We start from the raw sequence: 110,822 nt of genomic DNA, 5'->3' as shown, positions 1-110,822 counted from the left end.
TTTCTCTTTGTCACATCCTTTAAGCCCTAATTGAGGACTCAAGGTTTAATTAAAACTAAAGCAGAGAGAAAATCACAGGCATTTGAGAGCAGCAGCAGCAGCAGCAGCCATGTTTCCCCCCTCACAAGCAAACAGCCCAGAAATGCAAATGCATTTGCATTCGCTTTATCTGCTTCTATTTCTGATTTAAAATCACCAATTCCTCCTAATCAGGTTAAGCTGCAGCCAAATTTTATGAGGTCAGACCCATTTAGCTGAACTCTTAAAAACTTGAGGTCCTGCCTGATGTGTGTTCCACTGGACAGAGTGTATGGGTAGCCCAGGGCACCAGCTCTTAATAAATTATTGCAAATAAAACCAAAAGCCTAAATTTCTTGTATCTTAAGTACTCTATAATGGCTGGCTGTGTTTTTCATGCTCCTCTTCTGCAGTGAATGTAACTATTCTCAGTCCTTGCTGAAACATCAAGTGTTCTTCAGCACTTGCTAGCAACATGTGGTATAACAGCCCCCATTAGCTTTCAGCAGCCTTGACATCCACAAGCTTGGCCTTGCTGCCTGCCAAAGAGGGGCAGCTAATGGCCCTACCCTGCACCTCCCACTCAGCTTCCAGCTTGCAGGCTCAAAATCGCAACGTTCAAAATTACAATGTTCAAAATCACAATGTTCAGACTATGTGGTCAGTTCTTACAGCGGTACTCTCAGATTTTTGCAAGAAGATTTTTGCAAAAGCTTCCTCCTGCCTTCCCCACTACACACAGACCAATTATGCAGATGTACAAAGAGTTCCAGCCAGGTTTAGCTTGCTCATTTAGCTGTTGTAGTAAGGAGAATATAGATTATGTGATTTTCTTGCAGGCTGTGTTGTCTGCACAAACAGATGTACAGAGTAATAATCCTCATATTACCAAAAGAGCACCTGATCTGACCATATTAGAGTTTTAGTGACGCAGTAATTCAAGTAGGCGACAAACTCATCTCCAAAATGTTTGATTAATTGCAGCACTGCTATTTTATGCAAGTCCATGAATTGTGGACATGATTACCTGTTTGCATAACTACATAGTTAATCACCCCAAAGCATTCCATGTGGAAGGTTGCTTTTATCTGGAAAAGGCTTTCATAGTCCTTGTTTCCTCGAACATGGAGCAGGAGGACACAATAGCTTGTTGGATTGGACCGTGGGACAAGATGTGGGGACGGGTTTGACACCAGGCCCTGTGACAAGCTGCAGCTCCAGCTAATGAAGTGCTCCTGGCTCTCCACTCTGCTCTACACCATATGCACAAATATTTATCCCACAAAACTATTGTCACCCAAATGTGGACTGGGAAAATATCCAGGCAGTCTTATGAAAACCAGCACATCAAACAGATGAACGAAGACACAACAAAATCTTTTCCTCCCAGGAAGTGTTTTCAGCACCTGATAATCCCATCTAGCCAAGGGTATTAGGAAGGATTAAATATGGAAATAAGTGAAGCTGAAGTATTCTGTGACCCTATGATAACAAATCAGAAGGGTGCTCAAGGGGGCACTATCCAAGCAGAGCTTATCTTCATATGCAAATAGTATGAATTAATTTTATTTTATTCATCACTAAACAAGTGCTATCAGATTTTGATTTGCGTGCATCACCTTATTTAGCATTAAAAGTAGTATTTGTTTATTTCTGTTAGGAAAAAAACTGCTTCTAAGCACTCCCTCAGCACCAAACTATTCACAGCATAGGAATTTTGTGAGATGAATCCACTCTGTGTATTAGCAACCTTCAACAAATGTGCTGTTCATGAATCTGCGTAATCTTCCTTTGGGCTGATGAAGACATTCAGCACCCATCCCAGCATCCCGTGGTAAGAAGTGTTGTGGTGTAACTACCCAGCAGGTGAAATTCTCTCCTTATGCCTCTCTGGAGATTCCTCTGGAAAGATTCAGGTGACGTCTCACCCTATTGTTTGTGGGACTGTGCCACTCGTGGTTTGATAGCCAGCTATGATTCTTCCTCCTGCCAGCCTCATCTCCAGTCCAAGGAGTCCCAAATTCATCTTTCCTGAGCTGGAACTTTGCTGGAACTTTGCTCTTCCCTGTTGCCCTGACTGAATCTTCTTAGGCTGCCACATCTCCTTAACACTGGCTAACCAAACTGCACTGGTATTGGTGGTGCCTGGATGAACACATAATGATGTGCTGTACTTTGTTCCCATCTCTTTCCCCATGATCCCTACTGTGATTTGCTTTTTTGACTGCCAAAGCAAATGAATTTTATTTAAAACATTATTTAAAGTCTGTTTCAGTGCTGATGGTAATGGTCAATAGAGGATTGAAAGGTAGACAGAGGGATGACAAATCCACATTTCTCAATAGCCTGGAAAATAGACTGCAGACATTTGCTCTTTGTGTTCACTGTTACTTGCACATTTCATTTCAGTTAAAATATAAAATCAGACACTCTTGAAGCAATTCCAATGGGATTATTAAAATGTTTTGGCCACTTTGGGAGCATGCAGTGACTCTGTATGACCAACAAGGTCTAAAGAAGGTGAAAGTACACTCAGAATGTTTTCTTTCCGACAGCTTTCACTCTTTCTATTTCTCAACGCTTTAATTGGAGGAAAAGCAGAGATGTATTTTATAGGGTTGCAGATGCATGACACAATGGAAAAGAGGTTTGTTCAGATTTTGGGTTAAGTGTTTAATGAACATGGGCAAATCTTCCCATTACTGCAGGAAAATAATGTAGTGATTTTTATTAAGAAACCAACCCTCTAAAATCTTTTACAAGATCTCTGATGGCATGTGTCAGATGACTGTCAAGTTGATGATAGAGCACTAGAGAAAGGTGAAAGTGACAAACCCTGACTGCTTGGCTGCAACAGATCACATCTTCACTGGGACAGGCAGGGCTTGGAAATTTGGGAACAAGGAATTCATTCAGGTATCACGCAGTAGCGTGACTCCCTCTACTCCTGGATTTGAATGCAATCTGAGAGACAGGTTCCACATTTCTGAGTTTCGAGAAAAGCAAAGCCAGAGGACTTAGACTGCAGGCTTTTTTTTTTTTTTTTTTTTTTTTTTGGTATTCCTAGGTAGGAACTATCCTGGCTGTTTCACCAGTGTGGCACTTGACATATCCAAAACACAACCCAGCTCACGCCCTCAAATTCGTCCTTGAAAACTTTACAAGCTTCAGAAATGTGATGGCTACTCAGGGAACAGAAGTGGTTTGTTCAGACAATAGTGTTGCTAATGAGGATGGTGTTTGCAACCCTGGAAACCGTACAGGTAAAAGGAAACAAAATGTATCTGCGTAGATGGCACAACATTAATGAGAAAGGAGCATGTGTATCCTGTAAATCAAGCAGGAGATTTTAAAAACTCGCTTCCTTTTAATCAGAATGCTGTGAGGGAGCAATGGCTAGCAAGAAGCACTGCAAACTCCTATGTGCCTCCAGATTACTGTTCAGTCTTCAAGTTTCTTTATTTTCTTGGCTTCATCTGGCTCAAATATTTTTGTTTGAAGATGATGGTGCTCAGGTAGGTCTTTCAGGCCATACTTTCAGGTTGGGATGAATCTGTGTGATTGCGATAGAGACAAAAGAGGGCTGGGTCTTCAAGTGCATCCTCCCCCTCTCCAATTAACGCCCTCTCCCTTTCCAAGGCCTCTGATGTTCAGTGTAGTTTGTCTAAGGTGGGAACACCAGGGTGGGTATTGCAGGAGGAATTGTCTGTGTGACTGCACAAGCAATATATTCCAGAGATGGGGGAGCTGAGACACTTGCATTGACTTTGGTGCACATTGGCCAGCTGAAGGGCGATGCCTGTGTAACTTAGATCAAATTTACAAGGTGCTTATATAGCTTGAGTTATAAGATATCAATATAACCTGATATATCTACATAACCTGATATCAGTATAACCTAAATAATGACTTTTTATATATCTATATAACCTGATACTTATAACCTGAATCATAACTTTTTATACCTATATAACCTGAATAATGACTTTCATACCTACCTAACCTCATATAAATAACTTTTTATGCAATGTAATGGCTAGTATAAGGTTAAATAGTTGCTTGATGCTGAATAGACAAAAAAAAACAAACAAAAAACTCACCAGGTGGACAGCTTTAGAAATAGAAAAGTGTGGTACTAATGAGAAATTGGCAAGTGCAAAGCCTATTAGCCACAAAACAAAGAATTTGGTCAGGGCCAGACAGACCGAGGAACAATGTAACTGCACATGCTCTGAAGACAAAGTTGAAAAGATGTGAAGATGACCTTGGAAGCCTTCGTCAAAGGCCCCTGACAATCCCCTAAGTGGGGAGGCACAAGTGCAGTACAAAAGAACTATCTACAACCAGGAGATCATACTATGTAAATTGGTTCTGGCACGTATGTGATGATGTTGTAGTGACATAGTGACACTGAGCAACACTTATTGTACAAACAAACCACAGCACTAGACAAAGGTGGGTGAGTTAGGAGGAGAAATCCCCCTCACCACCAGGGCTGCAATAAATGAATACCTGCTCTATAGACACCAGTCTGTGGGGATTTATTTCTATCCTTTTGGGCATCAAGGGTATGAAATGCTGCTGGAGTCTGTAACAACTGGGTCTTCCAAGATTGCAGGCAGCTTCTATGGGCATATTCCTCTGCCAACCCCACCCCACATCCCCCTACCCCTTGCCAGCAGGGATGTCTGTAGAGTTCATCCGGACTGAACGCTTGCTATTGGATGTGTGGGGGAAAGCACTGAGAGCCATCATGCTAAAATCAACCCCATGTTTGACTCCCCTTCCAGCTGACCAGCTCCTGCTGCAATGTGTGCCATCCCCCACATGCTCTAGTCCAGTAGCAATACATTGTCAAGAGCTCCAGATTTTTATCCCTCTGTATGCATTTTGGCTAGCTTTTAATAACCATATGAAATTTTGGTATCACTTCCAACATTTTAAAGAAGAGATAGAAGTTTTGTTGATTGATACTGATCCAAAGTAACACCTACATTTACTGTTCAGTAACCACTTAAGCAGTGGTGAAAATTTAGTCTGTGTACTGACCAATTAACATGGACCTGTTGGTAAGATGGTACCTGTGGAGTAGAAAGAAGTAGGGAGACATTTTAAGGCAGCAGGCAAATTTAATTCATGGGTTTCTGCAGGGAGACACTGAGACTTGCTCATCTTTTGTGGCCTCTTCTACTGCAACCCTTCAGCCTTCACCTGGGCCAACTGAGAGGTCAAAAAGAGTAGGAGGGCACTGTACTGGGGCTGCGTTTTCCTGTGACATGGTAGGAGAACTGAGCAACAGAAGCTGTCCTGGAAAACAAAATTTCTGGCCTTGTTAGGAAGAAAAAGTAACCCAAACCTTAAATTTCAAGCTTGTGCCATGCAGAAAGGCTTTAAGCTTTTAACATACCACACCCAACTATGGCTGGAAGAGGAGCTGCTTGCTGCTCCTGTGTACAGAGCACTCTTGCAGGGAAGTTTTCTGCTCCCAGTTCTGAGGGGGGTCCCTGCACCCCACAGGAGACACCAGGGAGAAGTTGGAGGGACTCCCCTCCTCACTGCAGTGTCCTGGAGCCAGACTTGGGGCAGCAGTCAGTCTGCTCCACTGCTCCTGCAGGTCAGCTTTGGTTTGCTCCATGGTGGGCTGTGCTGTGCTGTGCTGTGCTGTGCTGTGCTGTGCTGGGCAGCACTGTGGGATGGCCCAGGGCTCAGCGAGACAGGCTGGCACTCCACAAGGGCAATTCCCACGTTCCAGGCAACCCCAGGGGCATGAGCTGCACTGCCAGCTCTTGTGCTTTGCTGCCTGGGCAGACTGGGGCTGAACAGCCCCACTGGGGAAAAGAGTAGCCAAGAGCCCACTGTGTCCCTGGCAGCATGGACACACCATGGACAGCATGGACACACCATGGACACACCATGGACAGCATGGACACACCATGGACAGCATGGACACACCACGGACACACCATGGACAGCATGGACACACCATGGACAGCATGGACACACCACGGACAGCGTGGACAGCATGGACACACCATGGACACACCATGGACAGCATGGACACACCATGGACACACCACGGACAGTATGGACACTCATGGCATGGACACACCATGGAAAGCATGGACACACCATGGACACACCACGGACAGCATGGACACACCATGGACAGCATGGACACACCATGGACACACCATGGACAGCATGGACACACCATGGACAGTATGGACACAGCATGGACAGCATGGATATTCACAGCATGGATACTCACAGCATAGACACACCATGGACAGCATGGACACAGCATGCACAGCATGGACACACCATGGACACACCATGGACACTCACAGGATCCCATGGTATTGGACATGGACGCACCATGGACAGCTCACAGCATGGACACACCATGTCCAGCATGGACACACCATGGACACTCACAGCATCCCATGGTATTGCAGGGTCCCTACAATAACCAAGTCAAAAGGAGACTGCCAGTGCAATTCCCCACGGGACAGTCCATGTACACCCCTAACATAAGACCACAGCCTGTGTCTAATATATGGCTCCACCCCATGACCCCAAATTGTGCTTAAAAAGCCTCCCGCATGAAAAGCCTTAAATGAAGCAATGAAGCCATAAAACAAGAATACAGGTACCAGAGCTTTATTAGATGTTTCACTGGATACAAAGAAACTGGATTTTATATTACTTTTTTTACTCTAAATGCACATTCTTGTCATAAAAATTCACATTTGCTATACAGAACTGTAAGCATTTTTAACACAACATTTATTAAAGTACCATTAAACAGATCCTAAAACGAGAAGGTGCAGCTCTGTGAACCTTTGTGGGCATAACACACAGGGAGCTCCATGTTCTCAGTGTTACACAATCATCCTTCCCACCAAAACGGAGACAAGTCATTCAAATGCATTAATGCTCACTGGGAATACTAAGGCTTCTGTACAGAGACCCTGAACAGTGTCAGGAGGCAGTGTGGCAATAACATGCTAAAAATCATCACCTAGATGATACTAAACTACTGATGACTGAGGCAGTCCTGGCAAGCCCATATAATTTTTCTTTTTCTTTTAAAAATTGTGTTTTTAACCACATATTTTTATTTTCAGTAACAGTAATTACAAATAACTCCAGGGTTCTGCTTTAAGGATCCCTGCTTCACAGCAAAACTAATTGCAGCTACTTGAGGATTTTTTTCCAATCAAACTGACCTCTGTAGGACCAAAGGCTGAAGGAGAAATTAGTACATGCAATCTTGCTGCAGAAACAAAAACCTCTAAGTGCACCTCCCTCTGAGGAGATACTCATTGGCCAAGGTGATGCCTCTTCAAGGGGATGTGTGTGCATAACTCGGAACGTGGAGATAAACCATCGTGGGACATCAGATGAGGCCCACTTCCAGCTTTTAGCCCCACACACTTAACATCTTTTACAACCATGTGGACTGCTGTGATGCCCTGAGGTTGACAAATATCTAATATTTACAGCGGGCAGGAAACGGGATGTCATGCACAAGTCCAGATAAGCAGCACTGAGCAGAGGCAAAGGAGAGAAGTGGGAAGATGCTGCATTTTAACTGGACAACTGAAGAGGCTCTGAAATCAGACTTGTGCCTTCCCTCAGTCACTGTTCAGGTGGATCTGACTGAAGCTGACCTCATACCAAACGTGCTGCTGGAGGGCAGGCACCCTGCTCCAACCAGCCAGGCACAAGGTGGGCACTCGCTGTGTTTAGTTAGTTCCTCTATCCTAATTACTCTTGGCATCAGGCATCCTAAACATAAATCATGAAGGGAAAAAGCCAGGTCTAGCTGTGGGAATAGTACAGGAATTGTACCTGTAGGCGATGTAGAGATTCCTAAGTAGGCCCTGCAGGGATAGAGAAGTATTAGAGTATTTTTATTTAAAGCTGCCACAATTCCTGAAAGCAGAATGCTGTATACATGGGCAGGCCAGGCCATGCTGATCAGCCTATGGCATTCACAATTTTTACATAAGGATTTTTTTTTTGATAGGTCCAACCTACACTGGAGCAAAGTTCAAAGCTCTTCCTGCAAATTTAAAGCTACGTTCCAACACAGGACATGAGCAGTATTGCATAGCATCCAGGCACTTCCTTAAAGCCAGGATATCCCCATCCTCCTATCATGACTATGTTCCAGAAGATGAATTTGAGGCCACTCAATTACATGATCACAATTCCTGCTGACATCAGCAGGGGCTGTGTATGTGCAGAAGTGATTTGATCTGTAACACACTGGAAACCATGTCTTTGCCACCTCGTACAGTCAAGGCAGTTGATCAGGCAAACATCCTATTCTGTATTTACAAATCTGTAAGTGAGCTCCAAGTAACTTCAAGTTTAACACCTTCATGCCAGAAAGTGAGGGAGTAAGCTCTGTGGACAACCCTTGGTAACATCTGAAACAGAACCTATAATTATGAGATTTAACAATATTATCCTAATGCATTAAGGCAGGTCACATAACTGCCCTTTTCCTTTAGGATTAATTATTATTTCCTCGTACACTGTAGACAATCCATAATCCCATTTACACACATATCTACGAAACAGCAGCACAGTAAAAACTAAATAGACCACTGAACTCCAAATACTTGTAATCAGTAAACTACACATACTATACAGCATATTTTAACCTCATCATTGGGTAAACATATACAATTCAGAACAACATTGACTGTATGTAACACAGAAGCTACCACTGAGACATGGCAAATACATCATACACTATTAGCTTTTACTTCACTGAAAAGGAATTTAGAACTTTGAAATGGTGTTACCTGAACTCTTGAAATCACCAAATGGCCTAATCAGTTGCTAATAACTAGTGCTTCATATACTAAATTGAGGATAAACAGCACTGGAACTGTGTTTTCAGGGCACTCTGCTTTCTTTTTTTATTTTGTGGAATTAAGCTCCACATTTTTAAATTTCATTTGCAACACAGCCTATCATTACTACACAGTGACTCTCTGCTCACTCTCATCTCAGGGTAAAGGCTTAGTAACTACTTTGAAGTTAGTAGAAACTGTCTAGATTTGTATGAGTATGACAGAAAGATTGAGCCCAGCAACAGGATCATACATTCCCTCTCAGCCATGCATGCATATATATTTTTATGTATATATATACATGCTTACATTTAAAATAATGTTTTGAAATAGCAGGACCTACAAAACCAGTAATGTATCCAACAGCAAAAGAATTCAAATAACCCATTAATTCTAAAACTATGTTCCTGTGGTCTGATTCCGATTCTCCCCTCACCATACAAGGCAGGAATTGCACTCCAGGAACCACCTCCTGTTTGGACTGGATTTCTGCCGGTTGGATCAGTATGGAACAAAGATATCTCAGCATGTGTAAACTGAAAAACGGAGCCAGGTGGGTTTACACAGCTGAGACATTCTGTTTGTGCAGCACAGTTGCCATTTTCCAAGTATGGGTGAAAAGAAAGGATTAAGAAATCACATGAAACTGCCAGAAAACAAGAGCACTCGATGTATACATGATGAACATAGTGAGGGGGAAAATAAGCAGAAGAAGGAAAAAAATGTTTTGGCAGTGAATGACATGACAGTTTGAGTAAGTAGATGCTTATACAGATCAATAGTGTAGACAGGTGTTTTTCCTTGATGGGCTGATTACAGTCAACTAATTTCCCATGCAAGATTCCTCATAATACATGTGAAGAAATCTTCCAAGTTCATGGGATCAGAAGAAGACATCTGACCCAACCCTGCAAGCACATTTCTGGTTGAAATCAAAGACAATTTTTGCTGCATATGGGTGGCAAAACTGGGCTCTTGAACGGTCCAGTTGTGCTGCATAGTACTTTCTGGCTTGTTCTTTTTTGGCAAGATCCCCAAACAACATCAACAGGGAGTGCATCTCTATCAGGACTTAGAGTTTTAGGCCCTCTCAGATGAAATCTTCAGAAGAGCATGGATAGTATATCCCCACATGCACTTTTTTCTTTTAGATATTAAGGCAAGTTTGTTTACCTGTTCCTACCATAAAGTGCTGTGCTTCTCCAATAGAAAGATCGACAGCTAAATGAAAACATATTTTTTCTGACCAGAATTTAAGATTTTGCTAGCATCCTTCCCCATTAATGGACAAATGATAAATTTTGTCTATTGTTGTTTCTTGTCAGAGGATTCTTTTTTGCTTTGCTTTTACTTTTTATTTATTTCCAAATGAGAATTAGAATAAAATTGACACTAAGCAAACATTTCATAACAATACTAACAAACTTTAGATAGCTCTATACTTATTCATATATACAGGCACACACACATACACTTTTTAAAATACAGCAAAGCATTTGCCTTGAGTACACCTCTGAGCAAGCGAAAAGCCTGGTGTGTCTGGTGTGTGTTTCAACAGGGGTACCACCAGATACCTGGTGCTGGTGCTCTCAGATGAAACAGAATTTCAGCCAGAATCAAGAAAAAAAAAAAAAAAGAAAAAAGAAAAAAAAAAGGAAAAAAAAAAAAAAGAAATCTAATTTTCACTCCACCCAATGATTTTGATCACTTTACTGTATTAAAATTATAGATTAACTCTTTTGGCTATATTTGAGCAGCTGAAGAATCACAGGAGGAATCTGGAAACAACCAACTCCAGCTAAATGGAAAACAGAGCACTTTACACTACACTGTCATTAAATAAGCAAACATTTTCATATTTTTATGTAGTACATCCACAGAGAAGTGGGCTCAAAATTTATTTTCATGTTTTATTTCATATATCTGTTATATAAATTTTACTGGGAGAGCCTATGGAAACCAGAAACAAATACTATCAAGCCACTCAATAACTTGCTTAGTTGTGGGTGAAAGCATTAAAGTCATACCCTTTGTTCAGCAAAACCATGACTTGTGACTCTAGGTAAATTTTCAACATGGTCTGGATGAAGTTTAAATGCCATAAAAAACCTAACTAGCTTAGATCACAGATTTCATTTGGGATGACTTGTACAGTCCTAACATATACAGAAGAGAATGCTACTGAAAGAGCCATCATGACTTCATAACAGCTGCATGGTTTTTTTCAAACAAATTTATAGTAGTCCTGTCCACAACCCCAAAGATCATTATGCAAGTGTACAAGGATGCATGTGTTATACACACGCATTTAAAAGTGTCATTATACTACACATACACCTAAATTATTCTTTATTCTACATTCACATGTGCATACTCTTTTTCCAAGTACAAAACAGCAGGAAGTGTTCTTTTTATTTCACTCCCTAAACTAAAGCCAAGAAACCCCTTATAATGCTTGTTGCCTATCTGTTCAATATGGCCATTTCTGAATTCCTAAACTCTGATGGGAGACAGTAGTCATTATCATCTGACATAAAAGAGCAATGGACTGTATGATGCAATTCTCTCTTCTCACTCAACCAAAAGTTCTAGTAATATCAAGTGAAATTTGACCTTAATTCTATCCCATAAATCCTTGCAATATTTCAAACATTTCCTTGTGAGATGTTATAGCATCTATTGTCTTGTACAGGTGAGATGTTTTATTTTCCAAAGTCGTGTAAGTGTCTATTGATGTGTCCGGGAGATGAGACTGCCTGTATTTTATCCATACAGTTGCAATGTCATACAGTTGCTCTCATTTTATAAATTACTGAATTTTCCATTTACTTTTTATATATGTTTTTTTTAAAGCTAGGATGATCAGCGATTTTGTTACTGGAACAGTGCCATTCAGTAGATTTTCAACCTTGTGTTATGCAGTATTGTATCCCACAGACAATTTAAGGACTATAGAGTACTGTTATTAGCTAGAATTGAACTACTGCATTCTTCAGTACAGGAACTTTTCACTGATGAAACTGGCACTGATTTTTTGTAATCAGTGGAAAAGTGTTCTGCTCACAGCTGCCTTAAAGAGAAGCTTAGACTGCATCTACTTTTAAGGGCAGTTTCAGTCTTGCAGAAATCAGGTTTCCACCACAGGACAAAATACTGCACATGTTAGAGTATGCACAACTCACCTTTTGCTAATCCATGCTAAACAAAGTGATTTCCATATTCAGGGCACGGGATCAGGCTCTTACATAAGATTAATCCTGGGGAGAAGTGGCACTCAAAGCTGGCCTACCTGTGTTCCTGATGGAACCAGGGAAAATATGGACCAGCAGCTGTCCCTTAGAGGCTCATATTGTGACCAGTGTAATTTAATATCTTCATTAATGATGCAAATGAGGACTCAAGTGCACTCTCAGCATATTTACAGGTAACACTAAGCTGAGTGGTGCTATTGACACACCCTCAGGATGGGATACCATCCAGATGAATGTGGACAAGCTCAAGAAGTGTGTCCATGGGAATTTCACATGGTTTAACAAAACCGAGTGCACGGGCAGCCCCTGGTGCCAGCCCAGGCTGGGCATGAGCAGCCCCAGAGCAGCCGTGCCCAGAAGGGCTTGGGGGTGCTGTGGGTGAGAGGCTGCACATGGCCCAGCCATGGCACTCCCAGCACAGAGAGCCAAATGTGTCCTGGGCTGCACCCAGAGCCCCGTGGGCAGCAGGGCAGGGAGGGGATTCTGCCCCTCTGCTCTGCTCTGCTGAGACCCACCTGGAGCACTGCATCCAGAGCTGGGGTCCTCTGAACAGGAGGGACAGGGACCAGCTGGAGTGAGCACAGAGGAGGCCATGAAGTTGATTAGAGGGATGGAACAACTCTCCTATGAGGAAAGGCTGAGAGAATTGGGATTGTTCCATCTGGAGAAGAGAAGGCTTTGGGGTGACCTAATTTTGGCCATCCAGTACCTGATGGGAGTCTACAAGAAAGGTGGAGAGAGACTTTTTACAAGGGCGTGTAGCAACAGACAAGGGGGAGTGGCTACTGAGAGTGGGTTTAGATTAGATATTAGGAAAAAATTCTTTGCTGTGAGGGTGATGAGGCACTAGAACTTGTTGCCAAGAGAAGCTGTGGATGCCCATGCCTGAAAATGTGTAAAGCAAGGCTTTGGATGGAGCTCGGAGCAACCTGGTCTAGTGAAAAGTGTCCTGCCAATGGCCAGAGTGTTAGAACTAAATAATCTTTAAGGTTCCAACCCAGGCCTATCTGTGATTACAGAGTTAGGCCAGTATCACATACCTGCTGGCTTGACCTGAGGCAGAGACATTGGAAAACCCCCTTTTGAGAATGAAAAACAAGCAGGATTCCATCTGTGCTTTGTGCAAGCTACACAGTACATGATGTCTACTGTCCACTGATTCTGGTACATAGCATGTCATGTTTACTGTCACTGATTATGCATGTGTTAGAAGCATGACTTTGGATTTACATCACAAAGGCGTTTAAACCTGCAGCTCATTGATAAATATGATCAGTTAAACCACCTAACAGATGAAATGTAGCAGCTTAAAATTTTTGTGCCAGATATACTGTCCTCAGTCTCCTGGTGCAATGCTCACACCATTGGGAATCCTGCTGTGAGCAGGAAGAGGACAATATATACATCCCCTTGCTCTGAAAACAACAAATTTCTTGGCACTGTTCATAACCACAGAAGACACATGAATCACATTTGGTACCTCATGGAGAACCAGTAAATGGCCTTCTTTTATCAAACACTGTAAACATGTTTAGTTTTGCTCTTCACACTAAACACAAATATGAAAAATGATCCTAAATGATGAAAACATTTCCCTTATGCCCACCCACTAAAGCCCTAAACACCTCAGTGTGTTACAAGAAGATGAGTGTTTTACAATAGAATCCTTTTAGAATACAATCTTTCTTTTTTTTCAAATTCTGAATAACACAACAACACACATATCACAGTACTATCAAGTAGTGTCATCTTCACCTTCATCCAGAGAATAGTTGAGCTTTATGACTGTGCTGATAAAGTCACCAAGTTCTACAAAATCTGCAGTGATAATATTCACACCACTCTCTCCTGCCTTCTGAGTTCGGACCCACTCCATCATTGCAGGAAGAGCCCTGAGGAGAAAAGAGGAACAATAATTACTCATAAATGACTGAGACAAATGCATCAAGGCAGGTTCTACTGACGGTGTCTCCCATCAATCTTACTTGGTTCCTAAGGGAAAGAAACCAAGTGAGACAGGACACAGGTGACTGCTCAAGCTTTTTGAAAATTCTTTTTAATTTTCATTCTCTGGGGAAAAAATATGTTCACTGCACTTCAACTTCGCAGTGGAAAAGAATGGAAGGAAGATAATGCAGACTTAGAGTAATTATTGATTTTGCCTAGGCACAAGGCAAAATTGGACCATGGATAAGATACTTTTTGATATCATCAGAATATGACTCCAAGGGATTTGCTTATGGAAAAAACAGTAACAGAGAACTCAAGCCATTTGCAAAGCATGCTTGACACGCACAAGGAAATGCTGAAAATAGTACTTTGAGGAACACAGAAACAACCATGATTCCTACTGTATAAGTACAGCATATACCAAAAACCCTTTCTTCACCAGTACTGATACCCAAGCCATGAATTAATTAGACTTAATCATAAACCAGTGGTTGGTAACTGAAACAGAAAGCACCATAGTCATATCAACTCTTTTCTAAGATGGCAGATTTTAATTATGTCAGATCCTTAGCACAGGAATACTGGGGTCTAAAGGATATCTGCCTAACTGTTCTTCTGAATATAAAGAAATTTTTCTGACATTTTTCTGCGCAAATACAAACTAACAATCACAAGAAACATCTTTGAGAAAAATAAAAGGCTCCTTAGTCCTGCTGAGGCTGTCAAGCAGCAAAATCCAGGATTTAGGAGAAAGAAGTTAACAGAGTTCCAAAAAATAAGGTACACATTTTTCAGGGAAAGTGTATTTTTCAGAGAAAGGGCATTTTTCAGAGAAAGGGTAATTGACCATTGGTACAAAATCCCAATGACTGTGACAAACTCTGCAGCAGTCTTTAAATCAAGCCTGGGTATCGTTCCAAAATTATACTTTTGGTCAACCCCAAGCTGCTGAGTTAAATAAAAGAACCTAAAGTCTGGGCAGGACTGCAGTCAGTTTAGATGAACATTGTGTTCTCCCTTCGCTCTAAGATCTATAAATCTGTGGTTTCCCCTAAAACAGCATGTTGTGCAGCCTTTTTCACAGACATGGAAAATTTTGGTCTGAGAGTAATTTAAATGAAGGTGAACATGTTGAATCTATATCTTTTCTCACAAGCTTTAGGAAAACTGGTCTAAAGAAAAGAGAACTATTAGCAGACAGAGATTGTACTTGTCAGTGGCTACTAGAATCAGTCAGTTTTAAAAATAATTTAATACAGAATAAAACCCAAGCAGCTAAAATTATTCCTCTATGTGATTTCACAGAAGAATACCAAGGTTTTCTTTCACCAAAATGTACTTGAATCTACTGTAAGACCCACATATCAGCAATACATTTTATTTCAGTCATTGATTCAGTATGACTGAAGTGCTTATATGTACGCACACAGCTCATAAAACCAGACTCAAGCATTCTGCTGCGTATGAGCCGAGCCAGCACCTTCAGATGTAAGTTTATGTAATGCTGAAAAGCTGCACTCTGCACAACTGTAACGGGACACAGGTCAGGTGTTAAATACCTGGCAATGCCTGGACTGCTTGGAAAGATCTGCAATCAACCAGAACCAGGACAGATCTCAGCGGAACAGCACAGACCACCAAGGTGACAAAAGACAGCTCACAGCAGCTGTAAACTCCACTGAACTCTGCTCAAAGATACAAGGACAAACCTACGAGAATGGCAATATCCATTCCTTCCTTCCTTCCTTCCTTCCTTCCTTCCTTCCTTCCTTCCTTCCTTCCTTCCTTCCTTCCTTCCTTCCTTCCTTCCTTCCTTCCTTCCTTCCTTCCTTCCTTCCTTCCTTCCTTCCTTCCTTCCTTCCTTCCTTCCTTCCTTCCTTCCTTCCTTCCTTCCTTCCTTCCTTCCTCCCTCCCTCCCTCCCTCCCTCCCTCCCTCCCTCCCTCCCTCCCTCCCTCCCTCCCTCCCTCCCTCATAACCTTGCTATTTTACTCCCCATTGAGGCATAATTAACTCCTTTTGGTGTCTTTTACTTGTTCTGAAGCTGGTTCTGATATCATTCTTTCTTCACAGCTTACAGTTTGCTGTCCATACACTTACCCATATCGACCAAAATACTGATTTCCTTTTCCTGATGTGTTCTTAGTAAGTCAGACTCCACCAAAAAGTCATGCCTCCTTTTGATCAGTGCTTTATCCTACAGTCAGCCTGCCTTGCCCTTTCATCCACAGCTGGCTTTGTTAGTTGAACGGGTTATTTTTGTTTTACTGATATTTCATACAGGACACAGTTGCATGACCCTCTGCTTGTACATAAATTGCTAGATAAAGTCACGGAAATCTTTTGTTCATGAGACTAGAAAGCATTTAAAGATAAGTCAGAAATGAATCACATTATCAAACAAAAAGCTTATTTGCATAGCAATGCCAAATAACACAACCCTATTAAAAAAAAAGATAGCTGAAGAAAACATTCCACTGACCTTAAAGATTTGATGTCGGCTCTATAGCTCTCTTTATGACAAAAGTTAATGCAAAAACCATACAGATGATCTCTTCCCCATGTGCCATCCTGAGAGTGGATTACACCAATGACTCTAAAAACCACATGTTGCTCAGTTTCAGTGTTTATCTGAAATGCTCACAATAATTATTAGAATAAGCCTGCTTTAATATTCCTCAGGGTGCCTTTGTGGTAGCAGTACAAACCTTGCTCACCCTGCCTTGTAATTTCCAAATTGTGCCTCAAACTAGTGATTGTTTTCACCAAGGGTTTTACTCAGGCGAACAAACCACCTATATGACTGAGCTCACAAAAGACCAGTACCTACCATAGTCCTCATAAATATTCTTATGTGGTTCTCTGTCAGACATGGGGGAAGCTTCTAGAAGCTTCTCACAGAAGCCATCCGTGTAGCATCCCCCTCTACCAAAACCATGCTACTCAAACTCAACCCATCCTGCTGGGACTGTAAGAAATTATTTTATGCATGAGCATATAGGCAGAAGCCTCTCAGCCTGCAAACCCTAGGAGCATCACTGCCTCTATGTTAGGCAGGTCCTGGCTCTCCTGTGGAGGATGTCTTTAGTGTGCCTCCCACAGCTGGTACAGTCCAGCTCTTATGGCCATTCCCAGTTCTCACAAGGAATAATTTCTAACCTCTCTGGGTTCCAAAGCCACCATGTCACCCAGAGCCACATGTACAGAAGGTGCTTCTTGTCTTTGCACAGAGCCAGGGAGGAGAGCAGGCATGCTCCTCCACAAGAGCTGTGCCAGGAGAAAGAGAGGAGTCCTCTCCTCTTACCTCTCCTCCTGTTTTCATTCTGCTGCAGTTCCTCTGACCTGGGCTGGAGTTGGCCAGATCTGATCCTGCCAGGCCAGTGCAGCACTGCTCCACAGACCAGCATTTGAAGTCAATTAGTTTTTCCACATCCCTGGTGGAAGCAGAGGGGTAGTCTAGGGAGGGCAAAGACACAAGGCTGGGGGGCTTGAGTACTGGCAGGGAAGGAGGTGAATGGCATGTTACCTTGATTTGACTATGAATGGAGATCAGGAATCTTGGTGATAAATTTTCTGGCCTGAATGAATGTGTGGAGTATCTCATTTCCTTTCACAAACTGGAAACGAGGAGGTGCCAGACAGCTGCCCCTCACTGCCAGGATGGTGGGAGTGAAGCCAGTGACTGACTGATGTGGAAGGACCTCATGGCAAGGGCTGTGGGCCAGCCCCAGCCACCACCACTACACCTCCACAGAAGCAGACAGATCCACCACCAGTGGTGCCCAGCAGTGCTCTGGAGCAGCATTTCCATCTGCCAAAGTCTGCATGAGAAGGGGGAGAGTAGAGGAGATCTGGGTGGTAGGGACCTATCTGTGCTGGACAATCAAAGTCACACAGAGGTGCTTGATGTGGCTGCATTTCTTCTGAGATCTAAGTTTATATCTCAGGTGGCACCTCACTAGCTTAGTCAGGTACTCATAACTTGGGCATGACCTGGGTATCAAGATGGTTCACACCATGACTTCAAGCATGCCCTACATCACCACTCTCAGCTGTTTTGTTATTTTTGAAGGGCCATATACTTTCTCATACAGCATAGCTACAGCAGTTTTCACTTACAATCCAGTAAAATCTAGGCTCAGCTTTGACACTTATTTTATTACCTCTATTTTCCCTGTTCTGCTTGCTTGCTTGTATAAACAGAAATATGCACATATTTAAGTTTTTCTCATTTTTCAGGAACCATTTTCTGATGCATTAGAGATCTGCTGAGAAATACTGACCTCAACTACAAAACAGGCATAGCCCTTTTTAACGTTACTGAATATTCAAGACCTCTTTCTTCTTTTTTTTTTTTTAATCTATCAAAGCTCTCAAGTGACTTCAATGGCATTGAATTTTGTTCAAAAATAATAATTAAGCATTCAAGTTGCTTCAGTTCAAGCAGTAAAATCATTACTCCCATTAAAATCTTTCAGAAAGAAAATATGACCTAATTATTTGTATTAAGATTTGCTTTTAAAAAACTGTTCTTAGGCTATTTTAGTTCCGAAAGAGGGTTGGTTATTTGGTATTTTTAATGCCTGAGTCATGAAAGCCTGACAGTGTGACAGAAGACTAATAACAGCAGTGCTGTAAGACAGGACCTCCCATGGCGGAACAGCCGCTCGTCTCTGCAGAGTTTTCACAGGAGAGGAGAAGGAAAAGCAACTTCACAAACACAAAACAGAATGGCCATTCACTATTTAATGAGAGTTTGATCACTAAAGGCAGAGAACACGTTTTCTTCTGGAGTGCAGGGAGTCAGTACAACCTAATCCACAGTGAGAAATTGGTCCCATTCACGTGGTGTGATGCTGCTGAGCATTAAGTGCCCATTCCCAGTAACACCAGTGAGAACTGCAGCAGGTCTCCATGCCCAGGGCAAAGTGACATGTGGCATTTCTTCCCTCTCCAGTGAAGCACACACCCTGTTCCCTGCAGCCTTTTGCAAATAGGTGTTATGGCTGAACAAAACCAGCACTCCTTTGCAGGAGGCTGTGCTTACTCGAGCCTGACTGAGAGTTCCTATATTCCTTGATTTCCCTGCTCTCCATTCAATTTTACTGTCTGCAGCAATACTGAAGTCTAGAGCCATAATTCAGCATATGGTCACCTTGGCTTTTCAAGGATACTGAGAATTCATTGCTCCAGTGGGAGCAGTGGATTTCCTGTGTGTCACTGAAGCATGAAATCACAACTGGAAAGAACTTTGCAAAGTCATCCAAGTTCATGCAGCCCACCTTGAACAGGATCAGCTACACTAAGATCAGTGATACAAACCACTCCTGGTTCACTTTAATCTACTTACAAGCCCTCAGTGAGGGAGAATACCTTTCTATGTATTCAGAGCACCCCCATACAGAAATCCTTATACATCCTCATTTGTTTCACCTGGAGCACCCAGAAATAATGGCAATGTGGCATGCTGCTCAAGAGTGTTCACCATGCCCTCACTCTGCTCCTGCTGAAGATTTACTCTGCATCTGTAAATAAGATTCCTTGCAAAGGATGAGCCTGAGGTACCATTCCACAGTACACCATTCTACCATAATTTTCTCTGTGGCAAAACTACTTTAAAAGGTCCTCCTCTTTTATATGCTAGCCGTTTGTTTTCACTCTCTGATCAAAATTTACAATTCTCTCAGTTATGCTAATAGACCTGTAGAGACAAAATTAACATAGCACATGGAAATAGTCTGAATTAACAGAAACAGAACAAGTGGTTTTGCTCTCCCTCTGTACCTGACTCATTGACAGGTTTTGGTTTGTAACATGTCCTCACTAATTGTTGAAATGTGACAAACAAGGAACAAATGAACTGAAGCACAGAGATTTACACGAGCCCAGCACAAAAAGGCTGGAAAGGAACTCCTCAGATGCACTTCCACAACTCTTGGATCCTCTTTAGGCAGCAGTCACACTGCCATAAAATTGGCACCACCAAGGTCAGGTTGACTCAAACCAGAAAATTTGGGCAACATTGCGTGGGAATTGCTTTCCCTGGATCTTGAGTGGTCATTATATAATGTAGGTTGTTCTTGCAACGTGAGCTGCCATGTTGCAAGAACAACCTACATTATTATCTAACAACCTTTAATTTATTCTTCTGAAAAACTTGTCTTAATTTAGTCATCCTCAATTGCTTTATACAATTTGGAAATGCATCCATTCAAATGACACAGACAAGCATGCTGGGGTCACATGCATCTTTTAATGTAATTATTTTAGCAGCATATTCCTTAGAGTTGTCAAGGGCCAGATGTCTTCCTTCTTAGATTGAACTGGTGTTGGCTTTCTGGGTTCATTTGTAAAATGAATTTGTTAAACCTACATCTTGTACAAAAATGTAATGGGATAGTTAATAGCAGCAAATGGTGGTTTCTGGAGATAATTAATGTTCAACATCCCATTCTTCCCTTTTCCCCCCTTTTTAGCCATTGCATCTAGAGCATTAACTAATAGCATTAGGAATACAGGCAGGAGGAAAAAGACTCATTGGACACTGTAATACAAGAGCTCTCTTTAAGGAGATAACTCTAGTATTTTGGCTACTCTTGGTTAATGCAGTAGGGAACTGAAGCAGCAAAGACAGAGCTAAAAGTTTGAGCTGCTGCCATACAAACCATGGTGTTTGGCTTTTACGTTATGACTGAAAAAGGCTGTAAAACATGTAGTTACCCTTGCATGGAAAATACACACTAGCCAAAGGATTTAAAGGAAAAGTACTACTTGCTATGAGGATGTCTCTGTTCAAAGGCTGGTTTTTCTCAGTGATTCAGCAGATCAAATTAGACAATCTCATCAACTGCTTCTCTAACCTGGAGCTGTGCAAAGCATTTGACATGGTCATGGCATCCTTGTGTCTAAATTGAAGAGACATGGATTTGGTGGATGGATCACTTGGTGGACTGGAATTGGCTGGATAGTCACACTTAAAGAGTTGTAGTCAGTGGCTTAATGTCCACATGGAAAGCTGTGTCAAGTGGTGCTCCCTGAGGGCTGGCATTGGGACTGGTGCTATTTAACATCTTTGCTGGTCACATGGACAGTGGGATTGAGGATTCCCTCAGCAAGTTTGCTGATGACACTGAGCTGTGTGGGGCAATCAACACACGGGACGGAAGGGATGGCATCCGGGGGACCTCGACAGGCTTGAGACAGGCCTGTGCAAACTTCATGAAGTTTAAGGTCAAATGCAAGGTTCTGCACATGGGTCAGGGCAAACTCCAGGCTGGGGACTGATGGGATTGAGAGCAGTCCTGCAGGGATGCATTTTGGAGTGTTGGTGGATGAGAAGTTCAACATGGCTTAGCAAGGTGCACCTGCGTCCCAGAAAGCCAAGCTGGGCTGCACCCAGAGCACTGTGGCCAGGAGGCTGGAGTAGGGGATTCTGCCCCTCAGTTCCACTGGGGTGAAACCCCACCTGGGCTGCTGCATCCAGGTCTGGAGCCCCCAAAATAATAAGAAGAAAATGGAACCTTGGAGTAAGTCCAGAGGTGGCCATGAAGATGATGGACTGAAGCAGAAGGCTGGAGTACCTCTCCTGTGAACACATCTGAGAGAATAGTTCAGCATCAAGAGAAGGCTTTAGGGAGACCATAGAGCTCATTCCAGTACCTAAATGAGGCCTATAGGAAAGCTAAATAGGGATTCTTCACAAGGGCATGGAGTGACAAGACAAGAGGAATGGCATCAAACTGAAAAATAGCAGGTTTAGATTAGATGTTAGGAAGCAATTTTTTACCATAAGGGTGGTGAAGCAGGGAAGTCACAGCTGCCCCATACCTGGAAGTGTTCAAGTCCAGCTTGGATGGGGCTTTGAGCAACCAAATCTAGCGGAAGGTGTCCCTGCCCATGGCAGGATCTGGACTAGGATGACCTTTAAAAAGCTTCTTACAACACAAACCATTCTATGATTCTATGTTAATCAGTTATCTCTTGCAGATCACAGAGTGGTGATCAGGGAGGTCAGAGCAGTGTTCAGTCATTACCCCTTTTAACCTCTTGTAGCCCAAACACAAAGCCTGAACAGTCATTAACACAGGTGTGTGGATGAGGCATATTTTATCTGTGTGAGACAGCTGGTCCTGCTCCCAGTTCCACATAGAAATCTGAGTGTTCAAGAAACATTAAAAAATTCACATAAATGACAATATGCCTGGAATATGGAAACTGGAATTGGAACTTATTCCACTGTCTGTGAAACAGAAAACCGCTGCTTTACAGAAGAAAATATCTGTCACCAATTAAAGGAACAGCTACAGGTTTGGGGTTTTTTCCTCCCCCATGTTTTAGTTCTTTAAAAAAATAGATATGATTTATTCATACACCCATTACACTTGAATCACTGCATTAAAGCATTCAAGTCAAGTGTTAGAATCTGACAGCAGAGCTGGAACTCCTTTGACACAGATGTATTGTAGTCAGTACCAGACCATTCACAACCAAGGTTTCCTCCACCAGACTGTGCCAAGGGCTTTGTTTTCTCCAGGAGCCACCGTGTGTTATCTGGGATCTTTCAATGAGCTCTCCTGCTGAGGAACTTATTTGGGTACTCGAGGCATAGAACTGTTCAGCTACCCCCCACTCTGGAGTTTCACTTGCTACTGCTGGCTCATCTCCTTGTTACAAAACTCACATTCTTGAAAACGTAAAATTTGAATGATTCAAGAAAGAAGACAGAGATTTAGAGAGGAAAAAAAATAGAAGGTAGTGCATGGAGGAAATACTTTGAAATTTAATGTGGAGAACAATGAAAGAAAATCTGCCGCATCAATGTAGAAGAAGTGATTTTTACAAGCATTTAGCCCTGCCCAGAACCTTAAAACACAGAAGAATTAGCAGAGTGATTATGAAAATCCCACTTTTGAGTAACAGGAAAAGTTAGTAAAACAGGTATGTAACACTAGCAGAGAAAGCAGAGCAGTTAGATGGAGGGCAAGGTTTAGTAAGAAACTTCTGGCTGCCAGCACTATTTCTCTGCTGTACGACTTGTAACAGAATTTCATACATCATTTCAGTTTCCACTGACATCATTGCTGCAACAAATCTAAATTACTTAAGTAAATAGATAAAACACACATTTTTTTCAGACTAATGGTGTAGTCTGGAAAACTGTTTCTTCCTGCAGATACCTTAAATGAAAGTGAATCTCGCCAATATTTTAATTCTTTGCTATTGAATATAGAGACAACCAAAAAGGAAAAATGTGCAGGTGACTGTTTGCCGTAGTATCTTATTCAGTATATTCCACAATATGTTATTCAGAAAGACATATGGAGAATAATTCATTTGGAAGGCAAAGTTGAAAAATGCAAGGAAAATAACCATATTCAAATAATAGAAAGTTACAGTAAAGAGATGCATCTTATGGTTTCCTGGAGTTTAATACTTTCTTACTGTTTAGAATAAAGGTGAAAATGTGTTTTGTTCATGAAACATTCAGCAAACAGATTATGATGAAGCAATCCACCTAATAAAGTTGAAAGGGAAAATTATAAGAGAAAGAATTACCTCCAAAGAAGGGAAATGGAAGTTTTTCATCCCTAGTGCTATTTGGACAGCAAGAAGCAAAGAATATAGTAAGGGTTTCAGGCAGCACATCCAAGTAACAGAAATTGGGCATAATTACAGCTCTGATTTGAATGATGTTGTGATTAAAACAAGTCAGAAAATTAGATGGTGGAAACAAAATGACATAGGAACATACAGTTTTTCAGTTAATTAAAAATATATTAAATGTGTAGCTCATGTTCAGCATAGCAAATTAAACATTCTTTTCTCACTCTTTGGTCTCTTAAAATTGTCAAAACACTTCAATATTTCTAAAACACTAAGGTTGAAACCATCACATGTAAATGTTTTCTTACATATTTTTCTCATATACAACTAGTCTTCAAGTTTGTTCCCATTTCACAAACAGAATCGACAACATTCACAATTCTGTTTTCCAGTACATTTAATTTAGCCCACAAACTCCTCTCTGCTGTACCTCTCCACACCTGAGGCATCACTTCTTCTGCCAGCCTGGTGCCTGGACCACAGGCACACACCTATTAACTCTTCCACAAAACATGCTTCACCTCACCACAGAGAAGGATCAAGCTGCTTATTATAATTTATACATCTTCTGGCTTCTAGCTCTGGACTCCCACAGCTAAACCATCTTTGTTAATCAGCTGGATCCCAGAGGCACTATCCTCCTAAACAGCATCCTGGGCATTGCTGTGAATCATTTACCAGGAGCAGCCTTCCCAGAGCTATTCCTCATTCCTTCTACTTTCCTCACAACCTAGAATTAACAAGCCCAAAGCATTCATATGATAAACCCTTTACTATGCCAATTATAATTATGTAAAATATAGTACCCAGGAGATATTACAAAATAGTCACTGCTCTTTTACAGTGAGAAATGTTTGTCCTGGATACAGCTGGTGGAGACAGGCTCACCAGGTTATCTTTCTGCTGAGGTGGGAACTGTGCCCCTAACACAGACTTCTCTGACTTCTCAATAATCACTGGGATCATGAAAGAATACTGCAAGAGCACCTCTTTCCCCACCCCCCTGGGGGAGTCCCCATCCTCTGTCTCAAGACCAGAGTTCCCCCAGGGCTCCCACAAGCAGGCCAGCGGGGAGCAGAGCACAGTGAGTGATGTTCTCCCATCTCCATAAGTGCCACGGTAAGCCAGGTTAGCAGCCACAACATTCTCTTGTAGAATGGTGTCCGGGAGGAACTTGTTAACTAGTGATCTCTGTTCCTTTTTCAAAAGTTGATGAAGGTCATCTTAAAAGCAATCACTTTTCTCACTCCCGCTTTTCCAGCTGGAAAACTTCACTGTAGGGAGCCCTTCTCGCACTTCCAGCTTAAATTTATTTAGTCAGTGTTGCTCTTCTAAGAATGCTGGCCCTTAGCCTAAACTGTTTTCCCTCACTGGTATTTATTCCCATGATATTTACAGCGAGTAGGTAATCATAGAATCTCTCAGGATTCACTGTGCCAGGATAAACAAGACAAGCTTTCTCAATGCCTTCAGCAATTCACTCCCTGCTTATCCTAGTTGTAGTCCCTCTCTGCAGCTGTGCCAGTATCTACTCAGAACAAGGATGACCAAAATTGCATTGAACATCCAAAAAGATATCCTATCATACCTCAGCATCTTTCTGTGCATGCTGTAAATGTCTAGGTGCATAACACAAGGATACCACCCTTTCTTCTACACCGTTTCCACCAAGGGCTAAGATTTAGCCAACCATGGGTGACACTACAGCAGCTACTTTGCCTGGCAATCCCAGCTGATGAGATCCTGCCTTAACAGAGCATGGTCCCATCATCATGACATTACATTTTATACCACTGGATTTCATCTCACTTCTCCTGCAGGCATCCAGGTCTTGCTATATGTCACCCCTCAGCTTTCCTCAGTTACAATGACAGACTCTTACTTTGTGTTAGCAGCAAACTCCCTTATTTACTGCAGAATTCAAAGTCCTTACTGGCAAAATTAAAGACAACCAGGGTCTTTGAGGACAGCTACCATTTCTACAGTCTGGTACTTCTAACAAGTCCAACTTAATTTCTGATTTTCAAACTCCATTTCAGTTGATAATACACTACTTTACACTTTACCAACTGCATTATGCATTATTTACCAGCTGCACCAGGCCATCCCAGGGGTGACAAACAGGTCAAGGGAGGTAATTATGGCCCTCTGCCCTCATGACACCTCACCTGGAGCACTGTGTCCAGCTCTCAGGTCCTCAGCACAGGAAAGACATGTACCTGTTGGAGTGGATCCAGAGGAGGCCACAAAGACGATTGGTATGATCAGTATGAGAGAGGTGGGGTTATTCTGCCTAGAGGAGAGAAGGCTTTGGGGAGGCATTGGAGGAAATAATATCTGCTTCTTTCATTCTGTTAGATAGTTCTGCTGACCTCTGAGCAACCCTTTCTAGCATTCATTACTGGCATATTTTGTAATCAAACAATAATACTCATCCTTTCTTTTAACTCAAACTTATAGCAACCAGTCTTGAAAAGTCAGATGTTACCATCAATAGCGTCACAACATGACAGACTGCAGTCAGTCAAAAAGCTAAGTCAGACTCTTCCACATTTCATAGTCCTGAATCACTACCTCTAGACTACATCTGCCAATATGCTGTCTGCCTTGAGTTCAAATAATCTTCAATTTTAGAGAAGGTAGTTGGGTCATCCAAAATAAAGCAGTTGGATAATTTAACTTCTATCCAAAATAAAGCAGTTGAACTTTCTCAGAGAAAAATTAAGGACAGATTCTGACTTATTTCTCCCGCAAAACAGTAAAGCATCCTGAAATGTGCCACAGTATTACTTAAACAATAGAGTCTCCCTGAAGAATTATATCATTCCACACTGTTTATGATTGTGCATACCATGTTAATTAATATTGTGAATAGTACTGCTGCTTTGCTGGGCTGGTGGTATTCACCTTCCAGACAGCAGAAAAAACTGTAAGTTCTAATAGTCATGAGCAAGGTTAAAATGGATATGGAGAATGGGACATAAAGACTGCCACTTGATCAACCGTGATACCAAGGGGCAGGCAAAAGCTGGATGCTTCAGGGCTAGACATCCACTGTGGTACTAAAGAGATGTGAAACCAAAATTCTGAAACCAAGAACTGCTGTTCCGTGAAACTCCAGCATTTCAAAATGTGATTTTGTTTCATATTAGAAAGCAAAACAAAAATTTTGGCCTTTCCACAAAACAACGTCCAAGAACTATTTCTGAATAAAAAAATGAAAAGCTGTAAATATAGAAACAGCATTAAATATTGCAATTAAGAGTGTAACATAAATCTAAAGACAAGACAGAACTAATAGGAGTGAAAATTGAAATACTTTGACGTGTTTTTCTAAAATAGACTTTTCCCTGGGGAAAAACACTGAAAGGAACATTCTTGGGACAAAAAAAAAGTAAAAAGAGTAGACTTTTAAATACCTGTAGTTGTCAATAAAAAGTGGCATTGATGGGAAAAAGAAAAAATGCCTTTGTAATCTTTGGGTTGAAAAAAGTCACAGAAACATGCACTTGATGTCACATCTAAAAACTAACAACTGGAGACCAAATTCTTTACAAAGGAAATAAAATATTAAACAATATACCACTGATTCGATCTCAAATTAGCATTAAAGACAAAAATTATTTGTTGATTTGGAGCACTCTTACTGGTTCTGATCAGCACTAAAAATAGGCAGACATTGTGAGAACTTCCAGTAATACTGATAACTTTTGAATTGATCTCATATTTTATTTAACAAGAACTCCACAGCAATGAACCATGGTTACCAACCACAGGGAAAGGTAGACTAAAAAATACATTATGTATCTTGTAAAAATTTACCAAGGGACTACAGAGGATGCATCAGCAATAAAGTAAAATCCCCATGGAGAGAAGAAAAGAGAGGTACTTGGTTGAGAAACACTTCAGCAAAGAGGTCATAGAATAACTGAACTGTTTGGGTTAAAATGGATGTTTAAAAGTCATCTGAGGGACACAGCTTGTCACTGATGTCCATCAGGAGGACTCTGAGCTGTTAACAACTCTCCTCTGGATATCTATCCAAGCCATTCCTCATTCACCAAAGTCTACTCATCAAATCCATCTCTGATTTAGAGAGAAAGATGTTGTGGGGAACCATGTAAAAGATTTTACACAAGCCCACACAGATGACATCCCCTGCCCACTGTTTTGGTCATTCCATCACAGAAGCCTAGCAGGCTGGCCAGGCAATACCTGCCCTCAGTGAAGCTGTGATGGCTGTCTTGAATCACCTCCCTGTCCTCCCAGTGACTTAGTGTAACTTCCATGAGGAACTCTTTCATCATATTCCGTGGCACAGATGGGAGGCTGACAGGACAGAGTTCCCAGGGTCGTCCCTTCTACCCTTCTTAACAATGGGCACAATATTTCCCTTTTTCCAATTACCTGGGACTTCCCCGGACAGCCATGAATTTTCAAACACCATGGACAGCAGCTTGGCAGCTCCAACAGCCAATTCCCTCAGGACTTTAGGATGCATCTCATCAGGTCCCATACACTTACATACTACCAAGTTCCTGAAAAGAACACAGATCTGATCTCCCTCTTATAGTGATTTTCCTCCCTGCTTTAATGCCAGTTTGCTCGAGATACCTGGGAAGAAAGGCTGCCAAGAGAAGCCATTCCCTTCTCCATCATCATAGCATTGAGCCATGCTGCTTCATCAGCTCAAGGAAAAGCAGACCTGCCACCTCAGCCACGCGTGGTGCCTGAGAGTCGTGCAGGGGCTCACGCTCATCTCGCAGGCTGCAGACCAGGCTGCACATCCATCACAGAGATGCTGCACTCCTCTTCCTCCAGTAAACCTCTCACACCAGAGGCTAACAGTGGTCAGTGTTGCCTACGAAGTTGCCTTGCATCAAAGACCAGCAGACAGACCTTGCACAGCTCTGCCTCAGCACAGACTGGGGTAGATCTGCACAACCTCTGTCACTGTCACCCAGTGCACTGGGGTAACGAGTGTCAACAGAGACATTACTTATGAGACAACACGAGTTCACAAAGCATGGCCTGGAGAAAAACACACACCACTTCAACAAGTAGATGGGAATGTATCTCCAGAGATACACCTCTCTTCTCACAAGAGCTGGGCGCAGGTATGGTCAGTGCTGGCTGTCAGCAGCAGAGGAATACAGAAAGTTACTGAGAAGAAATTACAGTAACTGACCCTGGATGTCAGTCCATCCAATGCATTATTTCATAGAATCATAGAATATCTTGACTTGGAAGGAACCCACAAGAATCATCGAAATCCAACTCCTGGCCTGCACAAGACAACCCCAAGAGTCACACCATGCGCCTGAGAGCATTGCCCAAACTTTCCCTGGACTCTGTCATATTTGGTGCTGTGATCAATGCCCTGAGGAGCTGTTCTAGTGTCTGACCACCCTCCAGGTAAAGAACCTTGTCCTGATATCTAACCTAAACCTTCCCTGACACAGCCTCATGCCATTCCCATGGTCCTGTCACTGGAGAACAGAGAGAAGAGACTGGTGCCTGCCTCTCCATTTCCCCTTGTGACAAAGCCCCAGTCTGCTATAAGGTCTCCTCTGAGACTCCTCCAGGCTGAACAAGCCAAGTGAACTCAGCCTCTCTTCATACAGTATCTCCTCTAGACTCTTCAGCATCTTTGTTGCTCTCCTTTGGATACTTATTCTTGCAGTTACTAAAGGAAAAACAATGTCCTTCCAGAGCTGAAAAGTATTTTTCAAACAGTCCACTTGTATTTCTTACGAGAAATAGCTTAGAAGAAAAAAAACCAAAACAAACAAAACCAAAACCAGGTGTTCATCATATGGATTAATACTTCCACAAATGTTCCTCAGACTGCTGAGCTCAAATGAGGGTGCTTTCCACCAAGAGAAAACCATTCATCTGGATTTACGTCTCTCCTGTTCCAGCACAGCCAGACACTAACAGCAGTGAAACGCTGTCTGATGGAGAGAGGAAGCCAGCAGCAAATGCCACCAGGCAAGAAAGATCATTATCAGCCAAATGTTCTGAGCTGCAATTAGCAACAGGCTCAGAAGAACTCGTTGTGCCTGGTGTGAAAACAGGGCAAGAAGCAAGGCACTGCTCTTGTTTGCAGCGTCACTGCAGGGACCTTGCTGACATCTCTGAGCTGAGTCCTATCCTTTACCTCTAGCAGAAGGACGCTTAACAAACTGGGCACAGACACTCCCCGTGCCATGTGCTCGTAGTCTTCATGGACACAGCGCCAGTCCTGGACAACACACAAGCACCTTGATGACATTCCAGCAACGAGCTTCAGGACCACCTGCCTGGCACCTGACAACAGCCTGAAACAGCACCCCTGGGTATGAAACATCCTTTCCTAAATCTTTGCCATCTTTAAAAGCTGTCAACATTCTGGCTTCAGGCTTATATTTTCACCCTGATTACCCAAACCCTAACCAGCATCTCACATGCAGCTGAAGTAGAAATTAAGATTGCTGGGGTGACTGCTTGCAATAGTTTAGAAGAAAAAAGCAAATCTAATTAAAAAGAGCATGTGAGAGGAGAGAGGTGAAGAAAGGGGCTAAGGAAAGGATGTGACAACAGTGCTCCTTTAGCAGAGGCAGAGCCTCCTCCTGACACAGGGTGGTTGGCACAAGACCAACATAGCTGGAGGTCAGCTGAGAGAGTATGGAAAGTCATGAGGAGCCAAGTCTTCACTGTTTCAGCATTTTCCTCAGCCAAAAGCAGGAAACAGAGAAATGGCCCTGTAGTTGTTTTCTCTGGTAAGACATGCAAATCCAAGACAAATCGTAATGACCTTAGCTCTGAGAAAAAAGCCTGCTCATAAGGAGGCAAGTTTCTTTTCAATATCCACTCAAACCCTGAGAAACAGCAGTGAACACTCTGGACAAAATGACCACTTTCCCATTATTTAAGCACTACCACAACTGCAGGAATCATTTGGGATTACAGCCTTGCCTCAGAGCTGTAATTTGAACAGGTCTCACTGGAAAAGCAAAGAAGCCAGTTTCAGACATCAGAGTGTGTAAATAGGTTGGGTTGGAGTGTTGATCTGCTGGAGGGCAGGAAGACTCTGCAGAGGGATTTGGACAGGCTGGATCGATGGCCTAAAGCCAGTGGTGTGAAGTCCAACAAGGCAAAGTGCTGAGTCCTGAGCGCTGCCCTTGGGTCACAGCAGCCCCAGGCAGTGCCACAGGTGGGGGCAGAGTGGCTGGAAAGGACTTGGGGGTGCTGGTGACAGCAGCTGAACATGAGCCAGGCTGTGCCCAGGTGGCCAAGAAGGCCAATGGCATCCTGGCCTGGATCAGCAATGGTGTGGCCAGCAGGGCCAGGCAGGGACTGTCCCCCTGTGCTGGGCACTGGTGAGGCTGCATCTCGAATCCTGTGCCCAGCTTTGGGCCTCTCACCTGGAAAAAGGCATGGAGATGCTGGACGGAGTCAGAGCTGAGAAAGGGTTTAGAGAGTAAGTCAAGTGAGGAGTGGCTGAGTGAGTGGGGTTGTTTTGCCTGCAGAAAAAGAGCCTCAGCAGGCAAAGTTTTGCTCTCTACAAAGCTGTACAGGTTGCAACATGGTGGGGTTAACCTGCTGTACCAGGCAACCAGTGACAGGACACGAGGAAATGGCCCCAAGGTGCACCAGAGGAGGTTCAGGTTGGACATCAGGAGGTTCAGGAAGAACATCTTCACTGATAGGGTGATTAGGGATTGGAACCGGCTGCCCAAAGGGATGCTGGAATCACCATCCCTGGAAGTGTCCAGGAAACTACTGGGCATGGCACTTTATGGTGCAGTTTACTTGTCATGATGGTATTCGGTCAAAGGCTGGACTCGATCTTTGAGATCTCCTCCAAGCTTTTTGAGTCTTTGATTCTAAACCCAAGTAAGAAGAGAATAAAGATCCATGGCAGTCCCTCTTTGCTGTTCATCAGCAAAATTAATGTGTCCATTACTCAAGATCAAGTTTCATACTTGATTTACTACACAACAGTGTCTGCTCACAGAACTGAGAGTGCAGGGTGCAGGTTTCAATACCCCACCATGGAAGAAATCATGGTAAGGTTCATCCTTTGTGCTATAACTCTGAAAAAAAGAATGTTCAATAGGAAAGTGCCTGCATCTCACCATGGCTCCTATTTCACTCTAACTACTTCATCTCCTTCATATCTTAATACTCTTTTATGATATAATACATTCTGGATGACAGTTGCTTAGCTACAAAAACCCTCAGATCAACAGCTACAGTATTAAAATATTGCCAAAGGTCAAATCCCACTGTATGATCATTCAGCATCTTATAGATATGTCTTTTATTATTTTTTCTTAGTGTCTGAAATAAATACTGAAAGACATTTTAATATAACAGGCTGTGCTCTCTAGGACAACTGTACAACCCAGGACAATACATGCAATTATATCATTATAATTACAGTTAAATTCTTATTATAAACTTTGACTACATTAAGTTTGTGTACTAGACCTAGCTCTCCCCACCCCCTCCAAAAAAACCAATCATTCCTGGAGAAAAATATAATTATTAAAAATGTGCCTAAAAGTAAAGTTGTAAAGAAAAGATCAATAAAAGGAGGCTGGATATTTGAAGGATTTGTATTCATGAAACCAGCATCTTTCACAGTGACAGTGGCACTTAAAGAAAAAATTGCATTGCAGCCCACAGACATTACCAAATTCCTAGGGAAAAGACTGTATCATCCCTGCTTTAACAGAAGAAAAGCATGGGCATTTTTACAGCTTATGCAAATTCTGCATTATACAGAAGGTGGTACATCAACAAGACATTTGGCCTGCCTGCCTTCACTATTTCCAGCCCCCCTGTTGCAGTGATCTCTTTGTACGATTGTGGCAGCAGTGTGCCAGAATCCCTACTGCTTCCTCTGCAGGCTTTATCCAACACATCTCTGGCTGTAGCCTGCATGGCCAACTGCTCACTCAGCCCACAAGGGCTACTTGCTTGTAAGCGCAGGGAAATGTGTAAGTAAATTAATTGTAGGCTTGGTGTATCTGCTGAAAATGGATTTAAGGGGTTTCTGTCTCTAAGGCTCCTTTAACACCCTTCCTGTCTTAAATCTTTCCTACCAGCCAAGTGGAAATACCTGCTGGAGAAGCTGGGCATATGCAGGTGACTTCTCCAGAGACAGTGTGGATACATTCTCTCCAGATTGCATTTGAAAGCCCTCTAACGTTTTAGAGACTGCTGAGAATTGCTCAAACCAATCAAAAATGATACAGCGTGTTCAACATGGTTTTACAAGCTGACAGGATTTTGTTTTGACATTTCTATTCACATCCTACCCCTCTAGGATCATGGAGCAGCAACAGAAGGTTAAAAATGGAAGGGGTTTTTTTTGGAAGTTTGATCCAAACATATAATGAGCATGTTAGTTCTTGGAGAACTGTCCAGTTCTCTGCTTAAACTGTGACAAGGATGTGCATATACATCTACTTATAAAACCCTATAAGTAAACTAGCATGGTTTGCAGCATGCAGAGCTAACACAACACAGAGACACGGATGTTGCCCTATCTGCTGAGTTTGTTTTTGCTTGTGTTTATGTGAAACATCTTTGCTTTACACAAAATTACTACCAACTTGAACACCACCCTGTGAATATAGCTGGAAAAGCTTGTTTGTGTAAATTTCTGTGCTCATTTTGTCCCTTATAACTGAAGAGCAGAAGGATCAACCCATCAAGGAACCATTTCCTTCACAATGAGGTGGAAGCAGCTACACAGACCCAGGCCCAACATTAGCAAATGTATTTTCCCTGGGGTCAGCACTTGTTAGCATCTATTAGCTTTTAAGTTTCCTTAGTGATCTGAGTAATGCAGAAAGATCAAAGAAAACCCAAGTGACTTAATGAGACATTTGCAATTTCACTACAGCAGCCATAAAGAGTGAAGTGTGAAATCTTTGAGACAAGTAGATGTTAGAGACAGCTTACAGCAGTGAGGCTGAGAGAATTAACATTTCCTTTTTTGTGATGAAAAGTACTTGCTGCTGTGTGTATGTGCAGGGCCACACTGTGCCCAGAGTGCAACGACAGGAAAACATAAATATATTTACAAGTAGTCACACAGCACACACAGTAACTGTAAGCAGGTGTTTTGATGCCCAACATTATAAAACTCATAAGCACACCAAGCAGAGGGAAAAACTGTGAGACACCAGTACCTGCCTCAAGAAAACATCAGAATAACTACCCCAAACAAACAACCAGAAGCCAAGCCACTGATCACAGATGTCACCGTGGTGGTCACGGCGCCAATCTTCTTCCTCCACCAAATCCCACAGGCTACTACTGGGTATGTTGACAAATACCATTAAAGCAAAGCCATTAAAAACCTGTGCTCCTGTATTTTGTGACAATTTAATACTGTTCCAAGTTCATGACCAGAGCCATCAGACACAACTACACAGCCCTTCCTGTGGGAATGCTGTACTGAAATTCTCATGCAGACAGATGGTCAGTGATGAAATGCCACTACCCATACACAGCCCATTGGGGGTTTCATTGTGCTGGCCTGTAGACGTGGTGGATAGATTCTTCCAAAGAAATCTCCCTGCGCTGTTCTGTATGCAAAGCACAGTGACTGCCTGTTGTGTAGAAAGACTGGAAAAGTAATTAAGCACAGTTTGAGGAAGAATACTAAGGGTTTGTCAGGATTGCCCAGAGTTCTTTTGAATAGCTTGCTAATATACCAGAATGCCATTGTGTGCCTTCTGTGGTCAGGAAATAATAACCAAAAAAAAAAGGAAAAAAAGGAAAAGCCAGCTGCATCCCAAGGCAAACATGTGTGGTCAGGCGTGCTTGTACCACACACATTAGCGAGGGACTGAGGCTCCCCTCACCTCCCAGCTAAAGAGCTGACACATCAGCTTCGAGTCCTAAAATTGGAACCAGCTCACTGGAGCCTGCTCCTCTCCTGCAAATCTATAGCGGAGACAGACATCAAGGTTACAGTCAAGAAGGATGCAGAAAATTAGAAAAACATAGTTGCCATTTCTGTTGTTTTTCTTTTTCATATAAAATAGTTTAAGAATGACATCAGTCAATATGGAGTGCAGATTAAAATATGATCAATTCCCACTCTTCCTGTCACACAGAAACTCAAAAATTCAGCTGACGGAGGTGTGGCACCATCAGCAACTGACTCAAAAAATCCTACTTCTGGCAACTTCAGGAATCATTTTCCACACAATATCCACCTAATCATCTAATATCCATACCCTAGCTAAATCTGACTCTCCTTAGTTCATGACTGTACCCAGAGATGGATTTTCTCCTGACAGTTACTGTGGCCTACTTACCACCCCTTCTGTTAATATTGTGAATTGGATGCTTTGCCTCCATTTCAAAAGGTTTTATTCTCATGTGCAGGATATTTTTTTTTAAATTTGGTTTGGTTGCTAAGGAGGAAGCTTTAGCAGGGTAGGCAAGGATTTAGTCATATGTGAGCCACAGGGAACATTATCCTTAGAGATTAATTTGGAAATCAAGTGACAATTGGCAGGATATGTGTTTACTTTCTATTTTTTGAAAGCTTTACAAGTACCATAGGATTTCTGCATCCTCTGAAGGAGATCTATTCTTCTGTGACATTAATAAACGACAGAGACAACAAAGAGAGTATCACACTTGTCTCAAGTGTCATAGATAAAATTAGCAATTTCACTGCAAATCAGAAAGCAAACTAGATTATTAGGAACAGCTCTACACTAATCAAAAGGGTGTCTCACAACCACCTTTCAGATATACTGAAGGCAGCTGCCTCACTATGAAGTTAATTCAATGAGCACAGCAAATGTAATTCATTTGGCATATATTGTTTGCTAATCAAAGAGCATTTCTTGGCATCTAAACTGCATGTGTGACAGAATGTTAAGCCTGGAAACACATTGATAGTCTCAAAGTTTTTAATCAAATCCAAGAAACATAATGTGCACACATGCAAGCAATTCTCCTCATTCAAGTAGTGAAGGTGAAATCTGTATTACCAAGTGTTGTTACACTGAACTGTGGTCCTAGGAAGACCTTACAAAAAATAGCTTTGCCCTCACGTATTTGTGCAGGACAGAAAGCTTCAAAACTTTTAATTTCTCCTTCTTTCTAATTACCATACCACAGAATACTTACTACCTGTTATGACAGCAAACCTTTGAGCAAACATTATCAGTAGAAAACTCCTGGTATATCTTCACTGAATTGAGTCTTAGGAGCATGAAAATGTTTTGGGCTTTGGATATTTTTTTTTTAATTGAGGTTATTTTGGGCCTCATATCTTGCATACCTGAGCTCTAGGGAACAGGCTATAGAATAACATCTCTACCCTTTCTGAAATATATTGCCTTGGAAGGCTTCTCTACTACAGTGTGAGCGTGGACCTCTACCATCACAGGCAATCACGATGAAAAGCCATTAAGCCAACCATTTGGCTGAGAGGAATATTTCACTGTGTTCTTTCCCAAAGAAAGCTGCAAAACAGCAGAATGGAGTCCGGATGGGATTGCTGTATGGAGTCTGCTCACAGATTCCCTAGTCCAATGGATGCTATGACTGAGGGAAACCATGCTCTCCCTCTAAGGCAGCCACTGCTCTTCAAATCATAAACAATTTCATTATTAAAAACAACTTCAGAGATCAAAACCTGACATGTTTCATTGTATCTGAGGCGATCTACACTTTGCCCTATTTTCAAAACAAAGTCAATATGTAAAAGGCCACTGTGCAGGTGGAGAAATAAAACAAAATAAATTACTACATGTTTTATTCAAAATGCAAAAGGAACATTTCTTAAATGCAATACTTAATTTAGGAGAAAAACCAAACCAAACAACAAACCCTCACATCAGGATTATTTGAAAAATTCAACCTTATTCATTTGAATTCAGAACTTTTAAATTCAATGAGAGGGAAGAATCCCATCCAAGTATGGTTACAAAACTGCTTCCAAAATCAAGATAACTACATTCTTAATGTAAGGCTCTACACCACCATTTCTTAAAAAGGAGAAAACAGTGTAATGTATAAGTCTATGCAGTAACTGGCAACAAAAGCACATATGTTACCCACCTGGACACAAAGATGGGATTTGGTCTGGACATTTATTTTGAAAAGAACAAAATAATATTTTTACTGAGTGATGGTTCAAGGTGACAAACATAGCACAGCTGGAACGTATGTCTTGTTACCTTTGGTGTGGATATTTTTAAGCTACTGAAACATTAAGGCAGGGTAGACTGAAGACAACTGTGCAAATTCTACTGTGAAAATAGTACTTCATCTTTTAATTGCTTGCCTATTTATTTTTAACAGAATCTTCATAAAATGAGGAGCACTTCTGAATATATTTGATGTTTACTTTTAGAGCAGTTAACTCAAAATACAGGCTCAGTTTCTATCAATATTATCATAAATTTCAAACTTACATATTATCATATCAAACCAATATTATCATAAATTTCTTCCCACAGTCTATTTTTGTTTTAAAATAAAAATTAAAAATGAGATGCCATACTTAAGACTAAATATCGGCCTTGGAGATTATTTTAAAGATCCATTTCTCTCATAAGTGCTAAAAGAATTATACAAAAAAGGAAACAACTTTTCATGTAGAAATGTGACTACACACTCGGGGACCATGTGAAAAATATCAGTTAAAATCTGGCATAACAACATTTCCAGGTTTTTCTGCCCAATTACTTATTGGCCTTTGAAGGTAGTTATAATTTCAAGATTTGCTGTTGGGAAAGGCACACTGAGAGTTCAACGGCTCTGGATATTCAAAACTCAGTCAAACATTTTCAGCATCTATTTCAAGTCTTTGCTTTACAAACAGCTTCTAAGAAGCACATTAGAAGCCAAAGATGAAGAAAATGAGGTTTGATGGCTATTTTATTGATACAAAAAGCTTTAAGAACAACCTGTTAGCTTCCTGATTGTCCTACTTCATGTTCTAAAGAACACTCAGGAAGATGTTTACCAGAGGAAAAAGTTCCCTAACAACAAGGTGTTTATCGGTAAAATCCATCAACAAAGCAGTGTTTTAGTGCAGAGAAGTGCTCTTCAGACTCAGGAGAGAGGGAGACTCCCCAGCCTGATGGAGCCCCTAAAACAGAGATGAAGGATATACCAACAGCTGCAAGTGCAGTCACACAAGTGCTTCTAAATCCTGTTCCACTGCCTGTAAAACCTTCCAAGTCAGTGTTTTACCGTGTCAGGTGAGGTTTTTACCTATTTTTTCCAGTCAAGAGCTGCTTTGGAAAACTGCCGTAAAAACAGCTCAACCTTTCCCAAATATGAGGCATGTTTTCTTTGCAGACACTGCATTTTTCATAGAAGGGGTTATGCTCCCAACAGACCTTCCTGTCACAGGCACATCCCTGAAGAGACCAAAACATTAGCAGGACACTGACCCTCATTGTAATTTTTTTACACTCTGCAACCCTTCTTTATTTTCAAGGAGAAAAAGAAAATAGCTCTTGCATCCTGGCATTAAGTTTCAGTTTTCCTACCAAGTTGTCAAGAACATAGTCACACATATATGCCTTTAAGCTCAAAACTGGCTGTGATTTATCAAAGTCAGAATGGTATAAATAATGCATGTCTTGCACAGGTGGCTTTTTTTGTAATAGAACAACTAATGGCCTGTCAATAAGCTATTCCATATATAGAAGCTATATGATAGTCTGCCATCTCTTTCCTGTATGGTAAATGAAGAAAGACTTTAAGGAGTCAAATTCTCTCTAATGGTGTCCTGCTGTCTTTGATACGATGTGTGATGGTACAGAGACAGAGAAACCATGCATCTTTGCGTAATGGCAAATCCTGCAGCATCAGGCTTTGCTGATGAGCCAGGACAAGGTTTTTTTTTAATCCAATATCTGAAGCCTGATGAACAAACAAAAGATTACCTAGATCATACAGATAGATTTGTCTAGATAATACAGATAAGATTTTCCAGTACAGAAATCCTAGACATGATATTCAGTGATTATGGTAAGAAACCACATTTGGAAAACAAAGCAAATAAGCAAAACCTGCATTCAGAAAAAAAGAGAAGGTTAAGCCAATAAGGCTTATTGGCAGATTTTCTTTCAAGATGCAAAAGTTTGTCCTTCAATGTGTTTCTCTTTAAATATTTTAGGATTATGCCAAGTTCTGACTGGCCCACAGTAGCATGGAAGAAATGCATCTGCTAGAGTGCCTTTAAAAGGAATTGGAAGAACAGCACTACCAACACACATTCAGCACAGTCAGCACACCTTACCAGCCACAAACTCACCTCTCTGTGATCGTTTCTCTGAGACCACTTGCAACCCCTTTCACCACTGTACTAGCCTTTGGTGTCAGCACTACTTGAGATATGAAAAAGGAGCCTTTCTTCCTTCTTTCAGTGATTGATGCCTGCAGGAACTGAATCAGCTTTTCCGTATCTGTTGTGTTTGCCCATGGAGCTGGCATCATCTGGCCTGGCCACAGGAAGGCCACCTCGACGGCCACAGGACTGTGGTAGAACACGAGCACTTGGTGCTCCTTTTCCCACAGGTACTGGAGGCTGACTTCATGGGCAAATATAGCAGGACACATTTTGTTTCCGTATGTGTCCTTGAGCATCTGGACAAGCTTTTCATGATGGCATTTCTGCATCCCGTAGAAATGATTGAAGTCCAAGAAGACCACTTCCTTTGGGTGCTCAGAGAGAAACGCGTTGATCTCCTCCAGACCTTCCTTGACTTTGGCACTGAATAAACCGTGGGCGAAGTAGAGTTCATTGTCTGGGTCTCTGGGCTTGGTGGAAATTCTGAGATCAAAATACCGTATACCTGCCCCCAGCTGGCTGGTGAAGTTCATGGTCTGTGTAGCCAGCCACTTCCTCATCAGCTTTTTAGCCACAGTCCCAAAAACTGACACAAAATTCTGGACCGTCTCTGGCTGTTCAGGCCCAACTGGAGAGGCTTCATCAATGTAGAAGCTAAAAGAGTCATGAGACCCTAAAACACAAGAGAGAAAAATTACAAAAAATATATTAAAAGCCTTTAGTGGTTTTTCTCAATGAAAATAATTTTCTGACCTCTACCAACACCCACCAACCAACCCTCACACCCGTTCCCTCAACAACAGTACATTTGTCTGGCAGCATTTGCCCCAACAACACTTTGTAGGAGCTTGAAAGAAAGTCTGTTTCACTGCTTGTCTGGATGCTCAGTCACTCTCTTCCAGCTCTTACCTATGCCTTTAGGATCAATGAACCCAGTGGCCTCTGAAGATCAAAGCAATTCTGGTAGCAAAGCAAAACAATAAATCCCTTGAGCCAAGGAGGAGAGTTTGGCCCTGCACACTGAATTGTGCACTGTTTAGTCTGTAGAACCAAAGGAAAAAACCAAAACAAACCAATATCCTTCCACACATACCTTTATAGCCAGATAAAATAGGAGTTGGAAAAATGTCAAGGAACATAAATATTTTATGTTCTATCTTAAATCAAGTCTCATCTGGTCATACACAAGGTTACTAAATGGTTTTCCTTCTTAAATTTACTTCTAAAATTCTTTACTTTCTTTTGCTAAATAAGTACAAGACGTAGAGCGAAGAACAGCATTGCATTCCACTGATAAAATTCAGAAACTCAGACAAAAGCCTCAGCATTCAGACAAAAACTCAGCATTCAGACATCAACATGAAAGCAGTTATATGGAGTTATAAGCTGACCCTAGGAGATGCTTATCATCTTCGTCAACCATTACCCTGCTGAACACCTGGTGTTTGCACCTGGCAGTTTGCACAGAAACACTGTCCAGCTGCGGGCAGAGCCACACTCCTGCCATTCCAGCCATAGATGGTTCTGGTCAGACTCGCAGCAGCAAGCAGGTCTGCTGCTCAGCCTGACACACACTGCTTGCAAAACTCCTTCAAAGTCAGCAGGACTTGTATTCTGGAAATGGACTCCAGTACTAGGTGCTCAGAGATCCAAACCCTACATCAAAATGAGTTCACAGCACTGGTCTTGTCTGTCACCAATGCTTTTGCAGGTGCTTTTCCAAATTGCTTTCCAAAGCACGCATGCTGTAGCAAGTAAGTATCACAGTAATGAAATTCTGCCAGTCAGTCATTTCTGAGAGTGATGCTACTTTACCTGAACTGGAATAAACCCTATAAACTGAAGCAGCAGCTATAACATTTTCTTCTTTAACAACAAATGGAGTCATGACAAATCATCCTAGACTCTGGCTTGGATTTGGCTTTGTTTAATCTGAGAAATATCTTGAAATTTTGTACACACCTACTTCTCCTGGTTGCCTCTTTGAACTGCATTTTGCTTTAAATATTAAATAACTTTTCCATTTTGATGAAGCTTTCTACTGCTAGGTGTTGAAGTGATAATGTATTTCTTGCAGCACCTGATTAGATCACGCAGTATCTGGTTACACATTGATATCCTTGGGGACTAGATCTGCATACAGAATTCTAATGGTAAAACAAATTATTAGAGCAATGGCCTGTGTATCAACAGTATTACAGGGAAAATCAATGAGATGCATTAAATGTTCTGCTCAGTGTAACCTGCACTAATCTAGAAATCAAAGTAAATCCAGTCTTGTTTAAAACAAGGCACAGCCACTGATATTAGGAAGGGATGGATTTTGCAAACCCCCCCTTTGCCCATTGAAGCCCATTTTATTTTTGTAGAGTTTTATGCCAGATTAAGTACCTGTGTAAACCTGATCAACTGATTAGAGCAGTAGGCTCAAAATGGTATTAAGACTAATTAAACCATTTGTCTCTGATCTTCTTGTCTGCAGACATGGGCAACCTGAAGTTGCAGAAAACGCAGTAGCTAAAGTTGACCCCAGCACTGCCAGTGGGCACATATTGGTTTAAAATTCTTCTTAAAACTACTTTAGTCAAGAAAAGCAGCACAATTCCAATTCTCACAGCAGAAACCAAGGTGAACAACCTGTCAACAGGTACCTTTTAGCTACTGGTGATGCAAAACACAGAGAAGTGTGTGTGTGTGTGTGTGTGTGTGTGTGTGTGTGTGTGTGAGTGTGCGTGAATGTGTGTGTGTGTGTGTGTGTGTGTGTGTGTGAACATCACAGCTAGAAATACCTGAACACTGCAAGTTGGACAGGTCAGAAAAATATTTTTTCCTCATTAAAGTCTTTGTGCACATATTTGAGCCTAAAAATAGGTGTTTCTATGTGGATGGTGATGAGAAAACCGCACAGTGTTCAGTGAATTTTCATGTTTTGTAACCCAAACAAGGAAGCCCTACAGCATAATACAAAAAGGAAATAAGGCTTAACTTGGTTGACGAAAAATGAAGCAGAGGTCAGCTGTTCAAAAGTATGTAGACATTCATCCTGAACAAAACATACAGCAAATATTTTGTCTTTTCATATGTATAACTACTTGGAACAGGTCAATTAAATATTAATTTTCATCATGCACTCATCTATATTTCCTTTTGCCTTAATCATGCCTTGTTGTCTCAGATAGCTTACTGGTGTAACTCACAGAAATTCAAAATCCTTACACTTAGCAGAGTAAATTAGGGTATAATCTTTTCCACTGTCATGCCCAAAATCACTATATTCCTGGTAATGAGGGAATCCTGTAAAAACATGCTTTTGGCAACCATGTTTCCTTCCAAATCTTTCTTTTGTGCACAGGGACATTCCCCTCCTACATTTTCACTGGAAAGTGTTTTTGCAGGTTCTCTCTACCACCAAAGTTCAGCCTCCATGAAGAGAGGACACAGGTTACACTGAGGAACACAAATGCTATGATGCCTGCAATCTTTGGAAGGTGGTGGCCCTTGCACATCATCTATCTCTGTTATGGCAGGTCTGTCCAACAGACTTCACAGTCTGAGACCTGGAGAAGCAAAAAGGGCAAATTACTCATCCCAAGTAATTCAGGGAGCAAAAGAAGATATTCCTCTTGTGTGCAGACATAGTTTCTCACCATGCACACTGTTTTCCCACTATTTCAACAACCCAGCCTATCCAAGAAGTCAAGGATGAAGGCTCATGGATCAGCATGATGGGGATAGCAAACAAGGGGTTAATGTGGAGTGCACATACTATAGACTGCCCAGTCAAGAAAAGAAAGTGGATGAAGCCTTTAAACAACTGGAAGAAGCTTCATAACTACATGTTTTCATGGGGGAATTTTGAGACATTTGCTGGCAGAGCAGAACAGCAAAGTGAAGGACATTCAGAGAGCACCAGAAACTTATTTTTTCTGCAGATACTCCTTTTAGTAGTGAAGTTGCACTGCTGGATGTTGTATGAATTAAGGAAGAAATTGATAGGGACATAAAGGCTGATGACAGCCTTAGACTGAGTGACTACAAGGAGAAATAAGAATTTGAAATACTCAGGAAAGCAATGAAGGCAAAAAGCAGAACAAAGATCCTGGATTTCAGAGCAACTGTCTTGGCTTGTTCAGGAAATTGGTAAGTGGTAGCCTGGAAGAACTCAATTACCTTAAATGCCAAGGGACTCAGCAGAAAGGGCTGAACTTGGAAAGTAACTTCTCTAAAACATATGAATAGAGTGTGAAGAAACAAGGAGGTAATGCAGGAGGCAAGTTTGTCTGGAGGAGTAACTTCTGAGTGGCATCAAACTTAAGAAGCCATTACAGAAGGTTTTAGCAAGGACAGATTGCCAGGGAGGAACAGAGGACAAAGGCACAGAGGGAGTTAAGAAGGGCACAGCTGGGAAGGGAAACCTGCAAGGAATGGGAAAGGCAACATGCAGCTTCTGCTGATATATCAACAACAAAAAAAGCACAGAGAAAACAGGTCCACTACAGAACATGGCAGGAGACCTGAAGGATGGAATGCCATCCAGAGGGATCTGGACAGGTTTGAGAAGTAACCCATGAGAATATAATGAGGTTTAACAAGGCCAAGTGCTGGTGCTGCACCTGGGTAGGAACAACCTCACTATCAGCCCAGGCTGGGCATGAGCAGCCCCAGAGCAGCCGTGTCCAGAAGGGCTTGGGGGTGCTGTGGGTGAGAGGCTGCACATGGCCCAGCCATGGCACTCCCAGCACAGAGAGCCAAACGTGTCCTGGGCTGCACCCAGAGCCCCGTGGGCAGCAGGGCAGAGAGGGGATTCTGCCCCTCTGCTCTGCTCTGCTGAGACCCACCTGGAGCACTGCATCCAGAGCTGGGGTCCTCTGAACAGGAGGGACAGGGACCGGCTGGAGCGAGCCCAGAGCAGCACCTTTGATCATAAAGATGATGAAAGGGCTTCTTCTCTGAGAACAGCTTGAGAAAGCTGGGGTTGTTAAGCTTGGGAAACAGGAAGCTGCTGAATAGCAGCTTTCCAGTACCTAAAGGGGTCTTATTTAGAAGAGAGAGAGCAAGTTTTCAAATGGACAGCCACAGGACTAGGAAGAACAGTTTTAAATTAAAGAGGAGAAATTTAGATTAGATGTCAGGAAGAGGGCAGTGTTACTCAGAGAGCAGTGAGGCACTGCATCAGGTTGCCCAAGGAAGTTGTGGATACCCCATCCCTGGAAGTATTCAAGGCCAAGTGCTGGCTAGCATTTGTAATCTGGTCTAGTGAAACATGTACCTGACCTCAGCAAAGGGGTTGGAAAAAATGACCTTTAAGATTCTTTCCAAGTCAAACCATTCCATTATTCCATAAGAAATTACCAAGAGACACCTAAAGTGTCTACACCAGCCATGACTCAAAGAACAGAAGTGGTCTGTTTCAACCACTGAGACACTAAATTTTCATAAACGGGATATTAAAGAATAAATTGTGCAGTATCACTTAGATTGCTAGAAATCCCCTGCTAGTATTTTTACTAGGGAGAACTGTCTACTGTTTTCTTTCCTGGATTCCTGTAATAGGGCAATTGGGAATATTTAACCCACTACCACTCACTATGGACATATTTATGGTTTCCCTGGAGGGCTAACCCCCCCATTTAAAAAGTAATTGGGCTTTGTGCTGAAAGAAGTCCCTAAGGGAGAATACATTTTAGTTCAGAATAGTTTCTTCAGTCTCTTGGAGATTTACATAGAGGCATGGCAAATCTATTTTTGGTGGCTAAGCTTAAATATATCATTCACAAAGCCAACAAGTATACGTGAACTTTGCCATGCCTTTCCTTGCTTCCCTGTCATCTCTGGCCATCCCTTGGCAAATACAGCCTTGTAAACAGCACCTAGAATTGAACAGCACCTAGAATTGAATGAGCAATATCCTTCCAACAGCAGCTATCACACCCTGATGATCCACAAGTACCAGAAAAAAAAAAAAAAACCACAAACAAAGAGAAGAAACAATTCACAGGTTTTAGGATGTTTTGGTCTTCCTTTTCTTCCATGGATCTCTTGTCTCTATGCTAGGAGTTATCCAATAGCTTTTGGAAGTGGAATTTTTACTAGTACTTTAAGTGTCACTAAAAGCTTTACCTGTGGTCTTTCTGTATTTAGGAGATGTCATCCCTTTGTGACTATTGCTGAAATGTCACATGCAGTGCCACATAATTCCTTTAAAGACATCCTTATCAAAGAGGGCTCTACAGTGACTGACAGCTGGTAACATGTTTCTTGGATGGTGTAGAGAATAGCTAGAACAAAGCCCATGATCTCTAGTACACAGGAGTTCAATGGAAATGTTCTTGCAGTCTCATTTGGTCTGTTCTACCTGTCTTTTTTGACCTTAAAAATCAATCAGCCAAGGGAGAAGCCTTATGAATTGTCAGCTAGTTGCACTGCCACTTCAAGGAACAGCAAAGCCTAGTCATGAACCCTACAGTTAATGCACCTCAGTACTGTGTTCTGCCTTCTTTTTGAGATGGCTGAGTGCTGCTCTCCTCATCAAAGCCACAGCACATCTCAGGAAGTCAAAAGGTGCTGCCAAGAGCAGTCCAGTCCCCTTTAGCTTGCAAACTGCTTGGGTGATATCAGCTTTGTTTGATAAAAACACTAAACAGGCAAACAAAACCAAAACTGGAAGAAACAGAGAGATTATAGATTGCCCAGTGTCCAAGTGTCCACACAGGTAACTGCCTCACTTTCCAGCTGTTCTTCCAGTGTTCATCACCAGCAGTGTGTCCCTGACCCCAATTGAAGGTCACAGCTTAGTCACATATTCACACTTAAGAGTCCACAATCTAAAGGCGTGGGAAGAAAGGTAGATATTACCTCTGATAAAGCAAAAATCCAGATACTGAACAAGTCCCAAGAACAGGAATACTGGCATGATATTAAAAATTGGCATACATGTACATGTATACAGCATATATAAATAAATATACTCCTGTCCTCCAAGAAATTGCACTCTTCTGGTACTTGTATCCCATTCTGCCTTGAAAACATTGGTTATAATGTGTGAAACAGTGAGGAAAGGAAATGTTTGCTTCCTTCTTGCCCCATAACTTCCCAGAAGTGACAGCTCCCCCTGCCTCCCCCCACATATTCTCTCCACCACCAGGTGAGTTCTGGACCAGCCACTGGAATTGCATATAAAGGTAACTTGGACTCTGGTCCTGTGCATGGGAATACATCATTGGGAGTCTGGACTGTGCTGCTTTATTGAGACTGTCCTGCAGACAAAAGGGACAATCTGAGAAACCAGGCAGGAGCGCAGGCACCACCATGCAACCATTTTAATGTGGTTTGCTTGCACGGGTGAGCTGAACTACTTTGTATTGTATTTTGGAACCTCTGCCTGGGTTTCTAATGCTATTTCTGCCATGCATGGAACTCAGCATTACCCAGCCAAAGCCCCTCAGCTGGAGCCCCTCAGTCCATATCAAATGTCCAAGCACAACTTTAACAGACTCACCAGCTACTGGACTGATCTAGGACACAGCCTAGAACTGCATGTACAAAACATTCAAAACCCAGCACAAAGCATCTGCTTCTTGTTCAGTGTGATACAGAATAGAGAGTTTATTTTCAGGGATTCAAAGAACAGGTCAGTTTGGAAAAAAACTCTGGAGGTCATCTGGTCCAATCTTCCCTCCTCCTGAGTGAAATAAAGAAAAATATGCAGACTTGACCACAGATCATTGAAGACTTCTCAAAAACACCTTGCCGAAGCAGCTCCTTAGCCAGGAAGAAAGAAGAGCTGGTAGGCCATCAGTCAAGAAATGGCATTCCATATCTAATGACCAACTTTCATACCTGGAATGACTTTGTTTTGTCCTCCCTATAAAAAAAGAAAATTTTCATGCAACAAGAGAGGATTTTAAACAATTACTTGCTCTTGTTCCTCTTACATGTCCTTATCACCTGTGAAATACTCTTGAGAATCATTTTGGTTTGTACTTTTGAACATGTCTATACTTGCTTCCACGGGGAGAATACTACTGTTGATATTGCCAGTACCCCATGACCATGATGAACTGCTCCTCACTCAGGCCAAGGTTGTTACTTACCATTTGAAGCTGTTAAGAAACAGCTTATAAAATATGGCAGTGCCTGCACTGGGAAGTGTTTCTGGTCACTGGACTGAGCCAAGATCAGTGCCTTGCCTAAGCTCTGCTTCTTTCCCACAAAGAACTCACTTCTCAAAAATAAAACGGGTTGGGAGGTGGGGAGGGATCTGCTTGGTATTAAGGCCCTAGGTAGCTAGTAATTATCACAGTATGACAGACAAGCTTGGCTACAAATCTGATTAGATTACTCATTATTCAATTCATACTAATGTTTGGTGTATAGAAAAGTACCCACATGCAATTTCTCAAAACTTCCCTCCTGCCAACACAAAGACCAGCTCCCATTCCTTTTAGAACACTGTATCAGTCAACTCCACTTTTCATATTCTCAATACTGTGTTGAAAAGTAGAGAGAAAAAAAAACCCCAAGCTGTAATTATATTTCTAGCTCTCCAAACTGTGCGAACACATTCACAATCACGGCCACCACAAGCTTAGTTTTGCTAAAGAAACTGTTCTTTAACAGAAGTTTAGCACATGCTGCCTTCCTGAGAGTTTTCCTTCTTACTTACTAACTTCTTTACTATCCTGAAATTGTTTGTGTAGGGTGAGATGAAATAACTTTTCCTGAGACACTGCCAAGTGCAGATAGCCTCCCACTTCTTCCCAGGCAAACCACCTCCTGACAGATTTCCTTGGAGGTTTCATGCAGCCAGCACTCAGAAGGCAGCATGGTGCAGCATCACATGGACAGCAGGGACTTTCTAAGAGTCCCAGATGGTGTATTCTAAAAGCTCACCTTTAAGTGAATAACTAGTTAATCAAATGCAGATCTAAACAAGGCAGATATTACACAGGCAAATGTAAGATTAACACAGCTGAGAATCAGTAAAAGGGCAGCGAGGCCAGGACACAGCACAGGGAGGAGAAGGCTCCGTCTCCTTTTTGCCCAGCGCAGCAGAGCCCTCGCCCAGGGCTGCAGGAGCAGCAGGGCAACTCAGGGCAGCAGGCAGGAGTGGGGCAGCAGTGTTGCAGTGTGTTGCAATTTCCTGTTTTAAACTTCCCAGTCCCTTCCCAGGTGTGGCAATACCTCTCTTCCCCTTCCCCTCACCCCCGGCTGGTTTGTCAGTCAGTCTTAAACATTCCAGCAAGGCCATTGTGGGGTCCCTCGAGTTCAAAGGATGCCCTTCAGGCCTGGGAGTCATTGGCCTGTCTATGTGTCCCTCGTCCCCTGAGACCCTCCTCCTCCCACCTGGTTGGTGCTCACCTGTCCCTTCCCCTCCCCCTGTCCCTGGGCTTAAATTGAGCCAGAACCATGTGCTCGGCATTCTGTTGGAGCTGATACTAAGATTCAGACATCTGTGACCATGGAATAAAACTCTGGATATTAAACTTCCAGCAGAATTCGTCTTCTTTTCCTCTTCACCGTAGCCTGCAGCCTTTCCACCCAAGGTAAACTGAGTTTCTACAGGCCTGGACTTGTTTCAGTGCCCAGAAGCAACATCCAGCCAGCCAAAAGAGTTTCTGAGGTGAAATACCACAGTTCCGCCTTTGGCCCAGCAGCAAGGGTCAGACGAGCCCAGGCACAATCTACCTGGTAATATTGGGATCCTATTCCAAAACAGCAGGGCAGCTCAGGGCAGCAGCACTGCTCTCCATGCCCAGAGCACTCCCCACTGCTCATCCAGAGCGAGTCAGGCCACCAGAACTCCTGCCAGCACTCAAAGACAAACAGAAGTGTGGGGAACATTTTTGCATTATACATGTAAAAGTGGAAAGGATCATGCTGAGGGCTGAGAGATTCAGCTGGTATGTCTTCTCCACTGTTTTTTTTTCCAAATGTGGTCTAAACATCATATCTGTACGCAGAAGAAAAGGTGAAGGAGAAAGGCAGTGATACTACTTGTGCATATACCACATTAAAAAAACACCCTGTTGAACATTTGGGCACTGCATTGAAAATTTTAAAAAGTGCAAAAGGCTTTAAACTTTAAAAACCTGCCCACAACAAGCCACTAAAAAAGTTATTTTTATTTGTTCAGTCAAGCAAAACTGCAAACATGATTTCACAGTGTTTTGTGAGCAGACACAAAGCACAAATTCTGTAATAGAAGAAGGTTCCCTTCACCTATCAGGCTAAAACACAGCAGAATTCATGGAAATACTTCAACCCAAACTTAAAAAAATTAGTAAACCAGGTCCTCATTTTTGGCAGAGCAAGAGTGAAAAAAAAAAATCTAAGTTTCTAAAAATAATCTTTACATTAGAAATGACCAAGCATCTAAAACATATGGTTTAAGGTCATCAGAATTTATAACTTCAGCAGCAGACTGGACACAGCACCACAGCTTGCATGGGGCAGGTCAAGTGCTGTAGCATGCAGAGTGGCATGGTCTTCTTGTTTATTTGTTTCCATATATGGAGATTGTACAGAATATTCTAGATCACATAAATTAGCATCACATATAACCTTGTATTTTATGCCCAACTATAATTTGAATACAAATTAACTACCTAATCCCTGGGAAATCAAATTCATTGGGGCAGAGCTGTAGCTGCTATCTATTACCCAAACCCCACAAATGAAAATTCTTTTAAGTCTTTGCTTTTCTGTGAACTGTGCAAACAAATCTGGTATTACATGTTTTCTTTTCACTCTGCAAGCTCACTGCTGCTCTGATGTATGAGATCTCTATCAGATCTCACATTTTAGTTAAAGACTAGTCTCAGAAATACCATAATAGCTATTTTTCATCTTAATTTAGGGACCAGCAGACAGGAATGTGAAAGAAGGAAGGAAAGAAAAAGGGAGGAAAAAATAGCAAGAGATATATCTGATTCTAAGCATAAAATTAATGTGCCAGGAATAGTTTGGGGCGTATTTTGTTCCAGCACCAGCTCAGTCTGTCTATGTCATCAGCATCCTAGTCATATCTCCTGGGGCAATCAGAAGCACTAGAATTGTGAGCCAATAGCTTTGGGACTAGTGAGAGGCTGTGATGATCCCAGGCAGCTTCGCTGAGCCTGCAAAATGGCATCTGCCAACAGTGAGCACCTTCTGACCATAATTCTGGTTCATGATCCAAATGCATTGGCAGAAAAGGCTTGAAGGACAGCATGCACCTAAGAAAGCTCCTAAAAGAGAGAACGCTCATATTTCTATCTCTCCGTGCACACGAAAAGCACAGGTAATTCAATGTTCACACTCTAAAATAGCATCAAATCAGACAACTTCTGCTTCTTGAGCTTTTATTTGATTTACTTTCATGAAAAACATTCTTTAGTACCTTGAAACATGAGAAATTTCCCTTAAAATAACTGCCTTTGATTACACTGATATATGTCTTGCCACCTATTGTTTCTTTTTGGCAATGTAGAAGGTTTTGGATACTTGATTTTGCCTTTCCCTCACCTCTTGCATATGCCCTCTTCTTTGATTTTTTTATCTCTGAAATACACAGTGCAGCTTTTTCCTAACTCACGACTGCATTGACACATCTACTAGCCTCAGTATAGCTCTTACTTCACTAAGCTCTTCATTCTATTTAAAAATCAGTAACAGTAATTTTAAAAACCCAACAAAATGAAAAAGGTGCAGCATTTTCTACTGAATCTAAGCATCCCTTCTAAACAGTTCTAGTGATCTTGTAGGTAACAGAAACTACTTGCACAGCATATATGGTTTCTGCATATCTTTACCCATAATTTTAGCCCAGAAAATGGCAAGAGCTGTGTCTGGACAAAATGAAACCGCATTGCAAAGCCAGTGGAAAGAATTATCACTTCAGTTAGGTTGTCTGTTTATTTTAAGATCCCTACAAGACAAGCACTGTGATCTGAGATGGATCACCACAAGAAATTTAAAAGGTAAGATTTTTCAATTTTACAAATATCAAACTGTGCTGCAAGAACCTCTGCAATGCAGAGAAAAAAGACTCTTCCTGCACTGAATTGAGTGCACTGGCCATCAGTTTACCAGAACTCTAGAATGGGACGGCTTAAAGACAATATGGATAAAGTTTTCTATTACCACACAAGAAATCCAGACTAGCTTTCTTTGCTTTTTCTCAGTCACCGAGTTTGAAAAACTGAGGCAAATCTGAGCAGCTCACCTGATGCCTAGGGAGAAAAGCTGCAAAATATATACCGTGTGATAGGAGAAATATTTTACCTTTTTCTGAGTCAGTTTGCAAAGGCTTTCATGAAGAAACACTCTTAAAGCATCATTTCAAAAACCTGTACATAAAGACTTAGCTGACTGACCACATCATGCCTGAGAGACAGCAAAAGTATGTAAAATACTGCAAAGTAAGAAGAGTTAAGATGGAAGCTTGTCAGGTGTTTTATATTTTGACTACTGCCCTTGTTACATACCCTTCCTTGTCATTTCGTTGCCTCAAATGTTCACATTAGACATCGCTCTACTTTTGTGCACTGCTTGGCAGATTTGAGGAAGAGCTTTAAACAAAGTTACTCCCTAAGCCAATCTGTAGAATGCAAGACTCATCCTCTGAGACCAGGTGCTCTAAAAGAAGTCTCTCATCCAAGGTCCTCTCAACTATAAGCAAAGACATCATAAAGTTCAACTTCATGTACCCTAGAGGAAAATACTGAAGCAATTTCCCTAGGACCCTGAGATACAGATAGAAAACACTATGTCCTTTCTGCCAAAGCATTTTTTTTCCTGCCAAACTCTAGAAAAATATCCTTAAGCACTTGAAGCCCAAACTTTAGGAATTCACCGGCTACACATGCTCAAATGGAGCATCCCTCCAGCCCAGGGGTCCCCACACGGTCAGGAACTGTAATTCAGGAGACTGGGCAAAGGAATGGGCAAGTGGAGCAGTCTCACCACAAGGAAGCACATGGGCTCATTCAGCTGGCCATAAATATAACCTCTCTGCCAAGTTACCACATCGTGGTGTCACCGGCCTTCTCAAGCCCAGAGGTCTGCAAATAACAGCACAGCTTCTGCTTTGTTACACACACCACTGCTTGTCTGTTAGAAAGTAACTACAGAGAAAAAAACCTTTCTAGGAGGCCTCACTGTCTCCTCCATGTAATCAGTATTTGTCTTTTACATCCAACTGCATAACAAGGAAAACAGCCTCATGAAAAAGTTTTTGTACATGAGCTGTCAAGTAGAGGCTTTCCTAATTTGCCAGCTGCAAGGCCTCATGAGCCATCAGGCAGGGACACATTCTGAGCTCGCTGGCACCCACAGCAGGCGTCAGAGCACATCCTCCTCAGACAGTGCTGCCCTCACACCTTTCAGTCCTGTTCCACATTGTGCTTTGCTGCTCAGATTCTCACAGAAGTTCTCCAGTCATGTTTAGTCACTGTAGACTATCTTTTCTAGGAGCACGTGTGGAAACCAACTACAACACCTGTAAAACAGAGGATCATGCCAGAAAACAGCCTCCTTTGGTGTGGTGGTACCAAAACTGGAAGACAATGAGCCAAGAGGCTTTAGAAAGGGAAGCAGCAGAGACATGTACCTATTTGGAAAAGAAGGACCCCAAGAACACCTTTCAACAAAACTATTAATTTGGTCCTTGCTAAATGGAAATATAAGCAAAGGTGAGCTGTTTTTTTAGCCATGAAAATAAATCAAAAAGAACAGAAAACACAAGAAAACACCAGAGGTATCAATCTCAATCAACACACAGGAAATGGGACACACTTGCATGCTATATTAGCCTGTAGGTTAAATAAAAAACAAACAATCAAAACAAACCACTACACTATGATACACTAAAGAATTAAAAGTGCCACTCTTGGAAGAATCTTAGCTAGGATTGCAAAATGTATCTATCTGCCTCATCCTTGGTCTATATCTCTGCCACCCCAGTAACATAAAACTGCTTTTAATTTCATTTTGCAAACAGAAAGTAAAGACAAGTAAGACAAGTAAAGACACATAGAATAGAGAGAACTTGAACTGTCAATACCTGTCTTCTACACATCTCTTCTAAGATCACTAAAGAGGCAATTTAAAGGTCTGCATGATCAATGAACCTAGACTCCTGTCAAACACCTTGTAACGCCTAGCAATCCAATTTCAACCAGCTCTTCTTGCATTATTTGCTGCTAACATTATCCCTGCTTGATTCAACACAGCAATCAAATAAGCCACTACACAATACGGAGGGCTGCAAGAAATGAATGAAACCAGTTATAAAACAGTATTGATGTTATTTCATTTCCTAAGTTTCCAGCCTACAATCCACACCAGATCCCCAGTTGGCATTTATCAGTATAGCCCTAATGACCCATTAGGCCAATTTAGACTGCTGCAGATCTGGCTGTTAGTGTTAGACTTTAGCATTAAGAAGTCAATGAAAAAGCACAGGTGGTACTATTGATTAACTGAAAAAAACAGACAGATGATCTGTCCTTTTTCCAGACTCAGGATACAACTAATTTACACTGGATATGCTTGTGTCTTCAAAAGCAATTATTAATTTAGCTGTTTCATACTAACACTAAGTAAAATATCATCATTTCATAGTATCTTCCTTACATGTAATTGCATACCTTTGGCATCCTTTAACTAATTTCATCTGTTTTCAAGGATTCAAAAACTAACTTCAATTCAGTAAAATTTAGAATTAGTAAACATATTGTAAGGACACTTGAAAACTGAAAATGGAATGTTTTCAGTCTTGCATATGCTCAAAAAAGAAGCCATGTCTCCTCTGAACATAACAGCAATGACTGCAGTCCACCCAGACTGACATTGTTTGGGCTTCAGTGTGACACACAGCTTAGAAGTCAAAATATTGTTATCTGCAGCAATTCCACAGCTGGTGATACTGGTAAAGTTGAGGGTATTAGTAAAGCTGACATTTACAGTGTGGTGATGATGCCAGCACATATTCTTCCATGCTTCCTTTAAATTCTCAAACAACCTATGTGTCATCCTTTACTTCTGGATAGAGATTGCCTTTATTACTTGGTCAGGAATATCACAGAATATACATGCTTAACGTCTTCTTTCTCTCCACTTTTTAGCTCTATGTCATTCTGAATATCTTCAAAGTACTTACAAGGACTTGTTAATTTCTGACCCAGTTGCATGAGAATGTGAGTGGCCTGGATGGAAGGAGACCCTTTTCCTTTTCCTTAAATCATTAAGTAATTCTTCAATAAAATTACACTGGCAGAGAGCATCTCTGTTCAACAGTTGCACCTCATAGCCAAACACGATGGCACATGTTTCACAATGTGAATGTGATACAGGTGCCATTGTGCTGTTTTTCAAGGAGACTGTCAAAGTTGCACCATGATCCGTGGCTTTTTTTTTTTATCTCTCTACCTTTTCTCCAGTTATATCTCTCTGTCTTTCCTCCAGACACACACATTAATTCAGCAATTTGAAAAATTTTCAGTAACTGAGATATTTTGAAAAATAAAGTCCTGTTTACTCTTTTTGGGATCATCTCTACTGGGTAAAAAAAAACACAGCAAGCAACTTGTAGTTACCTTAAAGAGGACCAACTGGCAAGAGACCCAGATCTTACATGTAACTGTGTAAAAAGCTTTTCCACAACTTTAAGCACTCTCTTGGATATAGAACTGCCCTCCTGCTGGGACACCACTGAAGCTGTGAGGCATGTGAAAGCAAAGTTCCCAGGACCTTTCATTCCTCCAACCCACAGCTGTGATCCAGAGGGAGGTGTGAAAGACAAATTCAGGATATAGCTTTGGTGAAAATCTCTTAATTGCTTAATAGTCATTTCTGCAATACTGAGCTAAAAATACACTCTCCCCCATTACAGTAATGTCCTAGTAAGAAGTGCCACATAGGAACTGGGTATTGCTGGATTTTGAGCTGGGGCAGTGTTTGTGCAGACAGACAGTGAATGTCTTCACAACGCTCTCACTATGCCAATCACGGACCACAAGAACATCCGCGCTGCCCACAGGAGAGCAGCTGCACTGCCACCCTTGAGCCTGCAAACCTGCACACCAGGGCAGCCAGGAGCCCTCAGCACTGCTGCCAGTTCATCCAGCCACAACCAGCCTCCACGGCAGCTGCAGAGCCTGTCCTCTGCCCTTACAGGCATATGGTGCTCCAGATGGTGCTGCAAGGACATTGCCCACCCCTCCTGCCCGGGAAGCGTCACGAGCCATCAGACAGATCCCACATACAACAGAGAAGGCCTTTCTTTTCGCCAAAGTTCAGTTTTGTCCTGGGCTCACGACAGTAAACCTCGTGTATGGTTAAAATGTTTCGTGTTTTAAAAAGTACGTATAAAAATAATTGCACAGCAAATTGTTTATCACCTACAAAAGCACCTAGTCTGTAAATCTTCTGTTATTAACAATATCACTGACATATAAACAAAAAATACATGCCTCTTATCAGAGTGCATGTTTTTAGATCTAAATATATTCATCAAAATTAAAATTTGTAGGAAGATCTACAATCTTTCCTACAATTGGCAACCAGCCATTTTCTGCATTAGGTTACTGCCATACTTTAATTAGCTCTAATTCACAAATTATAATCACTGTCTAGAAAAACTGTTACCTTATTCTTACAGAATTCACTAGTGCAAAAAAAGGTTTCTTTTCCCACCACGAATTATGACATACCTGTCTTCCACTTAAGTACTCTGGTTTTCTGAAAATCATGTACAAACTACTAGCTAAAAGCACGAAAATCTCTGTTCATTGGAAACAATTGGCAAAAATTGGCAAAAAGGAAAAAAAATCACTCCTTTACTACAGGGACTAGTACCTTTTTCAAATACATTTCAGGAGGACACAGAAACTAATCATCAGTTCTTTACAAAAAACCTCTTGGGTGTATCATTCTTTCTGTTCCCAAGGACCTTTGAGACCCTGACTTGTGGGATTCTGTCTATTGCTGTGAGTCAATGACATCTAGGTTCTTCCAAATGTGACAGTTTTAAGCCTGCTGGTGTATAACTAAATATGCAACAACACTCTTATTGAGGAAACACAATTTTAAAATTGAAATTAAAGATTTCAACCCTTTATAATAGTGATATAGCTGTTGGTGTTACTGAAGTTCAGGTCTCATACGGTTCTTCAACATTCAGAGTTGATTTCCCAGCATTATTCCAGGCAGTTTTATTTGAGCTCAGTTTTCAAGTGCAGAGCTTTATTCATTTGCTGGATCTGCTAGGTGAAATGTAATCTTCCTGAAGCACTAATAACAAAAACCAAACATGGTGCAGATAAGTGCAAGCCAAAAGAATAATCAGCACAAAATCTTGAGAAAAAAGGCTTTCAGATTGCAAATTCTATTGTCTGAGAAGAGACTGGCAATACAATGCCTTCTATATTTGTTGAAGTGTACTTGAAGCACAGGAACTTCTTGCTCCATGAGCTTAGCTACGCAGGAAAGCAGAAGACACATTCCACCTTTTGCCTTATTTCATCTTCCCTACCCATCTTTGACAAAGTACAAATATACATTAAACACTAATTGTTTCCTTTCACAACTCAGCATCCTTTGAAGAACTCCAGAAACAGGACAGTTCAATTATTTGCATACAAAGAGCCAGATTTCATGGCACTGACTGATTTTCACGAGACAAGCAGAAGAGAGGCACAAAAGGGCACTATGGTCTGGACAGTTAATGACATATTCAAGGATGACAAGCCAAGTGTGAATGTAAATGCTAGACATGGGTTTGTGCATGATGCCACACACAACAGTGCATGAGGAGGGAGAGCAGGCAATCTGTGCTGAAACCCACCCCTGCTGCATGCTCCTTTTAGTGGCTGCACACAGGCACATCACCCAAAAGGCTCCCCCATCCTGTGCAGCAAGAGCAGCTGCAATGGAAGCAGAATCTGGCCCTCAGTGTAGGAGGAAAAGGAACAGTGAGCAGAACAGCAGTTCCCACCCTCATGGCACCATTTAACAGTTTTGCTGGTATGTGACCTTTTGTTTGCCATCAAATCATCTCCCTAGCATTCAGATCATATGTTTGTCTATTCATCAAACCCCCTGAACATTCAAACCACATACACAAAGGCTGTTTGGATCCTTCTTGCCTCTATTGTGGCAGCTCAATAACTAAGACAGGGAGCTCCCAGCTGGGTATCAGCAGTAGAGAAATACAGCAGAGCCAGAGGGGAAAGACATGTCAGCAGAGCACACTTATATAGGGAGAAAATTATAGTCTGGAAACTCACCAAAAAGTCATCCCTTTTCTTCTCAGTGTCATAAAAAAGATGCTCAAAATAATTACTACACTAGCAGTGTTTAAATGTTAATTTGTACAGTACTCTGTGGAGCATACAGTTCTGATTGACATTTTGGCTAGAAAAGGAACCTTACTTAGGAATCTCTGCTGAATTAAAGCATTAATAGAGGCAGTTTGATAAAAACTATGTCACCCTGTTTGAAACTAAGCCAAAGGAAAGATATGCTTTTATGACTTGGCCCCGGCAATTGTAGTGATATTTAGACCTAGAGAGTTTTAGGATGGATTTGAATCCTCACCATAAAGAATTAGGGACTCAGAAATCACTACAAAATTATAGCACTAAAACTGCCCTCAGCTGAAGAAGTTCTGTGTGCAGAAGCAGCAATTTATTGGGTATTTAATTTCATCACACAGTAGCACATTCACTTAGCTGACCCATGCTTATCACATCAACTATTTCATCAAGTTGCAAACACTTAAAAATGAAGCTTCTTGTCTAAACTGATATGGGTTATCTAAATTCCTTCTGAGGTGAAAGAGAAAGACCTCTGGTGTCTATTTACCTTGTTCACATATCTGTGACTAATGTAAGTTAGGACACTTCATTAGTGAAAGTGATTCTTTTTCTCCCTCTTCAAATGAGGAAAAAACAGCTCACTTCAGTCAGCTAAAATTAGGTGAGATGTATCCCAGCATATATATCTCTGCTACTAATTAATGAGTCTTTAAGGGGAGGGAAATATTATCCCTTTGTTACTAATGGGCAAATTAGGGTCTGAGAGGCTGTAAATTGTACTTTCAAAGAATTTAAAGTCCATCTACACTGAATGTGGACATTTAAATTCTAAAAGTGTAACCCTGAAAACCCCTCTGTGGCAGGTAATGAATAGAAAGTCTTATCTCTTTTCTGTCTCACTGAGGTCCAATTATAGCAGTTACACCTGTACAGGGCAGCTTGAAGAAGTGTTCAACAAGAAGCATGTCTGTTTTGCTGTGGGTAGGAGCTGGAGAAACTTCCACAGAGACATAACACAGGGATGCTTTTGTTATTGCTGGGCAGGGCTTATGCAGAACCAAGGGCTTTTCTGCTTTTCTGTTTTTCGTAGTGCCATGCTAGCAAGGATCCAGCATGGGAGGCTGGAGGCAGACACAGGCGGGACACATGATCCCAGCTGACCAAAAGGATGTTCCAGACCATATGACATCATGCTTAGGATATAAGGTAGGGGGAAAGACAAAGAAAGTGGGGGAGATATTTGGAGTGATGGCATTTGTCTTACAAAGTAAACATCCCATGTGATAGAGCCCTGCTTTCCTGGAGTTGGCTGAACACCTGACTGTCCATGGGAAGCGGTGGGTGAGTTCTTCATGTTGCTTTGTTTGTACATGTGGGTTTTTCTTTCTCTGACAAACTGTCTTTATCTCTGAATTTTCCAGCTTTTAGTCTTCCAATTCTCCCCCTGATTCTGCTAGTGGGGCAATGAGCAAGCAGCTGTGTGATACTTACTTAGTGGCTGCCTGAGGCTAAACCATGACAGACTCCCAGTACAAAACAGTGTACAGTGTACTCCACCACAGTAACACACAGAAGCATAAAAGATAAAAGATGATCATGTTTTGTGGGAAATGCTGACTCAGGTTCAAGAGCAGAGGCCATTACTAAAGGGATGCAGGCAAGAACCAACTCTCCACAGCTACCTGGACTCACCAGATGGACAGAGGCAAGCTGGGCTCTGAAACCAGGTGTGAGCACCCTGTGCTGGGTGTTGTGGGCAGGAAAGTGTGCAAAGAACAAAAGGAGGGAGAGTCTACAAGACCAGAGTTGCTGCTACAGGTCCTCCAGAGACACCTGTAGGGAAACAAACACCTCTGCATATTTGCTGTACGTGAGTGGTGTTGGGACAAATGTACACAGCTTCACATAGCCCAGAGAAATCCACCATAACCCTCAACTGTTCTCTGTAAGCTACAAGAGAGACAGAAATCCTATTGGGAGAAAGAGCGTACCATAACACTTTCTGCTTGACAAACTAAAATTACACAAGCCAATTTGGTATTTCTCCCAACATGACACCAGAACAATGCCCAGATGGTCATTCCTTGCTGTACTGAGGGAAAGCATTTTTTGGAACACAGTCAGCACAACCCAGGCTGGAATACACTCAATATCCAGACAGTAACACTTTCAGGTTTCACAGACAGAGCTATTCAGACTGCGTATATTCTTAGACAGCACTAGTATTAGTGTCAGGTTGTATTTTTGTATATAACTTGAAGTCTGCTGCTTCCATTTCAGGCCTCAAGAAAGCTTTCTGTATCCAAAAGTTTATCCAATTTTTTCCAATTATAGCTGCTGGTCGTCAAAAGTTATTACCTTTCCTACGTGCCTGGGACCATCACCATCATAAGGAAACTACTGCAATACGGGAAGATACTGAATTTAGTATTGAACGGAGATTGTGCAACATGAAGAAAAATGAAATCACATTACCTCTTAATTCTCAAATTTGCACACCATGCCCAGAAGACCTATACATCTAAACCTCTAAGTATTACTCATTTTTAACTATTACATACAACTAAGTAGACAACTTCAAAGAGAGTGAAATCATCTGTTTCACTCAGCGAACTCAACTCCTCAGGAAATAAAAGAAACAAGAAAAGTGCTCCCAAACACTTAAACATGCATGCAACAAAACTAAGCACTACATAGCAAAGTCTGTTACACTGCCAAAATAATCTGGTAACAGACAAAACAGAGAAAAAAAACTCATTAAGAGGAAAATACGTCACTGCCAGCAACAAATTAACCTGGAATCCCTACAAATGCATAAAGAAGCAACACCCTTGGACACAAACCTAAAGTCCTTAAAAAATTTCTTCAATAGAAGGAGACTAATAAAAACCCAAACCTCCTAAACCTTTAATATTTTTTGTTAACTCTAAATTATTCATTAAGCTAATCCCTGTAATGCCTGGTCAATAAACCCAACTGTCAGATTTTAACAATACAGGTAACAACAGTCAGTGCTAGAAGTTTACATTTTCCCTCTGCCAAGTAAATAACCTCTGAACTAAGACTGATCTGATATCAAAGGCTCCATTTTTCAGATGAGAAAGAAATGACAGAGGATGTGTGAACCGTCAGCATACAGAGGTTGCACTTTTTGGGAGGTAGAGCCCTTCTCCCTCAGTCACCTCCACCAGCCCTCCCTACTAACAATTCCAACTTTTTGCTTTGATATGCTACTGACACCTGGGGGGAGACACAGCCTCACAGGCAGCTCATGGTCCAACAGAAAAGAAATACATCTATAAATAAAAAGCGTTACACATTGGCAAATGTGCTGATATTTCGTCTGTGTGCATCTTCCCACCTGCATAGCACTGGAAATCAACATTTTCTCAATTTGCTTGAAGAAACACACAGAAGGTCCGCTCGATCTTGTGATTTCTATGGATTATATTACCTGACTTGAATGCCAAACACAGTTTGGTATTTCCAAATATAGACCTTGCATGTATTTTTCTGAACAGTCTCAGCAAAGGGCTGGACAAAATTTGATTTTCCTTCTTCCCAAAACTGATTATGCTCAGTGGCATATCCACTCCTATACACTCCCTCCCCATCCCTCTCAATTCTCTCAACCTTCTGTTTCCAGCAAAGAAACAAGAGGAAATTATAACCAATATCAGCTACATTTCCACTGAAGCCTGTAACAGCATTTTTCCACAAATCTATTGGTTATTTCCCATTAATTATTTATTCATGCATTTGTAGCCAAATAGACAATGGTTTATATCACAAAGGGTGCACAAAATGGACAGATAACTATACAGTTTCTTAATCTGGCCGCATTCCTCCTGCAAAAGGTGGCTGTAGCTTTTCAGAAAACACAATGCAAAGGTACAATGGTGACTTGAAAGGTCAATCTGACCTTCACTTTGACAGGTTTTAGACATTAAAGGTTAATACACCCAGAAGATGCTAGCTCTGTCTCAAAGCCCCTTTTCCAAGCACTCTTTTGTGTACAGAAACAATGTTTCTATATAGCATCACAGAATCATTTGCGTTGGAAAATACTTACAAGACCATCGAATCCAACCACATACACTGCTGGGTGCCGAGCCGACCAAAGAGAGGCACAAGCACAAGCAAGTGTGCCATTTTTAAGTGGCTTTGTGTAAATTAATGCAAGCGTGTCAGAGGACACCGACACCGGCAGACGCAGTTCAGACGGTGGAATGCTGCAGGACACTGTGGCCACACACGGCGCTCTCCTCCACCCACCCTGCGAGGGACCTGCATCCCACAGCACCTGCAGGGGATGCACCCAGGGCCTCCCAACCCTGCATGCTCCCTCCACGCCACAGAAACCCTTCCAGTAACGATACATCCTAACCTCATTTTTCCTGACCAGGTTTATCTTCTTGCCATTACAGACGCAATAATTAGTCAACAAGGAGGACCTGCCATAGCTGAAAGGCTAAGTTGTAACACAAGAACCCAACTGGCATGAACTACATTTCAAAATCTGAGTGGAGCCATATCATCTGTTGTTTAATGGAAGACTTTGCAGCTCTGTCACACTGAAGTTTCTGCATTTGCATTTGATACTACAGATACACTTTCCACCCCGCACCTCCTCCCCAGAAATGTATACTTCTAAAGGAAAAGAGGGTATCAATTCAAAGATGGATGGAAATTTAATTCCACCAAAACTGGAAAATTTTGAATAGAATAGTTTTATCTAGGTAGTATTTGTGAGCCAGAATTCTGACAAGGACATATTGTAAACTCAAAAAAAATCCCTCATTCCTGTTCTAAAATAAAAGCAGTGCTATTTAATTACTTCACCATTTTCTCCTCTGGCAAAAGCATCAGCTAAGCAAACAAAATATTTTAGTACAGAGCTGTGATTCCGTATGGCTTTAGCCAGGTTGACAAATAAAACTAGCATAAACCTCAAAACCTGGGAGGGAAACAGTTATCTCATTAAAGTGCAGCACATTAACTTGCCATCAGCTCTGCTGCGTGCTGTGCTGTGAATAAATTAAATGTGAATTCAGAAGAATTCTGACTGTCTGTGTCTGACAAGCTTTATTACTGTGCATATACCAGCAATCATCTCTCCAGTTTTGCAGGGAAAAAAAAACACAAAAAAACATTAAGGAGGCAAGAGCAAAACAGTCCAAGTTTGTCTCTTGTGGCAGTGAAGGTTTATAAGCTAAGCTTACAATGCCAGAGATGGCCTCACATAAATGCTTTCATGGCAAATGTGTAAATGGAGCCAATCTTTTGGACCCACCTGTGAAGAAGATATTTTGGTGACCTACCCTTAGCAGTTCTCCTTGTGGCCAAACCTACTGAGAGTCCATGATTCATGCAAATGCAATCGAAGTTCTCTCAAACAGAAATGCAACCTGAGCACTGACTCTGATGGATTTTGGCTCAGTCAGGCACAGGGGAGGTCACTGAATAATATATTTTCCTGGGGCAGTAGGAAACATTTCCTTACCTTCTGAAGTTCTTTGTCCTTTTTTCTTGAACTGTTGCTTAATCTTGGAGCATGAAGAGGCTCCAATGCATTAACTGTGTGTCATGCATTTCAATAAGACAACATTTGACCATGAAAAGCAGGTAGTAGCATTTTTTTTTCCATTACATTTTCTTAAGTTATATCTCACAAATAAAAATCAGGATTTGTGACCATCTTCATGTATTTCAAAATACAAATATAATATAAATGAATGCATTTTAATCAGGCAAAACCATCAAAGAACCAAAACACAAATGAGGACAGAAATGAGACAACTATCACTCTAGCTGGCTCAGGTCTCCCAAGACACTACCAGAAATGCAAGTATTCAAGACTGGAAGCCATTGATCCAGCACAAAGAAGGAATGTGCAATTATGTAAGTTTTGCATCTGTGCCTACATTATACTATTCTTCAGATATGCTCAATAATAATGCATTAATATATAATTTCTGGCATGAGCTTTTTAAGACCTTATGGCTGGTTTAGCTCAATGGGTGCAGCATTACATGACGACCATCGAAGGGTAAGCAAGAGCAGAAAAAATCTGGGGCATGGGCACAACTACGCATAGTAGCACAGGGTAAGAAAGAGTTTGATGTCCTGGAGCATGTCCAGAGAGGGGCATCAAAGTGAAGGGTGTGGAGCATAGGTCTTGTCAGAAGTGGCTGAGGGAGTGGAGTGGTTTGTCTTGGAGAAGAGGAGGCTCAGGGGGAACTTCATTGCTCTCTACTACTCCCTGAAAGGAAGATGTAGCCAGGTGGGGGTCCACCTCTTCCTCCAAGTAACAAATTAAATGAAAAGGAGAAATGGCCTCGAATTGTGCCAGGGAAGGTTTAGATTGGGTACTGGGAAGAACTTCTTCACTGAAGGGATTGCAGGCATTGGAACCAGCTACCCAGGGAAGCAGCAGTCACCATCATTGGAGGTATTTGAAAGATGGGCAGATGTGGCATTAAGGGACATGGCTTTGTAGCGAATCTGGTAGTTTTAGGTTAATGGTTGACTTGACAATTATAGAGGTCTTTTCCAACTGAAATGATTCTATGATTTTCTTCTATTGCAAAAAGCACCTTGGTTTTTGGCAAAATAAAATCCTGTAGCTCCATGCTCATTTAACTTGCAGATGCATTAAACCATATAATGTCAGCAAGTCTCTTGGACAGAAGCACACTGAATTTCTAGCAGTTCAGACTGATGGGGAATTAAAAATTAACCTTTTACTCATCAATATTTCAATGCCCTATTAGGTTCCATTCAATAGAGAATGTCCTTAGCACATGTCCTTACAAAAGAATCACAGCAAAACTGGAGAGGATGACAAGCATTTAACTGAAGAAATTACAAGGACACAGAATTATGATCCATTTCATTGCTAAAAGTTACGTTGCTTCAGATAACACAAGTTAATCTACAGATAAAATCTGTGCGTTCCATAGAAGATTCCCTTTGAGGTTGGTGAGAAGTCCTGAAGGAGCTCACCCTTCTTTGCTGACCAAACAGAGACAGCACCTTCCCAGGGACGTTTTAGCTACTAAGGAGGCTTGGATGCAGAGAAATGGCATTTGATCTGTGGCCCTAAATCCTACAGTTTTATCACTGTAGAGACAAAGAGACAAAGAGACAAAGCATCAACTCCAAGTCACTCACAGGGAACATGTCTCTGACAGGGTTACTGAGCTGAATGCAATCTTACAAAAATGTAAATTCACAGTATGGGGATGCTGAAAGTGCCCGTACCTATCTGCAGCAGGAAAGTGGGTTGTACCTCTCAGACAAAGGGCTTCTGGGAAATTAAAGCTCACGCACAGCAAAACGCAATTCCCTTATCTAGTTTTTTCCCCCTACCAGATTTCTCCAGCCAAATCAGACAGGTATTGTACAGGTGTTGAGAGAAAGGAAACAACTATAATGTATCTTTTAAATGAGAGTTGTCCAGACACTATGTGATCTGGTGAGTTAAATTAACTTCTCTGGCATTTACAAGTGGTAAAGGGGTCAAAATATTAAATACCTAGTAAATAATTTGCCTTGACTGACTAATATGCTGGTTTTCTTTGGCAAACAGTACAGGAATCATCACTATAATGTACCTGAGCAGACACAACTTATCCATGTTCTCTGAGAGGTTCTACATGGGTTCTTGCTGCTCAACTGCTTCTGCACTACCTGGGGCAGGGCACCAATGCGTGCAACTGCCACACACACTGAAAACAGTGGAACAGAGAACTGCGAAAACAGTGGCAATGTTCACTCTGGAAAAGGATTGTTGAGATTGTCAGGGTTTCCTGTAGGAAACCCTGTTTCTAAACAGGTCCTCCTTTTCTAACTTGTTCATCTATCACTTGATTTGTCCCATATTCTTTGTGCAACTTGCAAAATAGAGTTTCATCCCTTATAAACTTCCAACAGGGAGTTGTCACCTGAAGGAAAAAAACACAGAAAAATACATGTGCACATATGCAAACACCCATACACACACACACATTGGAGTCAATGCAATGATTAAAACACACCCAAATTATTGTACCCACTAACCAAGTGACTACTGTACACCACGCAAAACCATACTCTTTACAAATTGACAGGGAAATCTCCATTCTTGGGGAGGAAAAGCTTTCTCTTGTCTTCAAAAACACAGATTTTGAAAGAACCAGGATTTGGCCTAGGAATAGTTTTTCAGTTCCTGAGGTCTCTGCTCTCTCTCACTCAATCCAAAAAGCCCAGCAGCCAATCCAATACAAAGTGTGGCTCGTTATCCTGTTTGGTTTTGGAGTGGGGCTTTTCTGTTAGTTTGTTTGTGTTGTGAAGTTTTTGTGGTTTTGATCTGTTTTGTTGTTTAGAGGGGTTTTTATAAATAATTTTAAAATTTACTAAAATTACCCCTGTGTAGAACTGAAGTTTGCCAAGTCTGCTCTGGGTATCTTACAGTCTACAAGGAGAAGAAATGGACAGACAAAAAAAGTGCAGAGGAAGAGAAAGAAAACTACTGGTGGCAGTCAAAATGAAGAGAAATTTCAAATCCCTGTTCATGTTAATGTTGGCTTGGCCTGCTATATCCCACACAGGAAGAGGAACCCTCTTCAGCTCTCCTACATGAAAGGATGGTTTAACAAGGACCTGACTCAAAGTAAGACCATGTTCATCTCTGGCAAGTGTTCTCTTATGAAAATGCCCCTGCTTATTGCAGAGGGTTTGGATGAGATCAACTTCCAAGGTCCCTTCCACATGAAACTATTCTGTGACTCTACGATTCTAAGCAGCTTCACAAATTCAGCAAGACTTAAAAGAGCACTCCTTTCAGCACACAAGGCCTGTGCCCAAGTCCAGTGCAGATCTTTGATCTTCAAGCCCTCAAGTAGAACACCCAAGTGAGAACACTCAGGTTTGCAGAGGGGGCAGAGGGGCAGGTTGGTCCTGTGACTCCCTTTTTAACAATGTCTTTTAAAGAGCTGACTTCCATAATCAAAAAAAGAAAGCCCAGGGACTGAAGCATCTCTGTAGTAAAGTGAGTGAGTTGTCTTGAAGCCCAGGCATGACTGATATTAGTCCTCTCACTCAGATTCAAGGAGATAAATTAGCTACAAAGCTCTGTGTTCAGCTGGTTACAATACTTAAGGAAGAGAAGGTTTATCTTTCAGGTACTTTTAACAACCACCTCTCAAATCAGTGGCACAGATTGGTGCCTGACAAAAGTATGGACACCAAATACTGACAGCTCCAATGTATCAATTAAGTAGTGATAACTCTGAGAAGAAGAGCCATACTGTCTTTTAACCTCTGTACCCCAAAGAGCTATATCAGAGGATAATTAATTGCTCAGATCACTATAGGTGAAAGCCTAACTCAGCTGCTGGAAAAAGCCATGAATGAATGAATTACCTACAAATATATACGGATAGATATATACACACACACACATAAATATATATAGATATATATATACGTATATACACAAATTGTTAAAAAAATTCTGCCTACATACATATGTGTATATATATACATATACACACACACACATACACACACACACACACACACACACACACACACACACACATATATATATATATATGAATTAAAAAGTTCGCAAGACTCCTTTGAATGTGAGCCTAAAGAGTACACCTGCATGCAACATGTACAGACACCTTCAAAAGGCTGGGATGGATCCTTGCAATCATTTGTCACATTCTAATCCCACTCCCTGTCCTTTCCAGGAATTAGAAAATGCATGGTGAAATTAGCAAGACATACAGACTGAGACAGACTGTAGTCCGCCCTGCATTAGGAAGAGGGAAACACCCTGAACATGGTCACAAAATGGGGTCACTTTTAAAATGTCTTGAAAACATAAAAAATTCTGTCCACAGGGGAGCCCACATGTATTTGCTTAAGGTTCAAGTGGGTCAGCTTAGGGCAACATATTCACGGACCTCAGCAGCGACCTAACTCTGACTTCTTGAAAGCATGGTTTCATGAATTCCAGATGCATTTAGAAATTCAAATTTGAACTTTTACCAGTTCCATGAAAGTTAAATCAGATATCCATATTACCTGAGCAAGTCAGCCAAAATCCCAAAGAGCACTTTTTAAAGACATCGTGTCACAGAAAAATATTTGCATTTTGTTAATCTTCACTTGATATTAAAAAAGTGGAAGTCTGAAAATACATACAGATATTTGTTTCTTCTGACACCAGTGCTAGTCATAAACAAGGAATTTAAAATGTTTTCATTAACTTTACTCTTCGGCTGATCACCTACTAAAAAGGTTCCCTGTCTTTATATGGCTTGTATGCATTTATTCATTATGTCAAAGCTCAGCTGTTCACATTCCAGGCATAGGATTCACTGTTCATATTATGTATCTTAGTCCACAGTTTGCTTTTAAATAGTGAATTTGGCTGGGATTAATAGTACTGTCTGAACTTTGCAGCCTATTAATCAGTCAGATTCATCAATTTATTCTCCTATGGGCAGTGGTAAGTAAACTCACAGTAATTGTTGTCCCACACAATTGTTTTGTATAAGAAATGTTAGGCAAGTGTTCAGGGAAGTTCACTTGGTCAGTGCATTCAAGAAGGACCTTTTTGTAATTTTAATTTAGTACCTCCCAAATTAAATGTTTGTAAGCTACTGAACCAGGGTCACAGTCACACTGCACCCTATTCACATTCTGACTTTTCCTGTTTTGAGCACATGGGTAAGCACTTAGAATTAAGCTTCTATAAAACATTTTGAGAACAAAGCTCAACCTAAGCAATCCTGATGACGAAAGGATCATACTTTAGACAGAAAAACTGAATAGAAAGTATTGCTGAGAACAATGTGTTTCCTTATTGCTATACCTTGCTCTGTCTAACCCCATCTACCCCACTGCAGTCTATGTTTATAAATTCATTCTAAACAGTCTCCATATTTGACATCTTACTCTGCTGCAGGGAATGTAAAAATCCAAAGAAAAACCCTTAACAAACATTACTTTTTTCTTCCAAAAAAGGATTAGAAGATAAAGCACCTAATTCCAACGCTATAAAATAAAAGTTTGATTTTTAAAATATTGAAGAGGAAAAAATATCACAACTAAGGTGAAAAGACAATAAGTTTACAGAAAACAAAAATTCTGCAAGTCAATGTGATTACACTATCTGTTATGCAAAGCAAATAATTAAGTCTAATAACTATGAAGGGAAGAAATAAAGTAAGAAAAAAAAAGTTATAAGAAATTGTTGAAGCCATGATTAAATGTCCTTGATTAACTGTTCCACAACTACTATTCCTTGTTCAGTCTGGAGAGCAATTTTGTCCCGGCCTACATACTCTCTGTATAATGTCTAATTGAATATTTTCAGGTATCACTGCCTGCTTCTGGCTCCTAAAAACCCAATTTCTGCTCCTAAAGGCCAAAAAATGATTCAGTGCTTCAGGGCATGTACAGGTGAAGCAATTATTTAGTCATCTAGGTGATACTCTTCCTGAAGCAGACAGCAAAATTGGCATTGCAGTGAAATATCCTTTCATAACCCTGCCAGAAGTAGCCTCTGTCTCTTGAAGAATTTTTAAAAAATTTATTTATTTAATAAAAAGTAGTGAAAATGGTTTGGTTTCCAACAGAAATCTCTGCAAAGTGGTGAGACTACAATACAATATTTCCTGTATTATTTAAGTCACTAAGAAATAACATTAATTTTTTATGTGTGTTCAACTATCAATCTACACTTACACATTCTATTGTTCAAGAGTACCTGAAAGGTAGTATTTTAGAGAAAAGTAATTTTACATGGTTGGTTTACAGAACAGAATAACCCAAGGGGATTAACAGACAAAATCAATAGATTCACACCAAAATCATATTAGAATAGGTTGTTCAACAAACATAGATTGTAACAGCTAGCTCCACAAGAGAAGTAACTTTAAAACACTGAAGGCTGAAATACACTTTAATTCTTGAGTATTGAGTATTTCCAGCTCATCTTGGCTCTTCGCCAGGAGTTTCCGTCCCATGACTCCTGTTTCTGATCTAAGTCCATACTCATAAAAAACTGAAGTATGAAACATAAGCAGTTAAAAACAAAATTTAAAAAATAATTTCAGACATCACAGAAAGGAAGCTTTCAACAAGAAATTTTTCATTTTTGAATGAGAGAATGCCTACAATCCGTCCCAAATAGAATATTCCTTTTTTGCAGTTTTTCGCCAACTGTGGATGAAGAAACGCATTTGTTACTTTCCAAGTTCTTTTCCTCACAATACAGCATTTACTGGAAAACGGACAAAAACAGTAAGGGCATTTCAGATCAAGGTTGCTTCACCTCTAAGGCCACAAGAGGTAATGGTTATTGATGCTGGACTGTTGCCTTGCATGGAAGAAATCAGTTCAAGCCATGGAATAATTCAATTTAATAGACTCTACAGCAACCCTGAAACCTCATACTAAGATGGAGTGCTTTTTCTGGAAAGAACTCTGATGTCACTTTTAACAGATTTCTCTTCTCAATCTATCAGTTGTTCTAGCAGTCTCATCGGTAAAAACATTCAGTTTAATTTCAAGCTGAATATATATGGAGAAAAATGACATTTATATTTCACTTCTTGACTACCCCCAGAGTATGCTGTGATAGTTATAATCCTACCAGAAAGCCATTCTGAAAAATCATTGCTCATATTCTTTAATCAGACTCAGAAACATTTTCATACCCTGTAGGAAGAGACAGCCCCATCAAAAATATGACTCTCACAGGGTCTCTAACACCAACTTTCTTCATGGTCTTGATGTAGCAAATGGTCTCTTCAGGATTTCATAATTTCTAGTATCGGAATAAAATGTGTCATTAAAAGCTTTAAAAGGACAGCTCATGGAACAGCTTACAGGACATCATCTTCAACTGGCACCCAAGGATACAGACTGAAATGCACAGGCAGGGCAAAGATCTCAACATCTTCTCCTGGTATCCTCAGCCTCCTCCTCTTCCCTTTAGCTGAGATAAGCAATCCCTCATCATTTGCTCTTCCTGAGGCTTTCAAATTCAGCTTTGACATACTAAACAGCAATACCCTCTTTCCAGACAACCAGAGAACTATGATTATGGAGCACAGCATAGGCAGAAAACATACATTTATACAGAATTACAGTGTCACATACCTGGACCTCAAGCACACTTTGAAAGCCATAACACCTTTATGAGAGTAAAAAGAGGATTGCATTGAAGGTGAAAGGGCTGTTCAAGCAGAATGAACAGAGTAACAAATACTGTGGTGATGGTGGGGTTTTGGCTTGGTTCTTTCTTTCATTTGCAGTTACAGGGACAGCTCAGAAAGTCAGCATCACTGCCTAAAAAAGAAGATGATAATTTGGTATCAAGTGGACTCCCCAATATGTATCCCAGCATTTTAACGCACATATTCAGAAACTGTGCAAATTTAAAGTAACAGGAATTCTTTTTCAGTGCATATTACAAGAAAAGCTTCAGAGAGGGAGACACTAGCCATTTTTTCCGCATCACCAGATTTTTCATTAATCTTATGGAAGTATTTCTACAACACAAAACATGACTAGCACCCCAGAACAATTCATGGAGAGATCAAATTTTCTGTCTGGATCTTGCAGGGCTTAAGGATGCTGCCAGAGAATAACAACAGTGTAGGTAGTACCCAAAAATAATAGTTGAGCCAGCCTAGCTGAGATCTGATGGGAAGTGAACTACAGACAACAGATAGGGAACTGCCTGATACAGTATGTGGTCAGGTGTGTCCCATGGGTCAGGGACAGCTAACCTCAAAGTACATCTGCATATTGAAAAGTAGCATTACTTTTAATTGTTAATATATTTTCTTGCGTCTTCCCTACTTTACATTTTCTTCTAGAATAGAATGTGCTTTGACTCCAGCAAATAACTAAAATATAAATTTACTTTTCACTGAGTTACAGCAATGACTAATTAAGGCCCAACTGGAGGTTGTCATCCTCCAGTTATAGTATAAACATATACGACACCTCACTGGTAAGAGAAAAAGAATGCAAGATTTGCTGCTTGTTAAGTAGTGACTTCTGCATAATCGTCAGGCTGTAATTCAATTGGTTCAGATTCTGCCACACGCACAACAACCCAGACACAGGCTCCATGGTGACAGATGTTGTCTCTTTACCAGACAGAGATACTCATCACAAAACTTCACTATAAAAGAGTACTGCATTTTGATAGAGCTTAAGATGCCCCCTGCAAAGAAGAGCTCAGGGAATAAATCAAGTCATGTACAAAAATTCAGTCTTCCAATGCCTGCCCAGAGTTCTCATATGGTATGGGAAAACCATTTACCAAGGCATTCACAGCATCAAGTTTTATACAGCAACAGCTGTGGCAAGTCACCCATAGTCTGGATTAGCAGCAAAGTCTCTAAATTTACAATATTCTTCCAAACGTGTCCCTGATAAAGAAATATAAATGCATCTTAATTGCTACTCTCTAAACTACTTCTAAATGCTTCCTGCTAGAAAGTAATCGCAACTCAAGAGAAATCAACAAAGCATGGATGAGCATTTTTCATCTCTTAAGAAGTTTCTGTGTTTGGTGGAGAGTTCCCTCATGAGTAAACTTCACCAACATGCTGCCAACATGCAGCAGACAGGTGCATCAGCTGCAACAGACGACAGCCAGTGCTCCTGGGATCCATCTGACATTATCCACATGCAGCGTAACATGTGATTCTTAGGGATGATCCTGTGCAGGGCCTTGCCAGACCCTCCTAACTCAGCTCATTCTGTGAATGCCACATCTCATTTGCAACCACACCAGACCCACCTCCTCTTCATTAACCATCACAGTTCTGAGCACATGGCTGTCTTAGGTTGCAAATGCAAGATATACCTAGGGGTGTGCATTCTATTGCCATCTCTTAGAGGTGGGGCAGTCGTCTTCTGTTAATTGGGCCACGTGCTAAAACCAGGTGGAGCAGTTTTCTTTATCTCTTCCACTACCAATTCTCCCTCCAGATATATCTTCTGTTCATGGGCCATTGAGTCTCACTGTGTGACTGATAAAATTACATCATCCCACTGGGAGACGCTCTGCCCAGGGGGAGGAGCCAAGCATTCCCACCTGGATATAATCTGAGCCTTGGAACACCACAGGCATCCTTTTCCCACTGGATTCCCAGAGGAAGACCAGGCCCATCTACACCACCACTCGACCTCCAGAGGAGAGCTACACCCTTCTACTGGATCAGTGCTTCAACAGAACCACACCTGTGACTGCAGGAGGGCTGCAGCCACCATTTAATTGGGCTACTACCACAGGGTGTCAGGTTGTATTCTCACTCTGTCAGTGTTGTTTCATATTACTGCATTTTTATTTTTCCTAATAAAGAACTGTTATTCCTACTCCCATATCTTTGCTTGAAAGCGCTTTAATTTCAAAACTGTAATAATTCAGATGGAGGGGGTTTACATTTTCCATTTCAAGAGAGGCTCCTGCCCTCCTTAGCAGACACCTGTCTTTTCAAACCCCAACAGAGGATAACAATAGCAGTGGTGATTTCTTCCCCAGCTACCTCACCTGCCATAATACCCACTTTTGCCACCCTCCAAGTCTCTTCCTGAATTTAACATGCTTAAAATCCCCTTAAAAAAAAAAACAACCCTGACTCTCCGTTATTTTTATCCAACTCAAGTCCATTTCCCTGTGATGCAAGACAGGCTGCTTTTTTCATGTGCTTCTTTACATTGGTATTCCTTGTATGCTTCAATAATGAGCTTGTTATCAGCTAGGTTGTTAGTGAAAAAAAAATTTAATTAAAACAGGACCCAAACATTGCAGCAATGAAGAAGCACCATGTTCAGTACTCAGTTTTAGCAGTTCAGTGCTGCCTTCACCAGCAGCCATTCAGATTGACTGCAAACACTGCTACCAAGATTTATTTTGGATATTTTAGGAAGTATCATGCACAACAGGACAACTGTAAAGAAATTTTAACCAATTGCTTTGACAAAGTCATTAATCAGCCTCACTCTTCATCCCCAAAGAAATTCCTTGAAGCTTATTTTTCTGAAATCATGAATTCATTGCCAAGAAGAGCAGCAGGAAGTGTCTAACAGTAGGCAAAGGCCTACTGGCAAAAATCCTTTTAGGGCTTCAGTAATTTGATATTCTGATTGAAATTAAAGTTATAAAAAATTAAAAGCTATAAAAAAAATTTGTCAACAGTTTTCACTTTATACATCGAAGCTTGGCATTCATAAAGTATTTCAAGACTGCAACATTGCTTGATCGCAGCACCAAATAATCAGAACACAGCCCCGTTCTGCTGTGAGCTTGCAGAAATCTTTCACCTGCATGGTTTACCATTCACTTTACTCAAACTTCACAGCAAATTCTCTCACACTCACATTTTTTTTAAATAAGGCCTGGGCTGCAATGGTATATAGATCGTTTTCTCCAAACAGGGGTCCTGAATACAAAATTTATTAGACAGGCTATCGCAGCAATGTGTATTTTTGGAACACACATAAGAACAGCAGAAGTAAAATAGTCTTTTCAGATCCCACAAAAAACTTAGCAGCTGGTGAAATGCCTGGGTATATCGTGTTATTTAGCAGTAAAATGTGGGCCTTGTTACTGTAAATTTCACTTATTTTCCCCAACAGTCGTGTAATTAATACCTGTGTCCCTCTTTCTGAGCACAAATTTTCCTTAACTTTTGCTGAAGTCTTCAAAGCAAAATCAGCCAACAAAAGACTCCTGGGCTATGCTCTAGATGCTTTCTGAAGCAATGCTTTGCAAAGAGATGGAGCTAAATCTGGCAGTGCTCACCCCCTAATCTCCAGGCAAAGATTTAGGGTAGTAACCTAAACGGCTCATCTGCATCCCTCCAGCCCTCAGAATATTTATTTCTTTTTTTTTTTCACTTTATTCTCTCTTGCATCATTTTGGAGCATGGATGAAAATACTGGTGCCTTCATGCCTTCAGGCAATGCTTATGAGTCGTCCAAGTGCTCACACCCTGCCTCTCAACCCACTAGAATACACTAAAGATTACAGCAATATGCAACTTGCTTAACAACCTTCACATCAGGAAACAACTCCCCACGATGCAGATAAAACCACCTGTCTGTGGTTCCCAGACTGAAAGGGGAAGAAGTGCTGCCAGATGCCACTAGGGAACATCCAGTGCAGGGCTGAGGCAGTGCTTGTATATAACTCCAAGACAGCACATGCAACCTTAAATGTAACTCAGAATGTGCTGCTAACTGGCCTCCCTTGCTCTGTAGAGCTTGCAAGCCTCCAGTTCAGCTGCAGCTGCTGTAACCCTTTATTTGATTCTCAAGTGAGGCCAGAAACCTTATCTCCTGCAGCTCACCCTCCAATCCATGGAGATCTGCCAAACCACTTACAGCCTGGTTTCACCTCTGACTGGTCCCTCTTTTCTGACACCACTGGAGAGGTGGGTGATGCAATGCAGTGCTCTGCATGCCATCAGATCTGATGCACATGTTCCTTTCCTGTGAAAAATGTTTCCTTTCCTTGCTGGTATGACATAGTGCAAAGCACACAAATCTCAGGTACAAAACATAAAAAACCTGATGTATCTGCTGTCAAAAGAAGCTTTTCTCCTCTATGTTTGGGAAAATGCATGGCTTAAAGGTCAAGTCACTAAATTAAGATCTATAAAACACAGGTTCATTTTCTATTCCTGCCTCAGCATCCCTTATTTTAATCAAGTAATTTAGTTTTCCTGTCAACAAAACATAGAAAACATCCTGTCATGACAGAGAAAATGAGTCCTTTATAATTTGTGTTTAATACGAAGGCTATGGAGATGTATAAAACATGCACACACTTTCCATGTTCTGACCATTTTTTTCTGACAAGCTTTAAGCCTATGTCTTTGGCTCAAGCATCAGCAAAAGGCAGAAGTCAGAAGCCCCAGACCAGCCCCACCACTAGTCACCAGTGTTTTCACATGCTGGTATAGACCTGTATCAACTCGGCAGGACTAATGTCAAAGTCACCATGTCTGATCACTTGCACTGTGATGTCTCAAGGATCTCCAGCTCTACTATTCTTCTCAGTGCCCAGTCCAGGTATCAAAAACTCCATGAATCCTTATCTTCAATGCAATACAGAAATCCACGTAGTGTTTTTGACAGCTACTCTTCTATTCTCCCCACCATAATTTAAAATATGTATTTTCAAGCCATCACATAGCAATGCAACATGAAAATCCAGCCTAGATCAGAGACCAAAGGAATTGGTCTTTTGGAAGAAGCTGTTCAAAAAAGGTATGATGACCCTTGGTGTTCCAGGGCTTCAGAAAACAGAGCAATACTGCTGTTATGAAAGAACCGTATGCAGCCTCAAATAATCCAAATTTTAAAGCCCTTTCTTGAAGAGTATTTTCAGTTTCAATGCCTATCTCAATTCCATAGTAATTCCAGGAAAAAAATCACTACATCTTTGGGAGACAAAACCCAGAAATTTCAACCTTTACTTACTGTAGTTCCAAGAGCTCTCCAGACTTCAATTACATCAGCATCTTAAAAGATATGTTGAGACTTTGAAAATAAGTTACCTTGTCTTTGAAATACTTTGGTCTAAATATTAAAGCATGTTATTACAAATAAATGTTAATGCACCATATTTTCTACAGTAAAAAGGAGCAAGTCTGTGAAAGGCCTGCTACCTCAAACACCATTACAATACAGATAAAATGCAAAATGTTACTTAGTGGTGTTTCAGCTTCAAAATAATCAATTAGACTATATGCTATTTCCTCCCTTTCTGTACATAAGGGTTTGATCTAGCACCATTAGTCATCACAATGCATGTGTCAGCTGATTTTGCCATGCAATAGGTAAAATCCCCAAACTTGCTTATCTCTTGCTGTTCCCTGATTTATATTTGGGTCATAAGCAAAGACAATGGAATTTTTGGATAAAGCTGAACTGTAAATCTTGTGATTTTTTACACTCTGAAGATAGATTATTTTTTCTTTAATGTAGCCATTTAATAAAGGTTCACTTAAAGACTATAAGCAACATAAGCTAGTACTTTTCTTTCTGACACATGCATTACAGTGGGTATTTTAGAGGGCCATATTTAAGTTCATCATCTAGTCAGCATTGCTTTCTTCAGCTGTTCAGAGCAATTTATTCATCAAGAGCTAACTGAGGCAGACTCAGTTCCACCCTACATAGTGCACAAAGTAAAAATACAGTTACTGCTCTAATTTAGTGCCATTTCATACAGATCTGCATTTACACATGGTATAAGGCAGTGGAAAACCATACTCAGTTAGATTCATGTTAAAATTTCTCCTCTTGTGAGTGAATCCTGTTATCCAAAAAACTGCTGAAAATTAATCCGAAGGAAAAAAAGGCACCTGAACCATGAACTGAGTAGAACTTATGAAAAAAAGTTCACTTTAAACACAGTAGTTCTCTTCTTTTATCCTGGATCTTTCCTGGTATGTCTGTAAGTTGGTGCAAATTTTAAAAACACATTATTTTGTCATATATAGTGTCTTTTAAGCACTGTTTTAATCTAGCAGGCAGAAAAAACAGGCATGTTATCCTATCTCCATTTACTTTCAAGTGTCATTTCCAATTAGAATACTTCTCCATATCTCTATTGGTTTTACATATTCTCTAAGTATTTCTGCCCTGTATCCCACTCTTAAGGCAGAGCAGAAGTAACACCTGATGGAAAGTGAGATGTAAAAGGGATTGCATTTTGCTTCTTGGCTTCTGCACTGCAAGAACAGAATGCTCTTGTAGACAATAGCAATTCCAAAATGAAAAGGCATTATCTCTCACTTGACTTGGAGAAGCTGCTTTCAGGGAATTTAATTTATTTATCAGCACTTCTGTATACCTTTTGAAATACAAAACCAATTAATACACCCTAAAAATTACAACAAAACACCATCATCATCTTTCTCCATGGGAAAATTCAAGGTAATTCACAGCCTAAGATACCTGGCTTGAAGATTAAGAAACATTATCTCTCTTAACATATCTGAGAGAGCCATGCTGAAAAAAGGTAAAATCCAGTTTCGAAAAGTACACAGGCCAGAAGAGTAAAGGGATATTTATAGAGGGGAATATCTCCTTTTTCTCACCTGGTCGTTAAGCCTCTTTTGTGCTATAGATCAGAGATGATACCAGAGCCAAGGCACTGAACTTACTGCACCTTTGATGAACCTTCAACACAGCACTTCTCCCTGGTCCTAAACCTCCACCTTCACCCACTTTAACCCTTTTTCAATCCAGATACAAACAGGGCTCTCCTGCAAATCTGAAGTCACTTTCCAATAGCATCGATTACTCTTGGTTGCATGAAGGATGTGGCCTCAAAGGAAACAGTAAGAATTCTGTGGTGTACAAAGCATATTAATAAGCAGCTAGGAACTGAAATCCCAACACGGACCAGATCACCCAGCCTTACAGTGGCTTGTTCTGACCCCTGTAGGGCAGGAGGATGTGACAGAGCCAAATACATAATGGCACAAAAGCCAACCATTTCTCTGCAGCACCAGAAAAACGCCATCATCTTAAGCTCTCAAAGAAGTCAGTGTTAGTTTTATTGGTTTGTACACTGTTTTCAGCAAGGAGAGTCTGAAGCATTGCTGGCCAGTTCATTAAAATTCATCGTAGAAATCCCAGTTTTCTCCATATTCCACACTCTGATTTCTAAAGGAAATCCTGCCTCATGCACACCAGAAGCAACAGCATTCATTTGTTCAAGTGCAGTTCACGTCCTTCACAGTGTCCCTTGGCTTGTTTCCCCTATTATACATCCAAAAATTACTGAAGCTGGCTTGTTTTCTCCTTATGTATTGTCAACTTATAAAGTGTTTCTCAAAACACTCACTCGGCACACGAACTAAATAACACTCGGCTAACGGCAGGAGTCCAGATCCCGCTCACAGCAAGAGCCTGCACTCCTAGATAAGCCTTGAGCATGTCTAGACATGTGTTCCCCATTCCCATCATGGACAGCACCTGTTTTGAGGTGATCTCTCCTATTGGAAAGAAGAACAGCTGTCAATTTTGCACCAGAAGCAGAGGAAGGCAGAACTCCAACTGAGCAATGCTTTGCAGGTTACAATTCATCAAAACTGTGTATTTCCATACCACTGGCAAAGTTTCACTTCAACCATGGAAATGGTGAGATAACTGTACAAGGTGGATGAAAGATTAAAGCATTAAAAACAAAACAAAACAAACTAACTAACTAACTAACTAACTAACTAACTAACACATAAACATGGTCCAAAACAATTCCAGGTTTAGATTCACATGGTCTAAGTGTCCTGAATTTAAACATACCAAAATATATACCAAATACATACCAATCTATTAAAAAAAATACTGATGCAACCCCTTAAAAGTGATTTTATTAGTGCAAGGAGGATGCAGATGAATACAGACAAATACAGCATCTGCTACTCAGTGTCCAACCTAGATCTTTGCCTCTTCCAATTAATATCCTCCCCCTTTTTGTGGCTTAGGTTAACTGGGAATTTCTGTCCAAAACCAGTTTCATCCAGCCTGTTCACCCCAGTGAATTAATTACTCCTACCATTGTGCCATGCTGAGTGCCAACACAATCTTCATTGCTTTCCAGCAATGGAAAAAGTAACTGGCAACTGCCTCCTGCAGCAGCTTCAAAGTGATCTCCTGATCTGCCCACCACACACAGATGAGCTCCCTTGGAGATGCAGGCACTTCAAGTCTCAGGGAACCCATCCAAGTGTTTCCCATTTTTTGATCACATGATAGGAATACATGAAAATCATCCTCACACATGAAATACACTACCCCAACTTGCATGGCTTCTGATACAGTATTCGTGAACATGAGCTACACAATTAGAACAGTCTCACAAAATCTGAGAGTTTCAACAGAAAGAAAGAAGACTAAACCTAAAACAGCAATCTCTTGGGATTCCTGTGTTAGCACCTAGAATGAGCACCTGCTCAAACTTCTCCATTGACAAAGCGACTTTTGAGTAGTATGCACAATGGATGGAAAGCAGAACTCCACCAAAAGCTTTTGTGAGCTTTGCAGTAGAAAACAAAACAACTTTACTTCCAAAGTGCAGCCTAGGGGTCAATGAAATCTTCCATAACCCACTGAGCAGACTTCCTAACCCAGCTTACTATGAGCAAGGCCAGCCTCAGTATCAGTGGGCTCCTTGAGATTAGAGCAGGATTTAGCAAAGCTAGCAAACTAATAACCTTTGAGGCTCTAAAGCATCAATTTGATTGCACAGCACTACATGTAACTCACCTTTTCTACATTTTTCTTACTCTCACTTAAATCCCAGTTTAGAAACCTTTCATAATTATAAAACCAAGCTGCCAATATATAAAGAAAAGGGTTTAATAGGATTAAAAAAAAATTTCTATTCAAACACAAAACTACTATGGATGACAGCATGACAACAATGTAAAGCATGAAGTATACTATTCATCTCACTGGAGTTTGTTCAGTTAAAAAAATGGCTACAGAATTTATTAAAGGCTAGATTAGTTCAGTGGCCTTTATCCTGGGTTTTTTAAATTACAAGCAAAATTCATAATGCAGTAGACTTCATAGATAGGTGTTTGCCTTGATGGCAGCAGCACATGTCATGTATCTCCAATCATCTGACACATCCTAAGTGACATACACAGAAGGGAGCAAAGCCTGGAACCAAAACAAAGGAAATCTGTTTCTTCTTTACATCCTCTATCTTTTAAAAGTACTCTACAACATTTTATTTTCATAGTTGAAACACTAAATATTTAAGCATGAGGTATGTGAGCTAACCAGGTAAGAGACTGAATGAGCCAAAGATTAACTTTTTTCAATATTGAGACACCATTTCAAAAAATGGCAAAGCATCTGAAAATTGTTTTAGCAATTTGTTTCAAATTAGATTACGGTGAAAACTGAGATGGTGTTAAAATAGACAGAAAAATAGAAACCGGGACTTTCTAAAATGAAATTGCATATTTCGGCCTTTACGTATCATTATTAGCTGACACTATATAGCTGTTCAAAGTAATGGAAAAGATTAAATCAAGGTTTGCTACAGTAGGTCAAATGAAAAACCATTCAACTTTGCAAAAATTTAGATTAAAATCCAAACCTTCAGATTTTGAACCACATTTTTTCCCAATTATATTTTTTGCAGTGTCCCAAGGGCTATACTGTAGGGATTGCACAAGGAGATCTGTACACAAATTAAGCACCTATAATTTCAAGCTACTTTGAAGAAAGGGTAAGATGGGAATTAAAGTTATTCTCCCTGGAACTGGCTGCTCTTTGAAGAGCAGAACAGTCAAACAGAAATCTGTCTACTAAATCTGAATGCTATTTAAATTCTATACATTATATTTGAATGCTATATAAATAAATTATATACATTATATTTGAATGCTATATAAATTGCATACAATTAATTTCTAAAAAGCAGTGTGCATTTTAATTATTATTTCTATACAGAACAGTAGAAGAGATTGCACAGCACTCTTAGGGGGTTTAAAGTTACAGTCTGCAAAACTTTGTCTACCTAGGATCTGCATTTTAAACTACTTACACAGTTGAGAGCAGGTCACAGTTGAGCATCTTCAAAGGAAAATCCATTTTGCATGAAAGACAAGAGTTCAAGTTGCAGTATATTAAGAACCATAGGAAATTACCAAATATAAAACACACACCAAACACAAAGTTAAAGACTGTCAGAAGGTAAGGGCAGTTTGGATACACAGAACAGTCAAGAAATTTTCAGACAAGAGATTAAAAACCCCAGCAGTTCATTGAGTTGGAAAGACAGAAATAATTCCAGATGGCAACAAAGCTGTTCCCTCTGCCACACCTGCCACGGTGGCAGGATGCAAGGCAGGTTGGAGAAGGCAGTTCTGCTGGAACTGAGCCGCAGGAGACACGGTGGACAGAGATGGCTGGATTAATAAACAGCCCCTGTTGGGAAACCAAGCAAAGGCAGTTTCGAATTACCTCTGGTAGCAGATGGGCAAGTAACTGAAGGGTTCAAACTGTTTGATTTTTACGGCAGTGGGAATAAACAAACAGCTTTATTTTGTGTGTGCTAGAAACATGTCACAGCAGGAGAAATTAATGGCGAATGCCACAGGAAACTGTATCACACAGAAATATTTCTGAAAGGGTTGGAAATGACACATTAGCACGTGCAAGGCCAGTGAGAAACTGTTTTGTGGATAAAAGTGATTGATTTAAAAAGATCGTCAACAAATTAAAACAGAGCTATCCTAAAGAAAAGTTGTAAGGATATTTGCTCATTTTCTGATCAGAAAAAAAGAAAGCATAAGGTACTTACTTCTGGTAGAAAACCACTGAAAATTGAGTGCAACGCACAGTGGAAAAGAAAGCACTCTTCCAGGTACATATACATGTCAAAAGCTAATGGGCAACTTACATTATAGTTTTATTTATAAGTTTACCTGTATCATCAGTTTAGAGCTCTAGGCAAAGCTAATTTTGTACAGAAAAAAATTGGACCCAGGCAAGTGAAGCAGAGGTATTCTGCTGACCGGGAGCAGACAGAAAAGGCTGAAACAGATCCCACATCTCTAAGACAATCACCCTTCATTCTTCAGCCAAATCCAAATCATTGGCTATTCAAGATCAAAATTAAAGAGTTTCCTAATAACATTTAAACAGTGAAAATGCTGTGTGTCTACGTAACTAAAAGGAAGAAGTTCTAGACTTTTTTAAGGTGAAAGAATTTCCCCAAGGGAATGAGAATGGGAAATGTCTATCCAAGAAACAAAATATCACTTGAGCATTTGCAAGTTATTACAATGGAAGTTAAAATATTTGAAACAGACCTGTTCTGTTAACACAGCAGTGCTATTGTTCACAAAAAAGGCAAAAGATTCCAGTTGCACTAACTTTCTTCTCCCAAGTCTCCCCCAACCATCTTCAATATCCTAATATATCTTTGATATTTGACTTTACTACACATCCTCCTCTTTGTGAAATAACTCCCTATGAGGTCTTGGTCTTTCTTTGCAAAGTATGATGATAGTGGGAAATAGAAATTTCAAGTCTCTGAGCCTTTTTCTAAAGATGGGTAGTACTAAAAAATTCCACCTGACACTTCTTATTTGAGGTGAGCCAAGCTAGCTCTGCTGTGTCTAGCAACTGCTTTCCAGTTGATGGACAAAGAAAGTTATATGTCAAAACTAAAAAAAAATTAAAATCCCATCTGAAAAATGACAGAAGCCAAAGAGGTCCTGGGAAAATACTTTTCACAAGAATTGTATTGTTCATGTTGCATTTTCAAGCAAAAAGAACATATGCTGAGGTCACAGGTTTCATCTGCACAAGGAAATCAGAAACAAAAGCCTGAATAATCACAGCACCAGAAAGTTATGCACTCAAGAGATATTCTGAGTCTTAAATTCATTCAAAAGATTTTACCCATACTTTACAGACATGACCCTAGCATGCATTATGACTGCTCATATGGCAGAATCTTGGGCTAGTACCAGTTTTGGTGGAGATATGAGTTACTTACGGAAGAAAATATTCTTTTCAATCATAAATTATTCTCGTGGACTTCTCAGAATCTTGGAATATTAGCACCAGGGGAAAAGGCAACAATGATTGCACAAATTATTCGTACAAAGACTCTGATATTAAACTAGACACATATTTAAAGACTGTCAGTGAGAAAGTTTATTGATCAATAAGTGGAACAATTCATAAGAAAATGCTGCCTACTGATGTCTATTTACTGCACTGCATGTAACTGATATGATCAGCTCAGATTAAGGCAGGTGCATTGACACAGCAGAACACACAGGCTCTCCATACCTCATCTTTCCGCCTCAGCTTGGGAGCATGATGATTTCAGTCCTATAAACATGCAATGCCTCCAAAAACCTACTTCTTATCCTGGTCAAAGAAGCACAGGCACTGACAAAGCCACATTTTATAAACTACTGAAAGACACCCTTCCCTCAAAGACCAGAACCCACAGTCCTCCGCCTTTTTCTTAGACAAACTGTTGAGAGCTCAGCCAGGCAGATCCTTTAACACAAGAGGCAGTCTGCAAGCACTAGAAGATGTACACCTTGACCCAAAGTCCTTAGAATATATCCTTTCATTATTCTAATTGTCATAGCAATAGAAGATTAAATTTGTGTGGCATTTTCTGGAAACTAACAGATCATCTAATTTCCAAAGATTGTATACTGTTATTTGCTACCATTATCACTTGAGGAAAATCTGCCACTTGCAGCATAAGAGAACACAGACATAGTCAACTCAAACAAAGACAAAAACCTCATAGAAAATGCATCATCCTCATATGTGGAAGAAATTAAAATAGAAAAGTTTATGATCCACAAAGCTGGCACAAGCTATATTAGAGATTTCTGTCTCATCTAAAGGGTTCCTGCAATTGGGAAAACAAAAGGACCCACCTTGAACCATGGAGAATGGAATGAGTAGAAGAACTTACTGAAATATGAGAAAAATCCAGCACAGATTTGTTATTTATAAAAGTATAAGGGGTGGTAAATAGTATAAATTTGTACCTGCATAAGCTTAGCAACTGAACAATAAAAAAGTATGAGCACAATTTTTAAACAGATTATGAACAGAAAATTCCTTCAACAATATAGTTTAAATACAATCACAACAGAGTATTATGGGACTTGTGCTTCTCTTTGCAACAGCTAAAATAATACAAGCATGTCTGTGCAAAGACAACTGAGTGTATCACCTCAGTTCCAAGCCCTCCTTCTAGACAATGAGAAATGTACTGATGATTCATAAAACAACACTTCCCCCCTAATACAGAGGAACACCCTTTGTAATGGAAAATTCATTCTAACATTTTCAAGCTAATAGTTTGTTTTCTTCAACATTAACATTGTTGGACTCTGCTCCAGAACTGAATTTCATCCAGCTGAAATAAGGTCAAAATCAGTATTCCTACTGCACAAGGGAAGTTTAAATCCTGCTGGAAAAAAACAGAAAAAATGTACTGTTAACTTCTTTTGGTATGGGAAAAAAAAAAAGACAATGTAAAAAAATACTATGAATATTTTAGTTCTTAAACACTAACTTCAAAAACAGTGAAAAATTCACAAGTTAATGCCACCTTGACACATGAAGGTTTGGATAACACACATTCCTTGCATTAACTACTTGAATACTAGTTACATGCTAACAGCTACTATGTACCTGTTATTAATGCTCAGTTGTAGACATATGGGAGAAACCTTTCATATAAATATTAAGAATGTCCAAAAGGTTATCTCTTCTAAAAGGATGAAACCAATCCCATGTTAGCCCTTTTCCTCACTATTGTGCATGTCCACACTGTATGTTGAATATAATAATAAATCTATTGTTAAAAGATAGTGCTTAAACTACACTAATACCTATAGTCTGTGTGCCATGCTCCCTAGCTGGAAAATTCACATGAACTATATTGCTACCCTCCCCATAAGGCTCTATTTGCCAAACCTAGCATTTTAAAAGTGAGACAGGCAGATAAAAGTCTGTGTCAATTTACACTAACAGAAGGGCAAATTTCAAAGGTCTTAACGCTATGCCACTCAAATCATGTAAGTTTTTCTGCTAATTTCACAAAAAGCAAGTCTGCGTGCATTGCTGTTACATCAACAAAATAGTTCTGCCAATGTAAGGGCTCAGTCTCTGCCCCTTACAGCCTGCAGAACTTGCTCACTGTTAAATGCTATATTGGGATTAACCAGAACAGCCCACTGTAAATTGGTTGGTTTGTTTGTTTTTAATTTAAACAAGGTGTGAAAGCTTGCATTATTACTGAGAAAGCTCTGAGAAATGTCCACTTCAAAAAATTGTGGACAGTAAGAGAGCAACAGAGAGATGTAGGTGAGATAGATGTACCAGTAACAGCCTCATGATGCTTCCTTCGGTAAAGGAAGTCACTTAATGGTGATGCATAACAAAGGCAATTTTTTGCATCTGGAAGCAAGTTAAGTTTTATCATTTCTCCTCAAACCTGGAAAAAGTCTCTAAAACAATACATCTAACCGGGAAAACCACCATGCATCCCAAAGAGAATAATTTCTCATCATGCCAATATTCCATAAGAGCATTCCACAGTTTGTGGGTTAATGAAAAGTTATTACACTGGAAGACTTTTACAGCTCCAACAGAATTTGGTGGAACAATTGCAGATGCTGGGTTCTTATGCCTTGGAGGGACACAATTTTATACAGGATATATTCAACCAACAGCAACACTCAGCGTAGCTAGTGAAATGCTAGATATAGCTTGTGTAAACCATAAGAAACTAAGAGACATTTAATTCTAGAAGGGCACACCTGCGTCTAAATGAAACTATAGAAAACACATTATCACAAATTTCAGTTGCTATTACATTGTATTAAAGTATCTTTAGTACTATAACAACTGGTGTAACACGAGCACCTACTACACGAAACTTGCAAGAAGTGAACATTTCTCATAAGAAGCTTAAAAGACATTAGAGTTTCAACATCTCTGAAACCTCATTCCAGTTAGACACTTTAGAGAGGAAGGATGCTGGTAAAGAGGTCTTGCAAAACCTTGAGGTGCTCCTTCAAACCAGAGATCATCTGAAACAATTACTGGTTTGCATTCTAACATGTATTTTGCCTAAGACTACAACCATACTTAAAATCTTACAAAAAAAAAAAATACTGAGGCAGGACAGGAAACAAACAGTTCGTAGTCTGAATACCATCACCTGCCATCCCTTATCTTATTTAGAATTGTGTTGAGATCGAACGTTTTCTGACAGCGACATGACACGAAGCCGCACACTGCCGCAGCCTGCCTCCCCTCCCGCAGCCGCAGCCCTGCGTCCGTCTCCGCTCCGACCGACCTCGCCGCACAAGTTTATGGGGAAAGGGGCAGTATGTGGCATTTGGGTCCTAGGCGAGGTTTACTGCTCGGGCTGCTACGCCAGTCCGGCGGTACAGGAACAGGCTCCCTTCCCTCCCCGACCCCAGGCACAGCCGCGCACTCCGCGCCCGCCGCCCCACAGCCGCTCACAGCGCGGGGCCGCCGGAGCCGCGTCCCGCCGGCGCCTCTGCCCGCACCTGCCCCGCTGGCTCCCACCCACTCCCACAGGCAGTGCAAGGCGGCGCGGCGAGGGACGGGCACGGAGCCCCGCGGCAGCGCGGTAAGGGATCTCGGCGGAACCCCGCGGCAGCACGGCCGGGGCGCGCCGCCTCCCCAGAGAGTGGAGCGCTGAACCGCGCCGAGCGCTTCGCCTTCCCGGCGCAGGGCGACCGCGGGGCGGGCAGCCGGGAGCACCCACCGGGGATGGCCAGGTTGGTGAGCGGGGTGCTGTGGAGGCTGCCCGGCAGCGCTGCCATCCAGTCGGCGAAGAGCAGTTCGTTCTTCCCCTGCGACGAAGCCATGCTGCCGCCGCAGCTGTACCGCCGCCGCCGCTCGCTCCAACTCGCCCAGTCCCGGCCACGGCCACCGCCACTGCCACAGCCCCGCCGAGCCCGGGCCCCGCCCGCCTAGCACCGCCTCCCCCCGCCCCGCCGAGCCCCCGCCACCTCCCCGCGGCGCGGCGTGAGAGCCCTCGGGGCCGGCACCGAGCGTGGCGCGACCGGACGGCACCGTCGGGCTCGGCCCGGACACTCGGTGCGCGATCCCGCCCCAAGTACCGCGGGGGTCCGGGGAGCGAGCGGCGTCACGGCCCGGTCGTGGCGGGTCCGCACCGCCCCGGCCCCAGCGCCCCGGCCCGGGCCGGGAACCCGCAGCAGAGCCCGCCCCCGGAGCGCGGGGCTCGGCCCGGGCCGGGAGCCACAGCAGAGCCCGCCCCGGGAGCGCGGTCTGTGCCTGGGATGGCGGTCGGGGCCCCGGCTGGCGGCTGGTGGCCCTGGGCCTCAGCAGAACCTCCCTGACCTTGGCGATGGCTCGGCTGAACGCCCCGCGCCGGGATCTGGCATCCCTCGCAGGCGGCTCCCGGGCAGTTTCATCTGCCCCAGATACGAACGTCTCTGTTTGCAATGTGTTGTTCATACGAAAAATAATCGGTGCACCTTAGTTGAACATGCCCTGCAGATCGAATTTTTTGGCAATAATTTTTTAATGATCCAAAGTAGTATCTTCTATTACCATCTCCAGCCTGTCTTTGGAGAAACATCTTAGCGTTGGCAGTAAGGAAGCATTTGTGTGGTTGCCTCAGGATGGATGGATGAATGAACCTTATAAAGCTCTGTGAGCCATTTCAAACTGTTAGAACAAACGTGGCCTTTTCACCTTCAGCATTACCCATTTTTGTGAAAGTTGTTTATACGTGTGTAGAAGTTCATATGGTAGAGCTGTCAAAAACAGTGCCTAGAGAGAGCCATGACTGAGGCAGGTTCACTTTATCAGTTCATCTTGAATTCTTATGAGGGTCAGCTCTGGTTCTGTAGCTTGTGTTCTTACTCAAACCCTTCTATAACAGCTGAGTTTGAAAATAAAACTTAAGGGAACAACTAATAATCGCCCTCCCTTCACTTTCTGTCTAAAGTTTCCAGAGCAAGTATAATGAGAAACTCATCCTTTGGCCGCAATTTCTTGAAAAGTGAGTGACTATTTCTGAGATATTTAAATAAAAGAAATTTTGCTGACTCACTTTTTGCAATAGAAATAGCTCTTGAGGAGAGATTTGACTGGGGAAATGTGATCATATAGTTGACCTTGGGGGAGATGTTGAGTCTGATTTGAACAATACATGAAAAACGGAGAGGCGAAAGCAAACAGCCACCAAGGCCTGTCAAGTTTTTGCAGTCCTGCTTCCTGTGTATGAAGCTGCTAATCTGCCCTTTCCAAAATGACTGGTATTAGCAAGCATGAAAAAAAAAGACAGATCCACATTCTGGATATGAAGACATAAGACTCACTAAAAACATGGAAGATACTACTTACATAAAGGTGGAAGGTGTTACATTACATCATCTTCAGAGAATGGAAGAAATTTTAGTAAAAATTTCAAGATTTTTAAAGAGCATTTCATAAGGGGCAATTAATATTTCGAACAACATGATTAAATCAAATTAGATATTTTATTTAAGGGGTAAAATTGTTTATGCATTGCACTGGTCACTTGGAAAATTGCTGATGAACTTTCATCCATTTCACTATGTAGCCTACCTTTTCTGAGACAAAACTGAAGTAATCTTTTTGAAAGATTAAACATGTTGTTCATGTTGTTGATCTCTTATGGTCTCTGAAGCTTGGGGATAACTCAGAGCAAAATAAATACCAGCAAACTCGTCACTTTAAAATGTATTAATATGTATAATGTCTAAAACTACCTTTCAGTAGTGCTTTCTACACTAATGAAGACCTGTAAATATCCCTTTCTGCACTGACTAGAAACCTGTTGGCATTTGCTTCTGCAAGTAATTTGGGCTTTTATATCTTCTTTTTTTTTAACACCCGAAGTATTATTCCTCATAGTCTGGATTTTAAAACCATGGATACTGTGCTTCATGAAAACTGGCCCACTCTAACATGTCTCACACAAATCATGCTTGAAGAGGTCTGCCTCTATTTCTAGTGCAATATAACTGCTACAATAGCAGACTTAAAATCTGTCATTGAGTCGCTGTGGATTTGGGAATCACAGGCTTAAAACACAGGCTGAATTTGAAGTGAGGTGGGATAGGAAAGGAGACTTTTATGGGACAGAATGTGAGAAACATTTATAGAGCAAACTAAGAAACACTGATTTGGAAGCTTTGATATCAAATAAAAAGGTATTTTTTTAGCTTTTCAGTGGTATGAAAAACATTTTTTTATCTGCTTGGGAGGTGTTTAATAAAAAAAAGGCAAACCATTTATCTTGATTAAAGAGCATTTTATTGTGGTTTAGTTTGAACCTGTTATTTGACTCATTTTCACTGATTTATAAACAATGATAGCCTGTAAATCAAAGGCAGAACATCCATACAAGCTTTTGTTCCTATTTAAAAACAGTAAGAAACCAAAAAAAATCACATGTTTGGCTATATTTTTGAAATCGTCACACATAGCAAGTCTGAACTGTTAAAGAAAGTAGATTCCAGGAATGAAATTATTTAAAACCTTGAAAATACCAGGTAAAGTGAAAATTAAAAGCAAAAACCAAGAAAATACCATCTTTGCTTTTTTATTCACAGCTATGCTGAGCTCACTGAAGATGCCATGAAGAGATGGAAAATTGAAATTGTGCTATCTGTTCATCATGTACTGTGTTCTCCCCAGTCTGCAGTGTGTATGAATAGAGACACCTCTGCTTCCATGGAATGGAATAGAGTAATTTAGCCAATAGGAATGTCGCTTCAGCATTCAAAACTAATTACACTATTTAAAAAGACTTCCTGTTGTTTTTATTCTCCTAAAAAAATAGCATTTTTACAGTATACATTCACTGTTACACTTTTTCATTTTAGCAATCACACAGTTTGCTTTTTCATATGTCCTTGGCATCTGTTTTAATCGTGTGAATAACAAAGGACTAACAGGATCTTTTTGTGTAAGTTACATAAAGTACATTCCACTCTGAAAGGTAAAAGAAAAAATTACTTAATTGGGCATTGTATTTCTGTGACTATCCTATTATATAGAAAAATTATTTATCTACTTTAAATATATTGTTAATAAATTCAAAATGAGTCTTGGAACTGAAGAATTAGTATTGTTTAAATAGTTGAACTTTTTCAGTGGATTATGCTTCTGAGGTTGGTTTCTTCCTCCTTCTTGCTACCCATTTCTATTATTAGAAGTTTTTCAGAACAAATCCTGGCTGCCATCCCATGTTTGCATCTCTCATGGCTTTCAGTGACTATCAGTAACACTTGGGCAGTAAAGCCTTTCCAGTTGTTTGCAGCTGAGTTGCTAATTATATTTTTGTTCTTGGAAAGGCAGTGGATCCACGATTTTCTCAATTTTGCTACTTCTCATGGCTAACAGGTATAACAAGTGGGACAAGTACTTAAAGTCTCAAAGAGTCAAAGTAGATTGAATGAGATAATTTATTCAATAGTCATATGGGTGAATAGAAGTTGTTACAGGTATTTTGTTGTCATTTTTTACTTTGTGTGGCTACTTTGAGAATCTCATCCTGCATTCATTAAGCAATCTCTGTTTAGCAGTATTTGTTTTGTCAAAACAGATTACAAAATTCCTCAGTAGTCAGAAACCTTGTAGAAACAGGAAAATAGTATTTTTTTCATTTTGTCTGAAAGAATAAATCTGTTTCTGATTTTCAATCAGAAGAAAATGTGGTTTATTCTGTACTCTGATTGTTATTCTCTACTGAGAAAACTGAAGCATCCTTGCTTGTGCCAGTAATGAATCTAAGAAACAATATTTGTTCCAAGCAGCTGACAAATTTCAGGATGATGCTAATGTTATCCCTACTCTCTTGTGGTAAATTACACTGACTGGGACAGTGGTGGGTTAATACAAAGGTACAACACATGTTTTTACTTGCATACTTTATAACCAAAGCAAAGACATGAAAAAAATATACAGAAAATTAAATAAGGTGTATAACAAGACAGTTTGTTATAGTTAACCAAATTCTGGAAGCTTGAAATAAAGAAGATAAACGGCAAATTAGAGTCTTTGTATCCAATCCTCAGGTGGAAATCAATTTCACCTTAGATACTTCTTTCCAAATAGTGTTTATCAGGTTTCTAGAAGAAGGTTTGTTTTGTCTTTTTTAACATTTTCAAGCAGAATCCTGCTATGTCTCACCTAGCATCAAAGCACACCACTGGCTACTTTTTTACCTGGTTAAAATCAAGGTGGTTTGGTTGTGTTGGCATTACTGAAAAGACTCTAATGGCATTATCAAGAACAGCAGTGGCAGAGCATGAAAAACCCTATTTTCTCAAAGCCAGTGCTATCAGATCACAGCAAAGTATGCAAATTTGGTGCAGGGAAGGGTGAGATAGAGATTGCTTTTTATTTCTAGACCAACTTGACCATGTTTAAAAGCCTCTGTAGAAGCTCATGAACATTTTGTCATGAATAAGTGTTTCTGAAGCTTGAAGGCCCCGCGTTTGGCATGGTAAGGAATTTGCAGGGAAAGCTTGATTCAAGAATTTGAATGCGAGCTCATTCTCTAGGTAGAAAACTGTTGTTTTATTGAAAACAAAAGCAAAATGAGATGGTTTAGTGGTGGGCTTACCACAGGGAATGCAGAAAGAAGCAACAGTACTGAACATAATCCTTGTAGCCTCCCAAACGCAGCGTTGGCATGGTCACAAAAGACCTTATCAACATGAAAATATCTAACTTCAGTTAAAAAAAAGAAAGCTTGAAAGACCCAAAACAACCTTTCCTCTGCTATGTTTCCCAGCCCTATCAAAAAGGAATGAGAAGTTTTTGAGGCAGTTAGATACTCCATGACTCTACTTAGTTTTGTCAGAAAATACAGCCCTTTGCATGAATACAAAATTTTGAACAGTTTAACTAAAACTTTCACTAAAAAGTAATAATAGACAAAACATTCCAGAAGATTGTTTGGATGATGTTATGTCTACTTGGGCATTGTAACCAGCACAGGCAAATTAGGAATGTTCAAGGTAGGGTAAAGACTGTTAAAAATGTAAGACCAGACCAGGTGAAATAAAAAATTTATTTTCATGGACCATATAGTGTGTTATCACATAGTGGTAAATAAAAACAAGTCCATATTTAGAAAAATCCTTGAAAATTGCAAGAATTAAATGGATGTGATGCAATCTGCTTGTATGTGTAAACCATTTAGGATGTAGTTCAAAACTACCATGCACAGTATTAAGAAAGGAGAGAAAAGAGGAAAATAGTATTTCTGAATAGATATTAAAGTACTTTTTGATTTGTCAAGGTATGGAAATTAATTGCTATAAAAAGAAACACTCATTTTACAACTGTTTCTTTACCATCAAGATACTTAGAGTGGCATTTTGTAATTTATTCTGGATTTGACTAGCAGCAGATATGTACTATTACATAGTTCCCATCTCGTTGCTGTATGATTACTTTTAAAAGAGCAGACATCTGTCAAACAGTTCATGATCTGTAGTAAGTGTTTTTTAAAACATTTTAAAGGAAACAGGAACTTCATTAAATGAGAAAATAGCAAAAGCAAACAAATGTATAATGACTGCTCAAGCAATGAGCCTTAAGCAATATTAAGTATTTTTATTTCTGTGCCTGTTGGAGAACAGTCCAAAATCAGTGAGATTATGAAAATACTCCACTGAATTTGGATCTCCTGCATGTAAAACTAATATCAGTTGGTTAATAGCTGATGCACCTACTGCACTTATATCCTAAGCCACTGGAGATGAAAAGTCTTCTCTGTTTTTAAGTAGAAAAGATGATGGATGACACGGAAGACTTTTCAACAGGAGCTGCAGTGTGTTAACAGTGGTCACTTCTGCTCTTGGCAACTGGAGTCATGTTACATGAAAGATGCATGTCTGCATCCCAGTTGAGGCTTTCCAAACAAGCTCTTGCTGACTGCATGGTAATGAAGCATTCCCAAAGGTGTTGAAAATAGTCAGCAGGACTGGTAAGATTTTTAGCACATAACTCAAATCAGTATGCCAGCCACATTTCACGGGCTGCAGTTGGTGCCTGCTGAGTGGATGAGAGGTCATGTTCCTTTGTAATTACACATATCCCATGATCGGTGAGTGGTGCTGTTTTTTCAGCCTGACATTTGCAGGTTGGGTAGTACAGGGTGCAGGGCAATGTCTCAATCCCAAGCAAAAGGGTTCTGAAGTCATCACACTTCTCTAGGGGAACAGGTTGGCACAAACGCTAGAGAAAGAGAGGTGACAATTACATGTAAGAAGAAAGCTTTTGCATGGTCTGCTCTTCCCCACTCCACTTTGTGATGTGGTGGAACACTACGTGGTCATTACTCAAGGCAACACATAAAACTTCTTCCCTGAAGCCACGGAGTCTTATTTTTGTAGCACAAGAAAATAGGGTGAGAGAGAATAGAAGATAGAACAGCAGAATGGAAAATGTGGGTATAGTAAAGAAAGGAAAGGTGTCCCCCATAAGCTTGGAGAAAGCTGATATCCAAAGGTGGTGGTATCACCAAGAGCTTAGAAATCAAGTTCTGGATTCATGTCTGCCTCTGGTCATTCATTCTCAGGGACAATGGAGTGGAGGAGCTGGTCTTGCTTTTCATCTAGAGGGTGTCTGTTCCACTGCCATCTAACTCTTGGTTTTACTGGTTTTATCTCCATGTCTCACCACTTTGAATTGCTGCCTCACTGTTGGACTTCATGGCAAATTAAATTACACACCTAACACTTTAATTTCATGACTGCACAGTACCTAGTGAACCATTCCAAAAATCTGTAAATATTTCTAGCTAGAGACCAGAAATCAGACATCAGTTTCTGAAAGAATTCTCTGCCTTCAGGACTGGGCTCTAATTGCTGTTCATTGCAACTTGCTACTTGTTAAAAACAGTTTCATTAAATGCAGCGCAGCTCAGGATTATCAAGATAATTAAGTTTGCAATGATCCATATGACACTGAGTGAATAAAAGCTATCAGGAATTCCTAATATGAGTACAATCCCCTTAAGACTAAAATTCATTATTCTTTGCAATATAAACTCAAACATTTTAGTGTCTAGGCCACAAAGTATTTTCCCAATTTTCTTGGGGGAAAATTTGAGATTACATAGGCCGAGGGATTAAATAGGATCAGAGGCTTTTCACCAGGTAACCAAAAGGCATCATAAACCAATGCAAAGGACAGAAGGTGCAGTCTTGCTCTGGCTGGCCTCCTTCATCTGCTCATCAGCAGGAAGGAGAGCCTGCAGTTCACCCTCCAATATGCTGCATATGCTGCACGATTCCAGCAGCTCATAAAGGTTGCAGCTTTAATACATTGCCTTTGACAACCTGACAGTATTTTAGCAGTGTTCTCCCATTTAACCATTTTTACCCTTTTTCATTTCATGCAGTAGCTCAGTAAGCAGAACAATGCCTTCATCCACTGAAGCAACTACTATGGTAATAGTCTAACAAAGAGGGTTTCAGGACCTGCTTTTTGGGATTCAAGATGATAAAGTCTGGTTGTGTTTTATTGACGTCCCGAGTCCTGAGGAAATATACACATTGGTCAAATTAAAAGTCTTTGGACATGACTAAGTCAAACAGGGCCCAGTGAAGATGGATCACAGCAGCACAGCAGAGAGAGGAATGAGGCCATTTGAGATGAGCAGCTGGAGGAAACAAGTGCTTGCACCCTTGCCAACAGGACTGGTATGGAGCTGGGAGTGTGGCTGTTTCTGCTTTATCCCAACAACAACCACAGCAAGCATTGTGGGTCATCCACTGTATTTATTTAAGGGAGGAGGATTACTCATCAAAAGTGGAGTCTAAATTCCAAGGCTCAGTTGCAGATCCAGAGCATCACCCCAATGATCAAACAAAGCCCCACTGCTTCCCACAATAGCACTGGGTAACTCCTTTCCTTGACACATAGGCTGAACTCAGCATACCATCACTTCACTTCACATATATGTCTGAGTAGTTGTGAGGATTTTTTTCAGATATTCAGCTTTCTATTTACAAGTTTTAAGGGCAATAGAGAAAAGCAATTCTTTATAGAAACAGATATTCCCTGTCCTATCCATAAACCAGCCACTTTAACAGGTGCTTTGCAAGGGCTGGACAGGTCAGAGCATGACTGTGCTATAATGTGCAGTGTCTGCTCTTCTTCACATTGGCTCCAGGCCCTTTGGAGATTAGTGGGGGCTCAGCCAGACAAGACAATGAAAAGCAAAAGAATTCTGGGCAAATCTGCACACAGACACACCGACCTCACCAAAATACTTTTTCTTGTGTGTGTGTGAAGCAACAGGTTTCCAATTTCTGCTGCTATGGAAAACAGAAACTTAATTCAACCAGTGAACATGCTGTTTTCATTCACCCGGGGGAGATCCAAGGTATTTTCCTCATGGTGATTAAAAGCTTTGCAATCCACCAGTGCCTGCAAAGGCACTGTGAAACAAGGCTTAGATGGACTTGGAGGAGTGGAAGAAGCTTGAGATGAAGGCCCAGTGTTCAGTTTCATTACTCTGCAGACTAAAGAAAAAATCTTTCTGAGCACATTACGTATGTAATCATGTCAAAATCAGAAAACACATATTTATGAGTAGAAGAAAACATACATTGATTCTAGGCATAAGTATTCTGCTTGAAATCTCTGTGTGGAAATGATTCAGCAGCAGCTGAATTGTAAAGGTAGAATGCTGAAGTCTCCTCACTGTTGTGTTAAGCTTATACTATCTGAGAAACATGAGCATTGATGTGCTATTCCACAAGCCATATGAAGGGAGAGAAATACCAAAATTGTGTCCTGTTTTTAGAATTCAGTTTTTGGAAGAATTTTCCACTGCTGAAAGGGAAGTAGCAGTGGGAGTTTTGTGAATGGTCTAGATGATAAATAACTTGAATCACACACAGACTGAGGAGTCACAGTGGTTCAAATCCTCCCCGCTCTGAAGTTGATGGGAGACAGCCAACCTGCACAAGTGCTCTTTTGGCTTTCCCTACAATGTTGCAAGAGTTTTGTACATAATTTTGTTCGCTAAACAGACCAAATGTTGTGGAAGGAGAAGGAAAAGCAGGAGCTACTTTTCCTATTGCAGATGACAGTCAGAAACACTCACTGATCTGCGTCAGTTTTATTCCCTGGCACCAGATTTTGGATCTCAGGTTGAAAATTATCTTGCATGAGGAGAGACAGATGTCTTTAAGACGTGAAACTAAAGAAAAGCTTTGAAACCAAGCTGCCCCCAGGAACAGCATTTTGAGAAACATGGCTCAAGCACACATACATGCATTTGGAAGCCCATCTGAATGTAGTTCACCACTCACACTAAAGGGGTTTTAACACTATGAGAGAATAACACCTATTAGTCACCACCAGAACTCTTTTTTCCAATACTTCTTTCTATAAAATATTCTAGAAATTCTCCTTATAGGGAGAAGTTGTTTGAGCAACTTTCAATAAATTAGAGAAGTTTAGTTGAGATTGGTTTGAAGCACCACCTTCTTTCTGCTGCATGTTGAGGAACTGTAGGACAAAGAAGGAGGATAATTAGAAAAAATATGAGAGCAAAGGATTTCAGAAGTTGTGTGTGTGCCAGCAGTGGGTAAATGGTTTGCTGATTGAAGTATAATGCCTTTGGGGAAAAAAATCCTCACAAAAGTACATTGGTATAATCTGAATGCCCTTTTACTGTGCACCCATTACCTGAAAAAAAGGAAGTCTTACTAAATACAGAAGGAAATTCTGGCATTTCATTTACACACATAAAAAAATGTTTGACAACATTAGTATGAAAAGGCAATGAATCTCTGCTGAAACTGTCTGTGTCTGTAAGAGATAAGAGGGCAGGAGGAAGGAGAAAGAACAGTAATTTCTTTTAAATTATTCTTGTAATCCCTTTACTTACAGCACAGCACCTACAAAACACCTTGCAATGACTGGGCAGATGCTCTGGCAGAAAGAAGAACTCTCACTGTTCCCTCACTTTTCCATTTCCTTGCAATTCACTTTTTTTTTCTAAAGTAGTGAATTCTTCAGCTCAGGTATTGTTCATAGTGACATGCTAATAGGGACCTCTACTCATCAATGCAATAGAAATTATTAACATGAAGGAATTATTACCATACTACTATTCATGTGGGTAAACATGCATGTGAAGACTTTGGTGGGTTTTGCTTTGCAATCTCTACAGCTCAACTTGGTGGCTCCCACAGCTTCACAGTCCTCTGTAGGGGGGAAACCTGCAGAACTTCTGCCAGGACTGACCATTCAAGACCTTTCCCTGCAGTAGAGGGGTGGAGTTACTGGGGAAGATTTGTCTTGTTTAACATTATTGTTTTGCCCAAAGAAAGATATTCTGGTCAAGCCTATGAAGCCCAGCTCTATTCTGGAATTTTGAAAGAAAAACTTCTCAGAAGGATGAACAATGGGCATTTAAGTGTCCACTTAATGTCTTTAAAGGATTTGTAAGAGGGAATAAGTGTTGCTTGTGCTACATCTGATAAAGCTTGAGAAGTGTCAAATATATCTCAAAAGTTATGAGGAAGGCTTAGGTACAGTCAGTGAGGCACAAACAGCAGCAGGGACAGCAGTGGCAGCTACAGTAAGTTCTGGGGGCTGAGCATGAGGATGAGCAGGGCAGAGGGTTCCTGAAGTCAGGGACATCCAAGCAAGGGCCCAAAGAAGTCATACAAGGAGCTGCTTTCACTTGGCTTGTTCAGCCTGGCCAAGAGGAGACTTCATAGCTGCCTGCAGATTCCTCACAAGGAGAAGCAGAGGGGCAGGCAGTGACAGAACCCAAGGGAAAAGCAGGAAGCTGTGTCAGGAAAGCTTCAGGTTGGGTGTCAGGAAGTGGTTCTTCACCTGGAGGGTGGTTGGGCACTGGAACAGGTTCCCAAGGGAGGTGGTCACAGCACCAAGCCTGACAGAGTTCAAGAAGCATTTGAACATTCTCAGGCCCAATTCTTGGGATGGGGCTTGTGTGATAGACACAATGATCCTGATAAGTCCCTTTGAACTCAGGAGATTCTGTGGTTCACTGAAGAGATGAGAGACCTGGAGGCAGCTCACTCCAGCAGGGTGATGTGTCAAGGGTGTTGCCACAGGCAGCCATGACATATTTCAGTGACACAGGAATCTTCCTTTGGTGAGGGGAGCAGTAACAGTGGTGGGTAACATAGGACTGAACAGGAGAAGAAGTTGGGCAGGGAGACCAAGAAAGGACCCCTGGTGGTCGAGGTCACATACAGGCCGCTGATCCAGAGGAGTCTGTTGATGAGGCCTTCTTGGTTTGGCTGCAGGGCACATCATCCTCACCCCCTCTCATCCTGATAGGGGGGTACAGCCACCCAGACATCTGCTGGCAGAGCAATACAGCCAGCTGTAAGCAATCCAGCACACTCTTGGAGTGTGCAAAGGACAACTTTGGGTCTAGGTACTGGCCAGACCAACCGAGGAGAAGCGTGGCCGGGCCTGGTGCTCACTGATGCGGATGAGCTCATTTTAGGGGTTAAGTCTGCACGCAGCCTGGGCTGTGGTGACCATGCCCTGGTGAAATGTGTGATCTCATGGAGCATGGGCCTGGCAAGGAGAATGGTCAGGACTCTGAAGGTTAGAAGAGCAAACTTCAACCTGTTTAAGGAGTTGGTGAATGAGATGCCTTGGAAAACTGTCCTTAAGGACACAGGGCCTGACCCGAGCTGGCAGCACTCTCAGGCCATTTTTCTTAGAGCACAAGAGCTCACCATCATGGTGTGTAGAAAATCTTACCAGGCAGGCAAGAAAATTGCATGGCTGAGCAAAGATCTGCTCCTCAAATTGAGAAAAAAGAAGAAAATGCACAGTGGAGGAGAGACAGGTGACTTGGGAATAGTACTGGGATATGGTTCGGGTGTATAGGGACAGCATGAGGAAAGCCAAGGCACACATGGAACTGGGCTCGGCAAGACATATGAAGAACAACAAGAAGGAATTCTATTAAGGATATAGGTAAGAATGGAAAGGCCAAGGAAATAATGGTCCCTTATAAGTGAGAATGGGGAACTAGTAACAACAGATACAGAGAAAGCTGACTTACTCAATGAGTTCCTCCTCTCAGTATTTGCTGGCTTGTAGTCAGCTTACCACACTTCTCAAGTTCTTGAACTTTAGATGGGAGCTGGGGAACTGAATCTGTGAGCAGAGAGCAGGTTTTGTACCACTTGATGAAACTAAACAACCACGAGTCTATGGAATCTGACAACATGCATCCCAGGGAAATCCCATTCCTGAGGGGAGCTGAGTGCTGCTGTTGGCAAACATTTGTATTTGAAATCTTGGCAAACATTGTATTTGAAAAGTGATGGCAGTGACACCAAGTACCTGGCAATGAGAAAAAGGGAAACATTGCTCCATTTTTAAGAAGGGAAGTAAGGAACGTGTGGGGAATTACAAACCTCTCAGTCTGATCTCTGTGCCTGGTAATTTAATGTTGCAGATCCTCCTGGAAGCACTGTTAAATCACATACAAGAAAGGTGATCAAGGAGGTGATCTGAGACAAAACAGCATGGCCTTACAAAGGGCAGGTCATGCCTGACCACTCTGCTGACCTTCTATGATGGAGCGACTGCAAGAGTCAACAGCTCCCAACCTGTACAATTTGATGCACATCAGTGCAGTGAGTGAGCCAGTAGACAACTTGGTCCTGATCTGAATTCCTAACTCGTCTGCACTGTGGCAGTCCTAGTCACAGAGTGTATAGAGTAGAAGAAAACTGTAGTTCAATACAAAAATTGAATACAGTTTGTCTTGGCCCAGTAATTAATTTTTTTATCACCTCTGTCTTACTTGAAAGTAAAAGTATTCACCATTGTTTTTAAGTTATTTTGGTAGTCTTTGGATGTCAGCTGGGGTCTGTAGCCTGTACTGCCATTAGGGATATTAAAGGTGAGGCTCTACAAAGAGCATACCATGCATCACTCTGCTGTGATACAGAAGAGTAGTTGTAAATCCATTTCCGTTTTCACTGCCATCTTGTGAGAAAACTGGTAAGGAGAAGATATTCTGGGTGACATCTGAAGTAAAGTATAAAAAATGGGTGGTGTGAAAGGACAAGATGCTTTCCAGTAAGACATTGGTGTTGCTGGCACCAGAGCAGAAAGGATTTCTCTCCTTTTATTTTCAGCTGGTCATAATATGGAAATGCAATATAATGAGAAATATCATGGCCATAGGAAATATTCAGTATAAGCTCTTATAGGTAAGTGTAAGATAGAAGAGGATGAGAAAAGCCGCAGGCAAACTTCCAGCCTGTTACCCTCATATCCTTCAGCATCATTGCAAGGTTCTCTTTAGATTTTCCAGAGCATTTTGTAGCAGACATTAGATTCCTGAGCCCAGATTTGATGGCTGGAATTAACTTTATTTTTGGAATTATTAGTAGAACCAAATTTGGCATAAAGTAGTATAATTTGTGACCCTAGTAGCAGGACATACAGTAGTACCCTTCCTGGTAGGGTGTGCTACCTTTCCCTATGTTGCTCAGAGGTGTAGGATGTCCGCCGGAATCTATGAGATTGTCTGCTTGTTGCCTGGGATTCCCTGGAGGGATCCCATTGTGCCCGCTGACGGTGCTCACTCCTCCCCAGGCCCACTGAGACATCCTGTTCATGCCTTGCAGCTCGGTTCCAACCATGAGGAGTTTCAGAAGCCACGTCCCGAGCCCTGCTACGCTGCCATCTCCTGCTGCTTGAGGGGTCAAAACTCTGGCTCTGCTGACCCCTGCTGCGGCCATCAGGGTTCCACCTCCGGGACCTGCTTCGGTCCCTTTCCCAGTCTGTGGCACGGCTATTGCCACGCTCTCTGCTGGGAGATCTGTGGTGCCCGTGGTCTGCAGAATGATGCCTCCTCCTGTCTGCAGAGTGGCGATGATATCTCCTTCCTCGATTATATCTGGTGGAGCTGGTGTAGTGCCCTATCGAGTACACCTCATAGCTATTGTCTCCCACTTTGCGTAGGAGGTATCTGAAAGGCTCCCGGCAAATAGGACAAACAGGTCTATTGCGGGACCATTCCAGTATGCAAGGAAAGCAGAAAGCATGGCTGCACCAGCTCACTGAGACTGGGTTGTTAATGATGTCCAGGCAGATTGGGCACATTTGATTCTCGGAGTTATGTGGAGACTCAGCCTGGAGCTCCTGGTTGTCGCTGGCAAGAGAGGAAGAGGTGCCGTCTTCTGCCAAGCCCTTCTCCATCGCCACCTGGCAATGCAAACCAAAGAGACACAAGGCTCCTGGCCTGCCCTGAAGACACAATCCAGAGATGCAGTCTGCAGACAGCAGCCAAGCTGTCCACATCAAGCACTGAAGAGCTAGCTGTCCCTTCTACCTTGAGGCTGTGCTTGAGCTGCCACAAGGGCCAGGGACTATCCTGAGGCAGACAAGTGACACCAGAAGTGTCTCTGTGTGTGGCAGCTCTCAGGGCAGGGCAGTGACTGACCTCTCTGGCATGTGCAAACAGGAATTGTGAAGGTGTGTAAGAGCAGTTTCTGGCCTCTCAGCAACAGCAGCTGAAGCCTGGGAATGTAGCAGGTTGGGACCAGCTCCCCAGGTCCTGCTGCTGTTACTGCGCAGGAAATCCTTTCTATGCCTTCAGAAGGCAGCCAATAGGATGGGGGTCCATCCTTCCCCCCCACCTGCCAATGTCTGTCCTCTTTGGAGGAGGGCAGGCATTCTGGCCCTTCAGGGCTGCTGCACACTACAAAAGGGATTGATGTCACACATGTCACAATGACTCTGATGACCCACAGGGCTTTCAGGAACTACACACAGAAGACACAAGCTCTGACCTCAGGGAACGAAAGTTTCCCAAGTAATTTGTCTCACTAGGCTGCCTTGCTAACAAGGAGTTTCCTCTTTCTGTATTTTTTTATAAAGTCACAGGTTTTACCATTCATACCCAGCACTATGTTTTGGTTTAGGAATAAACCAGCTTAAGGTGTTTTTTCTAGCTTCTACCTACACTATCTCGTTATCCTCTTAACCTTGGACACCCTTACGTAGGTCTCTAGATTTTTGGGTCTGTTTTTTGATGGAGGAGAGATTCTATGCTCCAAGCTTGATGGTTGGAATTGACTTTATTTTAGGAATTGTTAGTAGGACCAGTTTTGGTGCAAAGTGGTATAATTTGTGACACAAGTAGCAGGACATACAGTAGTACCCTTTGTGGTAGGGTGTGCTACCTTTTCCTGTCCCACTCAGGGCTGTGGGATGTCCATCAGGATTGATGGGATTGACTCCTTGTTGCCTGGGGTTCACTGGAGGAAACCGATTGTGACGGCTGATTGGGCTCACTCCTCCCTGAGGAGCGGGGGACATCCTGTTCAGGCCTTGCAGGTTGTCCCTCATTTTGATCCCTCTGCCTTTGCTCTTCTCTTCGAATTTGTCGCCAAATATGGTGGGCCCTCCTCCGAGATCGTCTGCTTGTTGCCAGGGATGCCCTGAAGGGATCCCATTGTTCCTGCTGACGGTGCTCACTCCTCCCTAAGCGCACTGAGACATCCTGTTCATGCCTTGCAGCTCGGTTCCAACCATGAGGAGTTTCAGAAGCCATGTCCCGAGCCCTGCTACGCTGCCATCTCCTGCTGCTTGAGGGGTCAAAACTCTGGCTCTGCTGACCCCTGCTGCGGCCATCAGGGTTCCACCTCCGGGACCTGCTTCGGTCCCTTTCCCAGTCTGTGGCACGGCTATTGCCACGCTCTCTGCTGGGAGATCTGCGGCGCCTATGGCCTGCGGAATGACGCCTCCTCCAGTATCTCCTTCCTCGATTACGTCTGATGGAGCTGGCGTAGTACACATCATAGAAATTGTCTCCCACCTTGCGGAAGAGGTATCGGAAGGGCTCCTGGCAGACTGGGCAAATAGATCTGATGCGGCACCATTCCAGTATGCAAGAAAAGCAGAAAGCATGTCTACACCAGCTCACGGAGGTTTCATCCTCAATGGTGTCCAGGCAGATTGGGCAAATAAAAGCTCTTCGAGGGATAGGCAGGAGCTCCTGGTTGTTGCTGGTAGTAGAGGAAGAGGAGTCACCTTCTGAGACACCCTCCTCCATCGCCACCTGGCAATGCAAACCAAAGAGACACAAGGCTCCTGGCCTGCCCTGAAGACACAATCCAGAGATGCAGTCTGCAGACAGCAGCCAAGCTGTCCACATCAAGCACTGAAGAGCTAGCTGTCCCTTCTACCTTGAGGCTGTGCTTGAGCTGCCACAAGGGCCAGGGACTATCCTGAGGCAGACAAGTGACACCAGAAGTGTCTCTGCGTGTGGCAGCTCTCAGGGCAGGGCAGTGACTGACCTCTCTGGCATGTGCAAGCAGGAATTGTGAAGGTGTGTAAGAGCAGTTTCTGGCCTCTCAGCAACAGCAGCTGAAGCCTGGGAATGTAGCAGGTTGGACCAGCTCCCCAGATCCTGCCCTTATTGCTGCATAACAAATCCCCTCTCACATATGGATTTCCCCAGTGGAGGAGGGCAGGCATTCTGGCCCTTCAGGGCTGCTGCACACTGCAAAAGGGATTGATGTCACACATGTCACAATGACCTTCTGGTGACACCACAGGGCTTTCAGGAACTAATGCACAGAACTCACAAGCTCTGGCCTCAGGTAACTAAAAGTTCCCAGCTTCAGTAGGCTGCCTTGCTATCAAGCAATATCCTCTTTCTGTGTTTTTTATATATAGTCCAGTTTTTAGCATTCATACCCAGCACTATGCTTTGTTAGAAATAAACCATGTTGAGGCATTTCTTACTCTGCTGGCTTTGCAGGTCTGACTCAACTCCTCATGCTCAGCACTGAGGAGGCCACACCTGGAGTACTGTGTCCATTGTGAGACTCACCCTCATGAGAGTGGGGTGGATATACAGGAGAGCACTAGAGAAATTGCTCAAGAATAATGAAGGAACTAGAGCATCTCCCCCATTAGGAAGTGCTGAAAGTGCTGCCTACAAACTCTTCAACCTGAAGAAGACTCTGAATGGGGTAATTTTTCAAGGTATATCCATACCTGATGGGAAGGTGCAGAGAAGACTGAGCCAGGCTCTTTTAAGGAATGCCCAGTGACAATGGGCACAAAGCAAAACACTGCAAAGCAAAAATCTTCCCTCTGAACATCAGGAAACCTTTTTTTTGCTGTCACAGTGACTGAGCAGTGACAGATCTAGCCCAGGGTGCTCATGGGATCTCCTTCCTTAGAGAAACTCAGAAGCTGTGTGACTGTGGTCTCTGGCCTTCATCTTTCAGTGGCTCTGCTTGAGCAGGGGAGCTTGGACCAGTTGACATCTGGTGGTCCTTTTTCACTTCAGTCATACTGAGGTGATTCTGTGAGTCAAAGCACACTTGTGCAAGCTAAGAAAGCCTGTTGAGGTTGCCTGATGTGGGAAGATTTCAATGCTTCTTTATGCTCATGAAGAGTCAGGTTTGCCTCGTAAAAGTCAATCATTCATGAATCTGCAACTTTTTTACCTCCAGGGGCTTTATTAGTGACTGCACAGAAAACTAACAAGCAGATTGAAAGCATGAGGGCTGTAAAGGGTTAAAGGCATTGGTATGTTTTCATAGTGTGCATTGCACATGACCATAGTTTTCCCAGGTGCTTGTCAAGTCACAGTTTACAATTAACTTGCTGCGTGTCAGCGCTGTGAAAGAAAGTGGGCAACTTGATCCTGATGTGAATTACTTGATGGCAGCATCCTAATCATTCTGCTCTGTGACAGTCCTAGTCATAGAGTGACACAAAGAGAGTATAGAGTCAAGGACAACTGTAGTTCAGTACAAAATCTGAATATAGTTTGTATTCAATCAAAGTTTGGATCACCTTTATCTTTTGACAAAGCTCCTCTTCATACCAGTCTTACTGAAAAGTAAAAATTTTCAAAACTTGCAGTAGAACTGTTGAAACCTTATCTCCCCACACTTCCAAACTGAGCCCCATGTGATCAAAGATATAGACCAACAAAATCTGCTATTTAGGCCTTCATGGACACTCAAACAAGTGGAATTATTAGCACAGAATCTGCAATTAAACCTGCCTACTCATCATTCCTGAGCACATCTTACACAGGATGATTTTCATTGTTCTGTGTACTGACCTCTCCAAAATGATCAAGGAGAGATGTGACTGGTATCCTGGGGACAGCATTAGGACTATTATAGAGCATGAATGCTGAAGTCCTAGTAAACAAAATAAACTCAGTATCAAGTGTTTTATACCAATTGAAACCAATTGCTCTTATCAGGTATATTGCCTCAATGGGAAAGGATTGATGGAAAGGATTGCCAGCTTATTTAATGACTATTCTAGGTACCACCTGTACCAATACCTATTAGTTGTATCCAAACTCAGTTGTGGATACAACTTCCTACAGCATCAATTAAAAGGGAAGGCAAGGTACCTTGCCCACCAAAATTCATAAAATCATCTGGGATGATGCAAATAAATTTCAAAGAGAATTTCCCTTTTAGTGGTATCTAGTTAACTTCATCTATGACCCTTCTAGCTAGTAAAGATTTTATTCTAATACGCAGTGCTTCAGCATATATCACATAATCATTGTAGTGGGGTTAAATAATTGTGGAATTATTACCTATCTGTTATTGCACAGAGTATAGGTCCAGCAAAATGGGAAACAAAAAACAAACCGTTCATGTTGATGCATGCATTGCAAGGGAACAACAAGGACTTATTGGTGGAAGTAACACCATTAAAGCCCATCAAGGCATTTGTCTTGACACTGAACAAAATGTTTGTCAGTTTGAAGTCAATCCTGATGAAATCCTTGGAACTGTGCTTATAAACATTGGAAAGGGATGTGTTTGTATGAGAATTATGAGAATTATTCCTGATTCCATATTGAGAGACAACATCTCTACAGAAATAAGCAAACATCTGCTTTCATAATTTTACTTAAATTGATGATTCTGTCACAACCCACAAATTGCTACACATCCTGTCAAGATTTGTTGCCCATCCTCATTGGAATGAACCTTGCACTGGTAAAAAAACTACTACAGCACAACAACGTGTATTGGCTACTGGAACGCACCTGAAGCAATGGACAATGGACACAGAACTTAATCATCCTTCATTCTGGTTTAGAAGAGGTACACCATATCTTGGAAAGAGTGAAGAAAGATGGATAACATCACAAGTGGGTCATTTTGTTCAGCCAGTCACCACTGTCTTAGGTTGCAAGGTGTGGCCGGGGGTGTGCATCCTATTGCCATCTGTTAGAGGTGGAGCAGTTGTTCTCTGTTAATTGGGCCACCTGATAAAACCAGGTGGGGCAGTTTTCTTTATCTCTTCCACAAAAAATCCTCCCTTCAGGGAGATATCTTCTGTTCATGGGCCATTGAGTCTCACTGGATGACTGAGGAAATTACATCATCCCATTGGGAAATGCTCTGCCCAGGGGGAGGAGCCAAGCATTCCCACCTGGATATAATCTGAGCCTTGGAACACCACAGGCAGCCTTTTCCCACTGGATTCCCAGAGGAAGACCAGGCCCATCTACACCACCACTGGACCTTCAGAGGAAAACTACACCCTTCTACTGGATCAGTGCTTCAACAGAACCTTCAACAGCTGCCACTCCAGGAAGATTGCAGCCGCCATTTAATGTTGTTTTATTGCTGCTTTTTTATTATTTATTTCCTAATAAAGAACTGTTATTCCCACTCCCATATCTTTGTCTGAGAGCCCCTTAATTTCAAAATTACAGTAATTTGGAGGAGGGGGTTTACATTTTCCATTTCAAGAGAGGCTCCTGCCTTCTTTAGCAGACACCTGTCTTTTCAAACCAAGACAACCACCAACAGCAGGAATTCTTAATCTAATGTTGCACACTATCAATAATTTTGTGGTTTTCTGACATGTTAAGCTTATTGTTAAATATTGTTATGTATGTTAGAGTGTGCCTACTAGCACTATTGCATGCATCTCCTCATATAATATTGTTCTAACACGTTCCATAAGGTCTTAAAAAAATTAAATCTGGTAACCTGATCAAAATTTTCCTTCAGTTTATAATTGAAGTTTAATATATCTCTGTTTACAACTACAGAGGCAAGAGGGTGACTGCACCATCATTCACCAAAGCAAGAAAGAAATTGACTTTATTAATGGATTGTGCTGGTGCTGGGGAGAAACAGAGTGACAGACAAATCCCTTCTAGCCTTCCTTGTCTTCCCAGGTACACTAAAACACTAAAACAATTGGTATAAGTCTCTGAAACTTGAGGGGCAGGCAAATGATACAGTAGACAAAGATCCATCCAGGGGGACTAGTCAGTGAACCCCATTCATTACAACTGTTTCAAGTTCAATTTTTGCCAAAGTCAAGTTTTGAGTAGCAAAAGCTGGTTTTTCATTCCTTTGAAACTCCATAAACATTAGGGTGAGCAGCAGGCACTGCTTTGCAATTTTAAAAGCCTTCCAAACAAAGTTTATGGAGTTTTTATGCCCCAAATCCAGATTGTGTCTAATTATTTTCCTCTATTACAAAACCTGTTCAAATTCTATGCTTCCAGTAATCACCTCCAGAAGAATGAAAATTCTGTATTTTTCCCCAGGAAAACTGTTACGGATTGCATTACATAGTTTCCTTTTTTCCTTTTGTTAAATTAAAGCGATATTTTAAATATCCTGAATATAAATTTCTCTTTCTTCACTTACTATTAGGTTTGAAGAAAAAAAAAGAGATGGTCTTATTTCCTTAGCAACAGAGTCAGGTGTGATTTATGCCACTGTGTGTTCCTGCAGCTGTCTCCAAGCAACAAAACAAACTGCAATGCCAACTCTTGTAAGCACAATGTATGGAGGGGACTGAGGGAAAACTTTGGAGCCTGTATACGCATCCCTGGCATCAAACAGGAGGCAAGACTGAACAGACATGTAGTTTTCCTAGAAAAAGGAATCAATCCAATATTCTGAACATATCAGTTCAGCCTGACAAATGCCCAGTATGCAAAGAGTAACCTATTTTAAACCAGTCTGTGTTTAGGAGACAGATGTAGATGTGTCTTAACACTTTACCAAGGTTTTGACTTAGTTTATGAAAGTGGTACCACTGTGTTTGTTGTCTCTGATCTCAGAGGAGGCTTCTCAGAGTCTCTGCACAGCAAGAGCTCTTGTGAAAAACAGAGTAATTGCATGGGAAAAAATCAGTAATAATTCACTGTTAAAGTAGTTGCCAAAATTTGCCAAACTTAATTTGCCATTTCAAAGCTGTTTCCTCTTTGAAGTCAAGAGGCTTGCATCTACAATTGTATAATGTTGGCAAACACTGTGTCTCTAAATAGCAACTTTAAAGCTGGTGAGGCTTGCCAAATGCAATCATGACAGATAACACTATTTCCCTGAAAAAAAATTACAGTTTTCGTTAAGGTAAAATTTGCTTTAGAATCTGAGGTTTTATGAGCAAAAGCTGCAGTTTGTGCATCAGTCTCCACAAGTCAATACCTTTTAGATGCTTGTCAGGTGCAGAGCTAGGACCTGAACATGAAAGCAAGAATGCAAGCAACCCTCCCTTGTGTAAATACTTCATCCCCACTGCTATCTTACTCATACTGGAAATCCACAAAACCTCTGAAATCCAGGGATTTGTCCAGTGATGGAGTCAGTGCACCCATGTTTCACACCTCTGAGCACATTCTGTCCATGCCAGCCCGAATGCAGAAGAAGAGTAGGCATCACCCCTCCCTGGAGTTTCTCTGCCATGTCAGTGTGAACTTAGTGTGTTCTTTCAGCCTTTGAGAAATGGAAAATACCCACAGACCAGGGCCTTTCACTCGTTGTTGGTTGCAACACCTGATCCATGGCTTGCAATACCAGCATGCAGAGGGGAAAGGATTTGTAAAGACCACTAGACCACCCCTCATTTTTAGGGGCCAGCTTCAAAATGGCACAAAGATCTCTTAAGAACCAGATTGCTGAGGCCAGGTATGTATCACTGCTTCTGGCGGTGCTGGTCAGGGTTCATCCCAGCCTGGTAACCAATTAACTGCAGTTTCTGTCCTTCCCAGGCAGAAATCAATTTACCATCATCCTTCAAACTTTCAAGTTTTCAGTTCCTGGGCATCTACCTAAGCAGTTGTGCTCTGAAACCAACCTGCCTAATTGCACATTAGGCAATAGCCACCTTGCCTTATATTTGTGAAAATTGCTTGGGGTTTTTTGGGTTTTTTTTTTCAATAGGTTTGTGCTAAATGTTTTTTTCCTCCTTTTTCTCTTCTTTTTCTTTTGGTTTGGTTTGGTTTGGGGGTTTTTTGATTTTTTTTTGTTTTGGTTTGGTCATCTTTTGGTGTGGTTTTCTTTGGTTTTGTTTGTGTTTATTTTTTTTTTAACTTGTCTTTGGGCCTCGTCCTTTAGGAAGAGGAACAGCAGTCTTACAACAGAACATTTAGAGCATTTCCTACTTTTTAGACCATTCCCCTTTACTTCAAATATTTGTCCTGAATTTAAATGTCATGTTTCTGCAGACTTTCTCTAGAAGAGCTCTCACTGAAACATTTTTATGATACTCTACCAAAATTTTCATCATCTGGCAGCTGTTCCTTAATTTAAAAAGAGCATAAAGCTGTAATGCATAATGTTGATTTTTTTTTTTAATAACATTTTGACCTGAAGTGATAGATTGTATATCACCCTGGATTTATGCTGAATATTGGATGAAAAAAACATTACGGATTTGCTAGCAGTCTGCACATACACACTCCCATTGACACTGTTTCTGTAGATCAGATCTCACTGCAAGTTTCAATATTTAAAAAGAAAATATACTACATCTTTGAGACATGATGCGCTACCGAAATCAGGCTTGTTCTCCCATTCCCTTTTTTTTACCCAGTGTAATCAAACATAGAATTTTACAGGAAGAAGCAATCCCTAGGAGCTTCAAGAAATGCTACTTGGCCCTATCTCTAAAAAAACTAATAAACATGAATCTAATTTCTTTTGTGAGCTACAAAAATTTTAATCATATGATTCCTATCACCAAATCTATGGAACTACCTCCATATCTGGTGCTGTCAGAAAGCTCAAATAACTTTTTCTTTAATTTGATATGGAAATTCTGATTCTGCTTTATAGCATACACCTGTCTCCTACTCTCTGTGGTGAGGCAGGCTGCTTCCCATTGTAAAATGGCACAAGGTGAAAGGATTGAGAAGCCAATTCTCTCTAAAACACAAGGAAATGCTACCTGGGTCTCCCAAATGGTCCTCAAAGTGTCTTTAGGTCCTTCAGTTCAAAATTGTGAATGCCCTTCTTGAATGTATAAATACATGGATATGAATAAGGTTTTTTAGTATAAAACCTCTCTGAAAGGAAAACCAGACCTGTAGGAAATGCAAACCCATTTCAAATGTTTTAATACTTACCTGCTTATTATTTGTATATGTATTTTTAAAAAAAATTATATACTTTTGAAGTGTGAAAGTATCAAAATGGAAATAAAACTCTCTTTTTTGCTTTCTCTGAATTGCAGTTTTATACTTAAAAGAATTTTAGAAGTGCCTCAAGATACCTGATTTTTAGTTTGGATGGTTGGGGCTTTTTTTGCTTTGATAATCCCTCCTGCAGGTGTATTTAAAGGATGACTTAGAAGTGTCAAAAATTTTATTATTCATCAGCAGGCTGTCCTTTTCATTAGTTATTATGTCTCATCTGCACTTGTTTGCTTATAGGAAGCTCATTTTAAATGGCATATCTTTGTAATTGTTCATTATTTAAATTAAAATAAGTATCCTACAATTGTTAGAGCTAAGTTTTTATCTTAATCTTTTACCTTTTCATTTGTTCAGAAATAACAATTTCTTCAGTGTCCTAGTGAGGCTTTTCAGTCTGTGCTTAGTGCTTCATATCCAGAAGT

At 41.3% G+C, this 110,822-nt stretch overlaps 1 protein-coding gene across 1 annotated transcript; it reads right to left on the bottom strand.

Moving 5' to 3' along the window:
- Positions 1-13,874: 13,874 nt before the first annotated feature.
- PLCXD3 (phosphatidylinositol specific phospholipase C X domain containing 3) lies at positions 13,875-86,776 on the bottom strand. The gene is made up of 3 exons (XM_059492532.1): positions 86,674-86,776; positions 38,989-39,697; positions 13,875-14,031 (listed from the first exon to the last, which is right to left on the bottom strand). The coding sequence occupies exons 1-3, from the start codon at positions 86,774-86,776 to the stop codon at positions 13,875-13,877; spliced, it is 969 nt and encodes a 322-aa protein (XP_059348515.1).
- Positions 86,777-110,822: the final 24,046 nt, after the last annotated feature.

Source organism: Ammospiza nelsoni, chromosome Z, assembly GCF_027579445.1.
Source record: "Ammospiza nelsoni isolate bAmmNel1 chromosome Z, bAmmNel1.pri, whole genome shotgun sequence".
NCBI classification, from domain to species: domain Eukaryota; kingdom Metazoa; phylum Chordata; class Aves; order Passeriformes; family Passerellidae; genus Ammospiza; species Ammospiza nelsoni.
This window is presented reverse-complemented; position numbering and strand designations above follow the sequence as displayed.

Coding starts and splice junctions, on each gene's coding strand:
- PLCXD3 (XM_059492532.1), bottom strand. CDS start 86,776: ATGGCTTCGTCGCAGGGGAAGAACGAACTGCTCTTCGCCGACTGGATG. Junction 39,698..86,673: donor CACCAACCTGGCCATCCCCG/GTGGGTGCTCCC, acceptor CTTGTGTTTTAG/GGTCTCATGACTCTTTTAGC. Junction 14,032..38,988: donor AGAGAAACGATCACAGAGAG/GTGAGTTTGTGG, acceptor TTTTCTCCTCAG/GGCTCTTCCTGCAATGATGG.